This window comes from Notothenia rossii (genome assembly GCF_949606895.1).
Source record: "Notothenia rossii genome assembly, chromosome: 6".
Classification (NCBI taxonomy): domain Eukaryota; kingdom Metazoa; phylum Chordata; class Actinopteri; order Perciformes; family Nototheniidae; genus Notothenia; species Notothenia rossii.
Window position 1 is genome coordinate 48,037,099 of NC_136909.1, and position 144,179 is coordinate 48,181,277.

Sequence of the window (144,179 nt, forward strand, 5' to 3'; positions counted from 1 at the left end):
TTAGTTTAGACGGAAATTGTACTTTTTGGTGATAGGAACATAGGACTCAATCACTTTTTCTCTCATTTATCAGAACAACTGAAATCCCTAAAAAATATACCATTACTGAATTGTCTAAGGTGCTATTGAACACTAACCAGTAGTTGTATGGAAATATTTGGTACAGTTCTATTTCAAATTAGATTTCTTTAGACATAGGCCTACCTCTTCTCTGATACAGTCAAATTCCGAATGGGGGATAAGTGGAACAATAGCTTATAAGTTAACAATGCTCACTCTGATGGTCATCATATTTGGAGAGGGAAATACCAGGTGGCTGAACTACATCACCAAATAGTCAGAATAAGAGCAACCCAATAAAATAAAGTGTATTAGTTCTAAATCGCAAGCCTCTAAAACATAGGTGTAAATAGTACAGGTTTTATTGAAACTGGAACCTTAATTCAAAGTACAGTATATAAATCATCAAATAATTCTGTGAGAGGTCAAGTATATAGATACTAGAATATAATGTTAAATGTCAGGTTCCTCAGAAACGTTAGGGGACACATTTTGACATTCTGCACAGCAGGTGCAGAACCCTGTACAGGGAAGGTCAACAGAGAGGCACTGGCACTTTCGACTCTCTCCACACTTTGCATCTTTGCAATACAAGTGAGTAATGTCTCTCACTTCTGTAGGTGCTGGGGTTTTGTAAATAGCACTGGTTGAATGGCCCCATCTCTGACAATCCACCCCTTGCCAACAGGACTCCATAACAAGGGTTTGGGTTCGGGCTGTGACACCATATCGCTGTCTGAAACATTGCTCTTTACACATGTTGTTGAAATGCATCCTCTGTTGGCGGCAGATTTTCCGAGGCTGCATCTGTTGTTGATGCAATTATGAACCTCAGTTCATCCAAGATTGTGCACATGGAAAGAGTGGAAAGTGCCAGTGCCTCTCTGTTGGCCTTCCCTGTATGGAGTTCTGCACCTGCTGTGCAGAATGTCAAAATGTGTCCCCTAACGTTTCTGAGGAACCTGACATTTAACATTATATTCTAGTATCTATATACTTGACGTCTCACGGAATTATTTGATGATTTATATACTGTACTTTGAATTAAGGTTCCAGTTTCAATAAAACCTGTACTATTTACGCCTATTTTTTAGAGGCTTGCCATTTAGAACTAATACACTTGATTGTATTGGGTTACTCTTATTCTGACTATTTGGTGATGTAGTTCAGCCACCTGGTATTTCCCTCTCCAAATATGATGACCATCAGAGTGAGCATTGTTAACTTATAGGCTATTGTGCCACTTATCCCCCATTCGGAATTTGAATGTATCAGAGAAGAGGTAGGCCTATGTCTAAATAAATCTCATTTGAAATAGAACTGTACCAGATATTTCCATACAACTACTGGTTAGTGTTCAATAGCACCCTAGACAATTCAGTAATGGTATATTTTTTAGGGATTTCAGTTTTTCTGATAAATGAGAGAAAAGTGATTGAGTCCTATGTTCCTATCACCAAAAATTACAATTTCCGTCTAAACTAAAGCTAAGTTGACCGGACTATAATTCAGTTTTCTTTTAGTTAAATAATTGTCTGACAATTTGGTAATGTAGGACAGCCATCTGGTTCATACCTCAGCAAATCTAAAGAGGATAAGAGTTGTCATTCTCAAGTTATTGGCTTTTTTGTCACCTTTCCCATATTCGGCCTGGTCTAATTTGGCTCTTTTTCAGGGATTGGGGTAGTTCTAAAGAACAACCCAAAAAACCTTTTTTCCCCCAAAATAAAATTTGACAACAATTCATTAATGGGAGACCCTAAAGATAAGAAAAATCATTGTTGTCATTTGTTCTACCTCGGGTAGGGGTATCTCGAAAACTAAAGCCTTTTTTGAGGACTTGCTGCTGGACTATAGACCCAAAGCCAGGCTGCGGGTGTGTGTATGTGCTCGGGCCGGGCCTCGCCGTATCCCGCCGTCCCGCAGAACCTACGCAGCAACCAGGAAATGACACCAGTAACCCAGCTCACACTGTCCGCTCCAGCAGCGAGCCGCACAACGTCCTGCCAACACGGCACCCAGACCCCACGCAACATTCTCATCTGTTTGTCATTACTGGTGTCATTTTCTGGTTGCTAACAAACGCCATTGTAACACATAAACACTGATGTTCCGCTCTAACGGTATTGGATTCATCAGAACAGAGTGGGCGAGCTGACCAATCAGAGCACATTGGGCTCACAGAGAGGGGGGGTGCAGGAGCTCCAACAAGCCGTTTAGGACAGAGAGTGAATACACATACTATACAGAGATGCTGTATGAGAAACCAATGTGAGTTTGGAAAATTGAACAATGTACATCTATTCTAGTAGACCTCAACAATGGAATTATGATCAGTAGAAATGGCCATGACATGGGACCTTTAATGTACTGGGTAGTCCTGCATGAAAGGGCAATTTATTCTCCAAAGCCTTCCGTGCAGGTTAAAATGAGATTCACTCTAGCAGAGTGACAGCTGAAGCCATGCTTAGAGGCTGTGATAACTCCAAACAGCAGTCCCCCTACTCTTGGAATTACTGTTGGTAGTGTGAGTCCCAGTAAGAGGATTCTGACCAGACGCACCTTAATGAGAGGTTTCTCATTCAGGAAAAAAAAGTTGTTGCCTGACAGTTGCTCGTTAAAACAAATCTCTGTTGTGACTTCACTAATTGCTCCGGCTGTCTCTAATACCTGATTAGCACAATGAGGAATTGACATGCCAACTTGGGCCTTTCCAACTTCCCGTCTTTATGTGAAAGGTTTGTTCTCTTATGGCTCTCATTAAGATGTCATCCATACTCAGCTGGAACATGTACTATCTACTACTATTTTTCCCATGAACTAGGATGCATGGCTAACCTCTCAATTCAACCTGAGAATGCTTGCAGAGAAACAGCTGACCTTTTCTCTTATGATATTTTCTCTGCGAGGTGTAAAGAGATTGTCATTCCTCAATCTGTTGTCCTGTCCCCTGGCCTCCTGTCTGCAGTAATCTTGATGAGGGGCTAATAAGCCAGAAAGACGGCGACCCCCAGTAGTACCCCCCAGTGGGCCAAGACCTTCCAAAACATCCTCTGTTAACCCTTCACTGACCAGACCTGGTCTAAAGTATGCTCAAGTAATGAAAGGGATTTTAACAAAGCCATGAAGGATCAAAGCAAACTTTCTGCAGGAATATTTGGAAGGCAAATACAATATTGAAGCATGGCATTCCATTTGGCTTTTAATATTGTGTCTGACTGTCAGCTTAGCTCGGACATTACTACCAGGAATTCACAGCAGGGGGGTGAGGACAGACCAGACAGAAATGTGTTTCCTTTGTGAGAGCCTTCGAGTAATACAGGGCCCTTTGGGCCAGTTCTTATGGGTCTACCTAGTTAACTTAGAGGAGAACTCAGCTGAATTTACTTAAACAGCAAGGTCGGTTTACGACTAATCAGTCAATCAGTCAAAACTATCATTAGTCTGCGGTGGGGCTCAATTTGAATACTGCAACATTTGTATAGAACTGCAACTGCTGCTGGTCCTTCACATTTTGTTACGAAGCCACGTTGGTTAGTGTTGAGGGGTGATCGGTTCAGCTTTTCCAACTCTAAGCTGTTCTCCATCCTGTATTCAATGTCCATTGTACACAAAAAAATAGAAACGTTGGCTTTAATTAAATGTCTTACGTCGTTGAAAGACAAAACCATTTCCCTACTATAATAAAAGTATCTATAAATCAAAGTCTGCACAGGGGACACCACGTTGTGATCAGATTTAACATTCATTTTGTTGAGATGTGAACAATTTACAGCAAAACATTCAGATCGAACAACTTTTTTCCCAATAGGGATATGATGTAGAGCAGTGGTTCCCAACTGGGGGTAAAATGTCCCCACCACTTTTCATGCAGCGGCAAAAAGAAGGTATGTCAATGTATTGTATTGTTATATTTGACATTATGTATATAATTCTTGTATTAATCAATATAAACAATTTAGTTATACAGTCCACCTTGCACACTTTTATCGACATGTGGTCCGAGGCTGTTATATTCCCATTCCTGTTTGAACACGACGCTGTGCACAGGGCCAGCTCCGTAGAGAAATCATTCCCTATGGTGGGGGAGCCGTGTTGGCCTGCAGAGAGCCCTTACAGCAACCCCATCCAACCCACAGTGAGCCAGAACTGATCCCCAACATCAGTGTTGAACCTCACTAATGCTCTTGTAGCCAAACGGAACCAAATCCCCGCAGACAGGGTAAACTCTGTAGAACACAGTGCTGGGTTATAGACCCACAGAATGCTATTTGGATACAACAGCAGAATAAGATACAAGAAGCAATACAGAGGATAAATAAAACATAACCTGTTACTTATGTTTTACTTCAGGATTATTGTCAGAAAGTAGAACAAGAGGCCAATATGCTCCTGCGCGTCGTCTGCGTTCGATTAACCCCTTGACTGCCTCACAGTTTTCTGATGTTTTTAATGTTTCCCTGATCTGTAAATTAGATGTGAACTGAGCTTTTAATGCTGATGAGCTTATCTCCATGTTTGACTCGACATGTACACTAATTTTGGATTCTGTTGCTCCTTTTACGCTTAGACGCACCAAAGTTCTCTCAGAGCCTTGGCTAAATGACTGTACTCGTGCCATCAGACGCGCTTGCTGGCGAGCAGAGAGAAAATGGAAATGCAAATTTTAGGCCCATCTCCCAGCTACCTTTTTTATCCAAAGTTCTGAAGCGAGTAGTCTATGCCCAGCTGCAGTCTTTTTTAACCACGCATGGAATCCATGAAAAGTTTCAGTCTGGCTTTAAACCCATGCACAACACTGAAACAGCCCTTTTAAGAGTTTTTAATGATCTGCTCCCAGCCGCCGACTCAGGTAGCCCAGCTGTCCTGGTGCTGTTAGACCTGACAGCTGCCTTTGACACTGTGGACCATAGCATCCTGTTGTCACGGCTTGAACAGTCCGCTGGTATCACAGACTCTGCCCTTGCATGGTTCAGGTCCTACCTGACAGACCGTAGCTTTTCAGTGCAGCTGGGTGCCTTCTCCTCTGCCAAAGCCCCTCTTACCTGTGGAGTTCCCCAAGGCTCGATTCTGGGCCCCATCCTTTTTCTACTTGACATACTGCCCCTGAGTTCAATCCTTACAAAACACAATCTCCCGTTCCATTGTTATGTAGATGATGTACAAATCTATCTGCCTCTCAATTCCAATGCAAACTCTTTACAGATATTGATGGACTGCTTGACAGAGGTCAAATCCTGGCTGAGCCAAAATGTCCTCAACCTAAACGAGAGTAAGACTGAGGTCATCTTTTTTGGAACCCAACCTCCAGCCTCCCCAGTTGATACTCTGGGCACCCTAAAAAAAACATCCTCCCCTCTGTCAAGAACCTTGGAGTGACCTTCGATAGCACTTTTAAATTTGATAAACAGGTGAGCAGCGTAGTTAAAACCTGCTTTTTTAAAATACGACTATTGGCGAAGACCAAGTCGTTTTTATCTTTTAAAGACTTGGAAAGGATCATCAACGCCTTTGTAACCACAAGGTTGGATTACTGCAATGGTCTGTATGTGGGTATGGACCAGGCCTCAATTAGACGCCTGCAGCTAGTGCAGAACGCCGCTGCACGTCTTCTTACTGGCCCACAAAAAGCGTGACCACATTACCCCAATTCTGGCCTCACTGCACTGGCTTCCAATTTGGTTCCGAATTGATTTTAAACTCCTTTTATTTGTTTTTAAAGCACTAAATGAGCTGGCTCCGGCCTATATAGCTGAACTCCTCCAGCGCTACACCCCAGCCAGAGCCTTAAGGTCTGCTGACCAGCTACTGCTGGTAGTGCCCCAGACCAGGCTCAAAACACGAGGGCACCGAGCCTTCGCAGCAGCTGGTCCCAGGCTCTGGAACACTCTGCCGGCCCAGACTCTAGGGTTTTTTAAAACAAAACTAAAGACTCACTTCTTCTCCCTGGCATTCTAGTCCGAGCAGAGTATGACTACAGACAATTTCATGTGTTGGATTTTTATATTTGTTGTGGTAATTTATTGTCTTCTGTTCTTTGCAAATGTAGTAATGTGTTATTTATTATTTGCATGTACAGCACTTTGGTCTCGACCAAATATCGTTTTAAAATGTGATTTATAAATAAAACCTGATTTGATTTGATTTGAATATAGATGTAACTATTGAGGAGATTACATAACCAAGGGTGTTATACAGCCAAATTATAAATTCATAAAATAATATATGTAACGTTTATAGACGTCAAAACGCTCAGAGAGACAGTGCTCCTACAGTGACAGTGACCCTCTATGAGTCTGTCTATGAGTCTGTCCCAGCAGGTACCGGCTGCCGGTCACCACAGAGATGTGAGCCCCCCCCCCCCTCTTCTCAGCTTGTCATGGAGCTCAGTGATCCAGCAGGGGCCTCTTCCAACTCCTCCCTGTGCAGATCCACTGGAGGGCGCTGTTGATGCAGGAGAACACCCGCTGTGGTTCTCAGAGCTGACCACCACAGGGCGCTGGAGCTTACTTATGTTTGTGATGCGTTCAAGCTCTGCCAGCTGCTCTGGAGCCCTTTCTCAATTCAACATGTTCCCCTCCTCGAATCCCTCTTGCCTTAGTCCCGCATGAGATGTGAGCGGAGGAGTCGAGGAGGGGAACCCAGGAGAGAGGAGGGGAAGCAGCAGGCGTTTAGAGAAATGAGAAATCCTCTCCTCTGAGTGGTCATTTTAAAGAGGCGTCTATGAATGATGACAGGATTATGAATGATGACAGGAGGGACAGCAGCCTCAGTGTGATGGGCAGAACTGTGATCAACTTATATATTTACATTTAATTCACTCACAATGTGGTATAATGAGACAAAAACAAGCTACAGATGCGGACATATACATACAAATATATATATATATATATATATATATATATATATATATATACAAATGTATACGATTTCAGAATCCAACCAGTATCAGAGCACTGTCATAATAACGTAAGTGACTCAGCCTGTCCTCCTCCAAAAACCGACCAAATAGGTCGATTGTTCAGCAGCTTATTACAACCTATAATCACGTTTTAAAATTTAGCACCTCTACTGGTGTAAAAAACAACAATTTGCGGCATATGGGAGCATTTGCTCCCGTTGATTGCAAACGCTCCGGTTGGTCGTATATTCACAAATAACCCTCTCTGGAAATTCCTAAATTGAAGAATAGTGTGGCCATTAAAATGCTTTTTGATTAGATTTCTAGGAAGAAGTGTATATTGTACTTTTAGAATCCAGGTCCAGTGGATGTGTAGGATCTATAGCCTGATAAATATCAGAAAGATTGTTTGAGGTCTCGCCAGGACCTTACGTCTTTCCCCTATTAATTTCTAATAACGGCAGCGTAAAGTTGGCGTCAACCCTCACAGGGTGAAAACAGTATTTCCGGTCTCGAAGTTTTCATAATAAAGCCGGAAGTATTCCCCTCACTGTCAAATGATTACACAGTGATATCTGCTGTAGGCCTACTCATCCACAAAAAAAAATCAGTTTATCCCTGTTAATTACACAACAGTGATTGGTTTAAATTGTGTACAATGCTTTTGTGTTTTTTAGGGATGTAACGATACCAAAAACTCACGGTACGATAATATCGCGATAACAAGTCCACGGTACGGTATTTATCGCGATATTGAATAATAAAGGGAAGGAAAAAAACAATCAGATTTTTTTTTTTCTTCAATAAAACATTTTTTTACTCGGAAAATGTTTTTTTATTAAATAATAAATCTGATTTTTACAGCATTTTTGTAGGATAGCAGTATTTTAAAGTGTCAAAAACAAAGTGACTAACAGACTGGAACAAGAAAACCAGTGTTTTTTTACCTACTAGTACTACCAAACAAAGTAAGCTTTGTTTTCTTTATGCCACTGCATCTCACAAATAAACAAGGACATTTAATAATCAGACCCTGCAATAAAATAAATCAAGTTTCACTTTAGTTTTTCAAGTAACTCAACTCAAACTCACTAGTCACTCACTCAGCATAATCAGGCAGGTTTTTAGGAATATGAGAATGTCCACATTTCCAGGTATTTATAAGCTGGGATGTTTGGATATTTACAATATCCCCTGCTCTGGAAAAAACTTATTTCGCTTGGTACTGATGTTGCTGGGACACCAGTGGTCGCGTTAACCGAATATTTTATTTAACAATGACGGAAAAATCTGAACGCAGTCTGTCATTTTGACAGATTAGAACAAACTCGGAACAGCGCCAACGTTTCCCCGCAGCCAGGCTCTGGTGTTATGCCGTGTTATGCATACCCTCCAAAAAGAAATGATATAGTTTCCAAACCGTAGTTTGCCGTACAGATCAATACATGTCTGGGAGGTCTTGCTTTACGCTGTGCGCGTCCCGCGAGGTGCATGTACACTCGGCATAACACCGCCCCCCCCCCCCCCCCGTTGACAGTTCACGAGCATGCTCTATCGTGAACTTTTCAGACCCGACGGGTAATAAGGGATTATGACGGATATTTTACGATCCTGTCTGTCGAAATGACGGACAGCGAAAAAGTCTAACGCCAGGCTTATTGACAGGGCGAGATATAAATATATGGTTGATACTTGTCAATGTCTCTAGGTGTGTAAATGTAGCCCTGTAAATACGATGTCCTTTTGTGTTATCTGTTGTTTTATTTTCATGTTGTAACCTACTTGCTGCCATGTTAGAGAGGTCTCTCTTTTAAAAAGAGATCGATGATCTCAATGGGACCACCTGGTTAAATAAAGGTTTAAAAAAAAAAAAGTGTTTAAAAAAAAAACTTTTTTTTAAAATAATTTTTGGGGGAAAATCGCGGTAGATTTTGTCAGTCTCACGACGGTATTGGGAAGTTTATTTACCGCGATACCGCGATATTCGGTATATCGTTACATCCCTAGTGTTTTTAACCTTCGATTCGGAGAAACAAATCGTTTTTTAGGAGTTTAGGATGGCCGAAGACACTACATTACCCATAATTGTCATGGTTTTGGATTTATGTTTTCATTTTCCACCTTTTGTTTTGAAGTGTTTTCCTCCTTGTGTCTTGTCTGATCCTACTCCCGAGCATCATCTTAATACCCCTCCTCGACTCCTCCTTTCCCTCACTTGCGTCCCTTCCTTGCATCTTAGATCCGCCTCCGTAAAATGGGATTTAGAGACACGAGGAGGTGACGCGAGGACAGAGGAGTCCTCAGGTATTAATTCGGATGTCCTCGTTCACACAAACGTCACTTTTAAACGACGTCTGTTAATAATGTGCACAGCTGTATCCCCTCTCATCGGGCTTAACTGATTAACCCTTTAGAGCCGGCCCATTTGTTGTTAAATATTTATTTAAATGAATGAATCTTTCTCTTGTAGTCAAGGAATTAAATGTATGATGGTTGGTCCTGCTTTTGTGTTCCGTTTTGGTGTAAAATGTAGCCTACATTTAAATAAAAATATAATGATAGTAATGTGTGTCCTGTAGATCCCCACGTTCACCACAAACCCATATTCAGGACTGTGAATTTTAAATCATTTAACTCCTGAATATTTTAACACAAAACAATACAAATAATTGTTATTTATCAAGATCTAGCCATTTATGAAATAGCTTTCTTAATAGCTATGTTTTAGTGACGTTCATGATCATTAAAAATGACTTAAATTTTTAGTATAACCTAAAGAAATGAAATGCACATAATAATTCCCACGGAGCGGTGAGCACTTTTCCACTCATCTTCCAGTTGTCGGTTTTCCTCTGTTGAAATCGACCAGCTGTGAAGGTGGGGGCGGGGCTTTTATACGTGAGTAGTGAAAACACTTCTGCGTAGTCTGCTCTTGTGTATCCTCCCTTTCGTCTCCTCCCGCACCCCTCCTCCCTCATCCCTCCTCGACTCCTCGGTGTGCATTTCAGCTATTGGGACGTCCTTCAAAATGGCGTGTCTTGATCGATTTCCGGGTCAAGTCCTGGAGGAGGGGAAGAGAGGAGTCGAGGAGGGGTATTGGGATGATGCTCCTGTGTTTGCCTTCCTGTCGTTAGTTTCCCTGGTGTGTCTGATCGTGCCTCATTGTGTTCACCTGTTGCCCTTGTGTTTCTGCCTCCCCTGCCCAGCTGTGTCTTGTCCTGTGATTACCCTTCTGTGTATTTAGTCTTGTCTTCCCCTGTGCTCCATGTCTGTTCCTCGTTATTTAATGTCCCTGCTACCTGTCATCTATGCTTGTCCATGTCTCCTGCCTGTTCCCGTCTGAGTTTGTTCCTGTCTGTTGTGCTCCCCGGTTTTGTTTCTGTTAATTAGTTTCTTTTTTTTTCATGCCTTCGGTTTTTTATAAATAAAGCTCACTTTTTGTTACCTTACCTTTTTTGTCCTTCTTAAACTGCACTTGGGTCCTATTTTCCCCAAACCTGACAATAATCCCATAAAACCCATAAAACATCCGCTTTGCTTGACAAACCCCGTGAGTCCTCAAGCTTTGGGATTGGATGTTGGAGTGGCAGTGCGCCAAGGTTGCGCCGAGCGTCAAACAGCTCTTTGAAATGGAATGAAACCACAGCAGACTATCCAAAGCAGGATTTGAACGGTAACGATAAGATAAGATATACTTTATTGTATGGAATGCCATTCAAGCCAAAATTAAATAAATAAGTAAATACATAAATAATTAAATAAATACATATATATATATATATATATATATATATATATATAAATATGCCTATGAAATAAATTCTGAAATAAATAAATGAGGCAATAAATATGTATACATGTACATTTAGATACACATTTATTTATTTCATGGGACTTTTATTTCATAATGACACATTTATTTATTTATTTCAAGAGACTTTTATTTCATAATGACACATTTAATTATTTCAAGAGACTTGTATTTCATAATGACAAATTTAATTATTTCAAGAGAATCGTATTTCATAATGACATATTTATTTATTTCAGATGACTTGTATTTCATAATGATGCATTTCATGATGAGACATTTCCATTCCTTATATGCAAATGAACGGGGCGTGGTTAGCTCACAGATCCAGAGACCCAGACCAAAGCAACAGCACCACAACACTGATTCAATAGCTTTTGTTTCACACTCCAGTACTCTTAAGTGGTTTGCAAACTGCCAATAAACCAAACCGGTTCAAGAACAATTATTGTGCTTTTCTGGTGCTTAACTGGTTATTCTCTGGTCTTATCTGGTCCGCCCAATGCTGCTCTTCTGAGAGCAACCACTCTGACAGCTCTCTCTAGTCTCTACTGGGAAACAGCTAAAAGTCCTTCTGGAGATAAGCAACGCTACACAATTACACCCAGTCTGAGAGTAAAATATTTCTCGAAGGTTCGTTTTCCTTTCTTACAACGTTAAGTTAATGTTAACGTAACCTTAAGTTTGCTAGGAGGCTATTGTTACGAGCTAGCTGTCTTAGCTAACAACAGTTAGCAGCTAACGTTTTCTGCAGTTTGTGTTGCCCCTGAAAAGAGTGATGTAGTTATTAAGGGTATGTTAAATTAACGTTATTTTACAAGTTGAGAGAGTTAAGTTGTGTTTAAAATCGTCAATGTAATGCATGTTAGAGGTTTTTAGTTGGACATGAAGTTAGCTAACGTTAGCTAACTCTACCAGGTTAGCATGTTAAGCTAGGGTGACCAGACGTCCCCGTTTTCCGGGGACAGTCCCCGTTTTTATTGGCCTGTCCCCGGTTGAAACTGTCCCCGGAAATGTCCCCGTTTTTTTATATACGTTAAAAACACATAGCAAGGTGAAATAAAACGTTTCATGTAAGGAAAAACTGGGTAAACAGTATACGGCTCAATCGTGTTGTGCGTGTTTGTAGCATTCTTCTTCTTCTTCTTCTTCTTGCGTCTTCTTCGTCTTCTTCTTCTGTGTAGGGGAGAAGGGGGTAAGTTGAGCCAACCACCCCCTGTAACCAGGCAACGCTTTATAGTTGTAATCACGTGACCAGAAATTATGCAAGCTCCTCCCATTTCTCTTTGGCTGTGACAGAGAGATGCTCATTGTGGTCTGGTAAGTAAACATTTTTACAAAAAAACGTTTTTTGCTTGTCAAAGTACATTTTCTAGATGTCAGCTATATCGGCTGTCATGTCAAACAAAATGTATCCAGGTTTAAAAACATATATTATTGTATATGTTGATGTGTTGGCAGCGTATTAAACCATGTGAATCATTAAGATAAAGATGACTGAATTTTTAAGCTAGGCTATTTTTTCTAAAATGGTGGCTATGGGGAAAAGTTAACCATGGGCCTTGGGGTAAGTTGAATCAGTGGTTCAATGGAGTAGCAGAATGAAATGTATAAATTGACAAAAACAATGTGACTGTTAACCCAAGTGTATCTAATAATGTACTATCTCTTTTTAAATATCAGAGAGGAAGAACAGAATGAGAAGGGAAAAACCGGAATAAAGATAAAGAAGCAAAGACATTGTACAATAGTGAGGAAGAGAAGGAAAGGAAGAAAGAGAAGAAAAGGGAGAAAGTTTGGAGGGGAAGAAAAAGTTAACAGAGTACGAAGAGTATACAAGGATAGTGACAAAGAGCAGAAAAAAATGTGCAATGGCTCTTTCCAAGAAACGAAAATGTCACTTAAATGACAATATGAGGAAAGAATTTTCATTCATACGCCCAGGTGGTCAAGATGATACAATGGTTTACTGTACCATTTGTAATTCAACATTTTCAGTTGCCAGTGGAGGAAGAACAGCAGTAATAGAACATCAACAGACAAAAAAGCATAAAGCCTCTCTCATTGCCCGTGCTGGTGTGCCCTCTGTCACCACATTCTTCAAGAAGGTAGACCCTTCCCAGGAAGAATACGATCTAGCTGTCCAGGAAGCTGTCTTTGCATACCACACTTTGCGACACAATCATAGTTTCAGATCTATGGATTGCACAGCACAACTGACAAGGAAGCTTTATGAATCAAAATGTACATGTGCTAGGACAAAATGCGATGCCATAGTGAGTAACGTGTTAGCACCATGGGCAACTACCTTGGTAACACAGGACCTAGACCAGGTGGAATTTGTGTCTCTGTCCATTGATGCATCCAATCATGGACATGTAAAGCTGCTGCCAATATTAGTAAGATATTGTAAGATACATGATAGCACATCAGTGGAAACAAAACTACTCGATTTTGTTGAACTCAAAGGAGAAACAGCAGAGGAAATTGCAGCTGAGGTCCTTGGTGTTATCCAAAAATTCAACCTGGAAAACAAAGTTGTGGCATTCTCTGCTGACAACACAAATACAAATTTTGGAGGACTGAATAGACTGGGGAGGGTCAATGTCCATACCAAAGTTAAAAATGCTCTGCAGCGGGAGGTCATTGGCTTAGGTTGCCCTGCACACATTATTCATAACACGGCCAGAACAGCTTTGGATATGATTCCCCTTGATGTTGAGTACCTTCTTACAAAGATATTTGGTTATTTTCACATTTTCACCGTCAGAGTAGAAAGACTAAAGGGCTTTTGTGAGTTTGTTGGCCAGGAGTACCATAACATCTTAAGACACTGCAATGTTCGCTGGTTGTCTATGCTCCCAGCTCTAGAGAGAGTGCTGAAAATGTATTTGCCCTTGAAATCATTTTTCCTCTCTGAAGAAAAGTGCCCAGCTGTCCTGCAAAAAATATTCCAAGATCCTCTGACTGAACTTTGGCTGGCCTTTGTCCATGGAAACCTGTCCATATTCAGTGACACAATCAAAATGCTTGAAGGCCAAAACCGCTGTGCTGTGGAGTCAGCTGCAATATTGAAAAGCTTTGAGGCAAAGTTGACTGCAAGAAGTGACGATAACTTCATTCCAGTTTTGGTCCGAGGGCTTCTGAGAGAACTGGAGGAAAATGGAGCAATGAAAAAAGCGAGCTTTCTCAAAACATCCCAATCATTCTTCACTACAGCTGTCAACTACTTGCAAGCATGGGGAAAGCACACAGATGATCTCAAGGATTTGCATTGTCTCCTTCTGAAAAGGCAACCTCAGCGTGAAGAGATTCAGAAGGCAGCGGCCACACTGCAAGAAAAATGCCCCAATGTCAAGATCAATGAGGATGAATTGTTTGATGAGGTCACTGGCCTGCATGAGTTCCTGAAGGGAGGAACACTTGAAGAGTGGAAAGAATCTGAGACACCGCTTAATCACAGATGGAGCAAGGTGGTTACCCACTTCCAAGACAACGAAATCCCATTCAATAACCTGCCAAGGTTAGCGTCGGTGGTTATGTGCCTTCCTGGGAGTAATGCACCAGTTGAAAGAGTGTTCTCCCAAATGAATGATGTATGGACAGCAGCAAGAAATAGGTTCACTATTCCTACCATCAAGGCCATGCTTGTTGTGAAAACAAACTTCAACTTCCCCTGCCAGGAGTTCATGGAGAAGCTGGCCAAAGACAAAGCAATCTTGAAGAAAATTCACTCTTCTGAAAAGTACAGAGATTAGGTTAGTAGAAGTTTTTATGTACTTAGAAATCTCATCTTATTTATTATATTGTTAAGTATTTTACATGTATTATCTCAGTATTTTCCTTTTCTCATGTTCTCTTTTGATCTTATTCCATCCAGAATACCAGGACAGATACAGATGGGACAGTTCTGGCTTTGTTTTATCTGTTTGTCCCAGTGTGTCTGTCAGTGTTGTCTGTCATATTGTGTTTGACAGTTGTGTCTCTCTGTTGAAGTGTCTTTGATAGTGTGTCATTCTGCTAGTGTTACTTGTCTGTTGTCTCTATATATCTTGTACATATGTTAATTATCAAATAAACTTGAGGCTATAACCTATGTAGTTTGAAAATGTTTTGTTATTAACTATGGAAAACTCAATAAGTGAGTTAATACTTTACTCCGCACTTACCATGGTATTGAAATCAGATTTTCGGAAAGATTTCATTAATTAGTTAGTGCATTTATGGTAATTAGTTAGTACACAGTTGTATCAGTATGTCTACACATCAGTTTATTACAGCACAACAGTTAACATTTTCGAATTACATTGAACCAGAATTGTCCCCCTTTTTTCTTTAACAGCGAAGAAATGTGGATATGTTAATGAGATTTTGACCGCAAAACTCAAAATGTCCCCGGTTTTCATTTTGAAAATCTGGTCACCTTATGTTAAGCTGTACTTTCTGTGGCAGCCAGCTTAATACAAAGAGGGGTTTTGTGCTTCATTGCAAACTTTTCTTTATTAATCTACCTGAAACTGTAGGGACAGTTTGTTTCTACTCAACTATACAGACCATTATTGAGGAGATGCAAAACATATACTGTACATGAGTTGGGTCCAACATATACCTTGAGTAATGTTACTTTGCTGCTAAAAATGAAACATCATTATCAGATGAGGACATCACCAAAGTGTTTGAGTCTGTCAGGGATTTGATTTGCTCTCTGCATTTCGTACACACTGCTCTGGTATTACTTATCTTGTAAAATGTAAGTCTCGCTCTTGTCATCGTTCAGGCTTTGCATTTGAACTCCTATGCTATGACTGGTTGCGGACTTGAAGGGAACGCCTTCCTGGCATCCAGGAAAAAGGTGAGATTCTAATACATTTGAATGCCAAAAGCAAGTTATTGTTTTGAACTTTTTAAATATGATTGTTTTGGGGCATTTCTGTTTTATTGGACAGAGGCAGTAGAGATCTACTGGAAACAGTGGAGAGGGAGGAGATGATATGCAGCAAAAGGCCGAGCCGGATGGTTACTGCTCCGTGCGGAACGTGTTCTATCAAGTAAAGCACTTTGGTACCCAGTTATTTATGGTATTGAGTTTGAATTTAGCATTTGGAATGTCATTTCCAACAGTGCACTATAAAGACTGAAAGATGTAAAGCTTGACATGATTTGGTCTTTTACTTAAGAAGGTGTTTGTCCTCCTGTGTTGTCTTATTTCCTTATCTTTCTTTCAGGTGTAACACCTACCAATGGTTGTACATGACAGAGACCTCCTCCACCTCTTTGCTGTCTTGCAAGTCAATCCTTCTGATCAGGTTATTTCCTAAATAGTGGTAAGTTTTACAGTTCAGTGTACGTTAATTTAGCAACTTAATGCTTTACCGCTGTTGAATAAACCCTATATTGCTAGTCATTTTATTAAAACTACGATTTGTAAACTTTTTGATTCCAAATACAATAATCGTTTTGTTTTAATTGTAAAACATATCTTAACATCCATCAGCAATCAATACAACAAATCATCCAACACTAAATAGAAGAAATCAGGACCTATTTCTTTTTATACAGCAGCATGTTTTGGGACTGCTCATTGATGTCATCAAGAGCCATTGAGTCTACCTTTTGTAGTCGGCCTCTGTTAGAAATTAAAATCAATGTTTTGATGGTATAATGTAGCTTAAACATACCGTCAGTTTAAATCCTGTTTTATACTGACAAAAATCAGAAATTCTCGTGCACAACCAGTTGTTAAGCTTTTATTCTGAAATCCTTCATCTTCGGTTAGCATTTAGCATGTGGCTAATATACTATTTCCTAAAGAGGTGAATTTAGTAGCGAAATGGCATGGAGTGATGCACACCGAAACCTACTGATTTAACACTACAACTATAGATGTCGAGATACTACCATGCTGAATATTAAATGAAGGTACAGTTTATTTGAATACATTATTGTTTACAGACGTGGGTAGCGTGTGACAACATCCGGAACTCCACCGGAAACCAAAATGCCGTGAAGTATTTCCAGTATTTTTAAAATATGAATTACAGCGTTTAGAATGTGTTAAACGAAAAGTGATGAAAGAGAATATGAGGAGAAAAGGCATGTGGAAGTAATTAATTAATGTAAAATGTCGGAATCCTCCGTATAACGCAATATCGGACTCAGAAGAACGAGGGGGGAGTCCCCTATGTCACTACAGCTCCCAGAGAGGAGGAGCGAACAGCCAGCAAGCGGGAAGTACAAAGACTTGTGTGCTCCCTTCTTCACGGCCGCCATTGCGAGAGGGAGCTGCAGCTTTTCTCTCCTCACCTGACCAATATTCTGCTTGTAACACTACCGCGCCTTTTTAAATTAAAGTATCCCATTTGATTCTTCTCAGAGACTCCATTTAGTCTCATTTTAAAGCTTCTCTCCTGGACGCGAGAATAACGAACATAGTTAACAATTGGTGACCCCGACGTAATCTCGTTCCACCGGGAGAGCAGTTGCAGTTTTCAAAGGAGCTTGAACAATGCTGGCAGACATACACTCGGGCCCATACAGAAAGGTAAAGAAGTACCTGTTTATTCAAAATCTTCAATAGATTACATAGTGAATAATCAGAGTTTGTGTCTGTCTGGTAAGTTGGACTCCTGAGAAAGACTGCCTAAATTAATGTTAAAACAAGCCTAAATTGATAAACATTGGTATCCTATAACACGTGGCGTTGCTTTGTCACAGGCCGGGTGAGTTCACTTTCTTTTTTCTTACATTTAACCCTGCATGCTATTCGTTTGTCTGTTATTACATGTCGGCTAGAGGCCAATCACTTCAATAAGTGTCTCTTGTTACGTTTTAAGTTAACGTGAATGGTTTTAGGCCATTAAGCAGTTGGGACTGCTTGAGGCAAAGACACAGCCACAGTTGGAAGCTGAGGTTATTGGAGTGAGTGTTTGTGTTAACAACAGTGTGAGGCTGTTTTAAAAGAAAGTCCTTTGTGTGATGAGGCCAACCACTTCAATGAGTGTCTCTTGTTACGTTTTAAGTTAACGTGAATGGTTTTAGGCCATTAAACAGTAGGGACTGTTTGAGGCAAGGACACAGCCCCAGTGGAACCACCACTGAGGATATTGAAGTGAGTGTTTAAACGACAGTGTGAGGCTGTTTTAAAAAAGTCATTTTTCGAGGAAAAGGCCTGAGGAGTTTGAAGCTTTCAGTGGTTACTTTTTTCTGTTTTCAACAAGACATTGCGTGTGGATTACGACAAGAAAAAGCGACATTCTTGTGTCAGATAGACGATATTCTTCTGATTGTGTTTGGATAGCGTCCCATTTTGTCCCATAATAGCGTGTTTAAACAGAAGAGATAACCATACTGGCTCTTAAAGTCAAAAAATGTACGTACATTGGGTTGAGAGCTATGATGTAAGGGTATGAGGCCCATTTATCATTGTAAACTAAATAGAAATGTTATTTTAAACTACAGTGTTGTGTGTTGAATTTTCTAGACTAAAGATCACCCCACCATTATTTCAACTACGCTGTGAGAGCCACGAGGTGTGTTTTGAAATCCCTTTGTTCTTCAGGTTAAAGGTTGGAAAATCAGTTGCCATCTTGTCTTGCCCTCATGTTCACAATGAACCACACAGCAGTCGCCATTTCGTGAAATGCTAATTGAAAGTACTCAGTTTGTTTTATCAAAACCCAATCTGATTTTGGAATTGTGCTAGTGTGTATTGGCGTTTTTTTGAAATATTTCGGTTTGCAAATGTGTTTTGGCGGTTATGTGCTGTGTTGTTTTACCATAGTGTAATTTTCTTCCCATTTTTAAGAAGGAAAATAAACTTTTTCTTGCTGAATTGAGGTCAGTTTTGCAACAGTTGTCCCTAGTGGATTGAACTGTAAATTACAACAGCGCACTCTGCTGGTAGTACAGAATTATTACACAGATAGAAGAAACACCTCTTAGGAAAAATTCAATAGCATTTTGAAGTTTAATTTTAAGTGTTATAAATAAACGCATGCTTGATCGCCAAGAAAAAATTGCAAGTGGTTTCTAATTATAAGATAAGAAACTTTAAATAATACTCTTTCAAATAAGACTATAGAATATTCAAAAAGCTAACACAAGTTATGACATTTACATAATTCCATACACTTCGGTATGTACTGTACACAGTAGATTTTCACCAGATTTCAAATTTTCAAAGTCAAAACCATACACTGTACAATTTTTATTTTTAACATTACATATTTTAAAATGTGCATAACTTTTATATTCTAATTTACTTTATTAATATTTTACAAAAAACTTTAAAAAAAAATCTATAACTTAAAAAAATATTTTAAATAAAAAAAAAACCTTGAGCAACTAAAAAACAAACAAACCCAGATTTAAAGTTAAGTTCGGATGACATAGGATATTATTTATCAGGAACAAAGGTGCTAGTCGGAGGATTATTACTTCGATCTTTGATAACTTAATAACTTCATTCGAATAGGAAGAGAGCATGTCACCGAAAGAAACTAAGTTGAGACCAGACGCAGAGCGAGGCTCAACTGCAGATATCAAGGAAAGGGTTAAAATCAGATCAGATGCTTTGACCTTTCCAAGTAAAAGACAGAAGAGATGGAACCAAATAGAGAAACTGTTGGAACAGTGGCAAACAAGAGGACTGATTCCAGCAGATGATCAACCTGGACCAACAAAAGCCCATAGAAGAACAGTACTCGACTATGAGCACGAAAAATGCCTACAACAGCTAACAATGGAGGGAAGCTGAAGAAAGATTTATAAGAGTTACAAGTCTGATACTCCACCTGGAATATGCCAGCCTATTGGCAGATAGCATAAATGTGGTCCAAGTAGCAGACCTGGCAGTGAGGGAAGACATAGCAGAAAAAAAACAAAGAGGCTCCAGTTATCCAAACTCCGAAGCTGTATCTAAGCTTGGCCGAAGTCCCTCCTCCCTCCCCGAATGTTGGTTTTATAGGAGAAGTCTTGCAGTTGAATGGAGTCTCCACGGACAAACATCTCAAATAATTGGAGTATGAAGTAAGAATGCTAACCAGTAAATCAAAACACCTGATGGAAGAGAACATACGATTAGAAGAAATCACAGAAGAAAGACGACGACAAAGAGAAACACAAAAGACAGGAATGGTAGCATTATAAACTGAGACTCTTGAAGATACAAATAGCTGAGAAAGATACCGAAGCTAATAAAAACAAGAAAGCGGCAAGGCAAATGGCAGCTACATCAAAGATAGCCAAAGAACCAGAGAAGGCAGGGCAGACACCTCAAACAGTTCAACCTCGAGTAGTGCCAGAGATTCGGATGCAGAACCGACAAAAAGGAGTAAGAGGTTTCCGGTTTGAGAGATGTTACCATTGCAGCCAAATGGGACATTGGTCCAGAGAGTGTCCGCAGAACAATGAACCAAACAACGGCCCTCCATGCATTTACCCCAGGTGAGGTTTCCATGATGACGACAGAAGCAGGGGGTCCCAGGGATGTCAAAGACGAACAGCATCGCCAAACATGAACCAAATACCACTGACAGCCTGGTATCAACCACAACAATGAGGAAGTTCAGAGGGCCAGACCACCAGGTGATGCATCTTCAGCAAAAGGGTATTTAGAAAACCAGCTACAAAGAGCCACATATGTCACCACAGGAGGGAGAGGTTGAATGTTATTTAAAAGATAGTGAGTAGAATATTGCATTTACACACAGAGCATCCACAGATTAGAAGTAGCAGAGTAGAACATTTAGCAGACTATTTTTGTAATTATGAGAAGGATACAGATTACAAGTGATGTTGTTCCCCCACACATAGAAATATTGTGTCGACACAGCTAGTGAGGTCAAGACGATGGGCTTCCACCCAAAATATGCAAGGGGCGGCGATACACCTGACGTGAAGCTGTCCAGACCTGAAAACAGAAACTCGATTCCTCTGTGGTGAAGTCTGGCTACAAAGGGAGGTGTTCCAATAGGGTCGCTTGTCTCAAACCGGTGAAGAAGTCAACAAGAACCCAGCTGAACTAGAGAGTGACTGTTAGCGGGAGAACTGTGACGGAGCGACAGAGACTGGCCCAACATTTTCCAGCCAGTACATAGATAGACCCCGTCAGAAGACCGGGGCTGTGTTTAAAGGGGAACTTCATTTATTGTTAGCCAGAAGTGCAGTATTTAATCAAACAATTATGTGATTTATGGAGTCAGATTACATTTTTCTCAAACACAATTTTATAATCGGTCTGAAGTATCTGTTTTAAGGCGTGAGCTGCAGATTAAATAACATAACACTGATTGAGAGCTTGGATGAAGAAGTTGTAGGGTTTTTACAACAGTTTCAAGAATCAGTCTTTATTTATTTATTCTTGAGTAACTTTACTGATTTATAGTGTAGTGCGTAAGGCAATATCTCATTTTGAGTGAGGGGCACCAGCCCTTCATGCAGGTCACTCTCTGTGAGAATAGTTCATATTTTCCCTCCAGTTTGGAGACATATTATTTTATCATATGTTACTTCAGCAGTGTCAACCAATCCTCTAATCCTAGAATTATTGAGACGCAATTTTAAAAGGGGTATTGTTTTTTCGTGGCAACAATGATGCATAATACCATGAAAAAGCCATTATTGAAACAAGTAAACTATTAGAAGTGCTAATTGCAGATTTTTAGTGAATATGCATTTATGCCATCAGAAAACCACACATCATACAATATTTGTGTACGCCTTGTGGGTACACGGAGAAGTTATATTTATTTAATGCAACGTTATGTGTTTTACATGTCCTGTTCATAATAGGGTAATCATTGCAATATTAATTGAGCATGTTATGCTCAAAGGAGGGAGTGTCATGATTATAAAGATATGTTGATTCGGTGACGTTGTAGTTAATAAATAATAACATGTAGTTAACAATAGGTCTCATAACAACAAGAGGTATGCCAAAGCGAGGGCCTTCTCCAAGGAGGGAGTGGTCCAGTTTTAGATATTAGACAAATAGAAGTGGATGAATATGTCAGAACTCTGAGTAATATTATGCAAGTTTTGTCTACACAGGCTAGGAAAACTACAGAGATATCAGAAGAAACTCCTGTTCGGCCAGGTGATTGGGTGAGGGTGAAAGTTCACAAAAGACAGTGGGCTGATCCCCGGTGAACGGAAGCGTGAAAAGTTGTAACAAACTTCACACGCGCTCCAGTTTAAAGGTAAAGAAAAAGGAGCAAATTGACACCACCTCACACATTGTCACCCTTCACTGGCAACTTCCAGAAAGTTATTGGGAGTTAGGACTGATTTGGCAGAGCTGAAACAAAACAATAAATAGAAATAAGATAAAGATAGAAACAGCTCAAAAGACAAATTGTCTACAGATTTTTATAGATTGTACATTAATGTGAAAACCTATTTTTTTGTTTTACATCTGAAAAAGAGTCCAATTTCTTGTATCTTATTTTTGTACTCATTATTTAAATTCTGTAACTGACACAACCAGGGATAAAATAGAGATGATGTCAAGAACAAAGCCAAACCAATTGTGGGGTCAACTAGGGATAAGAGTCAGAATAGCATTGTTGATTGTGCTCAGGACACTTGGCACCTTTCTGGTTGGATGGGGAGTACAATATCAAGTAAAACATGGATCCATTAGTTCACTCATAGAGAATGCCCACATCACTAACAAAACTCCAGCTGTTTTTCAGAGACTTTCACTTATCCCCAGAGCCAAAAGATCAGCTGAGCAACAAGAGGAGGAGTTAGAAATACTCGGTCCCAAACCAGAGGCGGTTATAATCAAGATGATTCACCCCTCCTATATCCAGTTCTTGTATCAAATGATGAGATGGGTTTAAGTGATCGGGATATGTAAGTGATGGGGATTAACAGATTAGGGGAATCTCTAAATACACTGGATCCATGTTTTAGTCTGTACCAGAAACATCCCCAGTTAAGTTTATGAACAACCGACCGGTGACCTGAGCAAAATTATTGGAAATGATTACAGTTGCAACAGGCTACTAACCCACAAATACAGCTTTGTACGTACAAACTCTATGAAAAAGATTTCCCAGCAGATAGTGGCGACATTGCAGATATGTCCAGTCACAAAAGTTACTTATGTTCTAAATAACAGTGAGTTTTAAAATGATGGACAAAAATATGGGGACGTTCTTTTTTAGTGTGTGAAATATGTGGTGCTTGAAACATGTAGGTATTTAAATGTATAGAAGAAAATGGTTTCCTGAAAGAGTTAATTGGGGTAAACATGTTACAGTGGGTGAAAACAATGTTTAGGGATATGGTACAATTATTAGAAGACATTAACTGGGCTTAGATGACATTTAACATCTAAGAAAGATAGTATGGTTAGGACAATAGAGTGGGAAAGATTGGATTTATTTTACCTCAGTGTGTTAGAATTAACTATAGGTAAGCCATCCCGAGATCTCTCTCTCTCTCTATCTCTCCGCCTGTCAGACCGCTACGACCCCATCTTCCAAGCAGACAAAAGACCTCACCACAGGAGACTCCTCCTTCTCCATCGAACAGACAGAGAACCAGAGCTGAACCAACAACTCCAACACTGCATCCAGAACCATCTCCACCTGAGGCATCCAGAACTACAGGTGACATAAAAGGCACACTCTCATCGGTCCCCCACAGGACATGAAGTTCCAAGCTAAGCCACGGGATTTGGCACAAGAGCAGAGTGTGGGACATGAGAGCGGAATACGCCCTCCATGCAACCAGTAGAGACTGTAAAGGAGGAGATGAAACGCAAAGCAGTTGGGCCACTCAAAAGAGTTACAGCGGGAGGATCCAAGAGCGGATGGACTGAGGAGAAGGTGGACGGAGAAGAGGACAGGACGGAGGAGTTGGCATGGTCCGGCAGAACGTGAGGGGGTCGTGGCTTGACAACCAGAGGGGGAGAGAAGGAAAACGGGAGTGAGTGAGTTTACACATAAACACACTTATTCACCAACGAGAAATACGTAAAGAAAAATATTTATTAGCCATGAATTAATCAATTGGTGAATTTATAAAGAAAGAAAGAGGAAACTATTAAATAACCCTAAAAACACACTGAGGGTAGAACATATTATTTAATCTTTTCATCATATTCTTTAAGAGATTCCAATTCATGTGTGAACCAGAGTAGTATTATTCATCCCGCTTCCATCACATTAGTATGCATAGAAAGTAACAGGTGCTGTGGCAGGTCACACCTCTCCCTACTTATGCTAATGAGCTAAGTCCCGCCTCCCCTTTGTTCGAGGTGTGAGATCTCAAGTAGGTGTGATATCCCAAGTAGGTGTGAGATCCGTCGATAGGAGGGGGTTGATGTGTATTCACAGGTGTGAAAAGCCCCCACTGTTGCGCCTTATGGTGTATAATAAAAAAAGGTTTCAATCACATTAGTATGCATAAAAAGTGACAGGTGGGCCCGCCCCCAAGTCTATTAAAACAAAATGCCGCTTCCATCACATTAGTATGCATAAAACAACAAGTCCTCCAACTAATACGACCAAATAGGTCGATTGTTTTCCTTGTTTTCCGACCCATTAATACGACCCAGAGCAGCGTTTTCAGTCAACGCGTTTTAAATCAACGGGAGGCGGCGTAATGACGTACAACGTCCTCGACAACTTCTGTTAAAAACCATCGTTTTTCAGACACGTACACTCTTCAAAAATCACGGCTGTCTGTCGTAGAACAAAACGTGATCCGTCTCTTAAATTTGTGTCGACCACAGACCTTATTTCAAGCTATTTTCCCAAATCCTATGGAGAAATCTCATTGGTTCTGAGGCGAGGGAACCGGAAGTGGTAAAATGCTAACTCACCGGGGTTTTGGAGTCGTTACTGCATCACTGACAACATCCATTTATTTCCCAGACAAGCTAATAAACGTGAGTAGTCAGATATCAAAAATATATTCATTTTGGGATATGTATTATGTTGTTTTATTTTGTCGTCTAGCATAGTGACAAAGATTACTATGTTTACCTAGGAATAATGATAGCAAAGCTAAATTAGCCAAAAGTAGAATCAGCTAACGTTAACGTGAGCATGGAAGTTATGTGATCCATCGGTTCATGCGGTTGATCCAAATGTTATCACACGTCACATTCTTTATAACTATATTAAATACTATTTATCTATTAAGTGAAGAGTGACCAGGGGTGTAATACTGCCGGAACACCGCTCCGGCACCTAAAACGGGGATGGTTGTTAGCATCTGGTGCTAGCTAGCTATGATAACGGATAGGCTGAGAGGCTAATGTACCTAATGTAATGTTTACACAGTTAACTTTAGTCTAAGTTATCTCAGTGGGTCTGAAACAGTTTGGTCACCATATATGGAAACACATATTTCCAAGGCACACTTTTATATTATTGTAATGTTCCACAATAGGAGTCGGAAATTCAAGTTCTTCGGTTCAATAGCTCCTTTGGTAGTATACAAATACAGGTTCATAGGTTGCAGGTCGCAGGTTCAACGTCACACAGCACCCTAAAAAAAATCGAATGAATCTAAAACATTGATGAAATGTTTACAATTCATACTATTGGACATACAACAAATGCATAAAAAAAAAAAACAGTAAATAGTTAAATATGCACAAAGATACATTTTAAAAAAGTATTATTCTTATCTTTTTTTTTTTATTATTGAAATGTATACAGTTAAGTTTCATATGGGTGTTGACAGATGTATCCATAGATTTAGTTAATTTTGCCCTCAAAGTGCACAAGATTGATGCATTTAACTTCCCGGGGGCCTCCGGACCCCCCTAGAGGACATGAGGTCCACCCCCACTTAAAACATATTCACATGGATAGGATACTAAATAAATGTGCACACTTTTTATATAGTAACCTTTGTACCTCAGCAGGAGGGAGTTAGTTTATAAAGGTCCTTCACTGATCACTTAACTATCACGCAGCTGTGTGCAGCATTTAATGTAAGAATCACACATTTATTCAATAATGCAGACTTAATAAATGACCATTCTTTGCTGATTCTGGCTGGAGTGTTAATTGACAGTAGTTACATAAGCTTCAAAACGAGCCACAACTGCGCCTGCACACATGCAGAACTTATAGAATTAGCAATACACCCCTGGTAATGATGATTTTAGTATTATTTTCTGTGATGATGGAGCATCAACTTTTGGATCAACCAGATATTGACAGATTAGGGTTGTCCATAACAGTCACTTTAAACATGTGACTGACTCTGTATAACATTGTTTTCCTTACTCTTGTGATTTTTGTTCATCCTATCTAAAAGATAAAAAAACATGAGTTCATTGTTTTAACAAGATTTTTCACGATATAATAAAATACATGAATCCTGTAAACATTTGTAGTATAGTATTCTTATTTTTGGTATTCCCTGACATTATATGTGTTTCTGTTACAGATGCCTACTCAAAAAGTGTGCCAGACATGCAGGGAAAGCATAGGAGTAGCAAGTAAAAAATGCAAACAATGTGGTGCCATCCAACCCTACAAAGAGAAACTCTCCAAGCAAAAAGAAAAGGTTGCACAGGAGTGGAAGGCCACGCAAAAGAAAAACCACAGTGTCAACAAAGTGTATGACTCGACACATTTACTGGTAAGCTTTTTTCTCTTGCAGATGTCAGTTATCATAAAAAAGTGTGTAAATAATCCCTGATCTTAATCTTTTTATACAAATAGTTAAATTACTTAATTGATTTATACTTTCCAACAGTCGCCCTCATTTACTTTTTAAAAATAATCCTAATTTCTTAATTAAGTTTATGTGAGAAGTACAGACTAGTGCACGATTACTGCACTTTAGGCTTGGGCGGTATTACGGTATACCAGGGTATTTCGAAATACCGTCGGTATGATTTTCAATACCGTGACGTCACAGACTGTGCGCCAAATCACAGATGCGTTTCATTCTATTACACTGACACAGAGTTTTGACAGGGACGACATTGATTGTAATGCACAGCACGCGCCAGCAGAGGGCAGGGGAGGGCAGTCTGTCTTTCCCGCTCTCAGAGCTCAGCACAGAGCTGAGCTGAGCAAGATGGCGGCAGCATTTGCCGGCCCCGAACTCGGACAACTAGTAAAAAAGAAAACTGCCTCTGCGCCTGTTTGGGACTATTTTGGGTTTACTCGTCGCCAGTGACTTCATCCAGCACAACGAGAGACAGAGGCACTTCTTTGGGAATGTTTAAGACGGGGTGAGTGAGTGTTGACATTTTTTAATCCTATGCAACTGGTTGATGGTTTTGTAGTCGAGGTCGGACGGTTTTAAAAACGAAAGCATTTACGTGCTAAACATTCACGCGAGTAATCCAATGAATCAAATGGAAATAAGGTTTTTAACACATGCACGGAATAATATTGCCAAACTAGTTAGTGAATATAGCAAACTTTATTCAATAAGTCAAGTATTTACTCCCGGAAAATGTTTATGTATGATGATATATTGTTAACTTAGCTCACTATGGAAACAACGTCGGACATCTACAAACGCGTCCTGTATTCGATCTCAAAATGTGCCATTTGCACAATGTGTCATGTATGCAGCCCTTGTTTTGCACTTGCGCGCACGTCGCGGCACTTTGCGAGCGTCTACCGGCTCGGGCTGCATTTTACACCGAACATATAATATACCGTTCGAAACATCTATTTGCCGCCGAACGCCACCTCACTCAAGTCGACCCAAGTCATACCGTCAGTGGCGGCTGGTGGAAAATATTTTTGGTGGGGCTGGCTGTTGATATAGTGAGTAAAAAAAATGTTTTGGGGAGAAATTACCCCTTAAATTGGGACTGATACCGTCATATACCGTATACCACGGTATGATGTCAGCAAGGTATGACGGTATGAAAAAAATTATACCGCCCATGCCTAATGCACTTCATGTAATGTGTTAAGCAAAATTGTTGTCACCGTTGTATTTAAATCTGTAAAGGCATAACACATTTTTTCGAACTGATGTTAGATAGTGTTTGTACTTGCAGGTACCCAGTTTTAGTAAAACATTATTTCTTAACCAGAAGTAACATAGTTCAGGCCAGTGGTAATTCCTAGAATCAGAGCTTCAATGTACATGTTTTTCTAATTATATCTTACAAAAAAACCTGCATTTTGGTGTTTTATATTTTATTTTGGAACTTCATAGTATGGAAAACACATAATTATATGACTATGGTTTCCAAAAGTAAAATAAATGAAATATCATATACATTTTTGAATAAATGGTAAAACCAAGAATGTCACAGAATCAAAACCAGCCCATATTAATATAGTGCTTGAAAGACAATCAAGACCTGGAAAGAGTTAGTATTAATAAAGAGGCCCTTAAAAGCACTTTCATTAAGCTTACCAGAGTCTCTGACTTTGAGCCGTGTTCGAACAGTCCTTTAAAAATTCCCCTGTAACACCAGCTTTACATCTGAAGTGCTGTTAATGCAGAACTTTGAACCTGAAATGATATAGGTTATAGCTTGCTGACATGTTTCAAAGCTAAATGTAGCTTATTCAGATATCTGAATGTGAGAGTTAAATGGACCCATATTAGGGATGCCAGAAACTGACCATGATCAAAATCGGACAGCCCTGGCGAATATTAATCGATTATTCGCCGCCGAATTTAAACTAAGCCAGGAAAAAAAAGAAAAACATAAATAATAATACAAATATATATAAATAAAATCGAATTTTAAAAATAATTTTCGATTATGGAGACTATAAAGAATATTCGAAAAATAGAATAATCGCTGGCATCCCTAACCCATATAAAAATAACTATGCCCATGTAAAAAAAACTCAAAGTGAACCCGAGCTCGATAAACTTCTTTTTTTTTTACAGTTCTTTTTTAGGGGCTCACCTAAAAGGGGTCTAAAATCACACCTGGTTAATTGTGGGGTGCCTTCCTCAATGTGCACACGTATCACATCAGTGCATTTTTCACTTATGCAAAATAAATGGAGTTATAATGGCTTTAGGTGTGTGATGATGTTTAGAGCTGTTGTGTACATAATATTTCTTGTTTTTTTGTGTCCATTGTGTTCCAGCTCCACAAATGGAAAATGTTAGATCGGCGTCCCATCCTCCTTCTTGCCAAGAGAGGCACAAATGGTTTTGCGGCCGATTGCATCTGTCCATGGCAAATCGAGACAGAAGATGGTAACAATGCACTTGTTACCATAAAGAGGATTTACGAAAGCCTTATTAATGGTAAAGTATACAAATCTGCATGCTATATTTCAGCAATGTATCTGTTAACATTTTTTGTAAATTAGTTGCTCAGTTATCTGGTTTTAAATGTAAAAAAATGTGAATCACTGTTTACCAAGTAGTAAAAATATGTCGTTATGTCTTGTTTTGTCAGTTAAAGGGCCCATGTCATGCTTTTCTGGTTCTTACCCGTCCCCTTGTGTGTTATGAAGCTTTTCCTGCATGTAAACGGTCTGCAGAGTCACAAACCCTCAAAGTACACCCTGTAGCGAGTACAACTCTAACACAGAAAATACCTGTCTATGCTGCTCTTTTTCAAAAAAAAATCTTCCTGAGTATAGTGACGTAACGGGCATAGTGACGTACCGGCTCACACACACTCACTCAGCCTTATCTTTTCTCAGCCGAGGCTCCGTGGATCTCCTCACGCACACACGCACTCACACTCACAGCCTGGATGTGAGTGTGTGTGTGTGTGTGCGCTCAGGCTGAGTTCCTCGCTGTCTCGCAGACCCCACGCAGCAACCAGGAAACAACACCAGTAATCCAGCTCACACTGTCTGCTCCTCGAGCCTCAAAGGGCGGAGCAGCGAGCCCCCCAATGTCCCGCCAACACGGCACCCAGACCCCACGCAGCATTCTCATCTGTTTGTCCTTACTGGTGTCATTTCCTGGTTGCTAACAAACGCCATTGTAACACAGAATCACTGATGTTCCGCTGTTTCATTTTTAGCTGTAATTACTCAGATTATAAATGTATATAGCGGATTATACTTGGTCATTTATTCACCATGCGTCTACTTTTTTTTCTTCTCAATAGTGACTTTGGCAGTTGAACCTGAGGGCCCTTGTACCACACAGGCAGAAATGGCCGCAGACCCAGGATCAGACTTGTCTGTACCTCTTACCACCGAGACTGACACTGAGTTCACTCTCTTCCTCACTCCTGTGTCCTCCGGCCTGACTCCTGCTCTCTCCTCCGGGCTGACTCCTGCTCTCTCCTCCGGGCTGACTCCTGCTCTCTCCTCCGGGCTGACTCCTGCTCTCTCCTCCGGCCTGACTCCTGCTCTCTCCTCCGGCCTGACTCCTGCTCTCTCCTCCGGCCTGACTCCTGCTCTCTCCTCCGGCCTGACTCCTGCTCTCTCCTCCGGCCTGACTCCTGCTCTCTCCTCCGGCCTGACTCCTGCTCTCTCCTCCGGGCTGACTCCTGCTCTCTCCTCAGTGTCTTCCTCACAGAAAAGAAGACCAACGAGGAATAAAGTGGCAATTAATGGTATGTGCGGGTTAATTAGTAATTATCTTATTTACATCGACTGAAACTGTGTTTGATTTTGCACATTGAATTAGTTAAAGAGAGAGAAAACAATCATCGGTACAATTAGAATACACCACCTTTTGTTTTGTTTAAGACTTTGCAGTATCAAAAGTCTCAGTGCCATTTTGAACAGTTTAATTGAGCACAATGTGATGTTAGGCAATGTTTAGGAGGTTATTGCTGAACTTCAACTTATTACCATCTTTTAATTCCTTGCAGAATGTCCCATTCATCAAGGGTCAGACACTTTCCCCTACAAAAAACTACCGAGGGAACGAATCAGGGAGGTTTGTTTAGAAAATATTTTTAAATAAATAAACAATGACAATAATGTTTCCGTGGAACCAAGTCTTATCTTATTGGATTTTCGTATACTTTGTTTAAAAGGAGTGTTTCAGTCTTAAGCATGACTGCTAATGTAAATATTGAAATTACAGTAACAATAATTTATTATTAATTTAAGGTTGAGGTACTTGTGTAATGCTTCATGTCGCATTAATGCATCATGTCCAGCCATTTATTTGTATATTACATTTTTTCTTGTAATCCTTTGTAGGTGAATTCCTATTCTTGGCAGTACAAATATTTTTTTAAATAATAATAGTATTCCAAAATATTAAACTGATGGGGAAAATGCTATTGACTATGTTACAGTCCTTCATATGTTTGAGTTAATCGTACCTACTATTATTTCAAATTATCATTTGATTTCACTGGACTTTTTGTATTTACATGTATGACATTTGAAAAAAAGGAAGTTTACCTAAAATCTGTGTTTCTTTACTCAGGGCCATACCGAGGTGTTGGTGCAGTGGCAGTCTTGCTCTGGATGGTATGTATCTAATCTGAAGTTTCCTTCAGTGTAGCTGATGGGTCTGGCAGAACAGGGGCCACAAAGTAGTCTTACCAACCAACTTCATCAACCCTGAGATCACTAACTTAAACATTTTGGGTTCCTCAGCAGTAAATTGAATTTAGTTGATCACATGGGGGTGGGGAGCCATGTCATCAATGGCTCTATCAGACGTTTGCGCCATAAAGTAAGACATCCAAGTTCTCTGCCCTTCGTCATTCAGACATCGCGCCCTAGAAACGCTGTCTGATTGTAACACATAAGCAGGGAAGTAGCCTACATTGAAATAGAAATTAAAATATACAATAGAGTTTATCATTGATCAATATCACTAAAGGTTAAATGATTGATATGTGAGGCTGGATGGTATTTGATCTCTTTTGTAATTACTGACTTGTTACATTTGTTCTTAACAATTATACTATAAGTATAGTTAGTAGTAATAAGTAGTATTATTTCTGTGTGCAGTCTTGCAGGCAGTTGTCTAAGTTTAGTGCTGTATGTTTGGGCATTGATAAGACAGCAAATTCAAAGAATTGGTCAAATGAAACATTGACTTTGAAATAAAAAATGTACCTTGTATTATATATGATGTACGTGTTATATATAAATATATACATTATACTGCACTTTCATCATGATATTTTTGAGTGACTTAGTATATCTTCTCATTTGAAATAGCATTGTCAACATACTGTAGAACTACATATTCCAAAAAGTTATACTTTTTGCTGTGTCAGTATTGTCATACTGATATTCTGTACAAACTGTGAAGTCCACTGAGACAAATGTAACATTTGTGATATTGGGCTATATAAATAAACATTGATTGATTGATTGATTGACTGTTTCTGTTTTACAGTGGGGCGAAGTGGAAAAATTCCTGGGAGCCAAAGGAAAACTTTTCCAGTTAAATATGGCTGACTTTTTTTTTTCTACTTTGGAGTAATAAAATACATATAAAAAAAACATCTATGTAAGTGTTGTGCCTATTTGTGTTCTTATGTTATCAGTGAGCTGAAGCCAAGACAAATACAAATATGTTTTAAGTGTATCCATACAAACTCATTCTCTAAAACTGTCATGATTGGTCTGTTGTGAATGACACCCATGAGGAAAAAGGTCCTATACATTATATCACATCGGCAGGGCTGTGATGTGATGAGGCCCTCGCGAGCATCGACGGGGGGGTGGTGTGTAAACCCTGGACACACCAAGCCGATTACAGCTAGTGGAGCCTCGCAGCAGAAACTGTGGCGCGCTCAATTGCGCCGCATTTGCGCATCAGATGAGGCTCCCTCCACAAGATGAGGGCGAGAGGCAGACGCAGTCTGTGTGATCGGCGTGTATGGAGGGGCGGGCCTGCACATCGGCATATCACAGACTGGTGCATACATTGTACAGGCGGCAATTTGAAATGGAACGCAGCCCACACACGGCAGACAAACCCAAACACTTTTGGAACACGCCACCTCCAGACACATTAACATGCACTCCCCTAACTTTCCCCTAATCTGACATTGTATTTCATTCCATAACATATAAATATACTGTTCACCCATGTGAAACACACACACTGAAACCAAAATAATTTACAAACATGTAAAAATCTTTCATATGCGATGGAAACTTCTGAAGCAATGGAAACAGGAGTCAGAGAGACACGAGGAGAGCAGGAACTTTGATGGCAAACTGGTTTATTCACAAGACATGTTGTGTGCCACGAATTGACACAAAAGATGCCAAACCAATTCTGAAGATCTCTACCCCAGACCCATATTTAGCTAGTTCTGAGAGAAGAATCAACATTGTGCATAACAAGATAAAACCAACACCTCTATCAGCTGACGCCAATAGGCAGGAAAAGGGAGACAAAACACTGAGAGCACAGCAGCCAAGGCTACAGGTGCCTGTGCTCAGTCAGGACAAGACCTGGGGGGTATACCACGAAACTGGTTCAACCTAACCTGGATATGTTTGAGTTAGCCGGTTGGCCTAATCCAAAACATACGCCCTCTCGCTAAACGGCACTACGACACGGGTTATCAAGTGGATCGCTCAAGCCAGCCGTGTCCTATCTAGTTAGGTGCGCGTTCACATAAAAGGGGTGGTATCTGGAGCATTCGACCAATCACAAACATGGAGAAGCGTACTGACAGCGCAGCGCGTATACTTCCTGAATGAAAAGTCAACTATATAATTAGACAAATATGAAGACTTTAAACATCCATGACTCAAACACTTTATCCAGGATAAAAGCCACATAGCTGCACCTGCAAGGTGAACACAGCTGGTAAAAGAAAAAGTGTTTGAATGCGTACATTAACAGGTTTATGATATGCCCCGTCTAAGACACGATCTGACTTTAATTACATTTGACTCGAGTGTTTCGTAATGTGTTGCTTAAAATAATACTTTTGCATACAGTATGTGACACTGTAAGTGTTGCACGGCCAGATACGGCTCAGCTGACTCAGATAAGGAGATATATGATACATTATGATGTGATATGCCGCGGACTGTACTGTTACTTTGATCCAGTTACTTATGTTGTGGCAGATATTTAATTAAGCTTTCTTAACGCGAATGTTATAATAGTCGGATTGCTCTGAAGATGGGAGGTGATATTCTATTAATGTTCACATTCACACGTGAACACGTTTGGTTCTATGCAAACTCAGTAATATCCATTGTGATACAGTTATAAGGCCTTCACAAGAGACTGTCAGTGGAGATTAAAGGGGATCAGGAGCTCACGTCTTCTCAGAGTCCTTGGTTTCTGGCTTGATGATTGTCTCACATTTCTAAACTTCATGTCAATAACCTGCTTAAAAAGCTGAGGGTTAGGCTAGGTTTCTTCTACAGGAACAAGTCCTGTTTCTCTGCTTGAGGCCAGGAAAAGGCTAGTCACTGTGACCTTTTGACCTGTGCTGGACTATGGTGATTTGATCTATATGAATGCACCTGCCAATTGCCTGGTCAAGTTAGATGCTGCGTATCACAGTGCACTGAGATTTGTGACAAACTGTAAAGCATTAACCCATCACTGTACCCTGTATGCAAGGGCTGGTTTGCTTTCACTAACTGTACGGAGGCTCAGTCACTGGTACATTTTTATATACAAAGCCATGTTAGGGAAACTTCCATCTTATATCTGCTCCCTGATCTCACGGAAAATTGTAAGTGGCTACTGCCTGAGATCGAATGCTGTGGTTTTATTAAATGTGCCAACTGCTAGGACTGTCTTAGGGAAGACAGCTTTTAGATGCGCAGCTCCTCTGTCTTGGAATAGTCTGCAAATTAAATGGAAACTGAGCAATCTGGTGCCACTAAATGTTTTTAAAGCTCGGTTGGATGCTACTCAATCGGAAGCTATTGGTACCTGTTTATGTGGATAGTTATGTAAATGGTGCTGTATGATGTCCTTTTGTTGTTCTGTTTATGTTTTTATGTTTCATGTGGAACCTACTTGAGCAGGTCTCCCTTGAAAAAGAGATCAATGATCTCAATGGGATACACCTGTATAAATAAAGGTTTGAAATTAAATTAAATGAGAGTCATCATCATCATGTTCTCTCTGCTGCTGCTGCTGCTGCTGCTGCTGGCAGCTGGAAGTGAGTCAACACTTATTATACTGCTGTTTAACAGGATAATCTGTCATATAACTTTTTTTTGTATTTGTACAGGTGTGAAGTGTGAACAGTTGACACAGCCAGCCTCTGTGACTGTGCAGCCAGGTCAACGTCTGACCATCACCTGTCAGGTCTCTTATTCTGTTAGTTAATAATAATAATAAAATTCAATAACGTGCTTTAACCACTAGGTGCCCGTCTATCAGCTGTGCACCGTTATGGTGTAAATACTGCCTATCTACCAATTGGATCAAATATAAAAGTCAGCCGAATTACTGTTGATATTGCAAGGAGACATATTGTGTGAAAATAAATCTAAGATGTTGTTAAATGGCTGATATATTTGTGATCCACGTCACATTTTCAGTTTTGGCGGCAGTTCTTCTTGTTTGTATAGAAGTCTTCTCATCAGGGCTCTATAAATAGATAACTACGGCAGATATGTAATATGTAATGCAGCCGAACCATGTATTACAATGCCGTTATGTGATTAGCTCCAAAGAGAAAAGCAAGCAAACTCGGAATAAAGTATTATTTTATTTTTTTTAAATGTTTTCGGATTTCACATCGCATAAACACCATTTCCCAACGTGCATTGCGGCTAAACCATGAATCACCGAGCTGAGGATCTTGGTTATGGCTAGAAAGGATCCGTCTTGTGTAAAACTCTCGCGAGAGTTCGGCTGAATGTCACGTGGCTGAATGTTTACGTTTGGCAGGCAGCCTTTCAGTTAGGATCGTTAACATCAGTTGGCCACAGCAAATGATGGTGAGAAGCTAAACTATCTATTAATTATGTCAATGACAGGGAGTGTGATTGTTGAAAAGCGGTCTTGCTGGTGTTCAAAGAAGAATGACAACACTGTAGATCACCAACACTATGGTTTATTTTTTATTCACAGGCAAGTCAACGTTGTCGCAGTAAAAGTCCCAAGATAGCTCCTGGTGCAATAAAATGTTCCCTTGCAGTGTTTTACTATTATGTCTGATGTTTCTCTATTAATATTGCTGCTGCATTAATGTGTATGTTGTATCATGTTACTGCTGTAGATGTGTTTCCGAGCCGCTCCGATTACAACGAGAGTTACAACGAGAACGTGACGTCATATTTACAATAGAAGGATCCTTTCTAGCCTTAACCGAGGATCTTGCCTACGTCTGTTTCCGGTATTGTTTTTGACGGATGTATTTTGTTATACACACATTCCTTCACATTTAAATTAAAATGTACATTAAAATATTTCGTGAGGCTTTCTAAAATGTTTTAAAATATAACTACGGTTCGAGTTGAAGAGTTTATAAATTAACATGAACCGAAGCTGTTGCCTGGTAACGCAATCGTGCAACGTCACGTCCGTTAATTCCACATCCACACACATCGATTTAATAAATGAATGTAGCCTTTGTATCTGCTAAAAGAGGTGCCGACCAGCTGGGGCAACAGAAAATTGGCGAAATTGAGTGTGACTATTACAAATGAAATCATTATTATATTAATATTGATAATAATAACAACCGACCGTCGGGGTAGCATTTGCTTGGCATTTCCGGTTATATCTCCACTGGTTGGGCCACGTTAACAATACTGTGTAATTGTCACGTTTGAAGGGACGAAATCGTGACAGCTTCACGTCTCCCATCATGGTAAATCGTCACATGTTCACGTCTTGCCGTGATACCGGGTTGTGCTGACCATGTCCATGCCTTTATGACAACAGTGTACCAATCTTCTGATGGCTACTTCCAGCAGGATAACTCACCGTGTCACAAAGCTCAAATATTCTCCAACTGGTTTCTTGAACATGACAATGAATTTTACTCAAATGTCACAGTCCACAGTCATCAGATCCAAATCCTACAGTGCACCATTGGGATGTGGTGAACCAGAGATTTGCGTCATGGATGTGCAGCCGACAAATCTGCAGCAACTGCGTGATGCGATCAGGTCAATATTGAGCAAAATCTCTGAGGAATGCTTCCAGTACCTTGTTTAATCTATGCCATGAAGAATTAATGCAGTTCTGAAAGCAGATGGGGGTCCAACCCATCCTAGCAAGGTGTACCTAATTAAGTGGCTCGTGAGTGTATTACTTAGCTCAATTTGTATTGTTAGTGTGTGTCTGTAGGAGTAAAGTCTAGACACATTCTTTGGATGTAAGCATTGGCTAATTAAACAGGTCATGATTAAATGACATGATGATAATAAGGGTGATCACCAAAACCTTATACCAGGGGTGGGGAACCTCTGGCCCTCGAGGTAACTCGGATCTGAAGGTGACTGATAACTGCTAATGGCATTTACTTGGATACCAGACATAGTAAATGCAAAGCAGGATCATATAAAAAAAAAAGGTAATAAACAAGCCATTCAATCGTAATACTCGTTTTAATACGTTGACATGCATACAACACAATAGACTTGTTAAGTCCTGTTCGTTGTCCTGTTTGTTGTCCTCATCACCGTCCTGTTAGTTTTCTTCATCACCGTCCTCATCACCGTCTTGTTCGTTGTCCTCATCACCGTCCTCATCACCGTCTTGTTCGTTGTCCTCATCACCGTCCTCATCACCGTCTTGTTCGTTGTCCTCATCACCGTCCTCATCACCGTCCTGTTCGTCGTCCTCATTACCGTCTTCAATGTCTTCCTCCATCATGAGAAAAGACGAGTCCGAGCCAATACAGCTGTAGGTGCTGGTGACTCTGCTCAGTTTCTGCTCCAGAAGATATTGATGGTGTAAAATACAGCAGTGCAGTCCCCTGTATCCCTCTTCTGTTATATCGCTTGGAGAAACTAAAATAAAAAGACAAAATGACAGTCTATGTAAGGCAACTTTTAGTTAGCATTGATGTTGGTTCCATATAAGCAATTTGAATGTTTAACTCCGAGGCTGTATATTAGCTAAAAAGATTTGTGATTCAGAAAAAATGCAATCATTACAGATGCTATTCAGTGATAGACATTTGACACTGGGAGGGGGGCAGTGGCAAATGTTATAAATCGGTATTTGTGGAACATACTTTGGTTTCTGATGTCGTCTTTTGTCTGATGAAGGAGGCGGTCCAGTTTGTCCAGTGCCTGCCTCAGATTTTGACAATGCTGGGTCATCTCCTTCACAATGATGACTTTCTCCTCTTCCATACGCCTGACCAGCATAACCTGGTCAAAAAGTCGCCTCTTTGTGCGCAGGTTCACCACTATAATGGAAAAAACACAAAATATAACAACCACAATGGTAAGGCTAATAAAACAAATAATATCAGTTTGTATTCAATCTTTTTTAATTAAATTGACCAAAACCTTAAAATCTGGTAAAAAAAAATTCAACCTCGCCGCTTGCTGAATTTTTTCAATTCTGTCTATGTTGGCAGAATTACATTCAGTATGTCTTGAGATTCAACATTAGTATGCAGTTCAGGGTGGTCAGGAAGGGTTTTACTGTTTCCATAGATATGCCTGTCCCAGTGAGACTAGACTATTAAGACTTGATAGGGCAACATCATACAGACCTTTCAATATAATTATTTTAAAATGATTTGTTGTGATCATGATGATTTGTGACACCTATGTTGATAGCTCTGTGTTACATTGGTGATTGTATTCTAGTACTTCAACTGAATTTATGGAATATCTAGGGCAAACAAAAACAAGTTGTTTCTTACCATCTCCTTGCGCCTCCCAGGGCAGAATGACATCCTCAGACAGACCGCATGCTGCTTCTGTGTCAATTTTCTCTGAACAGGCATCAATGGTGTTGTACTGCAGTATCCTCTCTCTGAGTTTCTTCTTGAGCTCTGTCAGTCTTCTCCGTTTGCGTTGCCTTGTTTGGTTGCTGTCTGTAAAGTAAAACAAAATACAAATAAACTAATATTAATAATACAAACAACAACAACAAGAAACAAATATTGTTTCTAGATAACGTAATAATAAATACCATTTTGTCGATAGAGGTCGTGTTTCTTTCTTCGGAGGGAATAAATAATTTCATCTATTTCTCTCTGGAGCTCCTCTTGGCTACTCTGGGCTCCATGTTTCTCTTGAAAACAGAAACAACAAGGTGTAATCATAAAACATGAAGCCAAATGTTTGGAAATATGGAACCAAATCTATACCACAGTGATCATATAACATACCAGTGGCTGCCCATTGCTTGACCTCCAACACCCACTGCTCCGTGTCCTCCAGGGAGATGTTCAGCTCTTGCTTGAGACTCTCAAGATTGTCCACTTCAGTTTGTGCTCTCTGTGTAGTCTGGTTAGAATGTTTAAAAGGAAAAAGTGAATATGCGTTCCAGTTGGTTGAGAAGGTTGTTTTTTACTGAATTCCTTTATGCACATTAACTGACCAGACAACAACATGAAATGCTAAACACCTTCTCTTCAAGGTTGGCAAGTATCACCTTAGTGTCCCTTTTTTTTCAAGATCAAGCAGGATTAACATTATTATTATTATTATTATTATTATTATCCAGAAATTCAGATGAATCAACCTATAGTGCTTTATTAAAAACAAACAGAACAGAGACTCTCTTGGCAGAAATGATTGCAGAATACATTCAATTCAACAACATGTAGCTAAGGATGGTGTTAAATTACTACAACAACAAACTCGGATAGTCTTAATATACATTTTGAAATGCAGCATGGACGTCTTACTTTGACAAATCTCTTTGAGAGTGTCTTGTGGAGATTCTCCACCTTCCTGTGGTTCCATTGCATAGCCAGCACGGTTATCATATCTGCTCTAGCTGTAAACACAAAAACATGAAAATTCATATGAGCTTTACAATGTGGCACTACTTAAAACTATTTGTTTTCCTCTACCAACCTGATTTGGTCATGTATTTTGTTGTCAGAGCTGCCCTTGAGAGGAAGCTGTTAACCTGTTCCACTTCCTCGCCGACAGTATTTCCAGCACCTTCCTGGCTTCTGCCACCCCACTTCACCTGCTCAGAATCATAAACAATGAGATCTAGCTATTTAGTTCAATATTATAATTTCTTGTACTGTACATCTTTAGTTATCATCAGTGTCAGGAGCAATTTCAGAAAGTTAAAATGTTCTGATATTGAATTATGCTTTGAACTACAATGTCACAACTGCAGTTATTTGAAGCTCTATTCATTCATTATTTCTACAGTGCGGATATATTTACTAAAATAAACATAATGGGTTTTGGAAGCCTATCCTTGTGACAGTCTGTTTTGTAACAATTTTGTCAACATTTGTAACTATTACAATTATTCCACAGGCTTGAATAGAATATACTACATGATATTCTTATGTGCACTACAATTTCTAAAACATTTGAATCTAGTGACACAAATGTTTAACTTGCATACTGTACCTCGCATTTGCCTGTGTGGGCCTTGGCGTGCATTACAGAGAGAAAAGGTTTCATCTCTGTAAGTGGTTGGAGCTCAGGCAACTTTGCTGCCATCTTCTCCAAATAAGGCCAGTACCTGTAATGACAAAATCAATTAGCTTTTCCAGTTGCATGATGGCATAATAGTAAAAAGATAAACCAGGTCCTTAAAATTACCAGTACAATCCTTGTAACCAACATCAGCATTTATCCAAATGAATGCTTTTTTTGCTTTACATCTACTGGATGTGCAAGAATTAAATAGATAACACGTTTCCCACAAATACTTCCAATTTTGCAATAGTTATAACTACCTGCAGGCAACATCCATACAAAAGAATGTTGCATTCGCAACTTCAGCCAGCTCCTTCTGCAGGAACATTGGGTAGGCATATATTTCACCACGGTAGTGATTTAGGCCTTGTAGCAAGATGCCATGTCTGCACACAGCTATTTGCAGGCCTTCCTCATCCACCTTGGCCCTGGACTTGTGTGAGGTTTCTCTGCAAGCTGTGAAAGTTGCCGGTCCACAAACATCAGGACCACTTTTCTGAAATAGACACAATCTGTTACATTTAACCCTGTGCTAAGAAAAATAAATAAAGGGTTAGGGGATTGAATAGATTCTTACAATCGTCATCTGGCTCCTGATTTTGTCGACAAAGGCAGACACTTTACTGTCCTGGGCAATGAACAGTCCATCAAATAGAGACGGTTCATCTGTCCTGCGAAATTCGAGAAAGACATTGTAAGCAACATTATCATACATACATAAGTTTGATTGTGTCCTCTATTTAATGTGGCCAATTTGCTTTTGCCATAACATTTTCATAAATGTGGAAAAGGTCTTTGTGAATTTGATCTGTAATTCTGTGTAAAGTCTTTTGCCACCATTATTTAACATTAGTGAAAAGTTTACTGACTTCTTGTAAAAAGGTAAAAATAAAAGTACATCCTTTATATTGATGGGCATGGAATAGGGCAGAGGAAGGCATAGAAAAAGGTTCCTGGGCAATTTAATACATTTTTCATGAAGCGATTATATCCAAAACTGGTTCTTAGCTCCAACATATCCAACTAACGTCAACCATTTAACATTTTAAAGTTGAGTTAACTTTACAGGCGTCATATACAATAATGTTTATGAATTGGATTTATATAATTATGTGTAATTTCAAACCAACTATTGTTTTCTGATGGTCTACAAACTTTGGAAAAAGAAATTGCAGAGTTGGGGAAAGTTAGACATTTCAGCAAAGACATTCAGCTTAGTCAATAAAACAACAACTAAAATGAGAATATGATTTCACTGACCCTCTGGACTTCTTGAAGCGATAATGCTTTCTATTGCCATCTACAGCAATAGCCAGCATGTCAGGTGTGCATGCTGGGCATTTAAAGGGCTCCACCAGGCATAGATCTTCTTGTCTGTAATTACAGAAGGCAAACTCCCGAAAGACTCTGTGGAAGGTATCGCTACAGATTCTGGCTGTCTGGAAACAAGAATGGTATGCATTTGGTTAATTAAAAGTTTGGTATTCAAAAATCTTGAAAACCACATTTTATTCTTACCCTTCCTGTGGAAAACGATCGATGTTCAAGCATTTTTATAAATACTTGCTGGGATAATGCTGGGCTGGCCAATTTCATTTGCTCGAATGATGTGAACACATCAAACTTAAAAATAATTTTGCAGCTGTCGGTTGCTGGCCAGTATTTGTATCCCAGCAAGTCACCTATGCTCGGGGACCATTTGGCGGAACAAATTGGACAGCACACAGAAGGCAGACGAACGTTGTATGGACCTGAGAAAAAATATAAATGTGCAATTTGACAGCTATCTATGCAATGTAGGACAAAAGTATAATAGTAATCCTGTATTTCTGCTTGATCGTCTTCTGGTGGCAACAAACCATTGATAGTCACCAACACGGTCTGCTTTCCTGGGATGATGGTGAAATCTTGGCTTGGACCACAGAAGCAGATTTGGGATGGCGGAGGAATTGGAAGCAGACACACTGCAGCAAAGACAATTTCAGAGATTCATATGCATGTTAGGACATGTTAGGAAATGTAGTCAATACAAATTGAGACATTTTAACTGTTAAAGCAAACTTCCGACATGGTGAAAATGATGCCGCTGTATATGTAGTGCACATTAGGAAACCATGCTAAGGGAATATGTAATACATTATTTGAACCCACCTTGTTCACAGAGTCCATATTGGCCACTTTCATCCACAACCACTAAGGATGTGGGAGGTATAGGTCTGTAAAACCCATCAAACATGGCTTCCCTGTCATGGAAGACATGTTTACCATGGATAATAGGGTCACATGCCGGACAAAGAAAGGGAGTTCCTGGTGGAACACAGTCCAAGCACCGGACCACAGCATCAGCAGTTTTGCATTGGAGACAGGAACGTGTAGTGACAATCTCTGCAGCCAATTTCAAATTAAGGAGCTCTGGCATTGCAGCTCTGAATTTTTGTTCACGTTTCAACTGTCTTTGGGTCCATGTTGATGCAGTGGGTGTTTCTTCTGATGATGCAGGGACAGTGAGAGAACCCAACAGGTTTCTCAGTGTCTGAAGATGTTGATCTAAAATAACAAAATATAAAACAAATCATGGAATTTAGTTTAATTAAAAAAAGACATTCCATACATGGCTTTTCACTTTACAATGTATCATGAACAAAGCTATTACATACTACAAACAATTACCTACATTTCAAGTTGAAGGATAATTTAAGAATTCATTGTGCATACCAAGACTTGGGACCTGTAGAGGAATCTCATGTGTCTCCTCGACCTCTGGGGACTTCTGAGAGCTGGAAGGTTTAACTGCATAAAACAAAGTACGATGATATGGGAAACATTATTGAGGACCGACCAACGACATTAAAACTTAATGAAACACTAGAACGAGATTATATTTTACAGACCAGATCGATTCTTATTCCAATGTTGGGCTATAATGTTCCCATCCAGGTCCCTCTTCCTCCAGGAAACATTTGATCCTTGCGTTATTTTCTTTGGTATCTTCTGTATCTTCGGTTTCTTTGGTTTCTTTGGTATCTTAATATATAAATATATAAAAGAGATTATATATTTCCCTTAATTGTTGCACACACATCTTTGTAATGTGTGTGTCTGTTATCATTTGAGTAAATGTTATAATACATTTTTGGATAATGTTGTACTTGCCTTATTTGCCAACTCATCTGCGAGGGCGGATGCCATTTTTAAGTGAGGATAAAAAGGGCAACAACAAACAAAGGATGAACTGACATACAGGGAGGGAGAAAAACAAAACAAAAGACAAGAAAACGAGAGGGGTGAAAGAGAGTATGAAGAGGAATATGGCTCTGAAAACAACCGTTGATTTTTTTATGATAATATGCTACTTCATATAATTGAATTGATAGATGACCTGAAAAAAACCAAACAGATGAACTCAGATTAGCTGTGCTACCATGTAATTTAATTGTTGCTTCATAAATAAGCATTTGCCAAAATAAAACTACAGGCACCAAAATCAATCAAGTCCCAGGTAAATCAGTAATTACAGGGAAATATATTTCTCTTTTTAACTAGATGTGATGCTTTCACAAAACTTAAGTTGAATTAGCGAATGTTTAAAGTAGTAAAACAACTATGACCTGATGATATTCAAGTGTTGAACTTACCCTAACTATCATTAATGCAACATGTTAGGTGACATTTCGAAGAAAGAAAAAGTGTGTGCATTATAAAAAGCGCCATGTAAATGTCAACTATTATTATTATTATTATTAAAGTGCCATTTCCTTTCGCATTGTTTACGTTCATATCATGTCCTGGTCTGGTTAGCTGAATATACATACTTTTGCCATTGTTATGTGTTATGTCACGTGCTACCAAGGGTTTTGTTTTTAGGCAAGATTTTAGCTCCTTTTGTGCGAAGGAGAAAACTCTCCCTCCAACTTGTTGTAGACGAACCTTCTTATATTGCAATACATATCCGTTAGCGCATATAAGCTAAGCGCTAAGCGCTAACCTTTACAGCCATGCTATTGCTAACAACATGCATTCGCCTATACTGCCTATGCCACGGGCCAGCCCTAAAACGTAAAACTGAAATATCGTGGTTAAACATGATTAGTAGAAAAACGACAGGATTAATTAAAAGCGTAAACAAATCAAATGAAATACAGAAATCAGATTTACCACTTGTAAAGCTCTGACGCTCTTTAACAATTCTTCTTCTTCTTCATCTTCTTCTTCATCTTCATCTTCTTGGCTCGTCCCACTTTTATTGATGCGCAAGGTTAAAGTTCACGGGATTACGATCGTGACAAAACGTGACAAAAGGTTGTAATAAACTGCTGCTAGAAATGAATAATGGGAAAGCTACGTGGCTATGGGTCGTAATATCGTGATCAACACTGCTTAAACAATCGACCTATTTGGTCGTTTTTTGTAGGAGGACAGGCTGATGCATTCATGTGATGACTTTCAAAGAGTAAAGCAAGCACTGCTGAATAAAGTATGATTTTCTCTTTTACGAAACGTTTTTTTTTCATATGGAATGCAATCGTAGGTCAACCAATCACAGAGCTTGAGGATAACGTTATATAACGTTAACTAAAGGGAACAATCTATTTGACACAGCTGAAGCTATGGCATTCCTTAAAAACTAACTAATTTAGTAAAAATCACAGTTGCATTACACACAATGCACTGTTTTTTGAGAACAAAAATTCGTAGCTAATGTAATTTTTACTGTATTGTATTATGAATAAAAATAAAAATAAAAGAAGCCTCCCGTGAGTTACTCCAAGCTATAAAGTAGATTTTAAAAACGTTTTATAGATAAAAGCTCACTGCTGGATGTTGTAGAAATGTGTGTGTGCACCACGACAAAAGAGCCTCATTCACTTTACATAGGGGTTGTTTGCGTGGTGCCGACACGTAAATGTAACAAAGTTTGTGACTCCACCATGCAATGTGGTGTTAAGGAGTCGTGGTGGAGTCACGCATTCTGGTGAGATCAGGTTGCATTGCCGCTTAGTACGGTGCGACCTGCTTCAGCGCCCCTGGAAAGTCGACACAAGAGCTCAATCATGAAACCTGAAAATGAGCAGAATAGGGTCCCTTTAATGTATTAAAGTATTAAAGGGGCCTCACCTCAAGGTAACATGGAGGATAGAACATAAATCAAATACGTGATCACCAGACAGTCTGCCCTCCATTTGAGGTCGGCCCAGACCCTAGGTGTTTTTAAATCCTCACTGAAGACACACTTCGTCTCTCTGGCCTTCTAGTCAGAGCTGAGTATGACACCTGACTTTTCCCTGTTTTTTTTTTTTTATATTTCTGTTGTAAATGATTGTCTTTTCTTGTTATTGTAGTAGAGTGTTTATATTACATGTACAGCACTTTGGCTCGACTAAAAATCTTTTCTGAATGTGCTCTATAAATAAAACTTGATTTGATCTGATTCTCATCTGATTATATATTATACACATTTTTGTAGACTTGGACAATCTTTATATGCAGAATTATCTACTTACAGTACGCCATCAAAGATGTGTGTGCTTTAGTAGTATAGTTGCAATATATGAAAATTGTCTCGTTTGAAATGTCAATTACAACCTTATAGTACTTGAACAAATATCTAGTTACATTCCTCCAGGGTTCCTTTGTATATCTTTGAGAGAATCTCGAATTTAAATATTAGGACTTTTAGGGAGCAGAGCACGTGGCAGTTAAAGATTTAGTTTGACAGAGCACTGACAGAGGTGAACTTCATCACCTGTCATGTTGCAGACAGACAAAGCTGCATCCAGGCATTCTAGAGCTGCAGCATGGTCTCTGACACATTTTTGCATTCCAGCTTTAAATTAAAGGTTCCATTTCCACACAAAGAGAAATATGTACATATGCAACATGAGAAAGCCCCCTCAGACAGGACAACACAGGTACCTGCAGCCGCCAACATGCAAATCAGAACCTCCACCTGTCTGACAGCGAATCAGATTTGAGTCAACACTCATTTTTAGTACATAATAAAAAGTATCTGTGTTATGTGTGTGCAATATTTAGACATCATATTAAGGCATAAAAGGCCTCATCACATAATTTAACATCCAAGAAGAAGAAGATGAACCTTTATTCAGTTTTTCACTGTGGCTTTAATACACACACAGAGTATACAGGTGGTGCACACATGTACATTCAATACACACACAGTTATACACACTATACACATCTGGAGAGGGCCAGAGCGAAGAGGCTGCCAGTCTAGCCGGCGCCGGGGAGCAGTCGGGGGTTCGGTGCCTTGCTCAAGGGCTCCTCGGCAGGGCCCAGGAGGTGAACTGGCACCTCTCTAGCTACCAGTGTTTTGGTCGACAGTGACTCGAACCGGTGACCCTTCAGTCCCAGGGGCAAGTCCCTACAGACTGAGGATCAAATCTCAAGCTATAATAATTAGTCAGTAGATACAAAATATACGAGAAGCACAATGTGATGATTTTAGCCAAACTGCACAAACTGAGCACACAAACACAAACACACACACACACACACACACACACACACACACACACACGCACGCACGCACGCACGCACGCACGCATGCACACACACACACACACCCCTTGTTTGGCAGGTATACACCTAAAGATCTGCTTCCTGAGAACTGTTAGGATTATTTTCAACAACTTTCAACTATCTAAAAAACGTTTCCAGAAATTGTTAATACAGTTCAATTTCAATGTTTTTCAATGATTGTCTCATTCGTGGTCTGATTAACAATATCTTCATAATATTCACTGGTGGCAACCAAACACAGCTATACCTACATATATGAGCATATGATAATTGAATAAAATATGATGTGATATGTAATGTATCAATAATAGTATAATATAGAGTACATACAGTGCATGTTTGGGACAAAACTAATGTAAGCCCAAACGCAGCCTTAGGGCAAACTGACTCACAAACACAAAACCATAATTACATAACTGCTGTACTTGTTGTGAGCTGTAGAGTGAAGGATTATTTGAATTATTTGAAGTATTAAAGTAAGGTGTTATGGCAGGAAAGTTCAATCTGTTATATTCATTTTAATGTCACCTTATATATTCGTGGGTGTTACATTTGAAAGTACATTTTTACTGTTTAAATAATAGAGAGGCTTTTCATATATTCCTGAAACAATGTCCCACTACTTAGTAATAATAAATTAAAGCAATAGTCTTTTCTTCCACTTTTCATGTGTAGTCAAAAGGGTGGTTTTATGACCTTTGACATCTGCTTTGCAGTTCCCAGCAAGGAAGGGGCCCTGAGTCTCTAGCTTCCTCTGCTAATTGCTAAAACCCGTATTGATTAGCCCAAAGGGAGATGTGCCTCAGATACAAGACAGTTGAAGCCTTGTAGAATTAATGATTTATCTCCTACAGACCCCAAAAGAGGCCTTGAGACTTGGGTCACCCAGCAGTAAATGAGATAAAGGTCCTTTTGAGCTTATCAATAAAATGTATTCATTCCTAGTAAGCTGACTTTGGGGTGAAGGGAAGTTCAGGGAAGCCATTAAGCGATAAGAACAATTAACTTCTGTTAAAGATACATGATACGATGTTTGTATGTGTTGAAGATGTTTAGGGGGAATGAGTATGTGTCCTGTCAAAGAGTCCTCTGTCATGACTCCAAATCATTGATTGGGGGATCTGCCTGAGGGCAGAGGGACAAACACACACACACACACACACACACATACACTGTGAAGCAACAGATGGAATCAACAAACTGACTTACTACCTGGGATCCCGCCCAGAAGGGAAACCGACCAATGGAACACTGCCAACTCACTGTCTAGCTCGCTCAGAACCGAACTCTGTGTATAAATGTTGTGATCATTTTGAAGATCGGGGCTCTTGTTTCTGACTGGCCGTTCCTGAGACATGTCTCACACGGTGGTAGAACCTGAGCCTGGACTACTCTGCAGAGTGCTTCGTGATTTCGGTGATGTATTTGTATGTTTTACCATTAAAGCAGATTATTGTTTAACCCTTATCCTGGCTGCTTTGAATTTTTCCTTCTTTTGAGAACCCGCTCATATAGGAACGGCGCGGAGCAGAGATTCTGCCCCAACAAAAGCTATTGAGAAAGACTGATGTGATATGCAGACAAAGCTTGGAGGCAAATATATCATTACATTTGTGGTAACCATCAGCACAGTGTTTTTATCATGAGATAATGAGACTTGTTCGAAGTCTTCTGTCTGTGTGTGTGTGTGTGTGTGTGTGTGTGTGTGTGTGTGTGTGTGTGTGTGTGTGTGTGTGTGTGTGTGTGTGTGTGTGTGTGTGTGTGTGTGTGTGTGTCTCAGGCCTCCACTGGGTGACTGTGGACTCTGGTGTGATTACTGGAGGGGAACCACAACAACCTGTCTGACAGCACCATGCTTCCCTGCAAGGGATGTGTGTCTGCGTCTTTAATGCCTTATTCATTGTGTGTATAAAACAAAAACTTAGATCCATGATAGTAACCCAGACCGCGGTGCAGATACCGATTAATTGTGGATTAACATGATGAAAAGCAGTGTTGTAAAGTAATTAAGTACATTTACTCAAGTACTGTACTAAAGAATAATTTTGAGGTACTTGTCCTTTACTCAAGTATTTCAATTTTTTGATAATTTCAACTTCTACTCCTCTACAGTTCAGAGGTAAATCGTGTACTTTTACTCCACTACATGTATTTAATACCTTCAGTTACTTTACAGATGTGGATGAATGATGTGAAATATAATCAAGTCTTAAATTCACAAGCTACCCTGCAGTATACAAAGTCATTCAAACTAGCTGCACCTTTACCAGCTTTGAGAACACTTTAATGACCAATCATTATAAAACATATCATATATATTATTCTGAAATGGACCAATCTGCACAATCACTACTTTTATTGTCGCTACTTTAACTATATTTTGATGATAATACTTTTTTTACTTGAGTAACATGTTCAATGCAGGTGAAGTGCAACAACATTAACATTAACCTTTCAGTTGGTCGCTTGTTAGCCTGTTAGACCCCAAGCCTATTTTTCAGGTCTCAGACTCGAAAATGACATTTCCAGAACAAATGACCATAACTACACTTCTAAAAGGGGAACATTAATAATATTTTTCTCAAAGTAATGATAAACCTGTGAATTGGATGTAGAAAAGTCAGAATCAATATAGATGTTTTTATTTTAAAGAAAATTCAGATTGAACATAGTAAAAAACTGTAAATTATAGTGTCCGTCCAAAAAATATTGTTTACTTACAGTGAAAACTACCCTTGGATGATGGGTTAGTAGACTAAAAGCTTTAGGAATCCAAAGTACAACATATAATATGTACCCTGTATCAAGATTGATGCAAAACAAGTGACATTTGACCCTTTTAGAGAGATTTAGAACACAAAACTCCACCTCTGGGGTGATTTGGGTGGAAATGGGTGTACAGTATTTGCCATTTCTCTGGAACCCATTGGTCGATTTTGATGAATGACATCTCTTTTGAACCGTTAGAGCCAATAGAATCGAAGGGGAATTTCCACATACACACCAACGTTACCATTGAGAAGTGGGGGCTATGCACGCTTACTATCTTACGCTCTGAAATCTGAAAACTTAAAACTAGGTTTATTGCTGATGGATGATCAGAAATAATTTCAAAGTGAAACAGACACATTGGATTAACCTATGGATTAACCTTCAGCAGCGTTTTTATCGTTTTAATGCCATTGAAGACCACGTTTGATCAGAAAACGACGAAGGTAAGACATATTGCCATGTTTGCTACCTAATGCCAGGTGTTGTGATGTCTGTTTTTGTTTCTCATTTTGCGAGTTCTTATCACGGAGTGATGATACAGATACCTATCGATTCTGTGTTCTCACGATGCTAATCGATATGTTGGATTTGCATTTACGATAATTAATAAGGGTTTTATGGGTAAGTTCTGTGCTAACGGCGTTAGCATTTTTTCGCTCTGGGCTAATTCAGAGGCTCAGCGTTAGTCTTGTGGTTTTTTTTGCTAAACATTGTTCATATCATCAGTTAGCTGAGTTTCTTGCCGTTACATGGATATGAAACATTCATAGTTTATTCAATAGTAAGAAGCCCTCAGACGCTGTTTCCTGCAGATGATGCGTTTTTCGGCCCGCCGGCGGGCGGATGGGGTTCAACAGGACCCTTCACGCGATGGCAGAGCAAACAGGTACAGGCAGGGCTCGTAGTGATAGCCCTAGTTTAAATCTACTACCCACAAATGATATGATCTGTATGACAGTGGCCATGTCGGCAGGCCACATCATGTAGACAGCCATCGGGAAACCCCCCGGTCCTCCCGATGGCCAGTACGGGACTGGGTACAGGAGGCTTAGAGCGAGGGATCATTGTCCACAAGTTAATCGATCGCAGATGGCGTTGCGGTCGCGAACAAAAACAACTAAATAGGTTGCAAAATATACTTGGGCGGCTGTTAATATACCTGGGCTGCCCGCCCAATTAAAGTATGTGTGGGAAACCCTGCATGTTAAAAACAATAAGGGAAATAATGACTGGCAAGGGCAGGGAGTCTGGCTCCTCCTATATATAGAAAGTGGGGCGGGGCTGCTTTTGTATATAAACACACACTTGAAGACAGCTGAAGGAAGCGTATCTTCAAAGGACATCCCTTCACCTCTACTGAGCAGGTACGTATCTGAGATCCCTGTACCACAGGAGAGGGTCTGAGACTGACTCTTGATGAGACCTGGACTCTATGAAATTACTCTTTCATCGCCACCACACTATGCCTGGCACATATTATTGAATGTGTTATCATATATTGGATTCTTTGGGATTGTTTTTCATTTTTTTGAAGTCTATAATTAATTTGTAACTCTTTTATTTGTCATTCCAGGCTCCATTACAACATACACAATGGCATTTTTTGCTCAGGAATGATTCTCCTTAAAGAAAAAACACTTATCATAGTGTGTTATCATAGGGCAGAATCCTGTGTACACCCACAGGGTTTTAAAAAGGCAGCCTCACATATTGAAGATCTGTTTCCTCTAAGGGCTCATAGGTTATTCATGTTTCTTTCTTCGACAGATGCAAGCTTCCAGAAGGAGTTCCTGGAAACCCACAACGCCTACAGGGCGAAGCATGGCGCGCCACAAATGACCTTTAACAGCAAGATGTGTGCCTCTGCTCAGAAGTGGGCTGACCACCTGCTGTCAATCAGCAGCATGAAGCACAGTGAGACTAAGGACGGGGAGAACATCTACTACATGTCGAGTTCAGCAGGCAGCAATTCCACAGGTGCTGCTTACTCCTTTACCTAGTTATTCAATCCAAATGTTGTTCGTCTACATGCTTTGGTAAGACTGTGAAAAACAAGACGGACCACTATGATTAGGCAATAACACACCAATGCTTCAGGCTTCCTGTTGTTGTAGCTCACAGCAGTTTATCAGTCTCTTGAACATCATGTGTTCACAATGTTTTATCAATAACCACCAACCTGTCATTTTGAATCATTTTCTTTTTTTTACACCAAATCCCTTCTCTGCCATTGCAGTTTGTTGTCTTTCTATGACTTTGCCTACTTTGGATTTTTGCTTCCAGAAAAACAAACCTCAACTGCCTATTTATGTTGATATAAGACTCATTTAATTTTTTGTGAATTCTATTATTTTAGGGAAAGAAACTGTGGATTTGTGGTACAGTGAGATCAAAGATTACAACTGGAGCAGCCCGTGTTTCAACGACAATACTGGTAAACACAACCCAACTGTTGATTTATTTCATACATCCTTAAAGAAAGAAAGCTTTGAAATGTGACTGTCAGTAAAATGATCCAATGTTAATATCTGCATACCTTCAAACTTAAGTTAAAGCTATAAGAAAAAAGGAAGTTACCAATTAGATTTTACATTTTTCTTTTTTTATGGCTGTGAGTTGTATGTACACTGAAAAAACTGAAACGTTGACTTTCATTAAATGTATTATGTTAACGGAATTCATATAACTATATTAGGTTAGTTGAAAGCAATAACATAACGTTTAAATAAAGAATGTTCAACTTAATTGTATTGCTTTCCACTAACCCAGGGGTCGGCAACCCGCGGCCCTCGGGCCGCATGCGGCCCTTTAAGCCCTCCGCTCTGGCTCCCTTGAGCTTAGACAAAAATAAGAAGGAAATAAAATAAAAGTATTTGTAGCACTATTTATATTTTGTTGCATGGTTAAAAATGTTTCGTATCTTGTATTTTGAGGTGATACTGTGATGCATAAATAAAAAACAAAACGGTTTTAATTAGGTCAACTAAAATATGCGTCACATCCCGCTAAGGTCCCGCGCTAGCGCCTTTTCCTGCGGGTAAATAACCTTACCCCCGGCTCGATGAGCGAACTATGGATAAATCAAAGAAAAGTACCGAAGGAACACAGGATTTAATTCTGCGTGGACAGAGTTATATGCTTTCACAGCAATGATGCTGGTTTACCGGTATGTTTGATATGTAGAGAGAAGTTGTCAACGGTGCTGCAGCCTTTAAGTGTCGAGGAACAACACGGGAGACGAAGACAGCTGACAATCTTCAGTCATAATTCAATGGGGTATGTAATTTATTTCAGAAAACACTTTTTGTTATATTCCATGGAATGCTCTTAACGTCCCGATACCAATTAATATATGAAATGCTTTGACAATAAATACATACAAAAATGTATCTCTGGAAGCCGTAGCGCTGTAAAAAGCACGACCAATCATTTTAGCCGGCCTGGCTAAAATAACTGGATGGCCTACCTGCTGTCAGCCTTCCATCTGTGCACGAACTTATCTCGTGGCCTCATTGATGATGCGCGTTCGTGTGTGTTGGAGGAGGGACTCTGTAAGAAAGTCTGAAGGAAGAGGCCTATTTGTTCCGGTTGTGTATTTTCAAATTCTAGCGCACTCGAGCTGGTTTCTCCATTCTTACCTACCCTACCTTTAACTATTTTTAGGGTGCAGCTATATGTTTTATTTATTTCAAAGTGGGCCCATTTTAATAATATTTTGTTTTCCTTCAAATGTGCAGAGGACTCCCCAAGTGCTGTGTTTAATTTATTTTAAAGTAGGCCTGTGTATTATTTTTAATTCTCCTTATAGGAGTTCTTTGTTTCTTATTAGAGGTTAAAGGTGGGGTAGGTAAGTTTCAGAAACCGGCTAGAGTGCACTCAAATTTGAAAGTACACAGCCAAAAATAATCTGCCCCTTCCTTCAGACTTCCTTACAGAGCACCTCCTCCGCGAGAGCAGGCTGCAGTAACGTTACATATCAGGCAAAGCTAAACACATCTAGGTTAGCAATACTACACAGCCAAAGCAACTCCGATATGGACTCTGGTTTGACTTCTCCTAGTTTCCACTTTCTTTTTGTTCTTAATTTGCTCCGTTACATTTTTTCTTTTGCGACCAGTCGACGATGTTGAACCTAACTCTGCCATGGTGAAAGTGGCCGCCTGTTGCTGGCGAGTCATTAAAGTACTGCTGCAATGCACGCCCAATGACGGCACGCCTATTGAGGGCACAAGATACATTTGTGCGTGCACGAGATGGAAGGCTGACAGACAGGGCGGCAATCCAATCCGTTTAGCCGGTTTTTACAGTATTACGGGTTCCACAGATGACATTTTTTTATGGATTTTTTGTCAAAGCACTTAAGATATTCATTGCTATCGGGATGTTAAGAGCATTCCATGGAATATAACAAAAAGTGTATCTCGAGCCGGTTTCTGAAACTTACCTACCCCACCTTTAACAGTTTTATATAATGTAATAAATAGCCTAATAAATGCAAAAAAACTTTTTTGTCTGATATAACAATAAATACAACTTTATTAGCTATCAAGCTATTAAATATGTTTTGCGGCTCCAGACAAAAAAAATTTGTCAATGTTTCAGTTCTTTCAGTGTGAGGTTGAGTGTAACTCCACACACTGCTGCTCCCCCCCCCCGCAGGGCATTTCGCTCAGGTGGTGTGGAAGGAGAGCAGCGAGCTGGGCGTGGGGGTGGCCACTGACGGAAAGACTGTGTTTGTGGTGGGGCAGTACAGTCCGGCTGGAAACATGATGAACCTGGGATACTTCGAGGCAAACGTCCTCCAAGGTAACGCATTGCAGCGTTGCTTAGAGTATTGTCTGAGTAGGATATTTTACACGTTACCTTACAAAAAAAACCTGTTACAAGTGTGTATCTCTAAAGGCAGAGGTGGGAAGTGCATTTACTTAAGTACTGTGCTTAAGTATTATTTTGTCATACTTGTACTTTCCTTGAGTATTTCCATTTAAAGCTACTTCTTTACTAGATTTCCAAAACATTTATTGTACTTTTAACTCCGCTACATGTTTGTAACACTAATACGTACCAGCTACTGTTTACATAATTTATACACATGAAATTTGTATATGATACGTTACACCCAATATATTTCAAAATGTTAAAATAGTCTTAATATTAACAAACTGTTGTTTGTTAATATTAAGACTATTTTAACATTTTGAGTGTAATGTTTACCTTTAATTTAATTTAAATGCTTGTGTATTTGTAAACAATTAAAATAAGGACTAATTCAATATTCTATAATAATATATTACTTTTAAAACAGCCATGGTGCATAATGGGCCATTTGCCTTGCAGTGCTTTGGGACTTTCACTTATAATGAAGTATTTTCAGAGACACATATTTGACTAGGGGGAAATGTAAAATATCTGTTTAACTTTTGGGAATGCCAAACGCCTCTACGCCCCTTTATATTTCAGAGAGAATTGTTCTACTTTATACATTTAATTTACCTCTTTAGTTACTCTTCAAATTAAAGTTCATGGTTTCACATTGAAAACCCATAATCCCTTTCAATTTATATTAGTGGTGGGCCGTTATCGGCGTTAACGTGCTGCGTTTACGTGAGACTCTTGTCGGCGATAAAAAAAAATATCGCCGTTAATCTATTCTCAAAGTTGGGTTGGGAGCTGGGTCTATACTACGCAAGCGATGATGACTTTCACCTTGATAATTTAGCGCGGATGTATACCTAGCCGAATTGCACTGTAGGGGGCGAGATCGAGTCTTTGACCTGTGTTTCTTCTACTGTCTATGGATCTGACCCCGGTCAAATCAGCCACATTAAACGTGACATGCTAACATGGATACAGCGAGAATGAAGCCGCGGGGTTTGCTTCCGGGGAAATTTATTTTTAAGAAGCTTCCCGATGGAAACCTCGACAAAAATAAGGTTGTTTGCACCTTGTGCAATGCGGAATTAGTTTACTGTAGGAGTTCATCCAGTCTCAAGTACCACCTAAACGCAAAGCATCCCTTAGCTAATGCGGAAGATGCCGGGCCAAGCACTGATGTAGCGCGGGGGAAGACTCGTCGTCAAACAACTATGTTTGAGTGCAACCGAGGCAAGCCCGTCAGCACAGCTCTATCAGCCAAGCTAACTAGTCTCCTCGCTCAGTGGATTGCCACCAGCTGCAGGCCCATTAGCGTGGTTGAAGATGACGGGCTCGAGCTTGTTCTCCAGGCGGCCACAGGTGACCCATCTTACAAACTACCTGCGAGGCGAACTATCATGAGGAGAATACATGACCAGCACGCAGAAGAGAAAGCTACGAAAGTTGAGAAGATGGTAGAGGCGAGGTCTGTAGCACTGACTGGGGACCATTGGACGTCCGTTAACAACGACAACTACCTCGGCGTTACAGTACACCTCATCGATGCTAGCTGGGAACTTCACTCCTTCGCTTTAGGTATGCTACGTTATGTCATTTTAAATTACATAATTTAATTTCGTAGCCTTTTAATTACCACCACGTTATGTTTGCTTCTTGATAATTGCTAGTTGTTTACTATAGTGAAATTATTCTAATTTACTTTGTCTGTCCGTTAGGTGTGATGAAAACAGAGGGGCGTCACTTTGCAGAAGCGTGTGCAAGGCAGTTCCTCGACGTCGCTAATCAGTGGGGGATAACTGACAAAATAAGCACTATTGGAACAGATAGCGCTCCTAATATGGTGGCAGCAGGGAGGATACTTCCATTCGAGCACTTGCCCTGTGTTGCGCATGTTGTACAGAGAGCTATTGTAATGTCACTTCGGGAAGGTGGTTTTGATGGTGCACTGGCCAAGTGCCGTAAAGTGGTCGGACATTTCAAACACAGTCCGGCCAACTCAGACGAGCTAAATGTCCAACAATCCTTCCTTGGACAAGTTAAGGAGTCACTCGTGCAAGATGTTCCAACACGTTGGAATTCCACTCTTGAGATGATAAAGCGCGTGAGGCGCAACAGAGACGCACTGCACACAACGCTGTCGCTGCAGAAGCACAACCTGGCCCTCCCAACAAATGCGGATTATGAGAAGTTGGCAAAGCTAGAGAAACTGCTGGAGCCATGCAGGTATGGTCTACAAAGATAGTGTGTTCATGAATTGGCATACAAGTTTTTAAATGTCACTTTGTATGTAAGAAACACCTGCCCTTAAATGTGTAATCTGAGTTAAATTAATCTGTCACTAATAATTGTTTGCTGTGTGTGTGTCTGTCTGTCTGTCTGTCTGTAGGTACATCAATGAGCTCCTTGGTGGAGATAAGTATTTATCCTGCTCTGTGGTTCTACCTGCCCTGTGCCACCTCCAGCACGCGATGAACATCTCAGATGATGATCCTGCCTATATTGTGCGATTCAAGGCTGCCTTCATCAAGGACCTCAACCAGCGGAGGGAGAAAATAAACCTGGAATGGCTTAAGGTATGTCAGAGTGACCAGAAGATAACTACATTGTATGACCATAATAGACTGTAAAGCCAGATGAATAACTCATGAAGAAATATGGAGGTTGGATTTGGAAAGTGACATTTTCATCAATCAATAATAATTATTTTTTATTCATCAAAGGTGGCGACTGCTCTAGATCCACGATTTAAGGACCTCAAGTGCTTTCCCAGAGCAGAGAGGGAGCCAGTGTGGGCAAAGCTAAGTGCGTTGATGAAGGGAGAAGAACCTGCTCTGCAGCCACTCAGGGAGGAGAACCCTGAGCCACCCAAGAAGAAAACAGCCCTGCTACTGATGGGATCCGACTCAGAATCAGATGAGGAGACACCAGAAGATAGTACAGTGGAGAGGTACAAGGTAGAGCCCAGTGCCAGTCTAGATCAGTGTCCACTGAAGTGGTGGTCGGAGCACACTGCTGTCTATGGTAAGATGGCCCAAATTGCCCGTAAATACTTGGGGACTCCTGCCACAACTGTCCCATGCCAGAGACTTTTTTCTTTAGCAGGCCATATTGTGCAGAAGAGGAGAGCTTGTTTGTCACCAGAAAATGTGAACAAACTGGTCTGCCTGAGTGACTGGTGGAAGAAGGAGAAATAGAGCTTTGACTGACACAAAGCTACTGACTGTAAACAGTTCATTACAACCTGTTATATAGGCCTACTGTTCAACTAAAAATAAACAGTTAATAAACACAAGTACATCTCATTGTCATTGATTTATTTTCATCACCAATTATCATAGAACAGCTTTCTCAAGCCGTTTGTGATGCATTTTGGAAACTGGAGATGAGCCCCTGGTCTAATGCACCACCTGGCTTGAGAAACCCGTTCTAAAAAACTTACTTTTAGTCATTATTTGGGTAGCACACATATTCTGAATGCCTTCGGCAGAATTCAAATGAGCCATTTTAATCTAGATTAATCTAGATTAATTCCAAGAATACAGTGAGATTAATCTAGATTAAAAAAAAAAATCTATGCCCACCACTAATTTATATATAGGATGCAAACAGTGATAATCTTAAAATTCTAGATAAAATATGAAATTATTAAAATGAGCTACTTTTTGAATAGCTAAACGATAAACTATTGGTGTAGTAATGATACAACAATGTATACATTAGAGCAGGGGTTCCCAACCTTTATTGTGACAAAGACCTGCAGATACATTAAAAAAAAATGTGCGGACCGGTTGCCAATTTTAGCTGATTTGAATATTTACTCACCAGCTGGTGGCAACAGAGGCTAATTGTATTTAACAGCCTGAAGAAATACCAATATATGCATCCAAAACATATTAATAACGTTTAAAACCAGGATACAATTAAAACAAAAAATTAGGACCGCTTTACAAATATTAATATAATATATAGCCTAATATAGGTGGCAACAGTGGCTAATTGTATGTAACAGCCTGAACAAATAATAGAACAATATGCATCCAAAACATATTAACAACGTTTAAAACCAGGATACAATTAAAACAAATGAGGACCACTGTACACATATTGATATAACTGAAATGTCAGGGAAACCCCTGGGCTTGTTTGCCAGCCATAATAACGTCATACCTGGGCGTTCGTTCCGGTGCACTCCGACAGCATTTAGCACTACATCGAGATTAAAATTAACCTAACTTCTTTTGGGAACACCCACATACCTATGGAGTTGGCCAGATGTGTGTAAATTACTGTTCATGGTAATTTGAAAACAAATGTTGTTGTTGAACACACAAAAACACACCGAACATACACACACACACAGCGGAGCTGAGCAGAGCATATACACACACACATCATGCGCCTTTGTGACCGGACATTTCCTTCATACAACGAGTAATAGGGGGAATAATCGGGCCGTTCGATATGTGTGTGTAAAACGTAGCAGCCTGCAATGGGGAACACAGTGAAGGCGGTGTGTACGCGCTGGTGCTGCACTTCTCAGAGGCTGCCTCCTGATGCTGCAGCCATTTCATGAAGTGAAGTAGGTTTTACAAATAAATAAAAATAGCTCGCAATGTCCTTAAAATGAAGTCTGAGTTCGAAATATATCTCAAATAATGTATGCACTGCCATTTCCCCACATAAACATAACAGTCTGCTATTAAACGGTTGTCTCCTGTGTGCTCCACTTCCTATTGGCGCACTGGTAACTTTTTCTGTGTACGAGAGGCTGAGACCTTATGCTAATCAATTTTGATTTATTTTGTATGTTTTGTATGAAATAATATGACTGGTCTATTACCAGTGAACTGGTGACCTCCGCGGCCCGGGGGTTGGGAACCCCTGCATTAGAGCATCATAAACACTTATTTTCTTTTGATACTTTTAGTATTTAGCTGCTGTTCTATGTCATGGTCCTGAAGTGATATTTAAATGCAGGTGCATGCATGCTTGTTTTTGTACGGTTCATATCGAAAAACATTTTTATGTGATAACTGCCACTTGGTGCTGCCTCTTCGTCCTCTGGGCTGCATGGAGACGGATGTTCCCCAGAGAGGTTTACTCAGATGCAGATACTTTTTTTCCAGTAAGCAAGCAAGATGTTCCTTCCTATCCCATGCAGTTTTATGAACACTCAACATTTTTCATTGGTTTCCTATGTTTATAACTCATCAGCTGAACACATTATTATGTATTGTCGATTTCCAGAGTAAAGGCTGTGCATTTTACAGCTGGCAGAGAGGAGAGGGGAGCAGGAAGCCCCTCCAGTGGTGGAAGGAGCCCAAAGAAGACCTGCACCCTGCTGTAGACCACCGTAACCCTCCCTCCAACACACTGCTGCTAAATATGTTCCATGTTGTTAAATAGTTACAGCCTATACAAAAACATGTTGTTGAATAAAATTGTCTTGATTCAAAATGTTTTGGATTGTATTGAGGTTCAATCTGAATTTATTCAGTTTATAGCCTACATCAGGCAAGGCAGGTTTATTTATAAAATACCTTAACCTGTTAAGCCCCATTCCCCCAACATCGCAACATCTGCAAGAAACAGCATCTGAGGGCTTCTTAACATTTAACAGTGATTCAAACACAGGTATGGAGAAAAAAGACAGAACTATTCGAAGCAGAAAAAAAACAGCGTAATATACCATCTGACAATGACAGATTTTTCTTTTTGGATATTTTACAAATCACTCCCCTTTCAAACTCTATTCTTGTTATTTTTAACAACTTTTTTTTGTTACTGTCATATAGTATTTTATACCTGTTAATAATTGAGTCTCTAATGTCTCATTAATAACTATAATGACCATATCAAGGTGTGCCTTAACCTCACTGAGCTGAGGTTATTTGAGCCTCTCAGGAGAGAGCTCTCTTCCAACTGGTTGTAGAAAAGCTCTTTAAATTCGTTAGCATAGCTAGCTAACCAGATGCTAATAACAACAGATTGCCACTGTGATTACAGCTAAAGACACAGCCTCACAAACACTGCGGCATGTGTACGGCTCCTTATGGGTACTGCAATATTTGAAGAGCTGGAGCAGCGTTCCGATGCTCTCCGTTACACCTTCCAGACGAGACATAACCACGTGAAAACCTATGGTGAAGACACGTTACGCTCGTGTTGTGTTCAATGAACCTGTCCTTGGCCAGGAAAAACAGGCACTCGCTTGTTTAATTATTTTGCGATCTACATTTCTTCTTCTTTTTGAAGTGAGAAGTTGGAATGACGGACCCCCCCCCAAACGAAAACTCTTCGTTTCTCCACGAATTACACAAGTCACCCAAATCAGCGTTAAAAAAGCGGGAGGTGCCGAAAAGCGACTAATTTGCATCACTGATTTAAAAACGTATTAATGCGTCATATACATTTAACGGGAAGAAACTCAGCTATCAGACAATATTAACCATGTTTATCAAAACGAAACATAAGGGTAACAAAGGCTCTGATTTTTAAAAAATTATATATATATATACTTTATTAATCCCTGTGGGGAAATTGTTTCTCTGCATTTGACCCATCCTAGTGTTAGGAGCAGTGTCCTGCCATTTTGAACGGCGCCCGGGGAGCAGCGTAGGGAACGGTGCCCTGATCAGGGAAACCTCGGTAGCACTTGGTCTTGCCGGGACTTGAACTGGTGACCTTTCAGTTGCCAAGCCAAGTCCCTATCAACTTCGCCACCACCACCCGAATTAGCCCTGAGTGAAACGATGGTAACACACTTAGCACAGAACTCACGTTAAAATACCCTTATTACTTATCGTATCTGCACAAACAATCGATTAGCAAACTGAGATTGCACAGATTCGACAGGTATTGGTATCATTATTGACCGATCTGAACTCGCGACATGAGAAGCTAACAAAGACATCACACCATGTAGCATTAGGTAGCCAACACGGCAATATGTCTTACCTTTGTTGTTTTCTGATCAAAAGTGGTCTTCAATGGCATTAAAACTATAAAACCGCTGCTGAAGGTTAATCCAATGTGTCTGTGTCACTTTCTGATAATCCAGCAATAAACCTAGTTTTTAGTTTTCAGATTTCAGAGCGTAAGATAGGTTTCACTTTGGGCAAACTGCTTGTGCATAGCTCTCATTTCTCAATGGTAACATCTGGAAATTCCCCTTCTATTTTATTGGCTCTAACAGTTCAAAAGAGATGTCAATCATCAAAATCGACCAATGGGTTCCAGAGAAACGGCAAATACACCCATTTCCACCCAAATGACCCCAGAGGTGGTTTTGTTTTTTCTAAACCTCTCTAAAAAGGTCAAATGTCCCTTGTTTTGCATCAATCTTGATACAGGATACATATTATATGTTATAGTTTGGAATCCTAAAGCTTTTAGTCTACTATCCCATCATTCAAGGGTGGTTTTCACTATAAGTCATGGTTTATTTTTGGACGGACACTATAATTTACATGTTTTGACTATGTTCAATCTGAATTTACTTTAAAATTAAAAAATTCTATATTGATTCTGACTTTTCTACATCCAACTCACAGGTTTATCAATGCTTTGAGAAAAAAGATTATTAATTTACCCGTTTTAGAAGGGAAGTTGTCATTTGCTCTGGGAATGTCATTTTCGAGCCTGCCTGAAAAACAGGCTCGGGGCTTAACAGGTTAAACAACACAAGGCCATTCCAAGTGCTTTATTAAGAGCATTAAGAAATACATTATAAAATGGCCATTAAAAAGCTAAAATAATTAAAACAAGCATAAATTAAAATGTTACAGTGCAATGTAAAATATGAATAGTTCAATTAAAAGCAGCTGCATTCTGAATTAGCTGCAGCTTTCTAATAGATTTTTTAGTGAGACCTGTAAAGACACGATTACAGTAGTCCAGTCTTCTGAAGATAAAAGTATGGACAAGTGTTTCCAAATCCTGCTGTGACATTAGTCTTGTAATGCTAGATATATTCTTTAGGTGATAGTAGGCTGATTTAGTAACTGTTTTAATGTGACTGTTGACACTCAGGTCAGAGTCCATGACTACACCTAGATTTCTGGCTCTATCTGTTGTTTTAGTCATTAGTGCAATTAGCACTGAGCCATATGATTTATTATCCACCAAATAGTACTGATTAATTTCAGATGTCAACACATCCAAATGCACAAGTCACATATTAAAGGAAAGGCTGCAAAAATCCATATTTGAAAATGTATATCAAAATAAGAACATACAGTAGATATACTGCAATCAAAGCCTTCCAACAATAACTCACTTCTCCGCCCCACCCCACCCCCCTGCAATGTAACACTTCCATTTCTGCCCCCTGTTTTATGCCTGCATGTCTTGCCCTTATATGTTTATTGTTAAGCGACCTTGGGTTAATGAAAGGCGCTATATAAATTAAAGTTATTATTATTATGTTTATTTTTACTGGAAATGTACAAAGTGTCACGAAAATAAAATGAACATGTAAATGATGAAAATAAGCGTTCGCAGAAAAGTGTTTGAATGTGAAAATGTAAGGATTTAGAGTTGGATCCTTGAATCTGATTGGCTTTTGCTTCTCGTAGCATATCATGTGGAGAGCTCTTAAAGTCACATAATAATTGTGAGTTATTTGGCACAGCTTACACCTTATTACATTTGATTTAAATAGAATGTGAAAAAGTGTGATTATTCATATTAACTATTGAGTCTATTGATTTTTCATGGACTTCTCAATTTAGAGCATCAGCTATTTTAATGTCTCAACATGTTTTTAGCTCCTGTAGATTTCTTCTGAATCCACTAAAAGTTAACACACAACATTATTTAAATGTTGTGTGATAAATTAAATTAACATGTCGGAAAACTTGTTGTAGAGAAATTGTGTTTTATCGACTGTGGAAGTTACATGGTCAAATCTATGAGTTTAAACAAATTCTATATTTACCTGAAGTGTCTCCGATTTTAAATGAGTTTTTGGGCAAAAAAAATGACCACTTCAGCAGCACCTACACACACAAGTTTCATGTATGTATTCTGAAGGTTTTCACAAAGTAGTACGTATTTAATAAGATGGTAACTAGTTTACGTACAGTTCTTAACAAATGTTTTTCATGCCAAAAAAGGAAACAAAGTTATAAATAACAAGTGTTAATAGCTCGAGCCTGTTTTTTTTGTACATCTAATGAACTGACTCATGCTCCGTGCTAAACTCTTAGCCATCTTTATTACTAATGATCTTGTTCAGGTGTTTTAACTTACTTGTTTAAGCATAGATAACATCTCTGTAGCGACACCTTGTGGTAGGAGTGTGTATCTATCTAATCATCACAGAGCCCTGTTGGCGTAAACTGCCAATGTGAAAACATGTCTGAAAAATTCCACTAGGTGGCAGCAAAACCCAGCAGAATGGGGTTCTTTACTCTGCATGTTCCAAATTAAAAAGGACCTGCACAAAAATGGAAATCTATTGCTGAGCAATCACATGCACTTACTATGCACACAACAAAATAGTACACATCTTTATATAGAATGTATTTACATTTGTTATTCATGATTGAATGATACATTTTAAAGCACATTTAACCAAGGGTAATGTGACAATAAACTTTTCGGGATTATCATCTGATTTCACAAATACATTTGTTTTATGACAGACATTAAATACTGTACCTATATTTAGAAAGAAAAATCTACTTGTTAATGATTTATTTATATAACTTTCTATAGTATCTCGGTGGAACTGCAAAACTATTACCATCTATAACTCTCCAGTCTATTTATCATGAGCCATCTTTGGAAAGTTTACAGGGCTCGACATTAACGACTGCCCGATGGCCCGGGGCCATCTAGTATTTAGCTCGGGCAATGAAGCCTCACCTGCTGGTTGCCCGATCGGGCAATCTATTATGCCAGTATCATGCAGCTCGCGGATCCAGTAATGAGTGACCCGACAGTAAAACTAAACATATCTATAACTAGTTAAGGTAGTTTGAGAGGTAATTAAAATAGCTACCTGTGAAATTCTAACCTGAAGTGTGTGTGTTGTTCCGCTCACCGCTGCAGGTGATGATGCAGAGCTGCGTGTCGACTCGTCAGCAGCAGTTGATCTCTCTCTCTCCCGTCAGATTAGAATTAACTCGCGTTTATGTCCATATCGATCAGATCCAGCTAGTTCTAGCTAATGATATGACTACCTGCTTATTAAAAGACACCTAAACAATAAGTGTCGCTATGCAACCGGGTGAGGCCACAAAGTATAGCGCAGCATTATGCATTAGTTTACATGCCCACCGGAACCCCGAGGCATTACCAACAGATCAACGCACAATCAACCCATACAGGACATCTCTTTCTCCACATTAAGTGTAAGACATTATAATTGACTATTCTTGTCTGTCACATACTCTTCTTGTCTGTCACATAAGTGGCACAACTGAAGCGGTATTGCGCTAAAGGGAAATTATTTTGACCGGACATTTTGACCGGAGAGATTTAGTTTTGCCGGCTAACGGGAACTCTGACGTCGCCATCTTGTGTGCTTCACGGATGCGCTCGGCTCCTCTCGACTGTTGCTCGGGTCTGCTCGGTCAGCTTCCGGATGAAGAGGCATTCGTTCGACCAACTTACAGTAGATAACATTACAAACATTTTTAACAGGGGCCATAATAGTGTAAATAATGTTTGTTTTGGCAGTTATAACTGAATGTAATGTTTTCTACTTTTTTACATCTGGGAAGGCATTTGCCTTCATCCGATGGAAAGTGTCTTGACCAACAAATTAAGTATTTCTTATAGCTGTGCAGGGCATGCAAGCGAGCAAACACAAACAAGAACAAACAAACAAGTGAAATGAAGAATAAAATTGAAATTGTACAATATAACATTGCGGTGGTTCATCTTATAATTCAGTCTAGAGAATGCACCAGACAGCATCTAAGAACTGCAAATATCTAAATGTTCTAGGGGGAGGCCCCCCAAACCCTTCGTGCGTCATTTCGTCCGCGCGCATTTTTCAGGGCAATCTCTATTGGGCTCAGGGCCCTCTGTAAATTAGCTTAGATGACCCTCAGGGCCATCTCCCAAAATCCTTAATGTCATGCACTGAAGTAGTTTGCATTTATAGTCCAGCAGCAAGTCCTCAAAAAAGGCTTTAGTTGTGGACATACCCCTACCCGAGGTAGAACAAATAACAACAATGATTTTTCTTATCTTTAGGGTCTCCCATTAATGAAATTGATTGTTGTCAAATTTTATTTTGGGGGAAAAAATGTTTTTTTGGTTGTTCTTTAGAACTACTCCAATCCCTGAAAAAGAGCCAAATTAGACCAGGCCGAATATGGGAAAGGTGAAAAAAAGCCCATAACTTGAGAATGGCCTCTCTTTTCCTCTTCAGATTTGCTGAGGTATGAACCAGGTAGCTGTCCTACATCACTAAATAGTCAGACAATTATTTAACTAAAGAAATACTGAATTATAGTCCTGTAAACTTAGCTTTAGTTTAGACGGAAATTGTACTTTTTGGTGATAGAAACATAGGACTCCATCACTTTTTCTCTCATTTATCAGAAAAACAGAAATCCCTAAAAAATATACCATTACTGAATTGTCTAGGGTGCTATTGAACACTAACCAGTAGTTGTATGGAAATATCTGGTACAGTTCTATTGCAAATGAAATTTCTTTGGACATAGGCCTACCTCTTCTCTCAGACAGTCAAATTCCGAACGGGGGAGAAGTGGCACAATAGCCTATAAGTTAAGAATGCTCACTCTGATGGTCATTATATTTGGAGAGGGAAATACCAGGTGGCTGAACTACATCACCAAATAGTCAGAATAAGAGTAACCCAATACAATCAAGTGTATTAGTTCTAAATTGCAAGCCTCTAAAACATAGGTGTAAATAGTACAGGTTTTATTAGTTCTAAATTGCAAGCCTCTAAAACATAGGTGTAAATAGTACAGGTTTTATTGAAACTGGAACCTTAATTCAAAATAAAGTATACAAATCATCAAATAATTCTGTGAGAGGTCAAGTATATCGATACTAGAATATAATGTTAAATATCTGGTTCCTCAGAAACGTTAGGGGACACATTTTGACATTCTGCACAGCAGGTGCAGAACTCCGTACAGGGAAGGCCAACAGAGAGGCACTGGCACTTTCCACTCTCTCCACACTTTGCATCTTTGCAATACAAGTGACTAATGTCTCTCACTTCTGTAGGTGCTGGGGGTTTTGTAAGTAGCACTGGTTGAATGGCCCATCTCTGACAATCCACCCCTTGCCAACAGGACTCCATAACAAGGGTTTGGCTTCGGGCTGTGACACCATATCGCTGTCTGAAACATTGCTCTTTGTACATGTTGTTGAAATGCATCCTCTGTTGGCGGCAGATTTTCCGAGGCTGCATCTGATGTTGATGCAATTATGAACCTCAGTTCATCCAAGTTTGTGCACATCAGTCCAATTTCCTTTTTCTTTTTCCATATAGCAGAAGCACCAATTCTCTTGCGACTGGCAAAGACTCTTCCAAGCTCGCAGAGAGTCCAAAGTGGGCCAGATCTTTGAGCTCGCTGAGATGGGTCTTGAGTTTGGTAAATGCTGTTGTCTTTCCTTTTCTACACAAACTAGTTGTTGTGCCACAACCAGTGAGTGCATGACATGCTGGTAGACATCATTGTAGTTGCCGCCCAGCTTCAGGACCATCTCCAACTAAACGGCCTCTTTGAGAAATTCCAGTCCGGTTTTCGTTCCGCCCACAGCGATGAAAGAAGTGCAGCCGATGGTGCTGCTGGCAACCCTGCACCTACCGTTGCAGCAGCACGCCTTAATGTCACAAGCTTGACCTCGGCAAACCCCGGGGCTGAGTTAGCGAGCCCAATCCTTGACTCATCAAGGCGGCCGCCACCAATGATGTCCTCCGAGGCACAGCTCCTTGTGCCACTACCATCACCACCTGCGTTGCCACACCCTGCACCACACCCGCCAGCATCCTCCTCCTCCTCCTCCTCGTCCTCCGTGCGCCTCCACTACAGACGCTACCTTGCAGCACATCAACAGGTACTATTGGGCCAGCAACTGCTCAAAGACCAACAGCTCCAGATACATATGGGCCAGGTGACCAGGTGAAACTGGATCGTTATCCAGGGAGATTGTTTTCAGGAAAGAAGCGCACTTTTGCCACTGCATGATACAACAACAGACCATGGCTTGAATATTCGTTAAAAGCAGACGCAGGCTTTTGTTTCCCATGTAGACAGTTTAAAGTAAGTACGTCTTCATCTGATGCGGCTTTTACTGTCAAAGGTTTTTGCGACTGGAAACACGCATTACAGACTGATAAAGCACTGCTAAGGCATGCCGCATCAAAAGAATACATTTCATGTGAGAGTTTGTGGAGAGAGAGACAGACACGCGAGGAAACAAATAAGGAAATTAGTACTTTGGTGCAGATCAGCTGGCCATACTTGCCAACCTTGAGACCTCAGAAATCGGAGAGAATGAATGTGCTGACATGGGGGTTTATAACACCACGCTTCTTCTTGGCTTTCGAGCCCTTCGCAGGGTTAATACCCAGGAAGCACCTGAAAACAATAAGCCAAGACAACAACTTTCAATTGTACATAGATTTATATGTTGCATCGTTTATTTTAAGGCACATGCAGCGGTACCCCTTTCAATTTAAGTAAAACCTTCTAACAATGTTTACCTCTCTTCTTTGGACGGGGGCAGCCTTTGGTTTTGCATGCGTCTCAAGTTGGTTGCAAAACAGCAATGTGAAACCTGGGATCAGAGAAAAAACACATTAACATGTACACATATACACATTTCAAATGTTAGAAAATATATCAGGGACAATAATGTCGCAGTCGGACAAAATGAGAAAAGTGCCAGGCCAAAGGTCTTCTTTATTATTTATTGAGCTTTAAAACAAATTGATAACGACTCTATATTAAACAAATTAATTATAGTAGATTAACTAAATCTAATCGATAGATTTATGATTAGAAAATTATAAAAGTAGGGTAGACACGTGGAGATTATCCGACTGAACAAAACGTGATCCGTCTCTTAAATGTGTGTCAACCACAGACCTTATTTCGAGCAATTTTCCAAAATCCTATGGAGAAATTGCATTGCTTTTTTCTCGAGGGAACCGGAAGAAGCTTACTTCTGGTTTTTAGGACGCGTCACTGTGTCACTCTTACTAGTTTAGGTTGTTCCAAAGGTAGATAAAATAGCTAAGTGTGTTACACTGTAAAAAGAAAAATTGAAAAAAAACGGACAAGGAAAAAAACTGTAAAATAAAATACGGAGATAACATGTAAAACAACAGTAACTTATCTTACCAAAATTAGCCTCTATTACTGTAATTTTACATGGAATATTGTTCTTTTAACATATATTACTTGTTAGAATAGAGTCATATACCTCTAGGAAACAGATTAATTATCTTTAAAAAATGATAAAGGAAAGCTAAAATACAGAAAATCCCTTGTTATTATTACAAAAAGGTACCGTATATCTAAGACCATTTACAAGTAAAACACCAAGAAAATAACGTCATTTTACTTTGCAAAAGCCTTAGTTTACATTAACTATCACATTTTTTGCCAAAAAAATCTCTAATTTTACATCAAATGTTTTTATAATTCCATTAAATATTTTTCTTTTAATATATGTTAATTGTTAGAATAGCGTCATACACCTCTAGAAAACTGAATAAATATTAATGATATAAAAAAAACAAGAATACTGGTGTTGTAAATTCAAGATTCAAGGCTTTATTGTCATTTGTGCATTAGCTTCAGTGTAGATATGTCAATGAAAAACTGAAGTCACAGGCTCCTCCAACAGTGCAATATATATATATATATATATATATATAACAAAGAACAAATAAAACAGATAAAATAGTGCAAGTAAATACAAATAAAATAGTATAGAAATAGTGCAAGAAGAGTCTATATGCAAGTAAATGGAATATGATTGAACTGCTGTGATGCAGCCAGTCAGGATACTCTCTATGGTGCACCTGTCGAAGATGCAGAGTATCCTGGAGTCCATGTTGAACTTCCTCAGCCTGTGGAACAATTACCTCATATTGTCCACTGATTTTTCACACGGAGAGTAATGTCCCTGTATTCGGATCTGGGGGTCACAGGTTCAAACCCCACTGCAGTTAGCATGTCGTTGTGTCCCTGAGACAATTCACCCTAAATTGCTCCTGTGGAGATTGTCCACAGTATTGAGTATGTAAGTCACTTTGGATAAAAGCGTCTAACAAGTAATGTTGAGAGGAAACTGCATTTTTTTAAAACCAACCATACGAACAAATTCCAAACTTCATTGCATCGCAACAGAAGGTGTTCATCTGTGGAATAACTGTAATGATGAGCAGAAATACTGTGCAAATGTATCTAAACTAAAACTCTTATTTAGAAACCAGATCCTGAATGGTTCTGAGCAGGACCTGTGAAGTGATGCTTGCTATTTCTTGTCGTTGTAAAAGTTATTTATTTTTGGTTGTTTTGTACAAAATAATGATTTGTTTAAAAGAATGAATCCAGTATCACGGATGATGACGATGACCTAAACTTGTATTTTCATGAACAATGTATGCTAGGGGGGGTAGGACCAGAAACGTTTTTAAGCTTCTTCTTGCCCCTTTTGAACATGATAGAAACTTTGAGAATCCTTTTTTTTTATACCTTGAACCTTGAATTATTATTATTATTGTTTGTTTTGTTTCTAACATGTTCAATAAATTGACTAATACAATTTTTTTTATAGAGCCGCTGTCTAGCTGTTTTGGTGATGGTGTTTGTGTGATGAGTCCATGTCAGGTCCTCAGTAATGAGTCCATGTCAGGTCCTCAGTGATGAGTCCATGTCAGGTCCTCAGTGATGAGTCCATGCCTGTGATATAGGAGGTCACTCGCCCCAGTGGAGTTTCCCTCCACAGATTCTCTGGGGACCCCCAGAATCGGAGGTTGCTCTCTACTGAGGGGGGGATGGTCACCAGACGTCGTTGTGTCTTGGGATCTAAACGAAGGCCGGTAAACCACCTCTGCATTGGACGTGCATGCAGCAGTCCGAGTGGCACTACGGAGTGAGCAGCCACCATGAGACCCAAAGCCTGCATGATGATCAAAGCTGTCACATCGCCCCCTGACGCAGCCTGCAGATTGCCCGAAGCAGGGATGCCTGCCTGCTTTCTGTCAGGGTGGCACGTAGTCTGCCTGCATCGAGCATCACCCCCAGATATTCTACCTGCTGGTGAGGTATGGGGGAGCTCTTCTTCCAATTGACCGCAAAACCCAACTTGGTTAGGTGTAGGCTCAATTGGGCTGTGTGAAACATTGCCCATTCCCTGGACCTGGCCATGACTATGAGGTCGTCCAGATAAAAGAACACCCTCATGCCATGATCCTGCAGCGGTTGCAGCGCCGTGATTGAACGTGCGTGGGAATAGGGAGTAGCCGAACGGCAGTCTGTTGTACTCGTAGGCTACCCCCTGGAAGGCCAAACGCAAATACTTTGTGTTTTGGAGCAATTTTGCCATGAAAGTAAGCGTCCTTCAGGTCGATGGTTGTGAACCAATCGCCTGGCTGCACCAGCCCGAGTAACTGTTTCATAGTTAACATATGGAACTTCTTGCATGCAATGTGCTGGTTCAGGCATCAAAGATCCAGAATGGTCCTGAATTCTCCTGTCTTCTTGGGAACCAGGAAGTGCAGGGAATAGTGCCCCTTCTCTCTGACTTGAGAGTGTACATGCCGAGAGGAAACCTATCTCCTCCTGGGATGACTGATTTGCTTCTCTTATGCCTCTGAACAGAGGAGGGATGCTGCAAAACTGGAGTGAATAACCCAGTCTCAGTGTCCTGTCCATCCACTCTAGTAATACACAACTGATTTTCCATTCCCCATAACATTGTGTTAGGGCAGGGGTCTGCAACATTTTTGACCAAAAGAGCCATTTTGCTCCTTTTTCCAAAACATTTTTTTGTCTGGAGCCGCAAAACATATTTCATAGCTTGATAGCTAATAAAGTTGTATTTAGTTTATGTATGTATTGTGTTTAGTTTGTGCACAGATGGAAGGCTGACAGGCAGGTAGGCCATCCAATCATTTTAGCGTGCTTTTTACAGCGCTACGGCTTCCACAGATTAATTTGTTTATGTATTTATTGTCAAAGCATTTAATATATTCATTGCTATCGGGACGTTAATAGCATTCCATGGAATATAACAAAAACTGTTTTCTGAAATAAATTACATACCCCATTGAATTATGACTGAAGATCGTCAGCTGTCTTCCTCTCCCGTGTTGTTCCTCGACACGTAAAGGCTGCAGCACCGTTGACAACTTCTCTCCACATATCAAACATACCGGTAAACCAGCATCGTTTGCTGTGAAAGCATATAACTCTGTCCGCACAGAATTAAATCCTGTATTCCCCCGGTACTTTTCTATGATTTATCCATAGTTCGCTCATCGAGCCGGGGGTCAGGTTATTCGCCTCCAAGAAAAGGCGCTCGCGCGGGACCGTAGCAGGATGTGACGCATATTTTAGTTGACCTAATTAAAACCGTTTTGTTTTTTATTTATGTGTCACAGTATCACCTCAAAATACAAGATACGAAACATGTTCAACAATGCAACAAAATATAAATAGTCCTACAAATACTTTTATTTTATTTCCTTCTTATTTTTGTCTAAACTCAAGGGAGCCAGAGCAGAGGGCTTAAAGGGCCGCAAGCGGCCCAAGGGGCCGCGGGTTGCCGACCCCTGTGTTAGGGGATGTGCAATCAGCTGCGGAGCCGCAGCTATGAAGCTGTGGTACTCTCTGGTGGCCCACTCCACCGTCAAACCTTCCATAAAAGGAAGTTTGACCCATGCAGGGTATATGCAGGAATCCGGAGGTCAAATGTAATACCTTTTAAGACCTTTTTTAAGATCCTTTCCATACATTTTAAGACCTCATCGCAACTTTGAGTTCTAACCGGTTACATTGGCTACACACTTTACCTCACATTTACTATATTGATTGTAAGATAAAACAACTAAACAGAGTGCAGACAGACTACTGAAGCCTCCTCTCCACATGAACTTCAACCTCTCTGTGAAGGTCAGGTTTAATGCAGTATGCTGCTTTGTTGCTTCTGTACTCTGTGCTCTTTCATTCCAGTAAAACTCCTCAGAAACCATTAGAAACCAGTATTTGACCAATAAACAAAACAATTGACAAAACTTTGAACTATGAAATATATTAAACTTTGGTGAGCTTCAGCGGGGTAATGCCATATAGGAGCTCCCTCACAAATACCCAGGGGTTAAATTGGGCTGGGGCTGTCCGGGGCTAAGCCCTGGCACATAGGACGATGCTCTGACGTCATCACCCTCACACATTTGTCATATGTTTACAAAAAAGGATATATATGTTAAGACTTTTCTCGTTCTTAATATAGTCTATATTAAGGTCGATATGTGTTGACTTTACTTTAAAATAGCAGATCTCTGTGACCGGATATAGTTTGGCTTCGACCCCGGCCCCACGAGGACGCATACGGTAAAACGTACAAATGTAGCACTTCATTTCAGACAGTTTGAAACGCGAGGGCCGTGATTGGTACGTGATCTGCCCTCGCTCAAGGGAAAACCTCCAGCTTGACTTGAGACCGCCCCCGTGATAAATAAATGTAATTATAATTAAGCCAGCTGCAATGGATCATTGATCCACCAGGGGGTGCAGTGGGGTTCCACACTGGAGCTCATGTGAAATAAAGTCAGATACTGTACAGCACACTGGATGTACAGCGGAATTTAATGTTGTTTAGTCTAAAAAAACGAACGGGAGGAAATGCAGCCCGGCTCTCGATTTTTAATCCTAATTTAATCATCATCTTCACCACGATCATTTATATTTATGTTTGCCGAATTGACATGAAATCACTGACAAATATGAATATACTGTATTCAACTTCATTAAAACGTTATTAACGTGCCTAAGCTCAGTAATTATACGATCATGTTCTGATAATGATGACGCAATAGCCCCGCCTCTCCCCACCTCTGCTGCTCACCCCCGCGTCAAAGTAAACTTCACACTGAATTCAGATTATTTATCTTTCTCTCGATATGGACATAAACGCGAGTGAAGTCTAATCTGACAGGACGGAGACACGCAGCTCTGCTTACCTGCAGCTCCTCCCGCTGTGATGCAGCGGGGAACGGAGTAAAACACACACTTCAGTCAGATCATCGCCCTTAGCTATTTTAATTACCTCTTGAACTACCTAAACTAGTTATAAATATGTTAATTTTTACTGTCGGCCAGGTCACTCATTACTGGATCAGCTGCTGCATGAGACAGACACTGACGCTGTCCGAAGAGAGGGAGGAAAAAGAGAGGCTCCGTGTATTTTATTATTATATAGAGTCGTTATTCATTTGTTTTAAAGCTCAATAAATAACAAAGAAGACCTTTGACCGGCACTTTTTATAATTTTGTCCGGAAGATTTAAACTTTAATACACGTTGACCTCTGCCCCATGGATGTATAATAAGAACTGGATACAGCGTGCGAGGCGGGGCCTCATTCATTCCTAAGAGAGTTGCTTTGCGCATGATGATAAAATGGCCCAACTTTTGAGAGCGAAACGTCACAGATTACCCGGCATGCATGAGAAGTACCCGTATGTGCGCTCATAGCGCATGTGCAACTTTAACCAAAATGCAAATAATTATTGCACTGTATATATATATGTATATTAATATATATATATATATATATATATATATATATATATATATATATATATATACAGTGCAATAAGCTTCTTAGTGCAATAAGTAGCTACAGGGACGTTAATCTAACGTCGGTAATATTAACTTTATTTAATACAACATTTACGGTACAAGATTTAATCATACAGCCCATGTAGTATAATATTTTACAAATGAGGAATTACAGCAAACATGTGCAATATATCCATTATTACAGCTCCGTGGGATGGCAGTGAGACGATATGGGTCCGTTGTTATTGTGCATCCATGGGTAAAGATAAACGCATGTAGTGCTGAACCTGCTGAACACGTAACATGAACGTGCCGGGCGGCGCGGTCCCGTGGGTTAGATGCGCGTTCATAATGCAGAGGGATATAACTCTCAGAATAACGTTATTAGCACATTTTTACAACTTGAGGAACGAATGTTTTTTATTACGGCTGTAAGTGTTCATACTGGGTGGTTTATTTAGTTTAAAAAAAATTATCCAACGATTTACAGACCATTCTTTCCCCATGTAAGTCAATGTGAAAAAGTGTTTCCGGGCCCAGCAACCTAAAGGAAGTGTAGTACCGCCGTTTGGCCACGACGAATATTCTACTCAGAGTCCGGCGCACTTCCTGGGGGCTTGCTCGGCCCCCACCGCGGAGAATAAACAGAAGGGTAACCATGACAACCATGCTTCTTCGCTAATGTTATGCCACTGGTCCGTGGTCAGGCCTGGGAACCGATGGGAGACACTGGACTCAAGTGTCTGCCTCACATTGAGGGGAAGGGGCATTTCCCCTTTGCTCCCGCTCCAGTTTGTGATTCTGACCATGTTCTCATAGGTTTCAAATGGTAACATGGCCATGAACATATCCCGCTATTAGAATGCAATTTTTAAAAACATAGGGTGCTACATAACACACTTTCAGGAAAAGTCACGCACTGGGACACTTTAATATTTTATTGAAAAAAGTTACATTGCACACACACCACATCACACAAATTGACCCGATTGGCGGTTCTAGTGTTAAATAAACTCACTAATTAATTAAACCAGTTCAATACGCATTATTCCTATCATTCTTTATGAGCGCAGAAAGTCTTAAAATCAGACGGCAGGCAGTTACAGGTGTGTGTGTGTGCCTTATGTGCCCATCCCCCCATGTGAATCACACGTAGCTCTGATCACCTATGATAAATGGGCCACACCTAATCGCTGGCTATTCAGCCACAGAGCTCCCTCTATGCAAATCAAACAGTAGACGGTGTGAAAGCAGTGAGGCCTGTAAAAGACAACATTGCAGTAATCGATTCTACTGAAGATACAAGTTTAAAATCAGACCTGTTTTTTTAAATGAAATCTGAAGGCAGCAGTTAGCTGTGATCATCTATAAGGCTTGAAGTTACTTCAGATGCTGAAATATTTTTATTTTTCAAGTATAAACATACAGTATACAACAGATATACATGCATACAAATTATAACATCACATTTATATTATTAATTTTACAAATAGGACAGAGGGTGCAGCACAAACAGTACGAAACAAATAGAGAGCTTTCTGAACATCAGCAGGAGAGGACTCTTTCAAGCCACTGGTAAATACTGAAATGAACATTAAATGTCCTATTAAAATGCAAGTTTATTCGTGACACTTCCAACATAAATGGAATTCTCACTAACCTAAAACATTTTATTTTTTTAAAAACATGTCACTGTAGACACAAAATACTTGAACATACAAATGAACAACACCAAATTGAGCTCACTTTCTACACTCTTTGATGATCTACCTCCTACCTAGTTTGTTTTTTAGTCCATGTATTTTGGCAGAGGCTTGGTCTGGCTGTATCTTCATAACAACCCTCTGGATAAACTCAAATGAATATTTCATTTCCAGAGTATACTGAAGACTGAAGCAATATATTAGTCCAAGAAGCATCGCAAAGCCACATCTTTCAGGTTGTGGAGCACAATTGTCTCCTCGACCACAACTGCCACATTGAAGATCTGCTGAGGAAAGGCATCCCATTCACCTTCGTAGCCTATGAGTAGACCAACTTGCATCACCTTCATGGCTTCCTCGAGAGTGTCTCCATGAGCCTTAAAAAAGGAGAAATAAAAGTGAGCTCAGTGTACTACAAGTACTTTTTCTCTACAAAGCTAATTAAGAGGATTCTGCTATAAACATAGAAGCTAAAATCTACAGTTCACAGTGTAAAAGTGCAATGTGATGGAACATCATTTCAACTGCCTCTCTTTTCACAGTTTGAGCTTTATATTTATTTATATTATTTAATAGTTACGTTGTCTTGCTGTTTTTGTTTATATTAAATGTATCATTCTTTATTGCAATTATTTTAGTTAAATTAAGGTAATTGTAAACATTACTTTTGAAGGAAACTTTGGGCACAGGGTGATTTATGTTAAAATGTACAATTACATAAAGTAATTCAAGACAGTTATGATCTTACATCACACATCTTGATGACATTTTCCTGATTTTCGCCAGACATGAAGTGTGATAGTCCCAAGAGAGCAGCAGTCCTCCTCTCATTTGTGTCCTGCAGGACAACAAATGCAGTGGGATATAAACATTTGTAGCAAACAAATGGTGGCTAAATGATGGTCATCAGCATCTCCACTTACATCTTTCTCAAGGCAGTCCAAAAGGCCTTTTAGTGCCGGCTTCTTTCCAGTCCTGGATGCACCATTGTAGACCTCCAGCAATGCCAGGCCATCAAGTCCATCCAGAAACGATGAAAGCAGGTCCGTAGTGACAATTCTCTGGAATTCTGCCTGAATCTGAGGAGACACAGACATATAGAAAATATGTAAAAGTCTGCAACTGTGCATGTTGCCTTCTCATTGTAACTGGAAAACCTGCACAACTTACAAGTCCACTTCATCCAGTTGCAGCAAAACGGAAATCTTTGAAAATCTGCCTGTAATAGAGAACACACATTTAGGTACATTATGAAGCAGGCCTTAATAAAGTAATATGAACTGAGAACATGACAAAGACTAAGATGCACACAATTACAACAGTCACGTTGCCCATAAACTACAAGCCTTGGCTTTCACAATTACAATATAATCCCTGAATTGATATGATAAAGACTTAAACAGTACTTCATTTAAATAAATAAACAACTTGAAATGTTCATCTTTGATCGATGAGGCATATTCAATCTAATAAATTCATGGGATGCATGTAATAATAACAGGGAAAGGTTAGTGTGCATCCACATAGAGCATTTTTGTGTCTACGTGCATGCCAAATATATCAATGAAAAAACTATTATTTGTTTTAACCAAACTTAAAAGAAATTGTACAATGGTTGTAATTGTTGATTATTTGCTTGCAGTTATTTTCCACAGACTATTCAGTGGATTATTATTGTTTTTTTAGTAATAACTTGACTACCTCTGAAAGCAGAAGTTTAGGAAAAAATATTGTTCATGTATAAATATTATTTATTTTATTATAATATAAATATCTAACAATTACAACCATTGCACATCTTATTTATTATTGTGGGTGAACAGTACCCTTTCCCTGTGTTATAATTACATACATCCCATTAATTTATTAGATTAAATAACAATAATCTCATCAATCAAAGATCAACATTTTTAAGTGCCTTGAGCACCGACTGTTCCCGCTGCTAGAAACGGCTGATATTAAGACACTTCAGTGCGCAAGTCACAGAACGAAATGCATTGTGGGACATGTAGTTTATGGGCACCATAGTTCAATAAAATAAACTAAATATATTCCTTTCTTTTCTATAAAATATTTTCTAAAAAGCAGATATACAAATTTGTCTCCATTTCAAGAGTGGAACATAGCATTTGTACACAATATAAATGCTATTTCTGAACACAGTTAGCATTTTACTCGTTCAATGGCGCGAGGCACCTCCTCTGTATCTGGGCAGGTTTAGCGTGAGCTGAACCACAAAAACGTTGCAAGGATAGAATCACTTTAACACTTGCTCGGCCTTAATAAAAAACAATCTTCAAGTCCCCTATACTTATCCACAAATGACATCCATTTCAAAGCCATGGCGGGGGCTAACAAGCTACAATTCTTAGTCGAACAGAGAGCCGGGACACGGCTAATTACTGGCAGGAACACACACAACCTCACCAAAACACGTTAATTTAGCTTAAATATTTAGCCGAACAGAGCCGGGACACGGCTAATTACTGGAGCGAACAAACAAAACCTCTCTAAATTAAGCTACAAATATAGGCAGTTACCATTTAAACCTTTTAAAAATTCATAAGCGTCATACATAAGAGTAAGAATACTTGAAACTTATTTATTTAATAAAAGTTTAGATAATCATAATCCTGTAAAGTTAGCTTGGTTAACCGACATTTTCATAACACTGCCCTGAAATAAAATCTCTTTTATAAACATTCAAACACCAGTTAGGTGTGGATTTAACTCCATTTAGCTACTTTTCGTTTTGCCTGAACCCATTAAATATGCAACCACTCACCTGACTTTGCCTGTCCGTCAGTGGTACATCAGCCGAAATCACTGTCATATCGCTTCACAAAAACGTATTCATCCGCCGCTTAGCTTTTCGTAGTCATCAATCTGTCCGGTGGAAGTTCTTCTTTTGATAATGGCGAATCAAACTCTGTATATCGTAAACATTTAAAAAAAAAAACTCATGTCCCTGTTAAATGCATTCAATTAATGAAAACAACTATGAGACCGGGACTATTTTCACCGGGCAGGAATATGTCAACACTACTGCCATGTTAAGAGGCCATGGAAAGTTTCAGAACATTATTACACATCACAACTCACTGTTCAGTCAAATTGACTTCATAGAATGTAGAGGTCATTGAACTGGCTTACAGAGCTGAGTTTAAATAATAACAACTTATGAAATTAAGTAGAAATTGCATAAATTGATATGTTAAGTGAAAGTAACTTAAAGACAAAAGTTTCAATAACTTAATGATTAAATCCTTTTTTACAGCGGCTCCATAATATAACTGGCACAAATGTAAGAATTTCATGCATCGGCCTACAGTGGGAAAATGGTTTAATCGGTTGGAATAGAGTATAAATATCAAATATCACTACTTTTCTTCTAAATGAAATGCTGACATTACAAAATGCATGGTTTAATGTAATGTAAACATTTACATTATTATTATGATTATTTAATATATAAAGACTATATTTTCAAATGCTCTTCAAAGCAGTTTCTGTCAACTACGAAAGGCAACATAATTTCTGTATTTGTGAATGAAGCGCCATCTCCTGGCTAAAACCTGAAATTGAAAATCTGGCAACGCCCTCTTGGAAAATAGTGGGAGGGCTTAACATTCCTCTATACTGGTCTTTGGCAGGTCGCAGGCAGGAAGCTGTAAGCTGGAGTCTGAAATTCAGTGCTTCATCTGTATACGCAAATGCAAAAAAGTCTTCCGTTCACACGCATTCGATTCATTAACGTGTCCGTTCACACTAGACCGCTGGAAATGCTGGAAACGCTGTAGTACATATATGCCAGGCCTGTAAGTGGCGCTGCTGCCGCCACAAAATACACCAAAAGCAGCGAAGAAGACCCCGGAGCATGGTTGCCATGGTTGCCCTTCTGTTTATTCTCCGCGGTGGACAGCGTGTTCTCCTGCTGTATATTTCTCAGGTAGTCCACCAGCAGATGAAAAACACCCACCTCTCCGCCTCTTCCAAGGGACGAGGGAACCGTGCGGCAGAGTTTCCGTTAAAAAAGATTTTCCGCCGGTCAACTGTTAAAGTTTAAATCTTCCGTACAAAATTAGAAAAGTGCCGATCAGAGGTCTTCCTTGTTTTTTATTGAGCTTTAAAACAAATTGATAACGACTCTGTTCTCTGTATAATAATATTTAATAAACGGTGCCTGCCTCTCTTTTCCTCCCCCTCTTCTGACAGCCCAGCAGCAGCAGGAGACGTGGGGAGAGGGAGGCGGGCTATTTCATCGTTATCAGAAAATGATCATATAGGGCTTACACACGGAGCCGTTGGACCCCCAGAGCGTTGCGTATGCCGGTCTACCCACCTTGGGACCCCACCTTGGGACCCCCCCCCCCCACAGAGCGTTAGTGACAATGTATGCTAGTTAGCTAGCTAAACTATTTATTAAATAATATTGCGAAAAAGTAACTCTGAAACACTCACTGCACATCACGCTCAGCCACTCGAGCACGCATCTTGCGCACCATTGAAGAAAAAAAAAATAACACCCTGCACATAATGATGGCATAACAGCTCACTTTCACAGCATGGTAGCTAGCTGCTACCGTAGCTAGCTAGCTGCTACCTAGCTACGGTAACGTTAGCTAACATTACTTTGTTTTCGGTCGTTAAACAAAATGTATACCACAGCTAGGACTTTGACGTTTGCAATGTGTTAATTCTTGAATGTTTTCAATCCGTTGATAAATAGTTTTTACCGTTACCTATCAAAGTGCTGCTTCCTCTTCTCTGGGCGCGCCGCGTGCCGTGCTCTTCACCTCGAGCTAGAGATGGGTGAGTCCTGATTCATCCGGATCATAAACTCAGATCCTAGTAATGAGCTGGTCGTGACGAGTCTCCTCTCTCGATTAACCCGAGTCCTTTGAGTCCTACACCTGGTGACGTACAAATTAAAACTATAAATTGCGTCACTCGCTACTCTCCTTATAACATGTCAAATCACATTACAACGTACCCCAGTCCATCTGCCTAGCCTTTAGCAAGTAGGATAGCTGCCAGAAGTTATCCTTTGGCTCAGGGGAGTGGACGCGGATCAGTGAAACTTCCTGCAGACTCGTGGGGACTCAGAGCTGGTGTCGGTACCAGACGTGTTCGGGGTACCATATGTGTTCGGGGTCCGTCTCTTACCAATGACGTCACGCATTGTACGCATTGTGATTGGCTGTACGGTAATTTACCCAGGGGTGCTCGGGGGCAAATCACATCTACAGATTATGACAAACCGAATAGAAGTATTCCTATACTCCTAGCGTGTGAAAATGTTTGTGAAAAACATGTTAAAAAAACATGAAAACGGAGCAATGGCTGTACTCCATTGGCTGTACGGCAACTCAAGAGGATCTTCATACACGGTCAAATTCCAAACATTTAAACATAGCCTACACTTCATTCTTTACTTTGTCCGTTATTATATGTAGAAGATGAACTACCTCTCTGAAAGGTCCCAATGTGTTCATTTTGATGGGCTGTCTTCTGAGTGATTAAACATCACTGATGATTTTCTGACTTCTGACTGCTTTGGATATATAATTAAACCACAATAAGGTTTTACTATCACAGTGCACTGAGATTTGTGACAAACTGTAAAGCACTTACGCATCACTGTACACTGTAAACCAAGGCGGTTTTGCCATCACTTACTGTACTGAGGCTCAGTCACTGGTACATTTTCATTTACAAAGCCATGTCGGATAAAGTACCATCTTATATCTGCTCCCTGATCTCTCAGCAAATTGCATCTCATGCTGTGGTTTTATTAAATGTGCCAAGTGCTAGGACTGTCTTAGGGAAGAAAGCTTTTAGATGTGCAGCTCCACTAACTTGGAACAGTCTGCAAAAAGACAACAAGTCCTCCAACTAATACGACCAAATAGGTCGATTGTTTTCCGACCCATTAATACGACCCAGAGCAGCGTTTTCAATCAACGGGTGCGTCAGCCTGTATACCTTTACGACCCACGGGCGCGTTTTAAATCAACGGGAGGCGGCGTAATGACGTACAACGTCCTCGACAACTTCTGTTAACAATCATCGTTTTTCAGACACGTACACTCTTCAAAAATCACGGCTGTCTGTCGTAGAACAAAACGTGATCCGTCTCTTAAATTTGTGTCGACCACAGACCTTATTTCGAGCTATTTTCCCAAATCCTATGGAGAAATCTCATTGGTTCTGAGGCGAGGGAACCGGAAGTGGTAAAATGCTAACTCACCGGGGTTTTGGACTCGTCACTGCATCACTGACAACATCCATTTATTTCCCAGACATGCTAATAAACGTGAGTAGTCAGATATCAAAAGTATATTCATTTTGGGATATGTATTATGTTGTTTTATTTTGTCGTCTAGTTCAGTGACTAAGATTACTATGTTTACCTAGGAATAATGATAGCAAAGCTAAATTAGCCAAAAGTTGAATCAGCTAACGTTAACGTGAGCATGGAAGTTATGTGATCCATCGGTTCATGCGGTTGATCCAAATGTTATCACACGTCACATTCTTTACAACTATATTAAATACTATTTATCTATTAAGTGAAGAGTCACCAAGGGTGTAATACTGCCGGAACACCGCTCCGGCACCAAAAACGGGGATGGTTGTTAGCATCTGGTGCTAGCTAGCTATGATAACGGATAGGCTAAGAGGCTAATGTACCTAATGTAATGTTTACACAGTTAACTTTAGTATAAGTTATCTCAGTGGGTCTGAAACAGTTTGGTCACCATATATGGAAATACATATTTCCAAGGCACACTTTTATATTATTGTAATGTTCCACAATAGGAGTCGGAAATTCAAGTTCTTAGGTTCAATAGCTCCTTTGGTAGCATACAAATACAGGTTCAAAGGTTGCAGGTCGCAGGTTCAACGTCACACAGCACCCTAAAAAAAATCAAATGAATCTAAAACATCGATGAAATCATTACAATTCATACTATTGGACATACAACAAATGCATAAAAAAACAAAACAGTAAATAGTTAAATATGCACAAAGATACATTTTTAAAAAGTATTATTCTTAACATTTTTTTTTATTATTGAAATGTATACAGTTAAGTTTCATATGGGTGTTGACAGATGTATCTATAGATTTAGTTAATTTTGCCCTCAAAGTGCACAAGATTGATGCATTTAACTTCCCGGGGGCCTCCGGACCCCCCTAGAGGACATGAGGTCCACCCCAACTTAAAACATATTCACATGGATAGGATACTAAATAAATGTGCACACTTTTTATATAGTAACCTTTGTACCTCAGCAGGAGGGAGTTAGTTTATAAAGGTCCTTCACTGATCACTTAACTATCACGCAGCTGTGTGCAGCATTTACTGTAAGAATCACACATTTATTCAATAATGCAGACTTAATAAATGACCATTCTTTGTTGATTCTGGCTGGAGTGTTAATTGACAGTAGTTACATAAGCTTCAAAACGAGCCACAACTGCGCGTGCACACATGCAGAACTTATAGAATTAGCAATACACCCCTGGTAATGATGATTTTAGTATTATTTTCTGTGATGATGGAGCATCAACTTTTGGATCAACCAGATATTGACAGATTAGGCTTGTCCATAACAGTCACTTTAAACATGTGACTGACTCTGTATAACATTGTTTTCCTTACTCTTGTGATTTTTGTTCATCCTATCTAAAAGATAAAAAAAACATGAGTTCATTGTTTTAACAAGATTTTTCACGATATAATAAAATACATGAATCCTGTAAACATTTGTAGTATAGTATTCTTATTTTTTGTATTCCCTGACATTATCTGTGTTTCTGTTACAGATGCCTACTCAAAAGTTTGCCAGACATGCAGGCAAAGCATAAGAGTAGCAAGTAAAAAATGCAAACAATGTGGTGCCATCCAACCCTACAAAGAGAAACTCTCCAAGCAAAAAGAAAAGGTTGCACAGGAGTGGAAGGCCACGCAAAAGAAAAACCACAGTGTCAACAAAGTGTATGACTCGACACATTTACTGGTAAGCTTTTTTCTCTTGCAGATGTCAGTTATCATAAAAAAGTGTGTAAATAATCCCTGATCTTAATCTTTTTATACAAATTGTTAAATTAATTAATTGATTTATACTTTCCAACAGTCGCCCTCATTTACTTTTTAAATATAATCCTAATTTCTTAATTAAGTTTATTTGAGAAGTACAGACTAGTGCACGATTACTGCACTTCATGTAATGTGTTAAGCAAAATTGTTGTCACCGTTGTATTTAAATCTGTAAAGGCATAACACATTTTTTCGAACTGATGTTAGATAGTGTTTGTACTTGCAGGCACCCAGTTTTAGTAAAACATTATTTCTTAACCAGAAGTAACATAGTTCAGGCCAGTGGTAATTCGTAGAATCAGAGCTTCAATGTACATGTTTTTCTAATTATATCTTACAAAAAAACCTGCATTTTGGTGTTTTATATTTTATTTTGGAACTTCATGGTATGGAAAACACATAATTATGTGACTATGGTTTCCAAAAGTCAAATAAATGAAATATCATATACATTTTTGAATAAATGGTAAAACCAAGAATGTCACAGAATCAAAACCAGCCCATATTAATATAGTGCTTGAAAGACGATCAAGACCTGGAAAGAGTTAGTATTAATAAAGAGGCCCTTACAAGCACTTTCATTAAGCTTACCAGAGTCTCTGACTTTGAGCCGTGTTCGACCAGTCATTTAAAAATTCCCCTGTAACACCAGCTTTACATCTGAAGTGCTGTTAATGCAGAACTTTGAACCTGAAATGATATAGGTTATAGCTTGCTGACATGTTTCAAAGCTAAATGTAGCTTATTCAGATATCTGAATGTGAGAGTTAAATGGACCCATATTAGGGATGCCAGAAACTGACTATGATGAAAATCGGACAGCCCTGGCGAATATTAATCGATTATTCGCCGCCGAATTTAAACTAAGCCAGGAAAAAAAAGAAAAACATAAATAATAATACAAATATATATAAATAAAATCGAATTTTAAAAATAATTTTCGATTATGGAGACTGTAACGAATATTCGAAAAATAGAATAATCGCTGGCATCCCTAACCCATATAAAAATAACTATGCCCATGTAAAAAAAACTCAAAGTGAACCCGAGCTCGATAAACTTCTTTATTTTTTTACAGTTCTTTTTTAGGGGCTCCCCTAAAAGGGGTCTAAAATCACACCTGGTAAATTGTGGGGTGCCTTCCTCAATGTGCACACATATCACATCAGTGCATTTTTCACTTATGCAAAATAAATGGAGTTATAATGGCTTTAGGTGTGTGAAAATGTTTAGAGCTCTTGTGTACATAATATTTCTTGTTTTTTTGTGTCCATTGTGTTCCAGCTCCACAAATGGAAAATGTTAGATCGGCGTCCCATCCTCCTTCTTGCCAAGAGAGGCACAAATGGTTTTGCGGCCGATTGCATCTGTCCATGGCAAATCGAGACAGAAGATGGTAACAATGCACTTGTTACCATAAAGAGGATTTACGAAAGCCTTATTAATGGTAAAGTATACAAATCTGCATGCTATATTTCAGCAATTTATCTGTTAACATTTTTTGTAAATTATTTGCTCAGTTATCTGGTTTTAAATGTAAAAAAATGTGAATCACTGTTTACCAAGTAGTAAAAAATATGTCGTTATGTCTTGTTTTGTCAGTTAAAGGTCCCATGTCATGCTTTTCCGGTTATTACCCGTCCCCTTGTGTGTTATGAAGCTTTTCCTGCATGTAAACGGTCTGCAGAGTCACAAACCCTCAAAGTACACCCTGTAGCGAGTACAACTCTAACACAGAAAATACCTGTCTATGCTGCTCTTTTTCAATTTTTTTCTTCCTGAGTATAGTGACGTAACGGGCATAGTGACGTACCGGCTCACACACACACACACTCACTCAGCCGTATCTTTTCTCAGCCGAGGCTCCGTGGATATCCTCACACACACACGCACTCACACTCACAGCCTGGCTGTGAGTGTGTGTGTGTGTGTGTGTGTGTGTGTGCTCAGGCTGAGTTCCTCGCTGTCTCGCAGACCCCACGCAGCAACCAGGAAACAACACCAGTAATCCAGCTCACAATGTCTGCTCCTCGAGCCTCAAAGGGCGGAGCAGCGAGCCCCCCAACGTCCCGCCAACACGGCACCCAGACCCCACGCAGCATTCTCATCTGTTTGTCCTTACTGGTGTCATTTCCTGGTTGCTAACAAATGCCATTGTAACACATAATCACTGATGTTCCGCTGTTTCATTTTTAGCTGTAATTACTCAGATTATAAATGTATATGGCGGATTATACTTGGTCATTTATTCACCATGCGTCTACTTTTTTTTCTTCTCAATAGTGACTTTGGCAGTTGAACCTGAGGGCCCTTCAACCACACAGGCAAAAATGGCCGCAGACCCAGGATCAGACTTGTCTGTACCTCTTACCACCGAGACTGACACTGAGTTCACTCTCTTCCTCACTCCTGTGTCCTCCGGGCTGACTCCTGCTCTCTCCTCCGGGCTGACTCCTGCTCTCTCCTCCGGGCTGACTCCTGCTCTCTCCTCCGGGCTGACTCCTGCTCTCTCCTCCGGCCTGACTCCTGCTCTCTCCTCTGGGCTTACTCCTGCTCTCTCCTCCGGGCTGACTCCTGCTCTCTCCTCCGGGCTCCTGCTCTCTCCTCCGGGCTGACTCCTGCTCTCTCCTCCGGGCTGACTCCTGCTCTCTCCTCCGGGCTGACTCCTGCTCTCTCCTCCGGGCTGACTCCTGCTCTCTCCTCCGGGCTGACTCCTGCTCTCTCCTCTGGGCTTACTCCTGCTCTCTCCTCCGGGCTGACTCCTGCTCTCTCCTCCGGCCTGACTCCTGCTCTCTCCTTTGGGCTGACTCCTGCTCTGTCCTCCGGCCTGACTCCTGCTCTCTCCTCCGGCCTGACTCCTGCTCTCTCCTCCGGCCTGACTCCTGCTCTCTCCTCCGGCCTGACTCCTGCTCTCTCCTCAGTGTCTTCCACACAGAAAAGAAGACCAACGAGGAATAAAGTGGCAATTAATGGTATGTGCGGGTTAATTAGTAATTATCTTATTTACATCGACTGAAACTGTGTTTGATTTTGCACATTGAATTAGTTAAAGAGAGAGAAAACAATCATCGGTACAATTAGAATACGCCACCTTTTGTTTTGTTTAAGACTTTGCAGTATCAAAAGTCTCAGTGCCATTTTGAACAGTTTAATTGAGCACAATGTGATGTTAGGCAATGTTTAGGAGGTTATTGCTGAACTTCAACTTATTACCATCTTTTAATTCCTTGCAGAATGTCCCATTCATCAAGGGTCAGACACTTTCCCCTACAAAAAACTACTGAGGGAACGAATCAGGGAGGTTTGTTTAGAAAATATTTTAAAATAAATAAACAATGACAATAATGTTTCCGTGGAACCAAGTCTTATCTTATTGGATTTTCGTATACTTTGTTTAAAAGGAGTGTTTCAGTCTTAAGCATGACTGCTAATGTAAATATTGAAATTACAGTAACAATAATTTATTATTAATTTAAGGTTGAGGTACTTGTGTAATGCTTCATGTCGCATTAATGCATCATGTCCAGCCATTTATTTGTATATTACATTTTTTCTTGTAATCCTTTGTAGGTGAATTCCTATTCTTGGCAGTAAAAATATTTTTTTAAATAATAATAGTATTCCAAAATATTAAACTGATGTGGAAAATGCTATTGAATATGTTACAGTCCTTCATATGTTTGAGTTAATCTTACCTACTATTATTTCAAATTATCATTTGATTTCACTGGACTTTTTGTATTTACATGTATGACATTTGAAAAAAATGAAGTTTACCTAAAATCTGTGTTTCTTTACTCAGGGCCATACCGAGGTGTGGGGTAGTGGCAGTCTTGCTCTGGATGGTATGTATCTAATCTGAAGTTTCCTTCAGTGTAGCTGATGGGTCTGGCAGAACAGGGGCCACAAAGTAGTCTTACCAACCAACTTCATCAACCCTGAGATCACTAACTTAAACATTTTGGGTTCCTCAGCAGTAAATTGAATTTAGTTGATCACATGGGGGTGGGGAGCCATGTCATCAATGGCTCTATCAGACGTTTGCGCCATAAAGTAAGACATCCAAGTTCTCTGCCCTTCGTCATTCAGACATCGCGCCCTAGAAACGCTGTCTGATTGTAACACATAAGCAGGGAAGTAGCCTACATTGAAATAGAAATTAAAATAAAATATACAATAGAGTTTATCCTTGATCAATATCACTAAAGGTTAAATGATTGATATGTGAGGCTGGATGGTATTTGATCTCTTTTGTAATTACTGACTTGTTACATTTGTTCTTAACAATTATACTATAAGTATAGTTAGTAGTAGTAAGTAGTATTATTTCTGTGTGCAGTCTTGCAGGCAGTTGTCTAAGTTTATTGCTGTATGTTTGGGCATTGATAAGACAGCAAATTCAAATAATTGGTCAAATGAAACATTGACTTTGAAATAAAAAATGTACCTTGTATTATATATGATGTACGTGTTATATATAAATATATACATTATACTGCACTTTCATCATGATATTTTTGAGTGACTTAGTGTATCTTCTCATTTGAAATAGCATTGTCAACATACTGTAGAACTACATATTCCAAACAGTTGAAAAAAAGTAATACTTTTTGCTGTGTTTCTGTTTTACAGTGGGGCGAAGTGGAAAAATTCCTGGGAGCCAAAGGAAAACTTTCCCAGTTAAATATGGCTGACTTTTTTTTTTTCTACTTTGGAGTAATAAAATACATATAAAAAAAACATCTATGTAAGTGTTGTGCCTATTTGTGTTCTTATGTTATCAGTGAGCTGAAGCCAAGACAAATACAAATATATGTTTTAAGTGTATCCATACAAACTCATTCTCTAAAACTGTCATGATTTGTCTGTTGTGAATGACACCCATGAGGAAAAAGGTCCTATACATTATATCACATCGGCAGGGCTGTGATGTGATGAGGCCCTCGCGAGCGTCGACGGGGGGGTGGTGTGTAAACCCTGGACACACCAAGCCGATTACAGCTATTGGAGCCTCGCAGCAGAAACTGTGGCGCGCTCAATTGCGCCGCATTTGCGCATCAGATGAGGCTCCCTCCACAAGATGAGGGCGAGAGGCAGACGCAGTCTGTGTGATCGGCGTGTATGGAGGGGCGGGCCTGCACATCGGCATATCACAGACTGGTGCATACATTGTACAGGCGGCAATTTGAAATGGAACGCAGCCCACAAACGGCAGACAAACCCAAACACGTTTGGAACACGCCACCTCCAGACACATTAACATGCACTCCCCTAACTTTCCCCTAATCTGACATTGTATTTCATTCCATAACATATAAATATACTGTTCACCCATGCGAAACACACACATTCGAATCCAAAATAATTTACAATCATGTAAAAATCTTTCATATGCGATGGAAACTTCTGAAGCAATGGAAACAGGAGTCAGAGAGACACGAGGAGAGCAGGAACTTTGATGGCAAACCGATGGTTTATTCACAAGACATGTTGTGTGCCACGAATTGACACAAAAGATGCCAAACCAATTCTGAAGATCTCTACCCCAGACCCATATTTAGCTAGTTCTGAGAGAAGAATCAACATTGTGCATAACAAGATAAAACCAACACCTCTATCAGCTGACGCCAATAGGCAGGAACAGGGAGACAAAACACTGAGAGCACAGCAGCCAAGGCTACAGGTGCCTGTGCTCAGTCAGGACAAGACCTGGGGGGTATACCACGAAACTGGTTCAACCTAACCTGGATATGTTTGAGTTAGCCGGTTGGCCTAATCCAAAACATACGCGCTCTCGCTAAACGGTACTACGACACGGGTTATCAAGTGGATCGCTGAAGCCAGCCTAGTCCTCTCTAGTTAGGTGCGTTCACATGAAAGGGGTGGTATCTGGAGCATTCGACCAATCACAAACATGGAGAAGCGTACTGACAGCGCAGCTTCATACTTCCTGAATGAAAAGTGAACTTTAATATTAGACAAATATGAAGACTTTAAACATCCATGACTTAAACACTTTATCCAGGATAAAAGCCACATAGCTGCAACTGCAAGGTGAACACAGCTGGTAAAAGAAAAAGTGTTTGAATGCGTACATTAACAGGTTTATGATATCACTGCCCCGTCTAAGACACGATCTGACTTTAATTACATTTGACTTGAGTGTTTCGTCAACTTAATGTGTTGCTTAAAATAATACTTCTGCATACAGTATGTGACACTGTAAGTGTTGCACGGCCAGTTACGGCTCAGCTGACTCAGATAAGGAAATATATGATACATTATGATGTGATGCCGCGGACTGTACTTAATGTTACTTTGATCCGGTTACTTGTGTTGTGGCAGATATTTAATTAAGCTTTCTTAACGCTAATGTTATAATAGTCAGATTGCTCTAAAGATGGGAGGTGATATTCTATTAATGTTCACATTCACACGTGAACACGTTTGGTTCTATGCAAACTCAGTAATATCCATTGTGATACAGTTATAAGGCCTTCACAAGAGACTGTCAGTGGAGATTAAAGGGGATCAGGAGCTCACGTCTTCTCAGAGTCCTTGGTATCTGGCTTGATGATTGTCTCACATTTCTAAACTTCATGTAAATAACCTGCTTAAAAAGCTGAGGGTTAGGCTAGGTTTCTTCTACAGGAACAAGTCCTGTTTCTCTGCTTGAGGCCAGGAAAAGGCTAGTCACTGTGACCTTTTGACCTGTGCTGGACTATGGTGATTTTATGTATATGAATGCACCGGCCAATTGCCTGGTCCAGTTAGATGCTGCGTATCACAGTGCACTGAGATTTGTGACAAACTGTAAAGCATTAACATATCACTGTACCCTGTATGCAAGGGCTGGTTTGCTTTCACTAACTGTCCAGAGGCTCAGTCACTGCTTCATTTTTATATACAAAGCCATGTTAGGGAAACTTCCATCTTATATCTGCTCCCTGATCTCACGGAAAATTGTAAGTGGCTACTGCCTGAGATCGAATGCTGTGGTTTTATTAAATGTGCCAACTGCTAGGACTGTCTTAGGGAAGACAGCTTTTAGATTCGCAGCTCCTCTGTCTTGGAATAGTCTGCAAATTAAATGGAAACTGAGCAATCTGATGCCACTAAATGTTTTTAAAGCTCGGTTGGATGCTACTCAATCGGAAGCTGTTGGTACCGGTTCATGTGGATAGTTATGTAAATGATGTTGTATGATGTCCTTTTGTTGTTCTGTTTATGTTTTTATGTTTCATGTGGAACCTACTTGAGCAGGTCTCCCTTGAAAAAGAGATCAATGATCTCAATGGGATACACCTGTATAAATAAAGGCTTGAAATTAAATGAAATGAGAGTCATCATCATCATGTTCTCTCTGCTGCTGCTGCTGGCAGCTGGAAGTGAGTCAACACTTATTATACTGCTGTTTAACAGGATAATCTCTCATATAACTTTTTTTTGTATTTGCACAGGTGTGAAGTGTGAACAGTTGACACAGCCAGCCTCTGTGACTGTGCAGCCAGGTCAACGTCTGACCATCACCTGTCAGGTCTCTTATTCTGTTAGTTCATAATAATAATCAAATTCAATAACGCGCTTTAACCACTAGGTGTCCCTTTCTATCAGCAGTGCACCGTTATGGTGTAAATACAGCCTATCTACCAATTGGATCAAATATAAAAGTCAGTCAAATTAGTGTTGATATTACAAGGAGACATATTGTGTGAAAATAAATCTAAGATGTTGTTAAATGGCTGATATATTTGTGATCCACGTCACGTTTTCAGTTTTGGCGGCAGTTCTTCCTGCTTGTCTAGAAGTCTTCTCATCAGGGCTCTATAAATAGATAACTACGGCAGATATGTAATATGTAATGCAGCCGAACCATGTATTACAATGCCGTTATGTGATTAGCTCCAAAGAGAAAAGCAAGCAAACTCGGAATAAAGTATTATTTTATTTTTTTTAAATGTTTTCGGATTTCACATCGCATAAACACCATTTCCCAACGTACATTGCGGCTAAACCATGAATCACCGAGCTGAGGATCTTGGTTATGGCTAGAAAGGATCCGTCTTGTGTAAAACTCTCGAGAGTTCGGCTGAATGTCACGTGGCTGAATGTTTACGTTTGGCAGGCAGCCTTTCAGTTAGGATCGTTAACATCAGTGGGCCACAGCAACTGATGGTGAGAAGCTATCTATCTATTAATTATGTCAATGACAGGGAGTGTGATTGTTGAAAAGCGGTCTTGCTGGTGTTCAAAGAAGAATGACAACACTGTAGATCACCAACACTATGGTTTATTTTTTATTCACAGGCAAGTCAACGTTGTCGCAGTAAAAGTCCCAAGATAGCTCCTGGTGCAATAAAATGTTCCCTTGCAGTGTTTTACTATTATGTCTGATGTTTCTCTATTAATATTCCTGCTGCATTAATGTGTATGTTGCATCATGTTACTGCTGTCGATGTGTTTCCGAGCCGCTCCGATTACAACGAGAGTTACAACGAGAACGTAACGTCATATTTACACAAGACGGATCCTTTCTAGCCATAACCGAGGATCTTGCCTACGTCTGTTTCCGGTATTGTTTTTGACGGATGTATTTTGTTATACACACATTCCTTCACATTTAAATTAAAATGTACATTAAAGTATTTCGTGAGGCTTTCTAAAATGTTTTAAAATATAACTACGGTTCGAGTTGAAGAGTTTATAAATTAACATGAACCGAAGCTGTTGCCTGGTAACGCAATCGTGCAACGTCACGTCCGTTAATTCCACATCCACACACATCGATTTAATAAATGAATGTAGCCTTTGTATCTGCTAAAAGAGGTGCCGACCAGCTGGGGCAACAAGAAAATTGGCGAAATTGAGTGTGACTATTACGAATTAAATCATTATTATATTAATATTGATAATAATAACAACCGACCGTTGGGGTAGCATTTGATTGGCATTTCCGGGTATATCTCCACTGGTTGGGCCACGTTAACAATACTGTGTAATTGTCACGTTTGAAGGGACGAAATCGTGACAGCTTCACGTCTCCCATCATGGTAAATCGTCACATGTTCACGTCTTGCCGTGATACCGGGTTGTGCTGACCATGTCCATGCCTTTATGACAACAGTGTACCAATCTTCTGATGGCTACTTCCAGCAGGATAACTCAACGTGTCACAAAGCTCAAATATTCTCCAACTGGTTTCTTGAACATGACAATGAATTTTACTCAAATGTCACAGTCCACAGTCATCAGACCCAAATCCTACAGTGCACCATTGGGATGTGGTGAACCAGAGATTTGCGTCATGGATGTGCAGCCGACAAATCTGCAGCAACTGCGTGATGCGATCAGGTCAATATTGAGCAAAATCTCTGAGGAATGCTTCCAGTACCTTGTTTAATCTATGCCATGAAGACTTAATGCAGTTCTGAAAGCAGATGGGGGTCCAACCCATCCTAGCAAGGTGTACCTAATTAAGTGGCTCGTGAGTGTATTACTTAGCTCAATTTTTATTGTTAGTTTGTGTCTGTAGGAGTAAAGTCTAGACACATTCTTTGGATGTAAGCATTGGCTAATTAAACAGATCATGATTAAATGACATGATGATAATAAGGGTGATCACCAAAACCTTATACCAGGGGTGGGGAACCTCCGGCCCTCGAGGTAACTCGGATCTGAAGGTGACCATATAAAAAAAAAAGGTAATAAACAAGCCATTCAATCGTAATACTCGTTTTAATACGTTGACATGCATAATAATAATAATAATAAATGGGATTTATATAGCGCTTTACAACACAATAGACTTGTTAAGTCCTGTTCGTTGTCCTGTTTGTTGTCCTCATCACCGTCCTGTTAGCTTTCCTCATTACCGTCCTCATCACCGTCTTGTTCGTTGTCCTCATCACCGTCCTCATCACCGTCTTGTTCGTTGTCCTCATCACCGTCCTCATCACCGTCCTGTTCGTCGTCCTCATTACCGTCTTCAATGTCTTCCTCCATCATGAGAAAAGACGAGTCCGAGCCAATACAGCTGTAGGTGCTGGTGACTCTGCTCAGTTTCTGCTCCAGAAGATATTGATGGCGTAAAATACAGCAGTGCAGTCCCCTGTATCCCTCTTCTGTTATATCGCTTGGAGAAACTAAAATAAAAAGACAAAATGACAGTCTATGTAAGGCAACTTTTAATTAGCATTGATGTTGGTTCCATATAAGCAATTTGAATGTTTAACTCCGAGGCTGTATATTAGCTAAAAAGATTTGTGATTCAGAAAAAATGCAATCATTACAGATGCTATTCAGTGATAGACATTTGACACTGGGAGGGGGGCAGTGGCAAATGTTATAAATCGGTATTTGTGGAACATACTTTGGTTCCTGATGTCGTCTTTTGTCTGATGAAGGAGGTGGTCCAGTTTGTCCAGTGCCTGCCTCAGATTTTGACAATGCTGGGTCATCTCCTTCACAATGATGACTTTCTCCTCTTCCATACGCCTGACCAGCGTAACCTGGTCAAAAAGTCGCCTCTTTGTGCGCAGGTTCACCACTATAATGGAAAAAACACAAAATATAACAACCACAATGGTAAGGCTAATAAAACAAATAATATCAGTTTGTATTCAATCTTTTTTAATTAAATTGACCAAAACCTTAAAATCTGGTAAAAAAAAATTCAACCTCGCCGCTTGCTGAATTTTTTCAATTCTGTCTATGTTGGCAGAATTACATTCAGTATGTCTTGAGATTCAACATTAGTATGCAGTTCAGGGTGGTCAGGAAGGGTTTTACTGTTTCCATAGATATGCCTGTCCCAGTGAGACTAGACTATTAAGACTTGATAGGGCAACATCATACAGACCTTTCAATATAATTATTTTAAAATGATTTGTTGTGATGATGATTTGTGACACCTATGTTGACAGCTCTGTGTTACATTGGTGATTGTATTCTAGTACTTCAACTGAATTTATGGAATATCTAGGGCAAACAAAAACAAGTTGTTTCTTACCATCTCCTTGCGCCTCCCAGGGCAGAATGACATCCTCAGACAGACCGCATGCTGCTTCTGTGTCAATTTTCTCTGAACAGGCATCAATGGTGTTGTACTGCAGTATCCTCTCTCTGAGTTTCTTCTTGAGCTCTGTCAGTCTTCTCCGTTTGCGTTGCCTTGTTTGGTTGCTGTCTGTAAAGTAAAACAAAATACAAATAAACTAATATTAATAATACAAACAACAACAACAACAAGAAACAAATATTGTTTCTAGATAACGTAATAATAAATACCATTTTGTCGATAGAGGTCGTGTTTCTTTCTTCGGAGGGAATAAATAATTTCATCTATTTCTCTCTGGAGCTCCTCTTGACTACTCTGGGCTCCATGTTTCTCTTGAAAACAGAAACAACAAGGTGTAATCATAAAACATGAAGCCAAATGTTTGGAAATATGGAACCAAATCTATACCACAGTGATCATATAACAGACCAGTGGCTGCCCATTGCTTGACCTCCAACACCCACTGCTCCGTGTCCTCCAGGGAGATGTTCAGCTCTTGCTTGAGACTCTCAAGATTGTCCACTTCAGTTTGTGCTCTCTGTGTAGTCTGTTTAGAATGTTTAAAAGGAAAAAGTGAATATGCGTTCCAGTTGGTTGAGAAGGTTGTTTTTTACTGAATTCCTTTATGCACATTAACTGACCAGACAACAACATGAAATGCTAAACACCTTCTCTTCAAGGTTGGCAAGTATCACCTTAGTGTCCCTTTTTTTTCAAGATCAAGCAGGATTAACATTATTATTATTATTATTATTATTATCCAGAAATTCGGATGAATCAACCTATAGTGCTTTATTAAAACCAAACAGAACAGAGACTCTCTTGGCAGAACAGTGTGCCATGGCAGCGCCATCATAATGAAATGATTGCAGAATACATTCAATTCAACAACATGTAGCTAAGGATGGTGTTAAATTACTACAACAAGAAACTCGGATAGTCTTAATATACATTTTGAAATGCAGCATGGACGTCTTACTTTGACAAATCTCTTTGAGAGTGTCTTGTGGAGATTCTCCACCTTCCTGTGGTTCCATTGCATAGCCAGCACGGTTATCATATCTGCTCTAGCTGTAAACACAAAAACATGAAAATTCATATGAGCTTTACAATGTGGCACTACTTAAAACTATTTGTTTTCCTCTACCAACCTGATTTGGTCATGTATTTTGTTGTCAGAGCTGCCCTTGAGAGGAAGCTGTTAACCTGTTCCACTTCCTCGCCGACAGTATTTCCAGCACCTTCCTGGCTTCTGCCACCCCACTTCACCTGCTCAGAATCATAAACAATGAGATCTAGCTATTTAGTTCAATATTATAATTTCTTGTACTGTACATCTTTAGTTAACATCAGTGTCAGGAGCAATTTCAGAAAGTTAAAATGTTCTGATATTGAATTATGCTTTGAACTACAATGTCACAACTGCAGTTATTTGAAGCTCTATTCATTCATTATTTCTACAGTGCGGATATATTTACTAAAATAAACATAATGGGTTTTGGAAGCCTATCCTTGTGACAGTCTGTTTTGTAACAATTTTGTCAACATTTGTAACTATTACAATTATTCCACAGGCTTGAATAGAATATACTACATGATATTCTTATGTGCACTACAATTTCTAAAACATTTGAATCTAGTGACACAAATGTTTAACTTGCATACTGTACCTCGCATTTGCCTTTGTGGGCCTTGGCGTGCATTACAGAGAGAAAAGGTTTCATCTCTGTAAGTGGTTGGAGCTCAGGCAACTTTGCTGCCATCTTCTCCAAATAAGGCCAGTACCTGTAATGAAAAAATCAATTAGCTTTTCCAGTTGCATGATGGCATAATAGTAAAAAGATAAACCAGGTCCTTAAAATTACCAGTACAATCCTTGTAACCAACATCAGCATTTATCCAAATGAATGCTTTTTTTGCTTTACATCTACTGGATGTGCAAGAATTTAATAGATAACACGTTTCCCACAAATACTTCCAATTTTGCAATAGTTATAACTACCTGCAGGCAACATCCATACAAAAGAATGTTGCATTCGCAACTTCAGCCAGCTCCTTCTGCAGGAACATTGGGTAGGCATACGTATATTTCACCACGGTAGTGATTTAGGCCTTGTAGTAAGATGCCATGTCTGCACACAGCTATTTGCAGGCCTTCCTCATCCACCTTGGCCCTGGACTTGTGTGAGGTTTCTCTGCAAGCTGTGAATGTTGCCGGTCCACAAACATCACGACCACTTTTCTGAAATAGACACAATCTGTTACATTTAACCCTGTGCTAAGAAAAATAAATAAAGGGTTAGGGGATTGAATAGATTCTTACAATCGTCATCTGGCTCCCGATTTTGTCGACAAAGGCAGACACTTTACTGTCCTGGGCAATGAACAGTCCATCAAATAGAGACGGTTCATCTGTCCTGCGAAATTCGAGAAAGACATTGTAAGCAACATTATCATACATACATAAGTTTGATTGTGTCTTCTATTTAATGTGGCCAATTTGCTTTTGCCATAACATTTTCATAAATGTGGAAAAGGTCTTTGTGAATTTGATCTGTGATTCTGTGTAAAGTCTTTTGTCACCATTATTTAACATTAGTGAAAAGTTTACTGACTTCTTGTAAAAAGGTAAAAATAAAAGTACATCCTTTATATTGATGGGCATGGAATAGGGCAGAGGAAGGCATAGAAAAAGGTTCCTGGGCAATTTAATACATTTTTCATGAAGCGATTATATCCAAAACTGGTTCTTAGCTCCAACATATCCAACTAACGTCAACCATTTAACATTTTAAAGTTGAGTTAACTTTACAGGCGTCATATATAATAATGTTTATGAATTGGATTTATATAATTATGTGTAATGTCAAACCAACTATTGTTTTCTGATGGTCTACAAACTTTGGAAAAAGAAATTGCAGAGTTGGGGAAAGTTAGACATTTCAGCAAAGACATTCAGCTTAGTCAATAAAACAACAACTAAAATGAGAATATGATTTCACTGACCCTCTGGACTTCTTGAAGCGATAATGCTTTCTATTGCCATCTACAGCAATAGCCAGCATGTCAGGTGTGCATGCTGGGCATTTAAAGGGCTCCACCAGGCATAGATCTTCTTGTCTGTAATTACAGAAGGCAAACTCCCGAAAGACTCTGTGGAAGGTATCGCTACAGATTCTGCCTGTCTGGAAACAAGAATGGTATTCATTTGGTTAATTAAAAGTTTGGTATTCAAAAATCTTGAAAACCACATTTTATTCTTACCCTTCCTGTGGAAAACGATCGATGTTCAAGCATTTTTATAAATACTTGCTGGGATAATGCTGGGCTGGCCAATTTCATTTGCTCGAATGATGTGAACACATCAAACTTAAAAATAATTTTGCAGCTGTCGGTTGCTGGCCAGTATTTGTATCCCAGCAAGTCACCTATGCTCGGGGACCATTTGGCGGAACAAATTGGACAGCACACAGAAGGCAGACGAACGTTGTATGGACCTGAGAAAAAATATAAATGTGCAATTTGACAGCTATCTATGCAATGTAGGACAAAAGTATAATAGTAATCCTGTATTTCTGCTTGATCGTCTTCTGGTGGCAACAAACCATTGATAGTCACCAACACGGTCTGCTTTCCTGGGATGATGGTGAAATCTTGGCTTGGACCACAGAAGCAGATTTGGGATGGCGGAAGAATTGGAAGCAGACACACTGCAGCAAAGACAATTTCAGAGATTCATATGCATGTTAGGACATGTTAGGAAATGTAGTCAATACAAATTGAGACATTTTAACTGTTAAAGCAAACTTCCGACATGGTGAAAATGATGCCGCTGTATACAGGACTGTCTCAGAAAATTAGAATATTGTGATAAAGTTCTTTATTTTCTGTAATGCAATTAAAAAAACAAAAATGTCATACATTCTGGATTCATTACAAATCAACTGAAATATTGCAAGCCTTTTATTATTTTAATATTGCTGATTATGGCATACAGCTTAAGAAAACTCAAATATCCTATCTCTAAATATTAGAATATCATGAAAAAGTATACTAGTAGGGTGTTCAACGAATCACTTGAATCGTCTAATTAACTCGAAACACCTGCAAGGGTTTCCTGAGCCTTGAAAAACACTCAGCTTGGTTCAGTAAACTAAATCACAAGTATGGGGAAGACTGCTGATCTGACTGCTGTCCAGAGGACCGTCATTGACACCCTCCATCAGGAGGGTAAGACACAAAAAGAAATTTCTCAAAGAGCAAGCTGTTCACAGAGTGCAGTTTCAAAGCACATCCACAAAAAGTCTGTTGGAAGGGGGAAATGTGGCAGGAAACGCTGCACAACCAAGAGAGATGACCGCAGCCTTAACAGCATTGTGAAGAAGAGTCGCTTCCAGAATTTGGGGGAGCTTCAAAGACAGTGGACTGAAGCTGGAGTCCAGGTATCAAAAGTCACTGTTCACAGACGTGTCCGGGAAATGGGCTACAATAGCCGTATTCCCATGGTCAAGCCACTTCTGAACTCAAGACAACGGAAGAGGCGTCTGACTTGGGCTAAGGAAAAGAAGCACTGGACAGTTGCACAGTGGTCAAAAGTCCTCTTTTCAGACGAAAGCAAGTTTTGTATTTCATTTGGAAGTCAAGGCGCCAGAGTCTGGAGAAAGGCTGGAGAGGAGCAAAATCCAAGTTGCTTGAAATCCAGTGTGAAGTTCCCACAGTCAGCGATGGTTTGGGGAGCCATGTCAGCTGCTGGTGTTGGTCCACTGTGTTTCATCAAGCCCAGAGTAAATGCAGCTGTGTACCAAGAGATTTTAGAGCACTACATGCTTCCGTCTGCTGAAAAGCTCTATGGAGATGAGGAATTCATTTTCCAGCATGATCTGGCACCTGCCCACAGTGCCAAAACCACCAGTAACTGGTGTACTGACCATGGCATTACTGTCCTCGATTGGCCTGCAAATTCCCCTGACCTGAACCCCATAGAGAATATGTGGGGTATTGTGAAGAAGAAGCTGAAAGACACCAGACCCAACAATGCTAATGAGCTAAAGGCCGCTATTGAAGCATCCTGGGCATCCATAACACCTCAGCAATGCCACAGGCTGATTGCCTCCATGCCACGCCGCATTGATGCAGTAATCCGTGCAAAAGGATTCCCAACCAAGTACTGAGTGCATTAATGGACATTTTCAAATGTTTGATTGTGTTTTGCTGTTATAAATCTTTTTTTTTTACTTGGTCTGAGGAACTATTCTAATTTTTTGAGATAGGATTTTTGAGTTTTCTTAAGCTGTATGCCATAATCAGCAATATTAAAATAATAAAAGGCTTGCAATATTTCAGTTGATTTGTAATGAATCCAGAATGTATGACATTTTTGTTTTTTTAATTGCATTACAGAAAATAAAGAACTTTATCACAATATTCTAATTTTCTGAGACAGTCCTGTATGTAGTGCACATTAGGAAACCATGGTAAGGGAATATGTAATACATTATTTGAACCCACCTTGTTCACAGAGTCCATATTGGCCACTTTCATCCACAACCACTAAGGATGTGGGAGGAATAGGTCTGTAAAACCCATCAAACATGGCTTCCCTGTAATGGAAGACATGTTTACCATGGATAATAGGGTCACATGCCGGACAAAGAAAGGGAGTTCCTGGTGGAACACAGTCCAAGCACCGGACCACAGCATCAGCAGTTTTGCATTGGAGACAGGAACGTGTAGTGACAATCTCTGCAGCCAATTTCAAATGAAGGAGCTCTGGCATTGCAGCTCTGAATTTTTGTTCACGTTTCAATTGTCTTTGGGTCCATGTTGATGCAGTGGGTGTTTCTTCTGATGATGCAGGGACAGTGAGAGAACCCAACAGGTTTCTCAGTGTCTGAAGATGTTGATCTAAAATAACAAAATATAAAACAAATCATGGAATTTAGTTTAACTAAAAAAAGATATTCCATACATGGCTTTTCACTTTACAATGTATCATGAACAAAGCTATTACATACTACAAACAATTACCTACATTTCAAGTTGAAGGATAATTTAAGAATTCATTGTGCATACCAAGACTTGGGACCTGTAGAGGAATCTCATGTGTCTCCTCGACCTCTGGGGACTTCTGAGAGCTGGAAGGTTTAACTGCATAAAACAAAGTACGATGATATGGGAAACATTATTGAGGACCGACCAACGACATTAAAACTTAATGAAACACTAGAACTAGATTATATTTTACAGACCAGATCGATTCTTATTCCAATGTTGGGCTATAATGTTCCCATCCAGGTCCCTCTTCCTCCAGGAAACATTTGATCCTTGCGTTATTTTCTTTGGTATCTTCTGTATCTTCGGTTTCTTTGGTATCTTAATATATAAATATATAAAAGAGATTATATATTTCCCTTAATTGTTGCACACACATCTTTGTAATGTGTGTGTCTGTTATCATTTGAGTAAATGTTATAATACATTTTTGGATAATGTTGTACTTGCCTTATTTGCCAACTCATCTGCGAGGGCATTCCCTATCTCTAGCCATTCATTCAGTTGCTTGGATGCCATTTTTAAGTGAGGATAAAAAGGGCAACAACAAACAAAGGATGAACTGACATACAGGGAAGGAGAAAAACAAAACAAAAGACAAGAAAACGAGAGGGGTGAAAGAGAGTAGGAAGAGGAATATGGCTCTGAAAACAACCGTTGATTTTTTTATGATAATATGCTACTTCATATAATTGAATTGATAGATGACCTGAAAAAAACCAAACAGATGAACTCAGATTAGCTGTGCTACCATGTAATTTAATTGTTGCTTCATAAATAAGCATTTGCCAAAAATAATATGACATCCCATAATTGGCATAGAGCTGTTTAGGGCCCCCCCGCAGTACGTGACTGCAACTCGCATGATTGATATCGGTAGGATCAATTTAGTCGCTCGCAACGCGAGCGATAACCATGCAAAACCCACACAAAATAGGGCAAAAGACGGGCAAAAGTGGCCTAAATCATGACAGTAGGTAGCCCACGCCAACCGAGTCCTAGGCCGTCCATAAACATGATTGATATCGGTCCGATTATTATTATTATTATTATTCTTCTGATTATTATTTGAATACATTGCGCGCACTTTTGTCCCCCGCAACATATATGAAAACTCACCAAATTTCGCATGCGCATCACAAGTCGTGAAAATAGCGATGTGTAATTGGTACCGGAACTTTGCGTAAAAAATTGCGTAGACCACGCCCACTTCCGTTTTTAACGTTAACTCCCCCTACTTTAACTTTCACGTAAACCAACGAAACTCGCTACGCATATCTAGGGTGCGGAGACGAGCAAAAAAGCCTCTTGGAGGGGTATAAAATAACGTACAGCAAGTCGGCCATTTTGAATTTGGCGTTGGAAAAACGAGATTTATCGCAGCCGTGATTTGGCGCCAAAGTTCGCGTTCGCTCGATGCTAGGCCATCCCTCGCCATGGAACACGATGATGTCATAATTCAAACTGACATGCTCAGAACGCCACCAAACTTCACATGATGATTAACACTGCGGCCCTGAACAGCTCTACGTCAAATCCGATGTTACTTAATATGGCGTTACCATGGCAACGGATCCCTCGCCATAACACACGGTGTCGCTGTAACTCCAATGGACACGGTCCCATCGTCCCCCAATCTTCACTTTTATATCACCGGTGAATGCCTCAACAGCTCTACATGAAATCTGAGATCTCATCGTATGCCGTTTCCATGGCAACGAATCCCTCGCCAAAAAACACGATGTTCTGTTAACTCAATGGAAAATCGTCCAAACCGCACCAGACTTCATATGATGGGTGACGGTCAGGCCATAAACAGCTCTATGCCAATTATGGGATGTCATCGTATGCCGTTTCCATGGCAACGCATCCCTCGCCATACAACTCTATGTTGTCGTAATTCAATGGAAAATCGTCCAAACGCCACCAGACTTCGTATGATGGGTGATGGTCAGGCCCTAAACAGCTCTATGCCAATTATGGGATGTCATCATTTGCCGTTTCCATGGCAACGCATCCCCCTCCATAAAACCCAATGTTGTCTTAACTCAATGGAAAATGGTCCAAACGGCACCAGACTTCAGATCACAGTTAATGGTCCGGCCCTCAACACCTCAATGTCAAAATAGTGAGTTTTCCTCAAAAGCTGTTGCCATGGCAACGCATCCCTCGCCGTTAAGCACGATATTGCTAAAACTCCTGTTTAAATGTTCAAAAAGTGTTCAAATTTCACATGTGTGCTAACGGTCAACCCCTCGAGACATATATGTGTCAGTTTTGAGATTTCGTCAAATGTCGTTGCTATGGTAACTAAATGGTCGCCGTGAAACACGGTTCTCTCATAACTCCAGTTAACTTGCTCCAAACGGCCCAAAACTTCACAGGTTTGATAACGATGCAGCCCTCAACACATCTAGGCGTATTATGGGGTGTCATCAAATTCCGTTGCCATGGCGACAGATCACTCCCCATCAAACACAATGTTTGTGATACTGCTGTAACTCCTGTGTACGTTGTCCGATCGGCCTGAAACTTCCCACGTTTGCCAACGGCCGAGTCCTCGAGACATCTGCCTGACGTCGACGTGCGGACAACAGCCTGCGGAGCGTCGAAGACCCGCTCAACGCTGCTCGCAGCTTTAATTATTATTATTATTAAAGTGCCATTTCCTTTCGCATTGTTTACGTTCATATCATGTCCTGGTCTGGTTAGCTGAATATACATACTTTTGCCATTGTTATGTGTTATGTCACGTGCTACCAAGGGTTTTGTTTTTAGGCAAGATTTTAGCTCCTTTTGTGCGAAGGAGAAAACTCTCCCTCCAACTTGTTGTAGACGAACCTTCTTATATTGCAATACGTATCCGTTAGCGCATATAAGCTAAGCACTAAGCTAAGTGCTAACCTTTACAGCCATGCTATTGCTAACAACATGCATTCGCCTATACTGCCTATGCCACGGGCCAGCCCTAAAACGTAAAACTGAAATATCGTGGTTAAACATGATTAGTAGAAAAACGACAGGATTAATTAAAAGCGTAAACAAATCAAATTAAATACAGAAATCAGATTTACCACTTGTAAAGCTCTGACGCTCTTTAACAATTCTTCTTCTTCTTCATCTTCTTCTTCATCTTCATCTTCTTGGCTCGTCGCACTTTTATTGATGCGCAAGGTTAAAGTTCACGGGATTACGATCGTGACAAAACGTGACAAAAGGTCGTAATAAACTGCTGCTAGAAATGAATAATGGGAAAGCTACGTGGCTATGGGTCATAATATCGTGATCAACACTGCTTAAACAATCGACCTATTTGGTAGTTTTTTGTAGGAGGACAGGCTGCAAAAAGAACATGTTTTTAAAGCTCGGTTGGATGCTCCACAATCAGATGCTGTTGGTACCTGTACATGTGGATAGATATGTAAATTGTAATCCCTGTAATTTTTGCTGTATGATGTCCTTTTGTTGTTCTGTTGTTTATGTTTGTATGTCTTCATGTGGAACCTACTGCTGCAGGTCTCCCTTGAAAAATAGATCATTGATCTCAATGGGATTTTACCTGGATAAATAAAGGTTTTGAATTGAAAGTCGAGCATTAACTGCAAGTCACTCAAATGCATAAACTGGAGAATAATTATGTTACAAGTATTACAGAAAACATATCCAAGTGTAACAAACATCCAGTATTAATCTTACTGTTTTTTACTATATATATATATATATATATATATATATATATATAAACATCCAGTATTAACCTTACTGTTTTTTACTATATATATATATATATATATATATATGTAATAAAACATAATGCACAATGGTACACAGTATCCAAACTCTTTAGGCACTGGTCAGAGGCATTCATGTAAAGCAGATCACCAGAATCCAATACTGGTAAAAACGTTGCAGAGATCAAATGTTTCCTTGTCTGAAAGGAGAAACCTAATTTTAAAACAACATTTTCAGTGTGTGACTTGAAAGATAAGTTCTGATCAATAATAAAACCTAGATATGTGTATGTAGTGACCCTTTCAATGTCAATGTCAGTCCCTTGAACAGTAGAAATGTTGGGGAGAAAATAAGTTAACTTTTTGCCATTTGAGAATATCATGAGTTTGGAGTTGTCTGCATTTAATACTAACTTGAGTTGAGATAAATGGGATAGAATAACATCAAAGGCAGACTGGAGGAAATCAAGACTTTGCTCTATAGAAGAGGATGAACAATAAATAACAGTATCATCTGCATAAAAATGGAAAGGAGCATTTGAAAAATTATTAGAGATTATTTACATATATGGTGAAATTATTGGTCCTAATATGGAACCTTGACCCTTTCAAATCAAATCAATCAAATCAAGTTTTATTTATATAGCACATTTATAAACGATTTTTGGTCGAGCCAAAGTGCTGTACAAATAATAAAAATACCCTACAGTAAAGACATTTTACAGCTAATACAACAGCAGTTTGTTCAGAATATCAGTATGAGAAGAAAACGACACCCTCTGTCCTTAGACCCTCACATCGTACAAGGAAAAACTTCCAGAGAAAACCCACAGTTTAAAGGGAAAAATGGGAGAAACCTCGGGGAGAACAACAGAGGAGGGATCCCTCTCCCAGGACGGACAGACGTGCAATAGATGCCGTGTGTAAATCGAAGAGATAATACATTTTACAACATAGGTAGACCGAATGTTAGGAAATGCATGTGTCTATAATAAGAGGATGAATCCACGAAGATGTCAACAATCCTGTGGGAGCCTTCAGGGAGGCAGCACGACGAGACCCAGGCAGGACCGCAGAGACAGGTTCAGCCACGAACCGAAGTCCACGACTTAATCCAGAACTCAGGATAGAGGATCCAGGATGCGGGACCACAGCAAGAGGATCAGCCTTGACTCAAGATCCCGGCGTCGATATAGACACAAAAGAAGAACATTTTGGCTGGGTTAATCGGAACATGAGAATACACAGATACAGACAGACAGAAGAAAGAACAAGCACTCTGTTATTCTGATCAAAAGTGATTTTTTTTAAATATTGAAGTTAAATGCATCAATCTGGTGCACTTCGAGAGCAAAATGAAGAGGTATATGGATACCTCTCAACATCCATATGAAACAACTGTACACAGATTTACTTTGTCTTTATGGATTCGATTGTGGACTCGATTGTGATTGCTGCACATTATCCCTTACTTAATAAATACTTTTTTTGATAATCTATTATATAGAAAGTATATCATATTGATATATAATATATAATTTCTTGATAATATATAATATAATCAAATATAACAATCAAAACAAAATAAGTAGTATTAAGTATTAGGGCTAAGAAAATATTGTACATGTGAAATAGTTGTATGTATTGATTTAAATTGACATGCATCCGCTGAGAAAAATAGTCCGTTGCTACTGTTTGAACTAACGTACCAACGGCACTGAACATATTACATATTACCTACCATATTACGTTATATACTTCTTACCTTTGATTTCTCTTATTCTTCTCCTCATTCGTCTTTGTTTTTCTTCAAGTTTGTATTGTATTTCTTCAAGTTTGTATTGTATTTCTTCAAGTTTTTATCTTGTTGGTCGAATGCACTTAAGCGTCAGCTAAATGCAATGTAATATAATGATCAAAAAACCCCTCTATACTCTAGACAGCGTGGGTAAATTACCGTACAGCCAATCACAATGCGTGACGTAATTGACATCATTACGTTGTGACATCGTACGACGTATGTCTTGACGTCACTGGTAAGAGACGGACCCCGAACACATGGTACCCCGAACACATCTGGTACCGACACCGTAACCGTAGCAGATCCAGAGATCCAGGCAGACTCATCATGCACGAGTCAACAGCAGATTCAGATTAGCAAATCCTGACTCACTGAATCAAGGAAACTTCCTTCCCTGCCTGCAGACTCGTGGGGAATCAGAGCCGTAACCGTGTAGCAGATCCAGAGATCCAGACATTGATACATTTCTAAAAGCTACTTTCCTAACAAACACGGTGCAGTTGTAGCAATCACTGCCGATCACATATCTGAACATCTGTGAAAAGCTAAATGATGTCAGAAATTGACACAGCTTTGTCTTGTGTTGAAAGACATCAGCAGGTCAGTGTTGTGAATACACCATACTCGGTCTGTTAACGATGTAGCTATGAGCTAGTTTATATATTTATGATAGATAGACAAATGTATCCTATATAACCCACAGTCTATGGCTGTTACTTGTGGATAGCATCATTTTATATCTGTATTGTGCTCTTGTAGGAATTTGCACCCAACATGTTAACCTGTTAAGCCCCAAGCCTGTTTTCCAGGTCTTAGGATCGAAAATGACACTCCCAGAACAATTGACTATAACTTCACTTCTAAAAGGGGACAATTAATCATCTTTTTCTCTGGTCCCCCTCGTTCGATTTTGATAATTGACATCTCTTTTTTTTTTACAGTGTAGGTAAAAGAGGATTTGAAGGTTCCTCCCATTGACTTGCATGTTAAAAGAAGAGTTTACAAAACTGAATATTTCTAAAAGTATGACATATTTTGAAAAAGCTGAAAGTTTCCCATCGATTGCTTAAAAGGCTGAATAGTTTGATATTTGAATGGTTTCTGTAGCTGAAAGTATGCTGAAGTTAATCGACGGCAAAGTATTGGTTGAAATAAGAATAAAGATTTGAAGAACTATGGTGGAATGCTGTAAACAGCATTCACACTAATAACTTGTTATCAACCACTACAGCTGACTGTGATCTGCTAAAACAATTTTTCTTTACTCAAACATTTCTCCTTTAATTCTATAGTGGTGTTCCTGGTGTGTAAGTCCGGGGAAATCTTAGGTGTCACAAAGATTACAAACCACTACATTTAATGAAATTGGTAATTGTATATGTTTCAATAATAATAATATCAAGGCCTTGACACAATCAAATGTAAAACACAAAATGTATCATTGATGAACACAACAGGAGGATTAAGAAATACTACCATTTAGAGCTGGCCCTGACAGTATTTGCTGCCTTGGCAAGATTTTAGTTTTGTTAATTTATAATGGTGAGAGTGCAGGTCCTCTGCCACTACTACACACAAACACGCACGCACACACACACACACACACACACACACACACACACACACACACACACACACACACACACACACACACACACACACACACACACACACACACACGCGCGCGCGCGCGCACACACACACACACACACACACACACACACACACACACACACACACACGCACACACACACACAACCACAAACACACACACACAAACACGCGCACACACACACACAGCCGAAGAGGGGGGCGCCACGGTGTATGGGCGCTGTATGCAATGTACTGTAGGCCTAATTCTGTTGTCCTCTAATATGTAAGAGATTATGTGTAGCGAGGCAGTCATTATGGAGAGACACACTCTCACAGGGAGTGAGACTGTTGATTAAAAAAGCCCCCACATCTACCCTTCAGATGCAAACATGCAGCAGCTAGAATGACACGCCTGACATTTTAACTTTGCTTTGAAATGGCAGATTGTTCCAGAGAAGTAGTAACTGAAAGTAACTGAGCTTTACTAGAGACTCAAATGCAAATAAAAGGCCCAAAGTGGAAATAATAATTTCCTATCTCTGAAATTGTAAATAAAAGCATAATTTCCCACAAGCCCTCTGAATTAAATAAACATACAAATGTAATTATGGATTATCTATAATTTGTGACAAAGCTAGACACATTGGATTAACCTTCAGCAGCGTTTTTATCGTTTTAATGCCATTGAACATGACTTTTGATCAGAATAACAGCTAAGGTGAGACGATCTCCGCTGAATGCTCCGTAAAGCTACGTGTTGTGATGTCTGTGTTTGCTTTCCCTGTCGCGAGTTCTGATCGCTCAGTGGTGATACTAATACCTATATAATCTGTGGAATTTTAGCTTTAATCGGATATCTTGTATGTGCAGTTACGATAAGTAATAAGGGTATTTTTACCTTGAGTTCTGTGCTAAGTGCGTTAGAATTTTTTTCGCTCAGGGGTAATTTAGACGCTTCTTATGAGACTTGTCAGTGCATGACATTAAGGATTTTGGCCCTGTGGGCCATCTAAGCTAATTTACAGATGGCCCTGAGCCCAATAGAGATTGCCCTGAAAAATTTGCGCGGACGAAATGGCACGAAGGTTTGGGGGGCCTCCCCCTAGAAAAGAAAATATTTTTGCAGGTCTTACTGTAGATGCTGTCTGGTGCATTCTCTAGACTGAATTATAAGATGAACCACCACAATATTATATTGTACAATTTCTATTTTATTCTTCATTTCACTTGTTTGTTTGTTCTTGTTTGTGTTTGCTCGCTTGCATGCCCTGCATAGCTATAAGAACTACTTAAGTTGTTGGTCAAGACACTTTCCATCTGATGAAGGCAAATGCCTTCCCAGATGTAAAAAAGTAGAACACATTACATTCAGCTGTAACTGCCAAAACAAACATTATTTACACTATTATGGCCCCTGTTAAAAATGTTTGTAATGTTATCTACTGTAAGTTGGTCGAATGAATGCTTCCTCATCCGGCAGTCGAGAGGAGCTGAGCGCATCCGCGAAGCACACACAATGGCGACGTCAGAGTTCCCGTTAGCCGGCAGATCTAAATCTCTTTGGTCAAAATAATTTCCCTTTAGCGAAATACCGCTTCAGTTGCGCCACTTATGTGACAGACAAGAAGAGTATGAGACATACAAGAATAGTCAATTCTAATGTCTAACACTTAATGTGGAGAAAGAGATGTCCTGTATGGGTTGATTGTGCGTTGATCTGTTGGTAATGCCTCGGTGTTCCGGTGGGCATGTAAACAAATGCATAATGCTGCGCCAGACCCGGCGCCAGAACAAATCTAAAGGGAGGGCATATGATTTTCACAGGAGGGCACACAAAACCGTCATGTGCTGCGGGCCAGCGGCACAATATATCAAACAGCAAGGCCAAAAGCATTGCGTAAAGACGCACACTTGTCACAAATACATACACAAATAAAGGGCAACATAGAAACCACTTTTGAAACATTGTGTGCGTGGCAGCACAAACACTGGTAAATCACGAGCAAGGCACACTGGTAAAGGATGGTAGCTTCCTCAGGAAAGAAATATAGAGACGGAGACGATGAACTGTTTAGGCCGCCTTGGGCATGGTTTATTTTCCTATGCACTGCACTCGGACATGCTGTCGAGTGAATCGTGCTCACCTCTGAGAGGGAGTTGGTTGACAGCTAAAAAAAGCTATAATATCAACGACACGTAATAGCGGTTCCGTGCCAGCTGATTTGCACCAAAGTACTAATTTCCTTATTTGTTTCCTCGCGTATCTGTCTCTCTCTCTCCACAACTCTCACATGAAATGTGTTCTTTTGATGCGGCATGCCTTATCAGTCCTTTATCAGTCTGTAATGCGTGTTTCCAGTCGCAAAAACCTTTGACAGTAAAAGCCGCATCAGATGAAGACGTATCTACTTTAAACTGTCTACAGGGGAAACAAAAGGCTGCGTCTGCTTTTAACAACTATTCAAGCCATGGTCTGTTGTTGTACCATGCAGTGGCAAAAGTGCGCTTCTTTCCTGAAAACAATCAGTTTCACCTGGTTGGGTTTATTAACCCCAAGATCATCTGGGCTGTTGTTATCTGAGCGGCTGCTGGCCCAATAGTACCTGTTGATGTGCTGCAAGGTAGCGTCTGTATGGAGGCACCGGCACGGAGGAGGAGCAGGATGCTGGCGGGTGTGGTGCAGGGTGTGGCAACGCAGCTGGTGATGGTAACAAGGAGCTGTGCCTCTTGGCATGGTCTCGCTAATTCAGTCCCGGGGTTTGCCGAGGTCAAGCTTGTGACATTAAGGCGTGCTGCTGCAACGGCAGGTGCCGCCAGCAGCTGCATCGGCTGCAGTTATTTCATCGCTATTTCGTTTTAATAAATCTTTAGACCTTTTAAGCCAATTTCTGATATCCATTTTGTAATTCAAACAAAAATGTCTACAGAATGCACAATAAACAAATCCAGAATAGGCGGAAGAGTGTGACGCTGTGATTGGTCTAAATGTGGACGAATCACAAATCACAACAGACACATGCATTTATTTGATGTAGCCTGCGATTTTTTTTTAAAGTTACTATCTGACATCACATATATCGTAGCATACAATTTCACCGTTTATTTATCATTAAAAAAATAAAAAATTCTTTTTTTATAAATAATAAAAAACGTGTTTATTGGCCGGGCATGTGCTGCGCTATACTTTGTGGCCTCACCCAGTTGCATAGCGACACTTATTGTTTAGGTGTCTTTTAATAAGCAGGTAGTCATATCATTAGCTAGAACTAGCTGGATCTGATCGATATGGACATAAACGCGAGTGAAGTCTAATCTGACGGGAGAGAGAGATCAGCTGCTGCTGACGAGTCGACACGCAGCGCTGCATAATCACATGCAGCGTTGAGTGGACAAAACACACACTTCAGGTTAGAATATCACACGTAGCTATTTTAATTACCTCTCAAACTACCTAAACTAGTTATAGATATGTTTAGTTTTACTGTCGGGTTACTCATTACTGGATCCGCGAGCTGCATGATACTGGCATACTAGATTGCCCGATAGGGCCAACAGCAGGTGAGGCTTCATTGCCCGAGCTAAATACTAGATGGCCCCGGGCCATCGGGCAATCCTTAATGTCGAGCCCTGCTTGTGTTTTGTTTTGGTAAAAAAGCTTGAGAAGACAAAAACTTAGGGCTGTCAAGTTAACGCGTTTATAACGCAAAAAAAAATTAACGCCACTAATTATTTTAAAACGATTAACGCATGTGCATTTTTTGTCCTCGGCCGCCCCGTAGTTTCAGAGCGCATCGAGTTTGAAATACCATCTAAAAGCTGATGCTGACAGCCCAGCTCCTGCCGTCCGCTTGCGGCAGACCACACTTCCATGATAACCGGTAGGCCCGGACTGGCCATCGGGGCCATCGGGGCCATCGGGAGGGTGTGTGTATGTGTGGCGCAAGAGAGAGACTTTACGTGCATTGTTGTTGTTGTTAGCATCTCGTACTAGCTAGCTGCGCTAACGGATATAAGGAGCTGTTTAAATGAAAACAGAGGAGCGACATTTCGCCGACAACTGCGCCGAGCACTTCACTTTATGCGGGTAGCCAGACAGTGGGACATTGTACGAAAAGTCAGCACACTCAGCACGGATAGTGCACGCAACATGATTGCAGCGTCCAGGAAGCTCCCATTCGAGCATATGCCTTGAGTTGCACATAGCTCCAACAATCCATCACACACACACACACACACACACACACACACACACACACACACACACACACACACACACACACACACACACACACACACACACACACACACACACACACACACACACACACACACACACACACACACACACACACACACTTTGTATTTTATTATTGTATGAGAGAGGTTCCAGGACGAATTGAGGCAAATTTTTGTAATGTTCCGAGGTTGTTGTGTTTAATATTCATGAGAATATTTGTCATTGTTCAAATGATAATAAACATTTGCAAAAAGCATATTTGTCCACTGTTAGAAATTAAAATCAATGTTTTAATGGGGAAATGTAGTTTAAACATGCCGTCAGTTTTAATGCTCTTTTATACTGAAAAACCAGAAATTCTTGTGCACAAGCAGTTAAGCTTTTATTCTGAAAATCCTTCATCTACGGTTAGCATTTAGCATGTGGCTAATATACGATTTCCTAAAGAGGTGAATTTAGTAGCGAAATGATAAGGAGTGGTGCAAACCGAAGCCTACTGATTTAACACTACAACTATAGATGTCGAGATACTACCATGCTGAATATTAAATGAAGGTACAGTTTATTTGAATACATTATTGTTTACAGACGAGAGTAGCATGTGACAACATCCGGAATGACCGGAAACCAAACGAGCCGAGAATTATTTTTTAGAGTATTGATCACAGCGTTTAGAATGTGTTAAATGAAAAGTGATGAAAGAGAATATGAGGAGAAAAGGCGTGTTAATTATATATTGAATGTGAAAAGAACCAATCCTCTGTTTAAATGCAACAACGGACATTGGAGACGAGGCGAGCCGGCTGGCGGGGAGGAGCCAGCAGAGGATATATAACAGCACCGGAGGAGAGATCGGCCTCTTCTCTTCCCTAACGAGGAGCAGATCACAGCTGTTTGTCTGACTGAACAATATCATGCTTGTGACCAACCCGCGCCTTTTTTAATTGAAGTACCCAATTGAACTTTCACAGAGACTCCATTTAGTCTCCTTTTAAAGCTTCTCTCCTGGACGGGAGAATAACGAACACAGTTTACAATCTGGTGAGTTCCCCGACGTGATCCCGCTGACCGAGGAGAGAAAACCAACCGGCTGTTTCCTGGAGACGCTTGCAGCCATTCGACACACAAGAGCTCAAATCAATCGGTAAGAAGATACCTGTTATGACAAAGATTATTCACTAGTTAAACTAGGCAAAGTTAGATTTGTGTGTTTGACGGCAGCCGGCGGATCCTGAAAATAGCTGTGCATTTTAATGTTAAAACAACCCAAATTGATAAAATAATCACTCTAAAACCACGAGGCGTTGTTTTGTCACAATCAGGGTGAGTTCACACTTTCTTTTGTTCCATTAACCCTGCATGCTATTAACCACGTGTGGGTGTTACATTTTAAATATAAATGTGTGTGGACATTGTACTTCGGATAGGTGCCTTGCTGTTTTCACGTAGGTGTCTCTTGTTACGTTCCTAGTTAGTTAGCCTATGACGTAAGGGTATATAGCCCATTTGACGATTTTTGTTAAGATCTGGAGACATAGCGAATCGGTTAAGGGCCGAGTAAGTGAAAACCAGCAGGGCATAGTGAATCAACTCAGGGTTAAGTAACCAAAGTCAGTGCTTTAAAGAAAGTCATTTTCAAGAAAAGGCTTGGTTAAGGTATAAGCCTTTATCAGTGGTTAAAACTGTTCTGTTTTTAAACAAGATATTGCAGGTGGGTTACGGTAATCGGAATTACAACAGCAGTGCAGTAATAAGACAACGGTCTATTATTAGTTGCTGATAGGTCTCCATATTGGTCCCGGTTTGGCGTGTCAAAATAGCAACAGTTAACCATAGTCGACTATAAAGTCAAATATTACGTGAACAGGTTTATAGCTAGTGCGTAAGGGTTCCTAACTTTAAGTGATGATATCAATAAGATAAAGCCCATTTTTTTCATAGTAAACTAGATAGAAATGTTTTTATTTTAAACTAAGTGTTGTTTTGGCTTGGATTTCAGGGTTTATAATACCACACCAGTGGTTTACTTTGTTACGGTTCGTTTAAAGATCACCTCGCCATTGTTTAAACTCCCACCTGAGAGCCGTATGGACAAATCTCTTTGTCTACAGGTCAGAGTGCGAAATAATCGGGTGCCATCTTGTTTACACCCCACATGTGGAAAAACAAAGACAGGGCAATCGCCATTTCGTGAAATGCAAATTCAAAGCACTCCTTTCTTTGTTCTTATGCAGCTGGTTTCACTCCAATGAGGCATTTTCCTGACCTCCATCTTGTGAAGAACGAATAATACTTCTTGTCACAGTTGGAACTAGAAGGCTGAATCAATTTTTGGATATTAAAGGGAAGGATTGTTGTATTTTCAAAGTTTTGAAGTATTGCTGCTGGCAAAAGTGTATTGGCGGATTATTGATCTAATTCTGCTGGCAAATGTGTTTTGGCGGTTTTTGAAATATTCCTGGTTGCTAATGTGTTTTGGCGGTTACCTGCTGTGTTGTTTAACCATAGTGTAATGTTCTTCCTATTTTAAAGATACTTTTAAGCAGGGCTCGAGCTTAAGGACCTCCCGTCGTCCCGGGGACGAAAAAAATATGGTCGGGGAGGATAAAAAAAAATTTGGGGACGGATTTGGGACGAGAGTTCAAATTAAAATATACCCTGCTAACTCTACTACGAACGGCGATGAAAATGAAACTGACTGCACGTTTTGTTTAGCACACAGTTATTAAAACCTCCTTGTCAACATATACACACGCAAAAAGCATTTAGCAACCCGCAAAATACACACACTCACACACACACAGTACGTAGCTACAGCTGTGCCGCTGGCTGTCAGCCACCCGCACAGCTGTCTGTGATGCCTCGAGCTCAAACACACTCAGAACGTAGCTACACCCGCGAATTCCTGGCCCGCGAATTTGCGGGTCTAGCTACGTTCTGAGTGTGTGGATTTCGCGGGTTGAGTGATGTACAATAATAATGGCATCCCGTGGAGGAATTCAGCAATTTTTTACCGTTACATCGAGGAAGCGCACAGCAGAACCAGACCCTGGAGCGCCGGCCTCAGCCACAGCTGTAACGGGGAATTCAACCCAAGTCAATGAGGTAAGCTTGCTCGTATTAATGTTAACGTTACCAGTTAGTTAACTAACGTTAGACTGATGTATTGTTAACGCTAGCTAACCAGTCAGTAGCCATTTTACACTGAGTGATATGACGATAACGTTACCTTAACTATGAGGAGTCAAAACTCCGCAACAGTTCAGATCATGTTACTAACTTTAACCACTTATTTATTTACTTACTCCTCTTCATCCCCTATGGGTAATAAGGCTGAGATGAGAACTCTCCATCGCATTTAGTCCTTAGCAATATGCTGCGCCTCTCCCCATGTAGGGATGGGTAGTGTGTGAGGGGGCGCCGCGGGGCTGTTTACACACTCGCGGCTGCTGCATGCAACACACACACACACACACACACACACACACACACACACACACACACACACACACACACACACACACACACACACACACACACACACACACACACACACACACACACACACACACACACACACACACACACACACACACACTAATGTAGGCTGCACACTCAATTGTTCAACTTTTACATTTCTATTTGCAGGTTGCCTCAAATGCCTCTAGCTCAAACAAATATGAGGCAAAAAGAAAATGCAAATGGTTGCCGGAGTGGAAGAAAACCTTCCCATTTGCTGAATTTGATGCAGAGACAGGCATGATGTTCTGCAAAAGCTGTCGTGCTTTTCCCAGTCTTGCGAAGGGGAACAACCTTTTTGTTGGTGTAGATTGTGGCAAAATCCGGATAAAAACACTCCAAGAACACAGCAAAACGACATCACATTCTGACTGCGAAGGTGCTCAGGCTGCAAAAGTAAACCCAAGCGGAACACCCATGGCTTGTGTCCTACAAAAGATGTCAGAGAATGTCAGAGAAAAGATGACAAAGCTATTTAATATAGCTTACTTTGTGGCAAAAGAAGAAGCCCCCTTCACCATGTTTCCAAGCCTAGTTGACTTGCATCTCAAAAATGGTCTGGACCTTGGTGACACTTACAAGAACGACAATGCCTGTCGCACCTTTGTCCAGGCCATAGGTCAATCTATGAAGGATGACCTGGTGGAGAAACTAAAAAACACACACTTCTTCTCTGTCATGTCCGATTCCAGTGTTGACCGATCCGTGAAAGATCAGGAGATGGTCTACTTGACATATGTGGAAGATGGCAAACCTGTCAATCAATTTGTGGACATTGTTTCATTGGAGCATGCCCACAGCCAAGGCATCCTTGACGCAATACTTGTTGGTTTGAGGAATGTGGGCCTGACTGAGCAAGACTTGAAATCCCGGATGGTTGGCTTCGGCTGTGATGGTGCATCTGTGATGATGGGAGTTCACAATGGAGTGGTAGCCAAGCTGAAACAAATGTGTCCCTCAATTGTACCAATCTGGTGTGTGGCTCACAGACTGGAGCTGTCAGTGCTTGACAGCATCAAATCGGTGCCTCTGCTGGCTGAATTGAAGGAAACACTGAATGGTGTTTACAAGCACTACTCCCACTCTGCAAAAGCTTCCCGTGAGCTCCATGCACTTGGGAAAGTTATGGGCATAAATGTGGTCAAACCAGGTAACATTGATGGGACAAGATGGCTTCCACATGTGTCCAGGGCCCTTGAAGGTTTGGTGAAAAACTTCAAAGTTACCATGGTTCACTTTGAGAACCATGCTAGTGATCCGAATGACAGGGAAGCTAGTGCCTTAATGAAAGGGAGAGCACGTGCCATTCATCGGTCCCTGACACAGTACAAGATGGTGATGTTCATTCACTTGGTGTTGGACATTCTTCAGGAGCTGAAGCAGCTCAGCCTGCTGTTTCAGAGGGATGGACTGACCTTGCAGATGGTCTCTGATGGACTACAAACAACAACATTGTCACTTGTAGCCATGCAGGTCAGTAAAGATTTTTTTGATTAATTGTTGAACATTAACAATTGAATATACACATTGGTAAAACTGATATTTATATAATCCCTAAATATGAAAAACTATAAAGATATTTTGTCATTTGTTATTATATTATTGAAAAACTGTGGAAGTATTTTGTGCTGTTATTATATAATAAGAAATATTTTAAATGTCAATAATGTACGCCTGGAAGTCTAGACATTATCAACATCATCAGAGTAAATATTCCATATGTTATACACATTTCAAATATTAATTATTATAGTCACAATATAAAATACTTTAAAACGTTTTCATTTTATGGATTACAATGAGTAAAATGTTTTTTCTTTCCTTTTATTACAAACCTAGACAGACCCAGGCCCAAGGCTCCAGAAGGTACTTGATTAGGTTGGACCTGGAAACACCTGGCAGAATGTCCAGCTCAACAGGAGGGAAACGGACAATTCCACCTTCAACTCACTAAAGCTCCGCCTCATTAACGACCTGTGTGGGTTTCTGTCAGCACGCTTTGGGAATCTGGAGACAGGGATTCTGAAGGCAACCTCCACCCTCTTTGATCTGTCTAACTGGCCAGAAGACACAGCTAAACTGGCGACATTTGGCAATGCGGAGCTCATTGAATTAATGGAGCATTTCCAATCCATCCTTGCAGAATGCGAGGACTTTACTTCTGGAGAGGCAGCTAAGAGAGAGTGGCTTGACCTGCAAGTCCTCGTACAGCGTCACTACAGGCACATTGAACCCCAGGTGCTGTGGCAGAGGCTACTTACGGGTGCTATTGGAAGAGAAGACCAGTTTAAGCAAATGAAGGTCATAGTGCAGATCACACAAGTGCTCCCCATGAGTTCATCTTGCTGCGAGCGTGGATTCTCCAGCATGAAGAGAATTAAGTCAGACTGGAGGTCTTGCTTGTCTAACGAGATGCTTAGCTTCCTCCTGCACATCTCAGTTCATGGCCCTCCTGCACAGCAATTCAATGCAGAGAAAGCGGTCACCAAGTGGTGGAGTAGTGGCTGCAGGAACAGAAGGCCCCAGTTCCAAGACTAAATAATGTGTTACTGGTTACTCTGGGTTCTGTCTTCAGGACAGTGTTGGATTTTTGTTAATTGGATGGGACTTGACTGGATTACATTTGGAGTAACTTTCTTGTTTGTGTGTTTTTAAAATATATTATTTTTTTATGTGTTTGACTGATTCACTAAAATAAAAAGGTTGATGAATTATCATCTAATGATTTGTATGATGTTGTATTTATGTTAAAGGTAACTTTGAATGATTTTAACTAATGATAATATAGAAAAATTAATATTTTAAATTCCGGACAGTCCACATTAATTTCGGGACGGCTTAGATTGTATTTCGGGACGGTTCCGGGAGGATGGGGAAAAAAGTTAGTCGAGAGCCCTGCTTTTAAGGAAAATAAGTTTCTCCTTGTTAAAAACAACTCAGTTTTGCAACAGCTATTCCCTAGTGGATTAAGCTAGCAAATTAAAATAGCGCACTCTGGTGGTAGTACAGAATTATTACACAAATAGAAGAAACACCATACCATGTGAAGTATAATTTTAAGTGTTATAAATAAACATAAGCTTGATCGCCAGAATAGAATTGCAAAGTGGTTTCTAATTATAAGATGAGAAACTTTACATAATAACATAACCTAGACTGTAGAATATTCAAACACCACTTTATTGAAGCTAACACAAGAGACATTTGCATAATTTCATACACTTCGGTATGCAATGTACACAGTGGATTTAGATTTTTACCACAGATTTCTATTTTCATATTTCAAAGTCAAAACCATACTGTACACTGTACAATTTTATTTTTAACAATTTAAAATTTGCACAAATTTTATATTTTAATTTACTTTAATAATATTAACCACAACTCAAAAAAACAAAACAAAAACTGATTTAAAGTTAAGATCGGATGACATAGGATATTATTTATCAGGAACAAAGGTGCTAGTCGGAGGATTAGTGCTTCAATCTTTGATAACTTCATAATTTCATTCGAATAGGAAGAGAACATGCCACTTAAAGACACTAAGTTGAGACCAGACGCAGAGCCATGCACAACTGCAGATATTAAGGAAAAGGTAAAAATCAGATCAGATGCTACAACAGTTCCAAATCTTAGACAAAAGACATGGAACCACATGGAGAAACTGTTGGAACAGTGGCAAACGAGAGGACTGTTTCCAGCAGATGATCAGCCTGGACCAACGAAAGCCCATAGAAAAGCTGTAGTTGAACATGAGAATGCTGAATACCTACAACAGGAAAAAGCATGGATCAAAGCCGGACAACCCTCTTGGTATGGACCTGAAAACATTGCTATGAACAGAGCTGAAAAAAGAAAATCTAGAGTTACAAGTCTGGTACTCCATCTAAAATATGTCAGACAAGAATCAACTAACAGCATGTATGTGGCTCAAGGAGCAGAGCTCACAGCAAAGGAAGATAAGAAAGAAAAGACAGAAGAAGCTCCAGTAATCCAACCTTCAAAGCTCCTTCCAAGCCTGACAAATGCGCCTCCTCCCTACATGACAGAAGAATACAGTTTCTTTCAACCCCCAATACAAGCTCCAACTCTAGGTGTTTTAGGAGGAGTATTGGAGTTGGACGGTCTCCCCACAGCTACACGTGTCAAAGACTTGGAGTATGAGGTAAGACTCCTATCTGGTGAGCTCAACAGAAGATTGGAAGAACTAGGCATAAGAATGGAAGAGGAGCTCAACAGAAAGATGGAAGACCTCAGCAAAAGTATGGAAGCACAACTCAAGAGAAGAGAAGGCGAAGGTTCTCCAGACACCACAACCGTAACTGAAGCTTGAAGACTCAGGAACTGCTCAACACTCATGCTACCGCTGATAGCGGCTGGAGAAGGAGGATTGAAATACCAATCATGGACTCACAGAGACATGGAAGCATTAGCGGCAAAACTACCTCCACTTACACAAGGAGGTCAGAAGTGGGTGAATGATCTGGAGAAATACACAGTCCAAGACCACCTGTGCTTGGGAGACATGAGGGCACTGCTTGGACGGATAGAAGGAAGACTAGAGGCAAGAGCAGTGGATTCCAAGGCCAAATGCACCAACTCTCCAGATTACATTTTCTTCAACAAATTCAGGTCGAGGTATTGGGCTGCCATTCGTCAAATCTACCCAACAACACGGAGTTTACATGCCCTCAATAGCCTGAGAAAAGAACCGGGGGAAGACATGTATGCCTTCCTGAAGAGATGTGAAGGAGTGTGGGAGGACTGCACTGGAGAACGACATGACGTTTCACCGTCTGTTGTAATGCTGTGGAAGAACGCGGTCATTAACGCCCTTCCCCAATCAGTACAGGCAAGCCTGGGAGAATGGTGTGGCATTAGATGCTATACCCATTGAAGAATGGAGACAACATCTCATTTACCACGATATGAAATACCAAGCAACCCAGAGGGAAAAAGATGAAGAAATTAAAACATTACAACTAAGACTCTTGAAGATACAAATGGCTGAGAAAGATACCAAAGCTAATAAAAACAAGAAAGCGGCAAGGCAAATGGCAGCTACATCAGAGAAGGCAGGGCAGATTCCTCCAACAATTCAAGCTCAGGAAGAACCAGAGAATGCAGTGCAGACATCTCAAACAGTTGAATCTCAGATAGTGCCAGAGAATCAGATGGAGAACCAACAACCAGGAGGTTTCCGAGGAGGCAGAGGAAAAGTTCTCCGGTTCGAGGGATGCTACATATGCAATCAGCTGGGCCATTGGGCTAGAGATTGTCCACAACAACAAATGAAATACCCACCCCATGCACCAAACAACGGCCCACCATGCAGTTTCCATGATGACGACGGAGGCAGGGGGTCCCAGAGATGTCAAAGACGCACAGGATTTCCAAACATGAACCAAATGCCACTGACAGCCTGGTATCATCCACAACAATGAGGAAGCTTAGAGGACCCGACCATCAGGTGATGCATCTTCAGCACTAGAGTATTTAGAAAACCAGCTACGTAGAGCCACATATGTCACCACAGGAGGGAGAGGTTGAATGTTATTTAACAGATAGTGAGTAGAATATTGCATTTACACAGAGCATCCACAGATTAGAAGTAGCAGAGTAGAACATTTAGCAGACTATTTTTGTAATTATGAGAAGGGAAATACATTACGAGTGATGTTGTTCCCCCTCACATAAAACTATTGTGTCCACACAACTAGTGAGGTCAAGAAGACGGGCTTCCACCCAAAATATGCAAGGGGCGGCGATACACCTGACGTGAAGCTGTCCAGACCTGAAAACAAAAACTTGATTCTGCTGTGGTGAAGTCTGGCTACAAAGGGAGGTGTCCGATAGGGTCGCTTGTCTCAAACCAGTGAAGAAGTCAACAAGAACCCAGCAGAACTAGAGAGTGACTGTTAGTGGGAGAACTGTGACGGAGCGACAGAGACTGGCCCAACATTTTCCAGCCAGTACATAGATAGACCCCGTCAGAAGACCGGGGCTGTGTTTAAAGGGGAACTTCATTTATTCTTAGCCAGAAGTGCAGTTTTTAATCAAACAATTATGTGATTTATGGAGTCAGATTACATTTTTCTCATAAACACAATTTTATAATCGGTCTGAAGTATCTGTTTTAAGGCATGAGCCGCAGATTAAATAACATAACACTGATTAAGAGCTTGGATGAAGAAGTTGTAGGGTTTTTACAACCGTTTCAAGAATCAGTCTTTATTTATTTATTCTTGAGTAACTTTACTGATTTATAGTGTAGTGCGTAAGGCAATATCTCATTTGAGTGAGGGGCACCAGCCCTTCATGCAGGTCACTCTCTGTGAGAATAGTTCATATTTTCCCTCCAGTTTGGAGAAAGATTATTTTATCTGTTAGTTCAGCAGTGTCAACCAATCCTCTAATCCTAGAATTATTGAGACGCATTAGCAACACCAGGGGTATTATTTTTTCGCAGCAACGATGATGCATAATACCATGACAAAAGCCATTATTGAAACAAGTAAACTATTAGAAGTGCTAATGGAAAATGTTTTGTGAATATGCATTTATGCCATCAGAAAGCCTTACATCATATGATATTTTTGTACGCCTTGTGGGTACACGGAGAATTTATATTTATTTAATGCAACGTTATGGGTTTTACATGTCCTGTTCATAATACGGTAATCATTGCAATATTAATTGAGCATTTTATGCTCAAAGGAGGGAGTGTCATGATTATACAGATATGTTGATACGGTGACGTTGTAGTTAATAAATAATAAAATGTAGTCAACAATAGGTCTCATAACAGCAAGAGGTATGCCGCAGCTTGGGCCTTCTCCAAGGAGGGAGTGGTCCAGTTTTAGATATTAGACAAATAGAAGTGGATGAATATGTCAGAACTCTGAGTAATATTATGCAAGTTTTGTCTACACAGCAGGCTAGGAAAACTACAGAGATACCAGACGAGACATCAGAAGAGACTCCTGTTCGGCCAGGTGATTGGGTGAGGGTGAAAGTTCACAAAAGACAGTGGGCTCATCCCCGGTGGACGGAAGCGTGAAAAGTTGTAACAAACTTCACACGCGCTCCGGTTTAAAGGTAAAGAAAAAGGAGCAAATTGACACCACCTCACACATTGTCACCCTTCACTGGCAACTTCCAGAACATTATTGGGAGTTAGGACTGATTTGGCAGAGGTGGAACAAAACAATAAATATAAATAAGATAAAGATAGAAACAGCTCAAAAGACAAATTGTCTATAGATTTTTATAGATTGTACATTAATGTGAAAACCTATTTTTTTTTTGTATGTCATTTTTGGACTCATTATTCAAATTCTGTAACGGACACAACCAGGGATAAAATAGAGATGATGACGAGAACAAAGCCAAACCAATTGTGGGGTCCCCTAGGGATAAGAGTCAGAATAACATTGTTGATTGTGCTCATTACACTTGGCACCTTGTTGGTTGGATGGGGAGTACAATATCAAGTAAAACATGGAACCATTAGTTCACTCATAGAGAATGCCCACATCACTAACAAGACTCCAGCTGTGTCAGACTTTCACTTATCCCCAGAGCCAAAAGATCAGCTGAGCAAAAAGGAGTTAGAAATACTCGGTCCCAAACAAGAGGCGGTTATAATCAAGATGATTCACCCCCCCTATATGCAGTTCTTGTATCAAATGATGAGATGGGTTTAAGTGATCGGGATATGTAAGTGATGGGGATTTACAGATTAGGGGAATCTCTAAATACACTGGACCCATGTTTTAGTCTGTACCAGAAACACCCTGTGTTAAGTTTATGAACAACCGACCGGTGACCTGAGTAGAATTATTGAAAATGATTATAGTTGAAACATGCTACTAACCCAAAAGTACAGCTTTGTACGTACAAACTCTATGAACAAAATTTCCCAGCAGATAGTGGCGACATTGCAGATATGTCCAGTCACCAAAGTTACTTATGTTCTAAATAACGGTGAGATTTAAAGTGATGGAGAAAATATGGAGACGTTCCTTTATAGTGTGTGAAATATGTGGTGCTTGAAACATCTAGGTATTTAAATTTATGGAAGAAAGTGGTTTCCTGAAAGAGTTAATTGGAGTAAACATGTTACAGTGGGTGAAAACAATGTTTAGGGATATGGTACAATTATTAGAAAACATTAACTGGGCTTAGATGACATTTAACATCAAAGAAAGATAGTATGGTTAGGAAAATGGAGTGGGAAAGATTGGATTTATTTTACCTCAGTGTGTTAGAATTAACTATAGATAATGCGTCCCGAGATCTCTCTCTCTCTATCTCTCCGCCTGTCAGAACGCTACGACCCCAACTTCCAAGCAGACAAAAGACCTCACCACGGAAGACTCTTCCTCCTCCATCGAACAGACAGAGAAGCAGAGCTGAACCAACAATGACAAGACTTTATCCAGAACCATCTCCACCTGAGGAATCCAGAACTACAGGCGACATAAAAAGGCACACTCTCATCGGTCCCCCACAGGACATGAAGTTCTAAGCTGAGCCACAAGATTTGGACACAAGAGCAGAGTGTGGGACATGAGAGCAGAATACGCCCTCCATGCAACAAAGTAGAGACTGTAAAGGAGGAGATGAAAAGCAAAGCAGATGGGACACTGAAGAGAGTTACGCGGAAGGATCTAAGGGCGGATGGACTGAGGAGAAGGTGGACGGAGAAGAGGACAGGACGGAGGATGTTGGCATGGTCCGGCAGAACGAGAGGGGGTCGTGGCTTGACAACCAGAGGGGGAGAGAAGGAAAACGGGAGTGAGTGAGTTTACACATAAACACACTTGTTCACCAACGAGAAATACGTAAAGAAAAAGATTTATTAGCCATGAATTAATCAATTGGTTAATTTATAAAGAAAGAAAGAGGAAACTATTAAATAACCCTAAAAACACACTGAGGGTAGAACATATTATTCAATCTTTTCATCATATGAACAAATTATTCTTTAAGAGTTTTTTTATTCACGTGTGAATTTGGGTAAGATTTAATTTGTTACAGTATAGACCTACAGTTTAAAGGGATGGTTTTAGTAACCACTCTATAAAAGCAGACAAATCTTTATTTGTATGGAAAATGTTAAAGGTAGAGCTAGTACCAAGCCAAAGATAGTATTCCAATCTAGAGTATTGATTTCTCCATTGTAGCATGGTTATTACCTCAGGAGGGAAGATTAAGGTGGAAATAACATTTGTTTTTCGTCCAAGATGTAGAGTTTTAAAAAGACACTGGGCAAAGAGAGATTGCACATTTTAATTTAAAAAAAACTAATATAATTGGGAGTAATACATGCGGGGCCTTGGATCACTCATTGTGATGGTGCATATTTTACAACAAATATCATTCAGGGAGAAGGGGTCGCTCGACCCACCCTGCAGATGTTTTAAATCTTACTTGCAGCTTCACAGGGAGCGCACGGCACCAGAATATGAGTTTTAAAAGACACCATTCAATCATTGATGACCTGACATTTAGAGATGTTATTTAAAGGAGAAACATATCTGCCATACGTGTACATTCATGAATTGAACTGCAAACCATTAATGAAATGACTTCTGTTTTAAAGTTCTTGTTAAAGGAGGGAGTAATTATCACATGCTCGGGCACCCAAGGTTCCACACACTGTTAAAGGGGTTAGCATAGCTATTTAAGTAGACAAGAATTGAAAATAAATTAGTATAATGAGTTATTGATATTCCACTGTTTCTCACAACATTTCAGGGACTTTATCACTGCATTAGAACAGACCACCCAAAGGTAATGAGTAGGAACTTTTAAGTGATGAAACTCTACAACTGTTGTAACTGACCAAAATCTTCTCCCAGAAATGACTGTCTAGAATGCCGTACCCCAGAGTAGAACGTACCGATTGATCACGACAGCCCCTTCTAGAGAACATATTACTTTCATACCTTAAATGGTATGAAAGGAGGGAGGGTACATTTCTCATGAGGAGACAATTACAAATGCTAGCAGAACAAGACGACCAACCCCCGTATACAGATGTTGACAATGATGAGATTAGTTTAAATGATATGGATGTTCGGAGATGAGATTGATCAATGAATGTCCAGCTGATGTGATTCTTTACATTATGAAATCATGTGAAGAAGTGAGCAAAATAAAATGCTAAAATGGAGTGAATCCATTTCAATTTACTTTACACTATTCCAAGATAGTTTATTTTTATTTTTCAATTTACTTTGCCAATCCAAGATATTTTATTTTATTCTTTATTAATTTATACAATTCTAATATGGTGGATCTCATGTTGTAAAAATCATTGCTATTCTAAAATGGTTTGTTTCTTTTCACTTTGTAAAAACAAGTGCCTTAACACTGAGCGTGGTATGAGAACGGTTTCTGTGAAAGGAGGGACGAAGAAATGTTCTGATACCAAGCCATTGCTGCTATTTTGAAGAATGATATTAAATGTAAACACTAGAAGTTATGCACAAGGGAAAACTTTTATGTTTGAACACAGACAAGAATTTATTTTGTATTTTTGTAAAGCCGGCTGTAAAACCATTCCATTTGATTGTATGTTTGTTAATATGAGATATGTAATATGCAAAGTTCAGATGAAGAACTCATTGATTTCAGTATTATACACACCTTTTAGGTGTGTAAGGAGGGACTGTTAGAAATTAAAATCAATGTTTTAATGGGGAAATGTAGTTTAAACATGCCGTCAGTTTTAATGCTCTTTTATACTGAAAAAACAGAAATTCTTGTGCACAGGCAGTTAAGCTTTTATTCTGAAAATCCTTCATCTACGGTTAGCATTTAGCATGTGGCTAATATACGATTTCCTAAAGAGGTGAATTTAGTAGCGAAATGATATGGAGTGGTGCAAACCGAAGCCTACTGATTTAACACTACAACTATAGATGTCGAGATACTACCATGCTGAATATTAAATGAAGGTACAGTTTATTTGAATACATTATTGTTTACAGACGAGAGTAGCATGTGACAACATCCGGAATGACCGGAAACCAAACGAGCCGAGAATTATTTTTTAGAGTATTGATTACAGCGTTTAGAATGTGTTAAATGAAAAGTGATGAAAGAGAATATGAGGAGAAAAGGCGTGTTAAGCATATATTGAATGTGAAAAGAACCAATCCTCTGTTTAAATGCAACAACGGACATTGGAGACGAGGCGAGCCGGCTGGCGGGGAGGAGCCAGCAGAGGATATATACACAAGTTATTGAGCCGTTTCCGCTCTACATCCTGAACTCCTCCCTTCGATGCAATGCACTTCCGTTTTGGCGGACTGGGTTTGTTTTGCTAGCTAGCTCCGTTGTGCCGACAAAGCACTGATATCGCAGAGACAAAGAGGATATAACAATTACAACATGAAGAAAAGTGGTTCGGGAACTACGTGTGCGGTAGTTGGTTGCAATCACTCGAGAAAGCACCTGAACGAGTGGTTAGATAGAGAGTGCTACGACCACAAACCAGCACCCAGCACCCAGCCATGTTGTTCATTAAATACAGATAAACACAACAAATACTGCATGCATTGTATTTTTTAATATTATATATGAATATTTTCATAGTGATGTAATTGTGTGGGCTGCTTTTATATTTTAATTTGTAATACCTGTTAGGATTAAACATGTGACCTTTCTTGTTGAAGCCATTTCTTTAGTTTCCTCGAAACAATTAATTAATTCAGTGTTATTTATGTACAGTATGAGCTTAATATGAATGATGAACTGTGTTAAAAGAAATTGTAGCACTCTAAGGAACATATGAAATGCAATAATGCAATAACAGTGCAATAATGAAATTAAATTACATCAAACTTTATTTTCACTCAAACAGTACAGGCACATATGAAATATTGCACAGCATAAATGAAGAAACACACTCCTCAATGTCAGTTTCGGTGATTTATTGACAAGGATGACGACACCCTAAAACAGAATAATGCAGCAAGATAAGCTGACAAAGTATTACATCCATGCAATTCAATCAACACAAATATATACCACGAAACAGAGTATAGTAGTATAATAGTATAATATATATATAGTATAATATATGGTATAATATAATAGTGGAAACAGTCTTACATGAATGAGTGGACGAACGTCTCAACTCGAGGCGGAGTGCATGAACAATGTTTGAACTAAAATGGCCGCTCGGCACTTCCGGGTCAGAGCACGGCATAACCGGGCAGCGACAGCAGTGACACTGCCCTCTAGTGGCCGGCGATAAACTCTTCAATAAAGAGATCATGTAAATTGTGCATTATGTAAACAACAGACAACTGTTGGCTCCTGTGGGCATGACCTAAATAAGGCAGTTTATTTTGGTTTTATGCTGGGCCACGTCGTCATGTTATCCTCCCAGTTTTGCACTGAATTCGGGTGGGGGAGAGTAACGCCATCTCCAGTCAAAGAAGTAGAATCGTGTTCCCAAGCTAGCATCACTGTTAGCATCGAAATCGCTGTGTTTACACCAGTGCCCGTCTGACTGTTTACATCGGTTTACACCGACAGACGCTGTGCAAAAGACTTCCGGCGGAAATGAAGTGCATTTGTGTAGGGTTATGGCGCTACCCGTGGTTTGTCGCGTAAACTTGTCTATAACAGCACCGGAGGAGAGATCGGCCTCTTCTCTTCCCTAACGAGGAGCGGATCACAGCTGTTTGTCTGACTGAACAATATCATGCTAATATCATGCTATCTCCCGCGCCTTTTTTAATTAAAGTACCCAATTGAACTTTCACAGAGATTCCATTTAGTCTCCTTTTAAAGCTTCTCTCCTGGACGGGAGAATAATGAACACAGTTTACACCACTTATATGTTGATAAGAGTATTACAAACTTGAAAAATATTCCTCTAAGGCACATTTAGAACAGATAAAAAATGTGCGATTAATTTGCGATTAACTATGGACATTCATGCGATTAATCGCGATTAAATATTTTAATCGACTGACAGCCCTACAAAAAATGTATCTGCAGATCCGTATAAAGCATATTCATTACTCGTTATTCTCTAATTTTTGTAAATTCCCCTTGTTTTCATTGGTCTGCGTTGTATCGTTTGTGTTTTTTGGTCAGGCACATTTGGGGACAGCTAAGTAGCGCAGCTACGGGTCCTCGAGCTGTTTACCATGTGCGTTTGATGACACGACATTATTGCGGTCGCATCGTCACCTACATAATTACCATCAAAGAGAGAATGCGTTCGTGAAGAATGTGAGCATATATGCACATTTTTAGTGTAGGTAATGTTATGAGATTGTGTGTAGTGTCCTGCTGAGTCAGTGTGTTAATTAGTCTATTGATGTCCCGTTTTTATCTGTTATGCTGTTCAGAAATGGAGCTGATGCTACCGCTAGCTAGTTAGCTAAGCTAAGCTATTCAGTGATAGTGTGTGGATGAGATGCTAACTTAGCCTTGATTAGCCATGTGTGTTTGCAACGTGTCTAATGTGTTTTAGCCTCAATTGGAATTGCTGTTGCTTATTATTAATAACCAGAGTCTGGTTAGTTATTGTAATGTGAATATTATTTCTATTTCTGTGTATTTTGCAGAAACCATTCAATTATTCTACATTCATTCATCAATCTCCATTCAACCATTCATTCATCATTCAATACTGCTACAGCTGTTGTAAGAAGCATTCAAGCTGAAATAAAGTCCAAAGACTGTATTCCCTGTCTCCGCATCTACTCTCTAACCGGAGTGCTGTTTTTGGATGAAGCGGCTCCGGCACAAACACAACATAAGATTCCCCAACACTAATCGTTCATTAAAAACTGTATATAATGGCTATTTTGCACATCCCTTTCAAGATTTTCAAAGGTTTATTGAAATATATAAACAACTACGGTGTAGTTATGCAATGAATGAAAAATTTGGGTCACAGGTTCCTCAACAAGACATCTATCAATATGTGTGTACCTCCACCATTAAACTGTCATATTCTGCACATTTCTTATACTATCTACATACATCTTATAAGAGTATAATAAATATGTAAAATGTCGGTTAAAATAAGTGCTTCAACATAGTTAACATTGCAGGAAAGTTGATAGTCAAGTCCCAAAACAAACCATGTAATATATTAAACGTTAAGCACTTTGTCAGGCTTAATATTTATCAGATACCCCCAAAGCTTTTTGATTACATGTATTTAAAAGAAGACCTTAACCTAAAGTATTATTTAATTTTTTAATAAAGCCTAATAAGTTTGTCTGTTTTGCACATCCTCCTATTAATATCTTTGTACATCCGGCACTAAACTGTTTTATTCTAGATATCATTGACAGTATCTTCTTGATATGTTCTATTCTATATTTCTATCATTGACCTTCTACTTTCCTCCTATTTTGTATGTACTTAATATGTAAATGTTTTCATAAAATATAACACATTCAAAAGTGCTTTACAAAAATGAAAGACATTAAGATAAAGGCATTTTAAACAGTCATTAAAAAGCAACACAATCTACCTGCATTGCATTACTCTAAACGTGTAATAACGTGCTTTAACCAGTAGGTGGTTTGGGTTCAAAAGCTGAAAAGTTTACAGTGTTAACAAAATAAAATATACTGCTGTTTCTGGTTTAGTTTACGACGGACATATTTAGTTATTGTTATTTGTAACACAAAAGCGATGGAAAAAACTCACAGCAACACTGAAAAGATGGTCTTAACATGACCCAGCGGTCTAGTAGTTAATAAAAAACAATAATATCAATACAAAATATTACTACTAACTTTATTGTGAGATTAAAACAGAAAAGTAAAAGAATAGTTTCCGGTCTATTCTGAGGCCCGAACTCTGTAGATAAATAAAGAACTACGACAGATGTGTAATATATTTAATGCAGCCGAACCATTTATTACAATACATTCATGTGATGACTTTCAAAGAGTAAAGCAAGGACTGCTGAGTAAAGTATGATTTTATCTTTTACGAAACGTTTTTTTCACATGGAATGCAGTTGGAGGTCAACCAATCACAGAGTTTGAGGACTAATCACGGGGTTTGTCAAACAGAGCACATGGTGTAGTCCCAAACGATAGCTGAGGATTCTGGGTAGTTTAGTGTCTTCTGCCATCATAAACTCTGAAAAAATAATTGTTTCTCTGAATTTAAGGGGGAAAATACAAAAGCATTGTACACAATTTAAACAAATCAATGTTGTTTAATTAACAAAGGTAATCTGGTGTTTTTGAGTTGATGAGTAGTGCAGATATTACTGTCAAATCAATCCACAGTAAAGAGAATACTTACTTCCGGGTGTAAAATCCTCCGTTATCCAATGGGAAAACGCTCACATTGCATTCAAGGGCAGCCGACACAAACGAATGCCTTGCTTCCATGAGCGTAAAATCCCGCCGCAGATGGGAATATATTGCTATGAGTTGAAAGCTCTTTGCGTCCCTTTACGAAGCTGAAGGAGACTCGGTGCGTTACAACTGCACGCCAAAGGACCCTGACCAAGCATTGATCCTGGACATTCAAGGAGTGAGACTGTTGATATTTTAGCTTTGAGCTAATTTCCATCCGCTGTCCCTCACATAAAACATTTAAGAACATGACATTTATAAACATAGCAAAAACAAAATACATGATATTCAAAAAGAGCAAGAGCAGCATACACAAGTATTTACCACATGACAGTACAATGTAGCAGCAACGACATATAAAGTGCAAGAGAAGATACAAGAGCTACATAAAGGGCAAGAGGAGACACCCCTGTGTTAAAGTGCATTTAGCGGTGATGGCACGTCTGTTTGTTTCTTAACCATTCTTTGAGTTGACCTTTGAAGCTATTGAGAGTGGGACAATCCCGTATCTCAGTTGGGAGGCTATTCTACAATGAGCTGCCTTTAATGAAGAGGACATTTTGTTCAAAAGTTGTCCTTCTGCGGTGGACCTCACAGTCTCCTCTGGTTTCTGACCTAGTGCAGCGTCCAGTGTGTTTTTGTGGATGAATTCCCCTAAGGGGTAAACATTTATAAAAAAGCACACAAGAAATGTTGTTTTTCAAGGATGGAAAAAGAAAGCAAATACATATACATAAGATATGTATGTATCTTGTGAACTATAGCATAATGCGTTCTCCAAACATGCAATGCAGTTTATTCAGTACAGGTTTATTTTGTTAATTTACATTTATGATTCTCTGTGGGAGGCTCTCATTTCTTATTCGTATATTCCGCCCAAAAGCATTGGCCTACAACCACAGTGAGATAAGAGGGGAACTGATGGATAGGTGGCCATGCCTGAATCATATTGCTTTAGGGTGATCATTTCACCTAATAAGCCCACATAATATAAATGCAGATATTCCACTATACCTTTGTATTATCTTAGGTAATGAGGAATTGTAATATCAAATTTGTCCTTTTTCGATTTTTTTAACCCAGAGAGAATGTACTCAACATTAAAAGTATTTGTGAATTGGTGATGCTGACTCTGAGAGGTCGCATACCCTGGACAATAGTTATAGAATGCAGTCCATGCAGCATTACAAAGGAAATGGATCCTATGGCAGACAAACATTTTGTGTAAATGTAAAAAGTCAAATTTATGTCTTTTCTTTTTACATATATTTTTGTTTTGTATGCTAGTGGTTAGAATGGAGTAAGAGCATCGCATGTATCTCTAAATACTCTTCAGAAAAAAATCAAATAAGGCTTCATCTCTGTTGAAAGTATTTGTGTTTTGCTTCTTTCTCAGCTGAGCCTTTGTATTTTCCAGCATATTTTACAACACCAGGGTGTAACCTGCAGTCAGACAAACACATTGCCTGACACATTTTGATTTGTATCGTGTCTATGGCCTCAAAGGGTTTAGGTTTGCAGCAGAATGTAAGCCTGGCTGAATGCTGCGGCAGTAACCTGATCTGAGAGTGAATCAGTGTTTCTACATGAGCCCAGCTGCTCCAGTCTGACAACTGTCCGGCCCCCTGTCCATCCCCACAATATTCATAGGACCAGTCAACTATTCCCCCAGCTGACGCATTGTGTTTCTTTCAATGAATGTAAGGGATAGTTTATAATTTTCATACTTAAAGGTGGGGTAGGTAATTTTGGAGAAACCAGCTCGAGTGCACTAGAATTTGAAAATACACAACCGGAAAAAATCTGCCACTTCCTTACAGAGCCCCTCCTCCAACAAACACATGACCAATGAAGGCACGAGATAAGTTTGTGCACAGATGGAAGGCTGACAGGCAGGTAGGCCATCCAGTTATTTTAGAATGATTGGTCGTGCTTTTTACAGTACGGCTTCCACAGATGACATTTTTTTATGTATTTATTGTCCAAGCATTTCATATATTCATTGCTATCGGGATGTTAAGAGCATTCCATGGAATAGAACAAAAAGTGTTTCTGAAATAAATTACATACCCCACTTTTAACTGTTCTATATTATTACACAGTTCATTTTCTTATATACTTCGTGCTTCCAGCATTTGGAACATCTAATATCTAATAATTATCTAAAGCTGTCCCCCTGAAATATGAATGAACCATTTTGTGGTCCATTTGTTTCATGTTTTGTTGTATTTTTGTTAGTTTTTTTAACATTCAGGACAGTGCACAACTGAGAATCAGCAAATGAAAAATCAAGGGCATTCTTTCAAGAAGAATCTCCCACAAATCATCTATTGACGGTGACAGTTTCTGTGTTTGTTGTTCTGTCCAAATGACATCAGTGACATCACAGTGATTTGTGGTAAAGCATTGTAACGTCATATTGTAGTTTGACATCTGTATGTGACATCTGTATATTGTAGTGTGACACCCAGCAACATCTGTTTCCTCTCTGTGATATTGATCTAGGTGCTTTAGGCTGAGTGCTGCAGTGTTTCGAAAGATGCTGAGTCATGGGAGACAGCACTGCTTCAACAGGGCTTCAGAGATACAGGGTGTGGTACCGTAATCACTGTTAGCACACTGTAGGAGAAGCTCCATCATGAAGTACTGTACTAAGACAAAGACAAAGCATAAAATGGCAAAATCTCCTCCCAGGTATTCATGCATTAAGCTACAGCTGATATGCTCAAGCTGTCAGCACAAAGCACTCAATGCCCTTCATCCCCCTAAAGAAAATGATCTATGAATTATTAATGAATAATAGCACAAGTCAAAAGACTGAAGAGGAACAAAGAGATATGCACAAAGTCCTGGGGCTGTCCTTTCATCCTGTTTGGCTCAGTCACTGTTATTACTGAAATAAGCTGACATGTTAGTCAGGTCAAGTTAGTTGGTACTGAGTTCATGCATCCACATAAAGTGGTACAGTGCTGCTGCATTTTGTAGGCCAACCCCAGAGTAAACATTGCAAGGGCTTATTCAATAAAAGCAATATCAGTTTTCCATTGGATCCACAAAATAAACTGCTCTGTGAGGTATGACGCAGCAGTCGATTACACTAAATGATAACCTAACCTGTGAAGTAAGTGACAAGGCTAATGATTAGCAGGCTAGTTTACCATGTTCGTTAGCCTACTTTAGCTTTTTAATATGCAATTGTATGCAGAACTCAGACAACCAAAAAATATCCAAATTAAAGGCTTCAGCAGCTGTACCTTGGTGGACGGTGTATGCATGTCAAATGTTGCCCTTTAGTTTCAGCAAGCAATTGAAAATGACCAGGCCCACTGCAGAGAATGGCTACAGAAAGTATCCTGACTCACCCTCTCTGTGACATAGCACTGTGATGTTGCAAACAGAGGCCTTTGTGTGTCAGATTACAATGCGCACACAGAGGAGACTATGAGCATGACCTACATACTGTATGGGAAGCATAGCAGACAGTGGTGTTCCTGTAAAGAATATCTAGGCCCAGGCTGTTGAATACACTTTCTTTCTTTTTTACACTAAAACAATTACGAGAGATGTACTACATGAATAACTATTCATACACCAATGAAAGCCTTTACCAGTCTGTGCAATAATTAATCTACATACAAATGTATGGCATTCATTGATACTGTGCTGAAGACTGGGTAGGACTATCTAAAGCTTATATGCATCCCTGAACTAAGGCCAGAAGTCTGCAAAACCGAGTAGGAAAGCTTATCGTCACAGCAACAGCAACCCGGTATTGATACTCCCCCAATTGTCAAAGACATGGCAGCAGACATAGGAGCACTGGCGACGCAGCCAATAACTATTAACAAGCCATCAGCACTCATTCCACAACTCTGCTTTCCACCCACAATAGAGTACAATTTCAAAACATTGTCTCCAAGAATCCTGTACTTCTGAACATTGTTATGTTTAAATGAAAGGCTACATTGAAACTGAATGTTTTGTCATTCATTATCTTAATAATTAACCATGATTCAGAGATGCTCTGTACAAGATGTAGGCTTATAGCAGCTGAATCAGGTGGAAACCTTTGAAGAAACCATTTTACAAGATATCCCTACAGAGGTTTGGTTTCTGTGTAAAATAATTTCTATACTACTTATTTATTGTTACCTTATCAGTGCATCACATCTGTTTTGCATAGGCCTGGCAGGCACTATAACCATGTTGTATACTAAAATCCTTCTGGGCACTGCAAAGCTCTTTTTGATAGACTGCATTTAATCTAACTTACACCCAAATGCAACTGTTCTTCAGTATCCAATGGTGTCTTTACTTGGGCATGAATGCATGCATGGACTATTTATGAATTCAGTTTATTGGAGAGCAGTTTTGTTTATGCAACATTATCATGTAGATAGAAGAAGCAGCTTTTTGTTCTGATAAAACCCTACATCATCTCATCATGAACTGTACCAGAGAATAGGGAACAATGTGTACATTTAGCTGCTGTCACCGAGACGCATTGAAAGCTTTTATTGGTTATTATCAGGTTATTATGTGTCTCTTAATGATGCGTTCGTAAATCTGCCAATAGATTCCAGTTGGTGAGAAAGGGGCGGGCCTTGTTGTTGTATAAAACCAATGTTTGAGCCGCCGCGCTGGCACAAAGAGAAGGGCGTTGTCGTCTGTGAGATCTCTAACCAATATCCAGGAAGAAATATGAGGGAAATTGTGCATCTCCAAGCCGGCCAATGCGGCAACCAGATCGGTGCTAAGGTTAGTAAGGTTGTAATTAGCCCTTTTTCTTCTAAATTGAATAATTTTCATTTAGAAATATCTTATTCTCTGTTCTGGGAGCCGGTGCTTTGTGCTGCTTGTGAAAATTGAAATTAAATTATTAATATAACGTGTTAAGGGCGGTATTATGTCAACGTATTGACGAATTAAAACGATTTAACAGCCATCCCATTTTTGACCCAACCCTTGGAACATTTAATGGGCCCTACTTTGTGCACATTGCATGTAAATGTTTAATATAACGCATCAAGAGAAGTATTATGTGAACTTCTTGACGAATGAAAACTTTAAAAATGGTTTAAGATGTTATCAAATGTTTTGATTGAGATAAATAACTGTCTGTCCGGCTGTTGCTTTCAAATACTTACGGTTAACGTTTACCGTTATATCACCATTGTTCGTTTGGCAGCCGTTACTGCAATGCGTACAAATGCTGCACTGTTGTTGAAAAAGACAAAAGCACCACAAACTAGTAATGTTTTATTAAAACGTCAATGATGTTAGTAGTGAAAACATGTTTTTTTTTTTATTTAATTGATGTTGGTTACATTTATAACGGGTCAGTCTCAGTGTAAACGTTTTTAGAGAGTACTTGTCCATGGACAGGTGAGTTTGGCAATTTACTTGTCCGAATACATGTTTCACTTGTAGTTATACTTTGTGCATGCTGCACCTATTTTAAATATTATTAAATATCAACATAAAGCATACAAAAATCTGGGTTACCGTAACCAAGGTAACATGTTATTGTTTATTTGTTCATATTTGGCAAGAAACATGCTATAAAAGAATTATACACTAGACTAGTAGTAGCCCTAGCACAGTGTCAGTGTCAATATGTAGACCCCCTTTCAAACCCCTCCTGTATGTTTGTTTTTTTCCCAAATTATTTTACATACCCCTTTTCAGGTCCATCAGTACATCAATTGTAGAGTACCCTTTCATGCCCTTAATCCACTATCTTCTGACAGAATTTATTTAAATTGTTTTCCTTGTTAACTGAACACACCATTTTACAACTGTGAGAGGATGATGTGTACAAACCTTCTTAGAAAAATAAATAAACCTTTAGTTGACCTCTTGGGGCCACTGGAATCTTCTTCTTCTGCATCGTATTTGACATTTTCCCACGGTTTTACGACTATATGCCATACATTTTTGCATACATTCACAGTAAATATTTATTCAGTATGATAGCTGTCTAACAGAAGTTAAATCCATTTCTCTCTTATTCTGACAATGTACTTAACCCCAAATAAAAGAACCCAATAAAAAGAGTTGTTAAATAATAGTGAAGTCACGTTATAATAACAATAACTCATCTCTCTAGAGTTTTATTTTTCAGCTTTGCCAAAAGCCACTGTGTCAAGTGTCCTTCTTGGGTTGCCGTCCGGAGTTCTCCAATATGGCGGACCATCTCGCACATGCGCACTGAAGATCGGGCAGAGCTTCAGATCGGGTAGTGACACACATTACAAAGGAGGAAGCGTAAAGCGGTCGCAAACAACAATGGCGGACAGGGACAATTTGCGAATGAGTTCTGCCTTTTGTAAGCTGAATTTATCAATAATTTGTCAATAAATATGGGCGAAAAACGTCACTTTTCCGTCGGACATGTCAATGGAAAGATGTACTTTTCCGATATTGTAAATAACACGTCCCGGACGATCGGACGTGTGCTTTTTCGCAGACTAATTGAGGCCTACTGGATTATGCCATACTGAGCTGCGCCCGGCGTTTGCTTGAATTAGGCAGAGTTATTGCATTTTTTCAATTTCATAACACAGGAGTTGCAGCCAATAGGGGATCAGGGCACATGTCGAAGTCAGCCCGGCGGGGAAAAGAGTTTAATCCACTACCATTTATCAAAAATTATAACAGGCTGTGAAATAAACTCGTAACTGTAAATAAAATGCACTAATGAGGAGTGAACTGTTGTTCCAAGTCCTTTTGTTGGATGTAATGACTAACCATTTTTGCTTCTGTTCTATAGTTTTGGGAGGTGATTAGTGATGAACATGGTATTGACCCGACTGGTACATACCACGGTGACAGTGACCTGCAGCTGGACAGGATCAATGTCTACTACAATGAGGCTTCAGGTAACTTCTAAACAGCCATGATTTCTTATTGAATTTTATGTTGAATCTTAATTTTGGCCATTTTCCCTTACTTCTAACCTGTGGTTTCTAGGTGGTAAATATGTGCCCCGTGCTGTGCTGGTTGATCTTGAGCCAGGCACCATGGACTCAGTAAGGTCTGGACCTTTTGGCCAGATCTTCAGACCAGACAACTTTGTGTTTGGTGAGTGATATGTATTAGATTTGTTCAGAGCATGGCAATTGATTGTTTGCACAGTGCCGCATCTTCATTTATGATTATTGTCTTGCAGGCCAGAGCGGGGCTGGCAACAACTGGGCGAAGGGTCACTACACAGAGGGTGCAGAGCTGGTGGACTCTGTCCTGGATGTGGTGAGGAAGGAGGCAGAGAGCTGTGACTGCCTTCAGGGCTTCCAGCTCACACACTCCCTGGGTGGTGGTACAGGGTCTGGAATGGGCACCCTGCTCATCAGCAAAATCCGTGAAGAGTACCCTGACCGCATTATGAACACCTTCAGCGTGGTGCCTTCCCCCAAAGTATCAGATACAGTTGTTGAGCCCTACAACGCCACACTATCAGTCCATCAGCTTGTAGAAAACACAGATGAGACCTTCTGCATTGACAATGAAGCCCTGTATGACATCTGTTTCCGCACACTCAAGCTCACGACTCCCTCTTACGGTGATCTGAACCACTTGGTCTCTGCAACCATGAGTGGCGTCACCACATGCCTCAGGTTCCCTGGACAGCTCAATGCTGACCTGCGTAAGCTTGCTGTAAACATGGTGCCATTCCCCCGTCTGCACTTCTTCATGCCAGGCTTCGCCCCCCTCACAAGCAGAGGCAGCCAGCAGTACCGCGCCCTCACTGTGCCCGAGCTCACCCAGCAAATGTTTGATGCCAAGAACATGATGGCTGCCTGCGACCCACGTCACGGCCGCTACCTCACCGTCGCTGCCATCTTCCGCGGCCGCATGTCAATGAAGGAGGTTGACGAGCAGATGCTGAACGTGCAGAACAAGAATAGCAGCTACTTCGTTGAATGGATCCCCAACAACGTAAAGACCGCTGTCTGCGACATTCCTCCCCGTGGCCTCAAGATGTCTGCCACCTTCATCGGCAACAGCACGGCCATCCAGGAGCTGTTCAAGCGCATCTCTGAGCAGTTCACAGCGATGTTTAGGCGAAAGGCCTTCCTCCACTGGTACACCGGTGAGGGTATGGATGAAATGGAGTTCACTGAGGCAGAGAGCAACATGAATGACTTGGTTTCAGAGTACCAGCAGTACCAGGATGCCACTGCTGAGGAGGAGGGAGAGTTCGAGGAGGAGGGGGAGGAAGATCTGGCCTAAATATCAGTTTCCAAAAATCTTTTAAATTAATGTAAGAGAAAAATGTACGGTTGCAATTTCTTTCAGCATTGTTCATGCTGTTAATGTTGGCTATAACTGTAATGTTCTTTCACTGTTCTGCTGCTGTTAATGTTGGCTTAAAATGTAATCTTCCAAATTCTTTCAGTGTTCTGGCTGTTCCGGGTAATAAAGGTTAAAGGTTAAACTGTGTACAAAGTAATTCTGCTGTGTCATGTTGTGTATCTTGAATCCTTCATACGTTGTTTCAAATAGGCTGTATGAACAAAGGGGTAACACAAATGCATTTTTTAATAAAGGAAGTAAACCAGCAGAACAAGACAGTTTAAAAAGAACAAAGATTCAAGATGACAGTTCACATGCTGCAGCATAAACAATGGTTTCCTCATGACTATTCCAAAGGCTTAGATGTTATTCACCAAACAGACTTATATACGATAGTATACCTTATCCCCTGGAGTAATGAATTATACTGATTTATATAGGTTAATTACCAGAGGTGGGAAAAGTACTCAGATCTTGTACTTGAGTAAAATAAGTGTAGGAATACTCTGTTACAAGTAAAAATCCTGCATCCAAAATGTTACTCAAATAAAAGTAGAAAAATATTATCATCAACTACTTTAAAAATACTCAGATTGGTCAATTTCAGAATACTATATATGATATGTTTTATAATGATTGATCATGAAAGTGTTCTCAAAGCTGGTAAAGGTGTAGCTAGTTTGAATGACTTTGTATACTGCAGGGTAGCTTGTGGATTTACTCCAGGTGGAACTAAAGTCTGATTTAACACTTGATTATATTTCACATTATTCATCCACATCTGTGAAGTAACTAAAGGTATTAGATATATGTAGAACGACATACTTCTGCAGCTCCTCTGTACAGGAAGTCCTTCCTGCTGCATTGACTCTCCAACACTCACCTCTGATAGCAGAGAGCACACAGCTCCATAGTTTCCTATGTTGCTTTGATAACTGGATTTTTACATAAAAGAAATATTATTTGTCCCTCTGTATACAGTATAGTGTTTTCACACGGTACATTGATCACTCTCCATGTCAATAAATATGATACTACTATATTTTGTTAGCTGTAATTGGCCCTGCATAGTGTATATTTGACAGACAGTCTTCTGATTGATATCTTCCACAGTCATTATGTATGTATTTTACTTTAAAGTTAAAGTTCTGTTTTTATTTTCTATTTTGAGATTTTTTATATTTTATGCTTATGTCTGTTCATTTAGTTCTCATTTTCCTCTTCACATTGTGTGCAATGCATTGTTTACACGTTGCTTAAACAAAAACATTCCCCAAATTGGGATTAATCATAGGGGAGTCAAAGTACATGATTTACCTATGAAGTGTAGTGGAGTAGAAGACATGTAAACACTCAAGTAAAGTACAAGTATCTCAGAATTGTTCTTGAGTAAATGTACTTAGTTACTTCCCACCTCTGTAAATTATCGACATGATTTTACACAATTTTAAAAGAGAAATTAAGTGACTTTCAGATGGCAGGCAGCTCATTCCTGTAGTTTGTGTGAACGGTCACTAGGTGGCAGTGCTGGCTAAGTCATTCTCTTCCACAGGAAGTAGGTGAGGATGCTGAGAGCCAGCGCCAGCAGAGTCCAGTAGCACCCTCTCTTCACCTGGCCCTCCAGGCCCTGCTTCTCTCCAAAGCGTGATACAAAACCAATCTGTCAGAAGCAACAGAATAGACGAAAGTTTCAAATGAGAGTTCATATTTCAATCCAATATATTTACAGCGATATTAGGGTTTCCTGTTCAAAGGATACAACATTAGGATCCCATTAAAAACAGTTTTAGGGAGGATCTGCTTCATGGATAAGAGAGCATTCACATAGCGTGCAGCCTTGGGCGTGAACTTATTTGGATCAGCAGTGGTTCTGTGAACATGCAAATAGTGGCTCATTACAAACCACACAGCTGTCCTCGTCCTCCATCGAACACTATGGAAGTGTGTCTTCTTTCAGATAAGGGTGCGCCTGTAGAAATGAGGATGTTTGGGTGTGCTAGACACGTTGCACCTTTATCAAACAGTTACTGTAAAGACACCCTTTAAATGAAACAGCCTGTCCTCCTACAAAAAACGACCATATAGGCCGATTGTTCAAGCCCTTATTACCACCCAGAGACACGTTTTAAAGTGTATGTTGTTTCTTACACGACCACTAGAGCACCTCTAGGGGTCGTGTAAGAAACAACTTGCTCCTGGCCCGTTCATTGCAAACGCTCCGGAGGGACGTTTATTCACAAATAACCCTCCTGGAAAATCCTAAATTGTGGAATAGTTTGGCCATTAAAATGCTTTTCGATTTGATTTCTTGCGAGAAGTGTATATTGTAGGGATGTAACGATATACCGAATATCGCGGTATCGCGGTAAATAAACTTCCCAATACCGTCGTGAGACTGAAAATCTAAAAATTAATTTAAAAAAAGTGTTTTTTTTAAAAAACACTTTAAAAAAAAAAAAATCTTTATTTAACCAGGTGGTCCCATTGAGATCATCGATCTCTTTTTCAAGAAAGACCTGTCCAACATGGCAGCAAGTAGGTTACAACATGACAATAAAACAACAGATAATACAAAAGGACATCGTATTTACAGGGCTACATTTACACACTTAGAGAACCATATATTTATATCTCGCAATGTCAATAAGCCTGGCGTTAGACTTTTTCGCTGTCCGTCATTTTGACAGACAGGATCGTAAAATATCCGTCATAATCCCTTATTACCCGTCGGGTCTGAACAGTTCACGATAGAGCATGCTCGTGAACTATCAACGGGGGTGGGGGGGGGGCGGTGTTATGCCGTGTGTGCATGCACCTCGCGGGACGCGCACATCGTAAACCAAAACCTCCCAGACCTTTATTGATCTGTATGGCAAAGTACGGTTTGGAAACTATATCATTTCCTTTTGGAGGGCATGCATAACACGGCATAACACCAGAGCCTGGCTGCGGGGAAACGTTGGGGCTGTTCCGAGTTTGTTCTAATCTGTCAAAATGACAGACTGCTTTCAGATTTTTCCGTCATTTTTAAATAAAATATTCGGTTAACACGACCACTGCTGTCCCAGCAACATCAGTACCAAGTGAGAGAGTTTTTTCCAGAGCATGGGATATGCCCAAACATCCCAGTTTATAAATACCTCGAAATATGGACATTCTCATATTCCTAAAAACCTGTCTGATGATGCTGAGTGAGTGACTAGTGAGTTTGAGTTGAGTTACTTGAAAAACTAAAGTGAAACTTGATTTATTTTATTGCAGGGTCTGATTATTAAATGTCCTTGTTTATTTGTGAGATGCAGTGGCATAAAGAAAATGCTTACTTTGTTTGGTAGTAATAGTAGGTACAAAAACACTGGTTTTCTTGTTCCAGTCTGTTACCGTCACTTTGTTTTTGACACTTTAAAATACTGCTATCCTACAAAAATGCTGTAAAAATCAGATTTATTATGTAATAAAAAAACATTTTCTGAGTAAAAAAATGTTTTATTGAAAAAAAACATGAATGATTTTTTTTTCCTTCCCTTTATTATTCAATATCGCGATAAATACCGTAACGTGGACTTGTTATCGCGATATTATCGTACCGTGAGTTTTTGGTATCGTTACATCCCTAGTATATTGTACTCTTAGAATCCACGTCCAGTCGATGTGTAGGATCTATAGTTTGATAGATATTACGAAGATGATTTGAGGTCTCGCCAGGAGAACGTGTGCAGCTTCCATATAAAGTTAGCGTGGGTAGCGTGGGTGAAAACTGTTTTTCAGGTCTCAAAGTTTTCATAATAAAACCGGATACGTTCCCCTCACTGTCAAATGATTACACAGTGATATCTGCTTTACTCGTCCACTAAAAAACATCAGTTTATCCTTGTTAATTACACAATATTGATTGGTTTAAATTGTGTAGAATGCTTTTGTGTTTTTAACCTTCAATTCAGAGAACCAAATTGTTTTTTCGGAGTTTAAACACTGTACACACTGCTGTAACATGCTGTAAACACACTTTAAACTGTGTACACCCTGGAGGTTTAGGGGATACGAAACACAGTGGTGTTATCAAATTTAAAACATACAATTAATAAATGGGTGAATTAATATACCCACATGACACCTAAGGTCAGAAGAGCTTTATTTAACAGCTGGTCTTATGTCTGTGACCCCTCCTGTTGTTCATTGATAAGCCTGAAACATGCACTTGTCAAGGTTCAGAGTCACATTTTGCAAATATGGCAGTACCCATCGATCATCTTAAGATAAGTTAAGATATACTTTATTGATCCCGAGTTGGGAAATGTTTTTGTTACAGCAGCATATACTTTGTTCTACTCCACTACAATTCAGAGGTTAACCTGCTATTTTTACTCCACTACATGTATTTTAGTTACTTTGCAGATTCTGATTAATGATGTGAAATATAAACAACCCTTAAATCAGACTTTAGTTACACCTGAGTCAAATTCAGGGAAGGTGATTGTCAAGTGCCAAAATATACTATGCAATATATTGGACGTAAAGTTAAGAACGTGTCA

General features: G+C 39.8%; 8 protein-coding genes and 3 long non-coding RNA genes across 21 annotated transcripts in view; 5 read left to right on the forward strand and 6 right to left on the reverse strand.

The window, feature by feature from the left end:
* The first annotated feature begins 17,023 nt into the window (after window positions 1-17,023).
* LOC307045092 (uncharacterized protein) lies at window positions 17,024-32,875 on the forward strand. Of its 7 annotated transcripts, XM_079690594.1 has the most exons (8): window positions 17,516-21,973; window positions 23,244-23,715; window positions 26,193-26,387; window positions 28,832-28,994; window positions 29,815-30,267; window positions 30,529-30,596; window positions 31,098-31,141; window positions 32,025-32,265. In XM_079690594.1, exons 3-8 carry the CDS (start codon window positions 26,193-26,195, stop codon window positions 32,074-32,076), a joined length of 975 nt encoding a protein of 324 aa, XP_079546720.1. In that variant the 5' UTR covers window positions 17,516-21,973; window positions 23,244-23,715; the 3' UTR covers window positions 32,077-32,265. The 7 variants fall into 7 exon arrangements, with proteins under 7 accessions (XP_079546722.1, XP_079546720.1, XP_079546723.1 ...); XM_079690596.1 differs by lacking the exons at window positions 17,516-21,973; window positions 23,244-23,715 and adding an exon at window positions 17,024-17,494 and having other exon boundaries at window positions 32,025-32,269; XM_079690597.1 differs by lacking the exon at window positions 23,244-23,715 and having other exon boundaries at window positions 32,025-32,270.
* Window positions 32,876-37,161: 4,286 nt separating this feature from the next.
* LOC307043164 (uncharacterized protein) lies at window positions 37,162-43,254 on the reverse strand. The gene is made up of 16 exons (XM_079687448.1): window positions 43,102-43,254; window positions 42,926-43,000; window positions 42,362-42,757; window positions 42,070-42,174; window positions 41,729-41,961; window positions 41,471-41,649; window positions 40,788-40,881; window positions 40,471-40,706; window positions 40,139-40,253; window positions 39,620-39,740; window positions 39,448-39,539; window positions 38,926-39,043; window positions 38,727-38,828; window positions 38,455-38,628; window positions 37,813-37,989; window positions 37,162-37,585 (listed from the first exon to the last, which is right to left on the reverse strand). The coding sequence occupies exons 3-16, from the start codon at window positions 42,627-42,629 to the stop codon at window positions 37,263-37,265; spliced, it is 2,337 nt and encodes a 778-aa protein (XP_079543574.1). The 5' UTR covers window positions 42,630-42,757; window positions 42,926-43,000; window positions 43,102-43,254; the 3' UTR covers window positions 37,162-37,262.
* A 6,948-nt stretch (window positions 43,255-50,202) lies between these two features.
* LOC307042762 (E3 SUMO-protein ligase ZBED1-like) lies at window positions 50,203-57,694 on the forward strand. Of its 2 annotated transcripts, XM_079686845.1 has the most exons (7): window positions 50,203-50,886; window positions 51,290-51,499; window positions 51,879-51,956; window positions 54,182-54,328; window positions 56,113-56,620; window positions 56,784-56,970; window positions 57,118-57,694. In XM_079686845.1, exons 2-7 carry the CDS (start codon window positions 51,358-51,360, stop codon window positions 57,589-57,591), a joined length of 1,536 nt encoding a protein of 511 aa, XP_079542971.1. In that variant the 5' UTR covers window positions 50,203-50,886; window positions 51,290-51,357; the 3' UTR covers window positions 57,592-57,694. The 2 variants fall into 2 exon arrangements, with proteins under 2 accessions (XP_079542971.1, XP_079542970.1); XM_079686844.1 differs by lacking the exon at window positions 50,203-50,886 and having other exon boundaries at window positions 50,920-51,499.
* Window positions 57,695-75,579: 17,885 nt separating this feature from the next.
* LOC307044181 lies at window positions 75,580-81,358 on the reverse strand. Of its 2 annotated transcripts, XR_013809554.1 has the most exons (7): window positions 80,892-81,358; window positions 80,641-80,811; window positions 78,684-78,827; window positions 77,069-77,117; window positions 76,822-76,977; window positions 76,647-76,736; window positions 75,580-76,275 (listed from the first exon to the last, which is right to left on the reverse strand). It is a non-coding gene; the product is annotated as an uncharacterized lncRNA (long non-coding RNA). The 2 variants fall into 2 exon arrangements; XR_013809555.1 differs by lacking the exons at window positions 78,684-78,827; window positions 80,641-80,811; window positions 80,892-81,358 and having other exon boundaries at window positions 77,069-78,644.
* A 788-nt stretch (window positions 81,359-82,146) lies between these two features.
* LOC307042412 (uncharacterized protein) lies at window positions 82,147-87,114 on the forward strand. The gene is made up of 4 exons (XM_079686272.1): window positions 82,147-82,214; window positions 83,732-83,925; window positions 85,290-85,452; window positions 86,289-87,114. Exons 3-4 carry the CDS (start codon window positions 85,305-85,307, stop codon window positions 86,618-86,620), a joined length of 480 nt encoding a protein of 159 aa, XP_079542398.1. The 5' UTR covers window positions 82,147-82,214; window positions 83,732-83,925; window positions 85,290-85,304; the 3' UTR covers window positions 86,621-87,114.
* A 6,716-nt stretch (window positions 87,115-93,830) lies between these two features.
* Window positions 93,831-97,139, reverse strand: LOC307042150 (uncharacterized protein). The gene is made up of 9 exons (XM_079685877.1): window positions 97,061-97,139; window positions 96,729-96,843; window positions 96,210-96,327; window positions 96,038-96,129; window positions 95,488-95,605; window positions 95,289-95,390; window positions 95,014-95,187; window positions 94,375-94,551; window positions 93,831-94,147 (listed from the first exon to the last, which is right to left on the reverse strand). The coding sequence occupies exons 1-9, from the start codon at window positions 97,126-97,128 to the stop codon at window positions 93,861-93,863; spliced, it is 1,251 nt and encodes a 416-aa protein (XP_079542003.1). The 5' UTR covers window positions 97,129-97,139; the 3' UTR covers window positions 93,831-93,860.
* A 260-nt stretch (window positions 97,140-97,399) lies between these two features.
* On the reverse strand, window positions 97,400-98,770 carry LOC307045181. Of its 2 annotated transcripts, none has more exons than XR_013809799.1 (3): window positions 98,664-98,770; window positions 98,065-98,555; window positions 97,400-97,475 (listed from the first exon to the last, which is right to left on the reverse strand). It is a non-coding gene; the product is annotated as an uncharacterized lncRNA (long non-coding RNA). The 2 variants fall into 2 exon arrangements; XR_013809800.1 differs by having other exon boundaries at window positions 98,065-98,243; window positions 98,323-98,738.
* Window positions 98,771-100,692: 1,922 nt separating this feature from the next.
* Window positions 100,693-101,815, reverse strand: LOC307043527. Its single transcript, XR_013809401.1, has 3 exons — window positions 101,560-101,815; window positions 101,131-101,430; window positions 100,693-100,962 (listed from the first exon to the last, which is right to left on the reverse strand). It is a non-coding gene; the product is annotated as an uncharacterized lncRNA (long non-coding RNA).
* An 11,412-nt stretch (window positions 101,816-113,227) lies between these two features.
* On the forward strand, window positions 113,228-119,182 carry LOC307045449 (zinc finger protein 862-like). The gene is made up of 2 exons (XM_079691128.1): window positions 113,228-117,463; window positions 117,830-119,182. Exons 1-2 carry the CDS (start codon window positions 116,231-116,233, stop codon window positions 117,866-117,868), a joined length of 1,272 nt encoding a protein of 423 aa, XP_079547254.1. The 5' UTR covers window positions 113,228-116,230; the 3' UTR covers window positions 117,869-119,182.
* Window positions 119,183-135,983: 16,801 nt separating this feature from the next.
* Window positions 135,984-139,804, forward strand: LOC307044385 (tubulin beta-1 chain-like). Of its 2 annotated transcripts, none has more exons than XM_079689556.1 (4): window positions 135,984-136,110; window positions 138,125-138,233; window positions 138,325-138,435; window positions 138,524-139,804. In XM_079689556.1, exons 1-4 carry the CDS (start codon window positions 136,054-136,056, stop codon window positions 139,582-139,584), a joined length of 1,338 nt encoding a protein of 445 aa, XP_079545682.1. In that variant the 5' UTR covers window positions 135,984-136,053; the 3' UTR covers window positions 139,585-139,804. The 2 variants fall into 2 exon arrangements, with proteins under 2 accessions (XP_079545682.1, XP_079545683.1); XM_079689557.1 differs by lacking the exon at window positions 135,984-136,110 and adding an exon at window positions 136,753-137,680.
* A 71-nt stretch (window positions 139,805-139,875) lies between these two features.
* The window catches only part of bcl2l16 (BCL2 like 16), a 7,541-nt gene continuing 3,237 nt past the window's right edge, over window positions 139,876-144,179 (reverse strand). Inside the window, 1 exon segment of the mRNA XM_079689558.1 lies at window positions 139,876-141,307. Coding sequence (XP_079545684.1) covers window positions 141,179-141,307 — 129 coding nt within the window. The 3' untranslated portion in view covers window positions 139,876-141,178.

Excerpts from the sequence above, each read along its gene's own strand:
- LOC307042412 (XM_079686272.1), top strand. The coding sequence starts at position 85,305 with ATGTTAGATCGGCGTCCCATCCTCCTTCTTGCCAAGAGAGGCACAAAT. Across the intron at positions 85,453-86,288 it reads TTACGAAAGCCTTATTAATG|TGACTTTGGCAGTTGAACCT; the intron begins GTAAAGTATACA and ends TCTTCTCAATAG.
- LOC307045449 (XM_079691128.1), top strand. The coding sequence starts at position 116,231 with ATGATGTTCTGCAAAAGCTGTCGTGCTTTTCCCAGTCTTGCGAAGGGG. Across the intron at positions 117,464-117,829 it reads TGTCACTTGTAGCCATGCAG|ACAGACCCAGGCCCAAGGCT; the intron begins GTCAGTAAAGAT and ends TTACAAACCTAG.
- LOC307042762 (XM_079686844.1), top strand. The coding sequence starts at position 51,136 with ATGATTCTCCTTAAAGAAAAAACACTTATCATAGTGTGTTATCATAGG. Across the intron at positions 51,957-54,181 it reads GTGTTTCAACGACAATACTG|GGCATTTCGCTCAGGTGGTG; the intron begins GTAAACACAACC and ends CCCCCCCCGCAG. Across the intron at positions 56,971-57,117 it reads TAAACCTGGAATGGCTTAAG|GTGGCGACTGCTCTAGATCC; the intron begins GTATGTCAGAGT and ends TATTCATCAAAG.
- LOC307043164 (XM_079687448.1), bottom strand. The coding sequence starts at position 42,629 with ATGCCAGAGCTCCTTAATTTGAAATTGGCTGCAGAGATTGTCACTACA. Across the intron at positions 41,650-41,728 it reads GATCGTTTTCCACAGGAAGG|ACAGCCAGAATCTGTAGCGA; the intron begins GTAAGAATAAAA and ends TCTTGTTTCCAG. Across the intron at positions 38,629-38,726 it reads CGACCTCTATCGACAAAATG|ACAGCAACCAAACAAGGCAA; the intron begins GTATTTATTATT and ends TTTACTTTACAG.
- LOC307044385 (XM_079689556.1), top strand. The coding sequence starts at position 136,054 with ATGAGGGAAATTGTGCATCTCCAAGCCGGCCAATGCGGCAACCAGATC. Across the intron at positions 136,111-138,124 it reads GCAACCAGATCGGTGCTAAG|TTTTGGGAGGTGATTAGTGA; the intron begins GTTAGTAAGGTT and ends TCTGTTCTATAG. Across the intron at positions 138,234-138,324 it reads CTACTACAATGAGGCTTCAG|GTGGTAAATATGTGCCCCGT; the intron begins GTAACTTCTAAA and ends TGTGGTTTCTAG.
- LOC307042150 (XM_079685877.1), bottom strand. The coding sequence starts at position 97,128 with ATGTTCCTGCAGAAGGAGCTGGCTGAAGTTGCGAATGCAACATTCTTT. Across the intron at positions 96,844-97,060 it reads TGTATGGATGTTGCCTGCAG|GTACTGGCCTTATTTGGAGA; the intron begins GTAGTTATAACT and ends TTTTCATTACAG. Across the intron at positions 96,130-96,209 it reads AAAATACATGACCAAATCAG|CTAGAGCAGATATGATAACC; the intron begins GTTGGTAGAGGA and ends TTGTGTTTACAG.
- LOC307045092 (XM_079690591.1), top strand. The coding sequence starts at position 24,598 with ATGCTAACTCACCGGGGTTTTGGAGTCGTTACTGCATCACTGACAACA. Across the intron at positions 24,676-26,192 it reads TCCCAGACAAGCTAATAAAC|ATGCCTACTCAAAAAGTGTG; the intron begins GTGAGTAGTCAG and ends TTTCTGTTACAG. Across the intron at positions 30,268-30,528 it reads GAATAAAGTGGCAATTAATG|AATGTCCCATTCATCAAGGG; the intron begins GTATGTGCGGGT and ends AATTCCTTGCAG.